Source organism: Phacochoerus africanus, chromosome 4 (assembly GCF_016906955.1).
Source record: "Phacochoerus africanus isolate WHEZ1 chromosome 4, ROS_Pafr_v1, whole genome shotgun sequence".
NCBI classification, from domain to species: Eukaryota; Metazoa; Chordata; class Mammalia; order Artiodactyla; family Suidae; genus Phacochoerus; species Phacochoerus africanus.
The window spans coordinates 34,059,395-34,203,573 of record NC_062547.1 but is presented as its reverse complement, the minus strand read 5'-3'; the positions used below and the strand labels follow the sequence as shown (position 1 = coordinate 34,203,573).

Here is a 144,179-nt window from a genome sequence, read left to right as displayed (position 1 = left end):
AACAAAGCCCAAACATTACACAATCCAAACCAAGTTCTACTTCCTATCTTCATTATTATTACCATTATATTAAAATATGTAAAATAATATATAATAGAATCTCACCCTTAAATTCTAGATTTTTCTGTTTATTTTTTCATGGTATCATTTATCTTGATTCTATTTATCCCTCTATTTTCTTTAAGAAATTTTTTTCTTTTTAGGGTCACACTTGCGACATATGGAAGTTTCCAGGCTAGGAGCTGAATCAGAGCTGCAGCTGCCGGCCTATATCATAGCCATGCCAACACCAGATCCAAGCCTCATCTGTGACCTATGGCACAGCTTGTGGCAATGCCAGATGCTTAAGCCACTGAGTGAGACCAGGGATCGAACCCACATCCTCATGGACACTATGTTGGGTTCTTAACCTGCTGAGACACAATGAGAACTCCTATCCCTACATTTTCACTAAACCAGAGTTTGCTCTAAAGATCTAACTAGATTTATGTTCAATGTTTTTTGGCAAGCAAGCTTCATAAGCGTTGCCATGTGCTACATATTCCATCACATCAGAGGCATACAGTGTCAGTCATCCTACCCTCTAAGCATCTTCCCTCTCCCCTCAAAGTTAAGGGTGACTTTGGGTCAATCATTTGACCCTACAAAGCCTCGGTTTTCTCATAGATGATGGGGGTAATCATAGCGCATAGTTTAAAAGTTTGTTATGAGGATTAAATTATATAAACTTTTAAAATATAACGTGGTGCCTGGTACATTGAAACACTTAGTTGTTAACTATCACTGTGAATAAGGCACACGAAATGTTTAGTGTAGCACATTGGTATACAAGATACTTGATAATGTTAGCTACTATTATTGTCATTATAAACGATTGTGGCTGAACAGATCAGAGAAATTTCCTTCAGCGAACCCTGTTTGAAGGATGAAATGAAAGGAGCATAGACACAAACACACTAAAGCTCTGAGAAATCTAAGGATCTTTTTAGAACTAGATTGCAAGATTCAAGATGTCAGGAGTTTATTAATTCCTGTAATCACAGTATGTAACCCAGAGCATGGCCCTCAATAATGGGTGAGTAAAAGACTCTGCATAAAACTAAACTTCAAGGACGATATAAAGATGGCCAACAGGCACTGAAAAAATGCACAACATCACAAATTATTAGAGAAATGCAAATCAAAACTACAATGAGGTACTACCTCACACCTGTCCGAATGGCCATCATTAACAGGTCAACAAATAACAAATGCTGGAGAGGGTGTGGAGAAAAGGGTACCCTCCTAAACTGTTGGTGGGAATGTAAATTAGTACAACCACTTTGGAAAACAGTATGGAGGTACCTTAGAAAACTAAATATTGAACTATCATATGACCAAGAAATCCCACTTTGGGGCATATATCTGGACAAAATTTTCATTCAAAAAGATACATGCACCCTATGTTCATTGCAGCACTATTCACAATAGCCAAAATGTGAAAAAAAACCCTAAATGTCCATCAACAGATGAATGGATGAAGAAGATGTGGAATATATACATAATGGAATACTACTTAGCCATAAAAAAGAACAAAATAATGCCATTTGCAGCAACATGGATGGAACTAGAGACTCTCATACTGAGCGAAGTAAGTCAGAAAAAGACAAATGCCACATGATATCACTTATATCTGGAATCTAATACAGAGCACAGATGAACCTTTCCACAGTAAAGAAACTCATAGACTTGGAGAACAGACTTGTGGTTGCCAGGGGGGGGGGAGTGGGATGGACTTGGAGTCTGAGGTTAATAGATGCAAACTATTGCATTTGGAGTGGATAAGCAATGAGATCCTGCTGTTATAGCACAGGGAACTATGTCTAGTCACTTACGATGGAACACGATGGAGGATAATGTGAGAAACAGAATGTATATACGTGTGTGTGTGTGTGTGTGTGTGTGTGTGTGTGTGTGTGCGACTGGGTCACTTTGCTGTACAGTAGAAATTGACAGAACACTGTAAACCAACTATAATGAAAAAAATAAAAATCATTTAAAAAACCAAAATAATTTAAAAAAACCTAAATTTCAAGGACTTCCCTGGTGGCCCAGTGGTTAAAGAAGCAGCATTGTCACTATTGTATCACAGATTTGATCCCTGGCCCTGGAACTTCTGCATGCCTTGAGTGCAGCCAAAATTTTTATCTTTTTTGCCTTTTTAGGGCCACACCTGTGGCATATGGAGGTTCCCAGGCTAGGGGTCTAATTGGAGCTGTTTCTGTCAGCCTATGCCAGAGCCACAGCAATGCCAGATCTAAGCCACGTCTGCGGTGTACACAGCTCATGGTAACACTGGATCCTTAACCCACTGAGCGAGGCCAGGGATTGAACCTGCAACCTCATGGTTCCTAGTCAGATTTATTTCCACTGCGCCACTGTAGGAACTTCTCTCTCTCTCTCTCTCTCTCTCTCTTTTTTTTTTTTTTTTTAAGATTTGTACCCATAGTATGGATGGTCCCAGGCTAGGGGCTGAAATGGAGCTACAGCTGCCAGCCTACAGCACAGCCACAGCAACATGGGATCCAAGCCACATCTGTAGCTTCTGGCAACGCTGGATCCTTAATCCCCTGAGCAAGGCCAAGGATTGAACACACAACCTCTCAGACACTATGTCCAGTTCTTAACCCAATGAGCTACAATGGGAACTCCGGTCCTCCCATGCGTCTCATACATGTCTCCTCTTGGAAGAACTTTCTGAGATGATTCCACCCTGGATCACTCTTTCCTTTTTCTCTTCACCCATGTCACTGTGTGGCCACACAACTTGATGCTTATATTCACAAATTTGTAGATTGTCGTGATCTCCCCCACTTCTACCTTATTTCTGGCAATTAAATTGTGAACTCTGATGGCTGGCATGATGTTTGCTTGCTTTCCAACTTCTTGTCTTCTCTTCTCCAACACCCATCCCCAATCCAAATGCCTGGCCCAGGAGTAGAAACATAGCAGAACTTTTTATACTCTCTACTAATGATGTACCTCCTCATTATATCTTTCCAATATACTTGGAAACTCAAGGACATAGTCATCAATACACTGCCAGGATGAGGTTGGTTGTGGTTCTGTGTGCAAAAGCACCCATATACGTACCTCCCCCATCACTTCCCACACTGCATTGCACAACAGTGGTCTGGTTATATGCCGTGGTCTCCATCAGACTGATAGGGTGCAAGAAACAGGACTTATGGATGTTCACCTCTGTTGCCCCAGGAACAAGCATAGAGCTTGGTACATAACAGAGGCTCAATCAGTCAATGATGGATTTAAGAAATAGTGAATTGCCCCATTTGACAAATTCACTTTTGCCCCCAAAAGAATTTTAACTGATTTTTTGACCAATTTCATCAACCAACTAAGATGTTTGAACCAATGACATAGGTAGGCCCAGTCCTCATACAAAGATGAAACTTATTCTTAGGAAGCAGATAAAATTAGACCTAAAATTGAAATGGAAAAAAAAAATGGAAGAAAAGCCTTGACGACTAATGGCTTCATTGTTCTACTCAGGAACATGATGGAGCTTTCAAGGTTTTAAGCCTAAAGAAAAACTCTAGCCATTGAATTTCAGATAAAAGAGAGTGTTCTTTGGAACAGTGAGATCTCTTGATACTGCTTAATTAACACTAAAGAGAAAGGTTTCTCCTTCTAACTCCCCACCCAGCAGCCCAAACAAGGAAGCTTCAGGTCCTTAGAAGTACAGAAGAAGGATCCTCTTTGCCTGTGTGATGTTTTTCTTCCACTGTTTGGGGTGGGGATGATCCCCCAGGTGGAGGCATGTCCAGGCCATGTTCCACACATCTTCCTCTGAATCAGAGCCCAGGTACACACATCAGCATCTGCATTCAAGAGAAGAGCTAGCATTTCAATGTTTTTAACACTGACATCTTCTGAATTAGTGGCCCAGCCAAACCTAAGGCAGAGAATTTGTTACCCAAATATCTTCATCCTCTGAGCCAAAAGAAGATGACCTTTCTTATGTTTTACTCCACCTAACCACTGCCTGGTTTGAAAAAAAAAAATAGCCCTTCAAGAGCTGGGCAAATTGGCATTGATAAGTTAACCTCATGTAGTTAAAAGTTAATTCTCCCCTGTTGTGGCTCCCAACTGATTTGTTCGAAGAATTATTACCATCCATTGTTCATTGAGTTTTATCTTCCTGAATCTCCATTGATGTAGCATGATGTGTTACTAAGAAAAATATTATGATTTTAATTACATTTTGGCATCTTAAAAGAATATTTCACACTGCTTAACATCTGCAGTCAACAGATGTTTAAACACAACTCCCTCAGTGACTAAAATTTGGCAAAATGTGTAATGGTTGGAACAGCTTAAAATTCTAAATATACTTCTAGGAACACAATACAGGCAGATGAAGTCCTACTGGAATGTGTTTTATATTAAATAGTAAAGTACTACATTATATGTACCACCCCTCTGGGAAGCGAAAGAACAAGAAAAGCGGGGAGACATGACAATGCTCCACACCAGAGATGTTCTATAACGGGGGGTGTCTCTCCTCACAGTCAGCTGCAGTGGGGACCATTTTTAAAGTGTGGTTTTCATTGTGGTTAACCCCAAAGGCCAGCAGATGCAGAGCTGCAAGGCAGACAAGTTTATCCCATTGCTTTTGGTACCCTTCTTCTCTGACCCAGAGCCTCAGCTTCCATGAGGGTTGAGCCTAAGATTGGGACCTCAAACTTCACATTAATTGGTCAACCTTCCATTAATTCAGGCAAAAAATCCAGTCAGATCAACGTGTGTGTGTGTGTGTGTGTGTGTGTGTGTGTGTGTGTGTGTGTGTGTTGGGAGGTAGAAGTGGGGGTAGAGAAGGTGGGAGAGGGAAGATGGACCAATTAATGTTTGACGTACTGTTGACCAGTTCCCCAACTAAGCCTGTATCCTGTCCATCATGGCTAGCATGGCTTTAAGAAATCCAGTGTTAACCATGGATTTCAATGTAATTACAGCCTTCGATGATCTATTCCCACTGGCCCCTTATGGAAGTGGCTAACTCAGGGGCTTAGTGGAGACTGCATCTTTTTCTCTTACTGAGCTAAACATCAGTGAATACCCCACTTCTACAGCAAACATCCAGAAGGCTGTAGCAGAAAGAATAAGAAGCTCACATTGCCCATCCCTGACTGGTTAAGTTCACAGTCACAGAAAATGTACTTGAGATTCTGGTTACTATGTGAGGGATTTCAATAGACTCATCTCTGCCTGATTCATGATGTCATTCTGTTCCCTGCCTTCCAATAGCTTAAAACCCTATTGAGGAGATATGATTCAAACATGGAAAAGAATAGACTAGTAGAAGTACTGTAATGGTTAATTTCACGTGTGAACTTGGCTAGGCTACAGTGCCCAGTTGTTTGATCAAACATCTGCCCAGTCTGTATATTGCTGTAAAGATATTTTTTTTTTTAGATGTGGATTTTTGACTCAAGATTGCAGCTAAAGTCTTACGCGAATCTGCAACCTGCCCTACAGATTTTGGACTTGCCGGCTCCCACAGTTATGTGAGCCAATTCCTTAAAGTAAATCTCTCTCTCTTCAGAAAAACATGTATATATTATATTATATATATAATATGATACAAACATATATATGTATAATAATACTATTATCATAAATAAAATAATAAATAATTATATAATAAAATTATATAACTTTATTATATTAAATATACTATTATATACGTACATATATAGACCACAGACCAGGTAGTACTGTGATATTTGCTACAGAAAAGTATCCACTGTGGACTCATGCACTTGGAACTCAAATGGTCTAAAGGTCAACTGTATATGTATATATATAAACACTATATATATAAATAAAACTGTATGAGTGTGTGTATAATATCCTACTGATTCTGTTTCTCTGGAGAACCCTGACTAATACAGGAATGTACATGTAACATCTGGGTTAGGAGAAGTTGACTGTGGCCAGGAGGAGGTAGCATAAACTTCACTGAAAAACAGATCAGAAGTGTGATGGAAGTGGTTCATCAAGAAGGAAAACCAGCTTGTACGAAGACCTAGAGATTGGACCTGTGCCCTTAAGAGGATCACTGAAGAGTCTTAGCCTGGTAGTTGGGAGGTTGTGCACTGGGGAACATTGGGTACAAAGAATGGATGAGTTGGTGGGACCCAAGGGCTGATATGTGAAAACGTGCCTCTTTCATGCAGGGGCCTTAGGTAGAATTACTGCATTTTTCAAAACAGAGGCCTCTGTTTGGTAGCACCCTGACAGCAGCTGTCCCCACTCATCATCACATTGTTTCTCCTTCCTACCCTCCCCTAGAGGCATGTTCTCTTTCTAAGTTGAAAGCCCTCTAAAGACATTTTAAAAGAGTCTTATCGAGGAAATCTGGAGAAGCAATGTGAAGGTATATTCACAACTCATCAAGCATCAAGAGGGAAGGCTGGAGTCAGGAGATGGATGAAGAAGTGGTAGACAGAGGGTGCCTGTAGGAGAGAGCAGAGAAATTCAGAATTCTGTTGAGCCAGAAATTCAGGACCCAGGGGAGTGAGCATTCCTGTTCGGGCCAGTGTCACAGACCATTGGAGCAAGTGGATCTTTCAAGTGATGCTTAAACAAATAAAGAGAACCTGTGTCTCAGGGCCAAAAATGATGCTTCTAGAAGTGACTCTGTCCCTTTGGAGAGGCAGCTACCAGACCAACAGGGTGGCATGACTTAAGAAACACTAAAAATGAGTTTATTAGAAAGATACTGAGGCTCAGGGGGAAGAAAAATCAAAACTATCCATAATCCTATTACTTGGAAATAACATGATGTAAGAAGTGAAGTTCTCCCCCTCTGAATCTCCAGCTCTGTTTCTTGTCGTGAATACGTATCTTTATTGTATTTTTTATTTCTTTAGGGCCACACATGCAGCATATGGAAGCTTCCAGGCTAGGGGTCGAATGGGAGCTATAGCTGCCAACCTATGCCACAGCCCCAGCAACGCCAGATCTAAGTCGTGTCTGCGACCTACACCACAGCTCATGGCAATGCCAGATCCTTAAACCACTGGGCAAGGCCAGGGATCGAACCTGCATCCTCATGGATTCTAATCAGGTTAATTACCGCAGAGCCAAAATGAGAATTCCTGTGAACATGAATCTTATTTTACAAACTCAGATGTGCAACAAATAGTACTTTATTTCTTTTACATAAATTAAATCCAATTCTGAGCCTGCAGTCATCCTCCTCATCCTACCAGGTTATTAGGAATCTGATGTCAGCCATTATTATCACCCTCAGGGGTGGGCAAGGGTTTCAAGGTTTTCTGTAGCATCAAGTCCTGGGGATGTCTCTTTGACCACTGGATTTAGTCTATAATATTTACAGCTGAGGCATCTATGGTCTCAGACCACAGGATCTCTTCCAGCACTGGCTCCTCTGCTGCCTCTTTTAAGGCCAGGAAGATCTCTGGTGAGGCTTTAGAATTCCAGCCTCCCCAGCCAGTCCCTCTGAGCTCTTCCCCCTCCTGGGAGTGCTCCAGGACTCACAGATCAACATCCTATTCCCATTGCAAAGGCCCTCCCTTCTTTCTCCTGCTTCTCCAGGGTGCCAAAGGTAATCACAATGGGTTTCAGTTTTTGAAAATTCCAGACCACAATCACAAGTGTCTTGAAGACAACGTTGGCTTCTGGCCCTGTGACAAAAATCTGCCTTGTGGCAAGAGGCCACAAAAAGACTGACCATCTGCTTACACAGAGAAGAGGAAGAAACACAGAGTGGGACAAACACCAGTTAGTATTCTAAAAACTAAATCACCACACACTGTTGACAGTTTGGGTAGTATCTTTCCAGAATTTTCTTGTGCTCACAAAGCAAAATATCTAAGCATAAGATTTTTTTTTTAAGGGATTAGACTATACAGATGCAGTCACAAATGCCTTTTTTTTTTTTCATTTTATAGCATGGTTATCTTCCTAGATTGACCTTGTTTTATTCAATGACACTGAGTATTACTCCTTCAATGGATGCTCAGGTTGCTCCTATTATTTTGGTCTTACAAACAACACTGTATTGTGTACATATATGCATGTCTTTATGCTATCATTTTTTTTGCCATTGCTTCCTAGGATTGACCAAGTGGTTAATGAATCTTAAACACTCAGGTTTATTGGCAAAACCGCAGCAGAGCTCTCTGCTTCCTGTACCGTGGGCTCCGGCCAGCTCTAGTGAGTTGTTTGTTGGTTTTACTGAAAGAGTCCCCAAAATGAAGTTCTCAATTTCCTAATCTTTGTAAGTTTGATAAAGGTGGTGCAGTTGGTGCAAAAATTACTCCAACCAGCTCCTTAGTTTGCCTCTGTGAGTGGGATCTCAACATCCATGTTCAGGCAACAGGAACCTGGGCTTTACCACCAACCTGCTAAGTTGACACTGGCAAGCTGCTTCTCAATCTTAGTTTACGTGTACTGTTTGCAGAATGGGGATAAGACAAATGAACGATCTCCAAGGGACTTCCTGCAGTGATGCCATATGTATTACATGTTCTCCGAGTCCATAAGAACATGCCGTCCTGGGACGGTCACCAGTATCCCTCTGTGGATATACGACCGGCTTTGGACTGTATAGACCTTACTATGCCTCTGCAGTCTCTTACTTTATGTTTTAGCAACGCTAAATTCGTATTCACTGGTGTTTCCCTAGAAGGAGACCCCAGGACAAAGATTCAAGTTTAAGGAGTGTTAATATTTGGAAAGTTCAGGAAATACCTGTAAGGGGGCAGGGAAATTATGCAGGGAAGGAAAGTGGCCAGTATAGGGTGTGTTATCAAGCCAGCTGTCATTGTGGGTGTCTGGAGCTTAATTCTGAAAGGAAGTGCTGGGGAATGGTGAAAAACACATGCCTTGGAATTTTCTTACCTGAAGAGCAAGGGACCTGAGGTGTTTCTACACCACCTCGCACCAGCACACCCTAATGTGCTAATTACCAGCACATCCAGCCCACCATGCTCAGCAGTGCTGCCTCTCTTGGCTGAGAGAAGAGCCACCAAGAGTGCAAGAAGAGTTCTCTGGAACACAACCTAGGACCATGGGCATGGCACCAACAGTGTCTGCTGCAAGAGGCTCCTAGTCCCTGTCACACCACATATGGCTTTACTCTTCTGTGCTTTTGCTTCTTTTCTCCCTTCTTTTCCTGATTAATTTATAACACTGGAACTTCCCAGGTTTGTGTCCTGCCTCTGCTGCTTACCACCTGTGTGATTCTGGGCAAGTTACTTGAGCTCTCTGTGCTTTAGTTTCCTCACTTGTGTAATAGACGTAGTATTAATCCTTATCTCGTAAAATGGTTTTTAGGATTAAACGGTAATGGATGAAAAACAGAGCCATGCCTACCACATAATGCTTCCTCAATAAGTGTCAGCTGTTATTTTTATTTATGCTTTTCTTTTTAGGGTTGCATCTGCAGCATATGGAAGTTCCTGGGAGAGGGGTCAAATTGGAGCTGCAGCTGCTGGCCTATGCCACAGCTACAGCAAGGCTGGATCTGAGTCACATCTGTGACCAATGCTGCAGTCTGCAGCAACAACAGATCCTTAAGCCACTGAGCAAGGATTGGACCCACATCCTCATGGACATTACATTGGGTTCTTAACCTGCTGAGCCACAGTGGGATCTCAGCTATAATTTTTATTACCCTTCAAAAGCCTCTTCAGGAATCCCCTGGTGGCTCAGCAGATTAAGGATCTGGCATTGCCACTGCTGTGGCTTGGGTCACTGCTGTGGTGCAGGTTTAATCCCTGGCCTAGGAATTTTCACATGCTGTGGATATAGTCAAAAAAAAAAAAAAAAAAAAAAACCTCTTCAAGTGAAAATTCCTTAAAGAACCAAGCCCTGAGACCCCAGACAGGGTTAAGGGCTCAGGCCCCATCTTAACACATTATGGTGGCATTTTCCATCTGTGAGTTTGCCTTCTCTTATGGACAGAGAGTTCTAGGAGAGCAGCACTGTAGCTTCCTCAGGCCTACATCCCCTGCAAGTAGTACAGGATTCAGCTTGCCTTTCTGTAAACAGGAAACGAACAGAGACTCTGATTTCACTTATTCATAGATAAACCCTTTGCTTTAAGAATCACTCTAGGTAACAAATAACAAAGGCTGGAGTGGGTGTGGAGAAAAGGGAAATCTCTTACACTGTTGGTAGGCATATAAATTGGTACAACCACTATGGAAAACAGTATGGAGGTTCCTCAAAAAAATAAAAATAAACCTATCATAAGACCCAAGAATCCCACTCCTGGGGATCTATCCTGACAAAACCATAATTTGAATAGATACATGCACCCCTATGTTCATTGCAGCACTGTTCACAATAGCCAAGAAATGGAAACCACCTAAGTGTTCATCAACAGATGAGTGAATTAAGAAGATGTGGTATGTATATACAATGGAATACTACTCAGCCACAAAAAATAAAATAATGCCATTTGCTTCAACATGGATGCAACTAGGATTATCATACTGAGTGAAATAAGTCAGAAAGAGAAGGACAAATACCATATGATATCACATATATGTGGAATCTAAAATATGACACAAATGAACCTATCTACAAAACAGAAACAGACTCACAGACATAGAAAACAGACTTGTGGTCACCATTGGGAAGTGAGGAGGGAGCAGGATGGACTGGGAGTTTAGGGTTAGTAGATGCAAACTATTACATTTAGAATGGATAAGCAGTGAAGACCTACTGTAGAGCACAGGGAACTATATCCAATTACTTGTGATAGAACATGATAGAAGATAATATGAGAAAAAGATGCATATATATGTATGACTGGGTCACTTTGCTGTAGAGCAGAAATTGGCACAACATTATAAATCAACTATACTTTAAAATAAACAAGGACCAACTGTATAGCAGAGGGAATTATATTCAATATCTTGTAATAACCTATAATGGGAAAGAATTTGAAAAGTATGTGTGTGTATACATTCAGTTATATATATATAAAACTGAATCACTTTGCTGTATACCTGAAACACTGTAAATCAACTATACTTCAATTAAAAAAAAAAAAAAAAGCAAACCCAAATTTCAATCCTGACTCCTAGACTTAGCTAAAAGAAATCTGGGCAAGGAATTCAGACAAATAATCTCTGTGCACATAAGGTTATTATTATTAATTTTTTTTTTTTGCATTTTAGGGCCCACTCACAACATATGGAGGCTCCCAGGCTAGGGGTCAAATTGGAGCTGTAGCTGCTGGCCTACACCACAGCCACAGCAACGTCAGATCCGAGCCGTGTCTGTGACCTACACCACAGCTCATGGCAACACCAGATCCTTAACCCACTGAGTGAGACCAGGGATCAAACCCGCAACCTCATGAATTAGGTTTTGATCCTAATAGTCAGATTTGTTACTGCTGAGCCACTACTGGAACGCCAGTGCACATGAGTTTTATCTTGAAATGCAGATAATATCCCTGGGCTGCTTTGAGAAATCAGTGAGATAATAGGATAATGGTAGTGATGACTTACTGAAAATTTAATACGCACCAGACCCAGTCAGTGGCTTTCATATACCTTGGCTTATTTCCTATGACAATCCTACAATATAGATACACTATAGGCAAATTGAGTGTCAGCGTAGTTAAGTAACTTGTGCCAAGTTCCATAGCTAGAGAATGTATATAACCATCAAGCATGGAGTGTAGGTGTGTTTAACACATGGAATTCTCACCTTTCATTCTGCCTGCAGTGCTAACCATAGATGATTTTAAGATCATCTGATTATTATAAAGTCCTTGGATACATATTATATATAATTGGATATATTATATATAATATATATTTTATGCACATACATTGTATATAATATATATTTTATGCATATATATTATACATAGATTAAAATCTTGAGAGAATGTTCCCCTTCTACTGGTCTAGGATTTGTTTAGCAATCGCCATATTCTTTGTAAATCTAACAGCTCCTTAATCTGTGGTGGCCACCTAATTGAAATGTGTTGAATTCTTCTGCTGCCAGGGTCTCTCAAGGGACCTCCATCTGCATTTGTTTGTGGCTGGCACTCTCAGTGACATGTCTTCTATCTGATTCCCAGTGTGATTTGTTTCTCATTTGAGCTTGAGCAGCCTGAGAGATAACGTCAAAGTCCATCAGTCCCCAGAGCAGCTTCATGTATCCCATCCCTCGGTGGTGCATAAGGGATAATCTCTGCTCCTCAAGTCTCATGGGAGTGTGAGGCCACTCAGAAGGGAACCAACCGGGAGGTGGGAACACTTCCTAGAATGTGGACTCTCGTGCACCAAGGAACTTGAGCTTCACAGCATGTGAGTCCTGGCACAGGAAGATGGGAGCTGAGGAAGTGTCATCCCCTGGAGCTTCGGAAAGCTGCAGGTGGGACCCAAGAGCCCTCGATCCAACTGGAGAACCAAGAACCCCTCTAACCAGCTGCGGGGATAGTCCCTGAGTTCAGTCCTTCCTCCAGCAGTACAGCCTTCTGCTTGTGGGGGCGGGGGGGGGGGTGGGCAGGGGATGGGCAAATGATACCTGAGAGCTTTGAACTGGTGTCTGAGGAGAGATTAAGGATGCGATCTCAGCTTCTCTCTTCCCTCAAGACAAGCCAGCAGCCACAGGCTGAGTGCAGCCTGTTGTGGATTTGCCTTCTAATGTGTTTTGTTTAAAAAAAAAAATTGAATTAGTTGCGACATTTAAAATGAAAGACTGCATATGAAACTCCACATTTCTGGCATCTCTTGAAAAATCACATCTGATGATCCCAGGCTGGCATTTCCACAGCAAGAGGAGGCAGGATCCAAGGAAGCCTCTTGAATGGGGACAAGCACTCGCCTGCATGCCAGTTCTGCCCCATGGGGCCCTCACGGCCCGGAGGTGATTGCTGGTCCCCTGGGCATTCGGGTTTTGAAAGAGCAAAGGAAAGTAGCAGTGGGGTTACAGGAGAGTCACGGTTTATAACAGGAAAGGGAAAAAGCCGTCTTCAATCATTCCCTTTATATATTGTTATCCCAGTTTTGCAGAAAGAGAAACTGGAGCTGGGAGAAGTTAATTAACACGCTCAACGTGATGTGGCTGCTAAGTGGTAGAACCGCAACGTGAGGTCGTGTGAACCCAGAATCCCACTCTGCCCTTCCACCACAACGACCTCACCGGGATCTTCTTTCCCCTTATGAATAGGATGCCCACGCCTTCCTGGATCCCCAGGGAACCTGTCAGGTATCTCAGAGTTGATATTATACCAATCGCCACCCTCAACACCAGGAAATCCAAAAGGAGTCTTTTGTTGTTTTCTCTCCCTGTTTTTTTGTTTCGTTTGGTTTTTTTGAAGTATAGTTGATTTACAACGTTGCGATCATTTCTGCTGTACAAAAAAGTGATTCAGTGATTCATAAACACACATCCATTCTTTTTCCAAGTGGAGTCTTGCTTGCCTCCCGCCCTGGCTGGCACCTTCCCTGCTCTCTGAATTCCTAATGAGGATGTGTGGTGATATTCAAAGAGGAGGGGAGAAACTGCTTTGTAAATCACCATGGTTATGGTTTGCATCAAGGGGAAGAGGTTAAGGTTGAGAAGTCGGAGGACTCTGAGTCCCATAACTCAGCAGCCATCTGCACTTTACATCACTGGCCTGAATTTTCAGGCTCATTAAATTCTTTCAGGTCCTCTGGTCGCAATCTCTGTGGTTGCCTGAGTGCATATTTATGTCCCAGGAGTTATTGTCATTTCTAACCTGTGCTTTACTGCTCCCACCTCCCCACTAGGCTTAATTGCTCTTGCAGTACTTCTGGTCTTATTTTAAAAGTCTTCCTTCTCTTAATCATTTCCAAGAGCCTACAGGGGCTGCTGTGTGCATATCAGACATTTGTCCTTTGGGTTCCTATGTGGCATATACCTCGTTCTGTCAAAGTTCCTGGGGAGGCTACCTTTGCTGAACACCACTGTCTTCCATCTGACACCACTGCCAAGGTGTCAAGGTCATACAGGGGTCTGTGCAGCGGTGGTAGACCAGATGCCCCTTCTCATGTTCTGCGTGTTGGCATGGCTACCAAACTGCCAGGAGCCTTAATTCTTACAGAGGCTGAGCATGGTTGGTTTTCATCACAGCATCCCCCTGGATCCAGAGGAGATGCTCTGGGGAGCTAGGTTGGGAGGTCCAATACTGAGCTGAGGTCTGGCCTTCTCCTTGTTTTTTTTTTTTTTTTTTTTTTTGGCAGGGGGTGGGGGGGCACACCTACAGCATACAGAAGTTCCAGGGCCAGGGATCAAACCTGCACCACAGCAGCAACCAGAGCCACAGCAGTGACAATGTTGGATCCTCAACCCACTGCACCCCAAGGGAACCTCTGGCCCGGCCCTCTCCTTTGATGTGTTACTCCACCTAATGCTGTCTCCCCTTAGACTGAGTTTTTCGTGCAAACCCTTACTATCTTGCCCACACTAAGCATGCTTGGCTGTCAGTGATAAACGTGGCTGAGTCCAGCTGGAAGCTCTGAAACCTTAGGTGGCAGTATTTCATATTATCTTGTGTCCTTAAGGCCCAAATCATTGGAAATAGGCCGATCGCACAGCCTCAGTCCTGACTGAGGTTAGCTTAAGTGTTCCTCTGGGTGCTTGGGTGTGCAGCTTCACTGTCCTCTTTCCTAAAGCCTCGTGACTCAAAGGAGATTTGGGGTTTGAACATCTGCACCGCGTGGGCTGAGGAACCAGGCGACAGGGCCCCAGTTGTTACTGCGATTGGTGGGACTCCTTGATCGAGCTGGGGTGACAGGAGGACATGGACCTGGAACTCAAGGCTAGAGTCAGAGCTGGGCCTCAGGAGAGGGCTGAGGCAGTAAACGCTCTCACTACTGCCTTCCTCTGCAGACCCAGTTTCACCTGCTCTCTCTGCAGAGCGTCATCTCTGGAAACTCTAAGGCATTACACATTTGGAAGAGATTAGTACCCAGGAAGGCGAATGGGCATCCCAGAGCTCTCGGGCTTAGGTGTAACAGTTCCAAAAATAGGCAAAACCTTATTTCATGTCTTTCCCAATCCCACTCTCAAATTTCCAGAGAGGACAACCTGACTGTGTCCATCTGTGTTCACTCCTGCTCGAATCAGCTCTGCCCAACCCACCATGGTTGTATCTATGGATCAAAGGTAGTCCACAGGGAAAGTCCATGTGAGCAGGATGTGAGCCATAAACACATCCATTCTAGCTGATGATATTTTTTCCATCTCTTACAATCACTTGTTCCTTTCTGGAAAGGCACGGAGGAGTGGAGGAATGGTATTTAAGCAGTGAGGACTAGCAAATAATCTTGGTAGCTCATGGTTACAGAACATTTCCTATATGCCAAATACCGTACTGAGTATGTCAGAGGATTTCTCTCACCTAATACATACAACAAGATCTTTGGGTGATTTTTATTAGCCTCATTTCATAATGAAGACACCAGTCTTTGGGAGCTGGCTGGACCAAGATCTCTGTGCAGAGCAGGGCTCAAACCAAATCTTACACTTCTAATCATTTTATTTAGAGTCAGGCACGCCCGGGTTCAAATCTTGAGGTTGCCACATACTATGTGCTTTGGGATGAGCACACAAATCTTAGTTTCCTCTTCTGTAGATGGATATAAAAATACCTTCCCAACCTAAAATGTTTAAGCAGCTAAATACTTTTCCTGCATGTACCTGGGCTCGTCTGCCTTATACAACCATATCTGATCTTTCCTATACAACCTGACAATAACCAAAACCTCCGAAGCTTTCCAGCCCTGCCCCCATTCTCCATGAAACCTCAGCTTAATAAGAGGCATTTCCTAGTGGCCTGGTGATTAAGGATCTGGTGTTGTCACTGCTGTGGCGCAGTTGGATCCGTGGCCTGGGAACTTTGGCATGCCGGGGTCATAGCCAATAAAAAGGTGACAGAAAGCGGTATTTGGAGTCAGAAGATATGGATATTAGTCTTGTGTCAGCATTATACTAATCATGACCTAAGGCAAGTCTTTTCATAGTGCTGAATCATAGTTTCCCCATCTGCAATATAAGGAGAATAGAATACTGCAAAGGTATGAAAGTGGTGATGGCAATGGTATGTGTGTCTGCTTTAAGGATTAAGCTGAGAAATGCATGTGAAATGTTCTGGAAACTCTAAGGCATTGCATATTTGGAAGAGATTATGATTAAGGCATAAAAATCCTAGAATGACCTTTTGGCCTTTTGCCTGGTTGCCAGGATGTTTTAGGCAGGCCATTGTTTGCACAGTACTTTCATACTCTTAATTTGTAGCTGGAAGTGTTTGCACATCTTACCTCTTAGGTGGCACGAGTCTTGAGTGTAGGGTGTGTCTTTCAAGATTCTTTACAGAACTTAGAAATGATGGATGCCTAATAAATGCTAGATACACAGATGGAATTCAGGCTTTCTATGCATCTGTCTTTCATGTTTGTGTTGCAATGTTTTTCAATAGTCTGGAGACCTCTTAACAATGAGGATCAAAGTCTTTGAAAAATCTCAAAATGCCCTGTTCAAATGCAAAGGTATTATTAAATTTGCAGGAGGTGCTATTATTACTAATACCATGCAAATTTATGAGTAGTAATGGAAATAATAACTCTATAAGCAAAAATGCTTTTATTTCTGTTTTGTTCTTTGCATTTGGCAAAAACACCCTATACAGGTCAAATTTCTACAGTTCTGTATCCTGTGTGCCTGAAGGCACATATTGAGATATCAAAAGAAGAGAGAAATGTATAACAACACAGAATAACAAAATTTTAGACCTTAAAGATCATTATGATCTGCTTTGTCAGTTTACAGATGAGAAGACTAAGACACATGAAATGACTTGCCTAAGGTCACACAGTGAAATGCAACCTTTGCATGTCATTATTCTTCCTCTTTGGACGTCTACGGTACGTTGTCATTTCCTTGGAAAGAAAAAAATTTACAAAGGAAATCTTTCCTTCCAAGGGTCCATGCCAGGTATCTTAGATTCACCGATGGAGATGAGGGAAATGAAGCAGTGGAAGAAAAACAGAAAAGCCTGGAGGCTCATGCCTGATTTGGGGGCTCACCATGCAAGTAGCTAATCACATTCTAGCCAGCAGGCATTCTAACCAGGTGAATTTCCTCAATTAAATATTGAGTCACTTCCTTCAAATAATTATTTCTTGCACATCTACTCCATGCCAACAGTGTGCTAGGCTTTTTAAGGAAATTCATTTTATTCACAGACAGAAATAGGGGACATCTCTAGACCAGAGGCAATACAGCATAATGGCCAAGAGCATGGGCCATGGAGCCGGATGAGCTACTTCCCTAGCTATGTAACTTGGAGAGAATTCCTAAGCTCTTTGTGTTTCAGGTCCCCCAGCTATAAAGTGGGGCTTCACAATCGCTGCTGTAAGAGTACTGAGTTTAATACATATCAGGTGCTCACAGTGCCTGACACAAAGCAAGTGCTGTATTAAGTATGATTTCACATATACTCTCTCATTGACTCTCCTGTCAACGCTATGAAGTAGGTCCATTCACCTTTCATAGAGGAGTAAACTGAAGCTGAAAGGTCAGGTAAGCCCTCCAAGGCCACTCAGAAACTGGTGGCCGAGCAAGGATTCACACCCAGGTCTATCAGATACCAGACCTGGTCTCATACCTACTGTGCTGTGTGCTGCCCTGAGAAGCAAATCTTGCTCTCAGGAAAGCTGTGTTCCAGGAGCATTATGGCAGGGCTAGAAACACAAAGTGCCCATAGAAAGCTAGAACTGAAAGGGGATGGACATTTCCAGACAGGACCTGTGGGAGATCGTTTCTATCTTGGGAAATTGGGAGAAGCATCAAGGAGGAAGTAGCATTGGAGGTGAGTCTTTTTAAATTAAATTAAATTAAATTTATTTATTTTTTTTGGCCATGCCCACAGCACATGGAAGTTCCTGGGCCAGGGATTGAACCCACACACAGCAGTGACCCAAGCCACAGCAATGACAATGCAGGATTCTTAACCACTAGGCCATGAGGGAACTCCTAGAGTTAAGTCTCGAAGGATTTATTTATTCAGAGGCAAGAGTGAGAAGGGACAAGCAAAGGGCTAAGTGTGCAAAGAGCAAGGAAACGGGCATGGGTGTTTCAGGAAAACTAGACCCTAAGGTGTGTGCAGGAGAGCAGGGAGGCATGGAGCCCTGAACCCTAGGTGAAGCCAGGTCACCAGGGGCCTCAAGTGCAAAGCTAAAAAATGGAATGGAAGGTCTAGAATGGAAGGTCCTGGGAGTTCCCATTGTGGTGCAGTGGAAACGAATCCGACAAGTATCCATGAGGATGTGGGTTGGTTGGATCCCTGGCCTCACTCAGTGGCTTAAGGATTTGGTGTTGCCCTGAGCTGTGGTGTAGGCCAGCAGGTGTAGCTCTGATTTGACCCCTAGCCTGGGAACTTCCATGTGCCATGAGTGTGGCCCTAAAAAGAAAAATAAATAAATAAATAAATAAAATGGAAGGTCCCTTATACAACTCAAAAACAACAACAATGAACAACCAATTGAAAAATGGGCGGAAGACCTAAACAGACACTTTTCCAAAGAAGAGGTATATGCCAACAGGCAGGTGAAAAAATGCTCAACATTGCTAATATATATTTTTTTGTCTTTTGTCTTTTCAGGGCCACACCCACAGCACATGGAGATTCCCAGGCTAGGGGTCAAATCAGAGCTACAGCTGCTGGCCTACACCACAGCCACAGCAATGTAGGATCTGAGCCACATCTTCGACCTACACCACAGCTCACATCAATGCCAGATCCTTAATCCACTGGGCAAGGCAAGGGAATGAACCCGAAACCTCATGGTTCCTAGTCAGATTTGTTTCCATTGCACGGGAACTCCAACATTGCTAATCATTAAAGACGTGCAAATCAAAATTACAATGAGGTATCACCCCACACCAGTCAGAATGGTCATCATCAATAAGTCTACAAATAACAAATGCTGGAGAGGGTGTGGAGAAAAGGGAACCCTCTACACTGTTGGTGAGACTGTAAATTGGTCTGGGCACTATGGAAAACAGTATGGAGTTTCCTTAAAGAACTAAAAACAGAGTTGCCATATGATCCAGCAATCTCACTCCTGGGCATATATCCAGACAAAACTGTAATTCAAAAAGATACATGCATCCTTATGTTTACTGCACCACTATTCACATAGACCATGGAACAACATAAATGTCCATTGACAGATGAATGGATGAAGAAGATGTGGCACATATATACAATGGAATACTACTTGGCCATAAAAAAGAATGAAATAATGTGATTTGCAGCAACATGGATGGACCTAGATATTATCATACTAAGTGAAGTGAGCCAGACAGAAAGACAAATACCATATGATATCACTTATTGTGGAATCTAAAATATGACACAAATGAACATATCTATGAAACAGAAACAGACTCACAGACATAGAGAACAGAATTATGGTTGCCAAGGGCGGGGCGGAGGGGCAGGGAGGAATAGAGTGGCAGTTTGGGATTAGCAGATGTAAATTATTACATAGGATGAATAAACAACAAAGTTCTACTGTACAGCAAAGGGAACTCTATTCAATATCCTATAATAAACCATAACGGAAAAGAATTTGAAAAAGAATAAGTACATATATATGTTTTATATATATATGTATATACAACTGAATCACTTTGCTGTACAGCAGAAATTACACAGCATTGTAAATCAACTATACTTCAGTAAAATACATTAAAAATAAATAAATAAAATGGAAGTCTCTAAAAAATGACTCTTTAAAAGACCAAATGGAAAAAAGAACAAACACACAAAATAAGACCCAAGACTAAGACATGACGACTATTTATCAGTAAGAATTGGCAAAATATGGGCTTATTTACCTAGTTAGCTCTCTTTTGAAAAATCACATTAGTTTACAGGAAAAAAAAAATCTTCTTTTAACCACAAAGGGAGCTGATTTCGCAAACAAATATTTGTTCATTGGAAGAGCTTTCTCTCTGAAACGTGATATAATTTCCATATTCAAAGGAAAGTGCAATTGTAGGTGCTTTTCCTTGACCAGATAAAATATACCTAGAACTTCAATTTTATTTATGAATTCTTCCCCTTCCTCCTTCTCTGCTTGCATTTGAGCTTGGTTCACTCCTTTGTCCTGGACAACTGGTGTCTTCTCCATCTTTAATTCTTCACATTTTGTTTTTGTTTTTTTTTTTGTTTGTTATGGGTTTTTTGCTTTTTTGGGGGGTGGGGGGGGTTAGGGCTGCACCCATGACAAAGAGCTCCCAGGCTAGGGGTCAAATTGGAGCTGCAGCTGCAGGCTTACATCACAGCCACAGTAATGCAGATCCAAGCCACATCTGCCATCTACACCACAGTTCACGGCAACAATAGATCCTTAATTCTCTGAGCAAGGCCAGGGATTGAACACGCATCCTCATGGATACTAGTCGGTTTCATTACCGCTGAGCCATAATGGGAACTGCAATTTTTCACATTTTGAATGTAGTCTTATGTTTGAATTTCACATTCACTGTGACATGAATTCTCAGCCACTAGGGCACCCAACATCCCTGGAAAGGCTGAGCTCAAAGGGGCGGTTGAGAGGATGTAACATCGGATTACAGCTGAGGGGACTAAGGCCCAGAGAGGGAGTGTGACTTTCTCAAGAATATGGTGCCAACTCAAGGTGAAGCTGGGCCCTGAACTTGTCCTTTGTTTCCCATCCAGTGCTCATTTTAGTGCATCATCTGAGCATGTGTGTAAGCTGAGCTCTGGGGAAGAATTGAGTTCCTTAGGAGTGGTTGGTTCCTAGAGTCTCAACAGACTTCTTGGGCACCGTTTGAAGACTTAGACCCCATAGAGTATTAGAGCTGGAGGGAACTTTAAGATCATCAAATCCAGTGTCCTCTTTTTGCAGAGGGGGTGACGGCGGCTGAGAGATGTGAAAGAGGACTCCCCCAGAGCATGCAGCTGGAGAGGGGCAGAGCAAGGTCAGGGATTCCAATCTGCTGACTCTCAGGCCCATGTTTTCTCCCTGTTCATACTCATGCTTATTTTTCAGCGTCTCCACTTCAAGGATCCATCTCTTTACAGTCACATACACTGAAAGGAATTCTGCTGCACAATGTCTGGAAGAGCTTCAAGTGGAATGTATCCAAACCCAGAGGGAGCTGTTCCCTTGGTTTTCCTCTGATGGTCAGTTCAGGTTGGTGTGCAGGAGGGGTAGAGGTGTGGAAAGCTGGCCAATTCTGCTTGAATACGTTCTTTATGGTTTTCTATCCAAAATGGATCACAGTTATCGACTTCTTCAGGAAAGCAGAACCCAAATGAGTGGAAAGTGGAATCGGCAACTTGGTGAAGTAATGCCCAACCCAGTCAAAGCCAAGATTTCATATTTGCACAGCACTTCTGCAGCCATCTGGTCCTCACACTCACGAAGGGAACACACGGTGACGGCTCCATGGCTAGACTGCGTTGTGGGTGTGGCATGTGCATATGTGTCCACATGGGTGTGAAAGAAAGCACTGTGTAAACTATAAGACACATTGTATGGAAAAAATAGAAAGAAATCCATAACTTTTCCTCGTTTCCCCTTCTCTCTCCTTTGCTACGGATTAGACTGGAAGAAAAATATGGGTCCAAATCTCTGTCAACCATTCATCATTTTCAAACTTGCCTTCCCAGTAACTTCACTTTGGAGCTTTGAAAAGAGTATAAATGCCTGAGCTCCACCCCCAAAGATCTGACTCACTTGATCGAGGATGGTGTCTAGACATCATAATTTCTTACAAAACTCCATAGATGTGTAAGTAGGATGGAGAATCACTCAAATGGACTAATTAGTAGCTTTCCCTGACTTCTCGGACCCATTCCTTGTTCTGCTGCTAAATGTTTAGTAGCCACTTAGGGCTAAATGCACTACAAATATGGTGTTTTCTGTGTCATTCAATTTTTTTTTTTTTTTTTGGTCTTGTTTGGTCATATGGGGGTTCCCAGGCTAGGGCTCAACTCAGAACTGTAGCCACCAGCCTACACCACAGCCACAGCAACGCCAGATCCAGGCTGCATCTGCAAACTACAACACAGCTCACGATGGCAACACTGGATCCTTAACCCACTGATGGAGGCCAAGGATTGAACCTGCATCCTCATGGATACTAGTCAGATTCATTTCCACTGAGCCACGAAGGGAATTCTGGATTTGTCATTCAATTTAATAGACACTTGTTGAGTACTTGATAGCTAGAAAAACTGTGGTGGGTGCATGGATGAATGAAAACACCCATGGCCCTAGAAGAGGGTCGGGTAAAACAAGAGGCTCAGATACCAATATACATAACGGCTGTCTGGGAAGGGAGCAATTACTTTCTCCTGGGAAAAACCTGAAGACCTCATAAAATTGAAACTTGAAGATTCTATTACATGAGGGAACCATTTTTATCTTCTTGGTAAATCATTCCTTTGTAGGGAGAGGCCTGCTTAATGGAAATGTTGCTTCAGTAAGTCCACTGTCATGTTCCAAAAAGCCTTGGAACAGTGCCTGGGATAGGAAGAGGGAAGTTTCCCTGCATAATAGAGAGTGGGAACCAGGAGCAGGCCTGAACTCTAGGATAGGGAAGAAGTCAGAAGAGCACTTGGCGACTTTTTCTCATGAGGCCATTTTTCATAAGATTTCTAAATTTTTTTTTTTTTTTGTCTTTTAGGGCTGCACCTGTAACACATGGAGGTTCCCAGGCTAGGGGTCGAATCAGAGCTGTAGCCACTGGCCTACGCCACAGCCATAGCAATGCCAGATCAAAGCCTTGTCTGCCATCTAAAACACAGCTCATGGCAACGCCGTATCCTTAACCCACTGAATGAGACCAGGGATTGAACCCACAACCTCATGATTCCTAGTTGGATTTGTTTCCTCTAATGAGAACTCCCCTAAATTTTTTTTAATTTATTTTTTTAGCTGCACGCATGGCATGCAGAAGTTCCCATGAACCCACACCACAGCAGCGACCCAAGGCGCAACAGGAACGACACCAAATCCTTAACCTGCTCTACCACTAAGGGTACTACTAATATGATTTTTTAAGATGCAATGGTAGGAGTTCCCATCGTGGCTCAGCAGTTAACAAACCTGGCTAGCATCCATGAGGACGTGGGTTGGATCCCTGGCCTTGCTCAGTGGGTCAGGGATCTGGTGTTTCTGCGAGCTCTAGCGTAGGTCACAGACGCAGCTTGGATACTGTGTTGCTGTGACTGTGGTGTAGGCTGGCCGCTGAAGCTCCAATTCAACCTCCTAGCCTGAGAACTTCCATATGCAGCAGATGCAGCCCTAAAAAAGACAAAAAAAAAGATGCAATTTTAGGTACTATGGAATGTAAACCCTACCTTTCATATTTACTAAGAAATCTTCAGTAAAATACATATCGTTCACCATGATTTGGTAAGAGTGAATTTTATGGAAAATACAAAGAAGTGCCAAATCCCACTTTGAGATGGGCTGAGTAAAAATCGGAGGATGCATACGTGGCAATAGCTTATGGGTAGGGCTGCTGGATTTAGCAAATAAAATTCCAAGACACTGAGTTCAATTTAAATTTAAATAAACAAAAATATATTTTAATTTATACATGTCCCATGTTTAATATTTATATTAAACATTATTTATTATTTGAAATTCAAATTTACCTGAGAATCTTGTATTTTATCTGGCCGTGGGTTATGCTTGGGTACGGTTTTTACAATCAGGGAATCAGCAAGTGAACAAAGGCACAGAGGAGGGAGAGTGCCAAGGGTATTTGGGGAATAAGGAGGGGGAGGTTGGGAGTCCTCTGGGCTATAAAGTAGGAAAATAATCTAAAACCACATCCTAGAAGGCTATGAATGCTGATCTGACTGACTCATGCTCTGTCAGCAATGGAAATCCCTTCAGTATGTCAAAGGAAGGGAAGTCATATGCTCTGTTCATCCATCCATCCATCCATCCATCCATCATCTACATCAATGAATCTGTATCAGTGTGGCACATCAGAAAGCCCATGTCCTCTGAACTTAAATTCTGGTTCTGCTATGTGCTCACTGAGTGATGTTTGGCAAATCATCCAGCTTTGGTCCCATGAGAAATGGGCATAATTAGGTCTTCATCCCATACTTCTCATTAGGATTATCACACCATCATCTAATTGCTGAGCAGACAAAGCCATCTTGAATGCCTTCTTAAGGACTTTTTTGAAGGTTCCAGTACTGTGTGTACCGACTCATACCCTTGTTACCCTAAAATATCCTGCTCAGTCTGTCTGTTTCATTCTTTTGCAAAAAAACTGGACTTTGTTCCTGTGTCCCTACCACTGAGAAAGGACAGCATCCCTCTCTCCTGCCAAGTCAGTATATGGCATTGCTGTTTGTAATAACATGTTACAAAGTGTTTTCACGTGGTTTCCAGTGAAACTTCAGGGAGAGCCTTCTGCTATTATGGGAGGATAGATGGGGTGAGGGGAATGGATTGGAGGTAGCGGGCCCACCAGAAGACTATCATGAGGACCCAGGTGAGAAGTAACAAAGACCTGAACCAGGGTAGTAGAAAGGAGGAGATGAAAATGGAAAGGATAGATGAGAAGAAATGGCACAGAAATAAAAACAAAGGGAGGCTCTGTCGCTGGTATTTGGTCTCTTTGACATTGCTTCCACTTCCTCTAGGGACATGTCCTGGATAAGGGTGAAACCGGATGTTCCTTGGCAGATTCAGATGACACCACCCCTAACTTTCCATTGGATAAGGGAAGGCCCAAAATAGCCTCTGGTTCCACAGGCTAATGATTTCTGGGACTCCAATTCCTGTTCTGAAAAACACAGGGAAGATGCCAGGCCCTTGCCCACTTAACCCTCTCACCAGCTGACCCGGGACACCAGTCTCCTGCTGCCTGCTGATGCAGAGCATTTGCCAATGCCGACTGAGTCCCGTGGCCTGGCTAAGCTGAGCATGTCCTGCACCACTGCCAGAAGCCCTCCAGGAGGGGGCTGACAGACACAGAGATGGCTTTCCTACTAAGTGTCAATCAAAATGATTGCTGGGCAGTTTGGGGTAGGGGTGGGAGAAGAGACAGAAATGGTAGATGAGGCAGAAGACAAAGCCAATGGTCACTCTGAAAACAGAGAAGACACTCCAAACGACCAACAGGGATTCATTGTTTTTCTTCTTTTTGCTTGAACTTTAGGAAGTCCTCTGGAGTCTCACAGAAGAAGCCAAGCTTTAATGAAATGACATGTGGGAGCTTGTCCTTGGCTCAGAGTAGGTTGCTTGAAGGCGGGACAAGTGATGACCTGCCCACATTCTGGCCTGTGAAGCTTTGTCCTCCTCACTTCTGGTCCACTTGACCCTCATCTAGAGGCTCAACCCTCCTGTAGAGTTAGCTTCTCCTGTTCCTTATCCCAGTGAATGGGAAGGAACTGGAGGACCCTCATTCAGGATTTGGTTTTGGGTTGAACTTTCCAGGCATCCCTTCCTGACTCTGAGTGTTGATTTTCATATCTAGAATTGTTTATCTTGTTTCTAGGGTGAAGCTTCTACTTTATTTGATTTCTTCCAAGTCTAGGGTCCTAGCTGGTTAATCCCCAGGCATTAAATTCCTATGCCCAAGTCCTAGCCACCAGGTTAGGACCAGAATTCTCTGATGTTTTTGACTCATGCTTACCTGGAGGAAGGGGAGTCTAGGGAAGTGGTCCTACCCTGGCTGGTCAACATAACCACTAGGAAACTTTAAAAAAATACAGATGCCTAGGCCCTGCTCCCCAAGATTCTGATTTAACTCATCTGGTGTGGGGCCTGGGCATAAGTGTTTTTTAAACATTTCCTAAGAGATTAAAAATATGCAGCTCATGATCAAGCGCTATCAGTCTGGTGAGGAAGATTGGGAATCTTCATGTTTGCAACCCTGTGGATAGACTTAGAGGGCCTTATGCTGAGTGGAATAAGTCAGACAGAGAAGGACAAATACTGTATGATGGCATTTCTGTGTAAAATGTAAAAAAGCTGCACTAATAGAGACTAGAATGGTGGCTATGAAGGGCTGGAGGGGGGGGGGCAAATGGGGAAATATTGGTCAAAGGGTATAAGCTTCAGCTGTAAGACAACCACGTTCTGGAGATGGAGTGTACAGCATGGTGATGCTAGCTAACAATACGGTATCGTACACTTGAAAGTTGCTAAGAGAATAGATCTCTAATGGCCTCACCACAAAAAAGAAACAGTCATTATGTGATGTGAGGCAGGTGTTAGCTAACATTATGGTGGTGATCGTTTTGCAATATATACGTGAATCAAAGCCACGCTTTGTACTTAAACTTACACAACATTTACATGTCAGTTATATCTTAATAAAGCCGGAGGGGTAGAAAAAATGCCAGAAAATGTAGGTTTATACTGAGGATGCCAAGAGATTATTAACATAGAGGAAAGCAGCACAGGTACTAAGAATTGCAGGTAGCATAACAATGAAAGGAAATGCTGATTTAAAAAAAAAAAAATCGGCCTTGGGATTTTATAGATGTGGCTTCAAACCTGACTTTATCATTTATTAACTGTGTGACCTTGGGGCAAGTTATTTAGGCCGTCTATTGTTGGTTCCCTTGTCTCTAAAATTATATCTATATCACACAGTTGATGTGTCTTTTAGACAGCATGCAAATGATCTAGCAGGGCATCTTGCACAAAATAGGGATGTAATATTATTGCTTCTTGTCAACCTCTTTTCCTCATGTTCAGTCAATTCATGGAGCACTCACTCCTTTCTGGGCTTCTCGCATATGCATCATCGGTCTGAAGCCCATGGAATCCACTCTCCGTGAAGCATGTCAGTAGAACATACTTTGCCCTTTCACACCCACATTCTGCTCCATCCTGATGGCCACATCCAGTCCTTCACAGCTTGACTTTGCTACCTGATTGGTCTCACCACCTATGGGATCTGTTGCAGAGAAACTGGGGAAACCAGCTGAGTTCATCTTCCGGGTCAGTTTGAGTCCCTTGGAGTAACTACACAGAGCACAACCTTGAAAAGCATTCTGAAACTAAGCTCAGCTAGGACTAGTGTCTGCGCTGCACAGAAGAGTTGGGGGAGGTGGCAAGCACTGCCCTTTTCCTGATGCCAAGCCAGCAGGGGCAGGATCACTGCCCTTTCTCCTCCTCCATGGAGCCCAAACACAAGGCAACTTTGTAAGTGTTTGATTTAGGGAGGATTAGGCATTCCTGAGTTTAGCAAATGATTCCAGAATACTCTGTCTACCCAAACCTGGCCACGCACAGGAAGCCCTTCTGATCTGCTCTGAGATGGAAGCAGGGACAGCTGCCCCATTTCCAGGTATTGGAAACAGCCGGCACAAAGCTCTGGCAACCCTGCCCTTGCACTGTTCAGCACAGAGTGGTGTGACGCCCACTTTGGAAGGGCCTCCAGGCAACATGAGCCTCTAGGCATGTCAACCCTTAAAAGAGCAAGCCAGTGTTCTTTTGAAAGCTAAAAACTATCAGTGTGCTTTGCCTTTATGATGGAGGTGCAGCTCTGCTTAGATATGTAGCTATTTCCATTTCTTTTGTTTCCATATTTCCTGATGCCCTTACACTGTTGCAAATGTGCAGTGGTTAACAGAGTGGCTCCTGGACTCTAGGCCCTGCTCTGTTTCTCACCAGTGACCTTTGGCAACTTACTTGAACTCTCTGTGCCTTAGCCTCCTCGTCTCTGAAATGGGAGTACTAATCCCACCACCTATTCTATAGACTCTGGTGAGGATTAAGTGAGCAAGCGTGCCCCAGGCACCTTGAACACTGCTGGTACACAGTAAGCACTGGTCATTCTTACTGTGTGAGGGGCTACAGGACAAGCAGCTTCATGTGAGGCAGGACCTTCCTGATGTGCCATGACTATTTTTAGAAATGTGGCCATGGCTCCTAGTTTTTCTTTCAGACCATGTGAGTTATTCCATGTCACTCTGGCTTCAGTCTTTCCCATTCAGCTGGGATGGACACTTAAGGATAATGTGTTTCATTTGGATTGCATGATCTGGAAATACGCCTTTTATTGTAGCATATCTGAGATCTTCACATGCCTAAGTGTGTGCAGTGGCTACAGTTTAATTGCCAAGGAATACTGCTGGAGGATCCACAGGAGTTGCCTCCCTGAGGCTTCCAGAGGAGACAAAGTGGCCCTGGATGCTAGTGAAACACAGAAAAAATAGGATCCCCTCTATAAGTCAGAGGATATTAGAGAACAGTCTCTGATATCTGCACTAGATGAGCCCAGCTTATCCACAGTCAATAGAGTTCGAGACTTTTTCATGGGCCCATCATTTTTCTAAGTGCTTTATGTCTATTGACCTATTTGATTCTCACAAGATCCTATGAGGTAGGTGGCTGTATCTTTACCTGCCTTTTACAAGTGAGGAAACTGGGGCACAGAGAATTAAGTAATTTGCTCACAGACACACAGCTCTGGTGTCAGAACTGAGAGCTGGACCCCAGCCATCAGGCTCCAAAATTGACTGTCCTATGCTTTGAGAGGTGAGAAGCTGGGTGCCATAAGATCCATAGTTCTGAGGTCACCAGGAAGGGAAGATGGGCATGAACTGGGAGCAGAGCTAGATGGAGCTAGAAAGAAAATAGAAGTTTCTCAGAGATTCAGACCCAAAGCACTCCTGGCCAGGAATAAGCCGAAGTTAGGTAGCAGGAACAAGGAATTCCAGACTCTGCCTATCCAGTGAGGTTTGTCTCCTAAGCTGGCCAAAGCTCTGCTCAGAATGATCTTCCGTAAAGATTTGCTATGAAGAAGTCTGCCATTGGGTGTGGTGTTGACCTGATTTATCATGGGACACCCTTGTCTTCAAGGCCATTGTCTCAAGAAAGAGGCTATACCTCTAGGTATAGCACTGTGGGTAGCAGGGAAGCAGGTTGGGAGCTGCATGACCTTGCTCAAGCTTATAAACCCAAAGGAACTGAGAGACAACCCCCATCTGTTCTGGAGGGTGCTATAAACAGTGACTTTGTAGGATGCAAATCCTGCAGTTTAATCCATGGTTTCCTGACTGCAACTCAGCAAAACACACTTGATCTCTTCGAGGCACCATTTATGTCGTGGAGTGACATAAACATAGGCAAATATCATCGTGTGGTTTCGATAGCAAATTTAGAACCAGGTGGAAAATATTTGCACCTTGAAGAATATTTGGGTACCTTTTGCAAGGCTGGTAATATTTTCATAGTTCCATATATGAAGCAAAAACCTCCCTGGGAGCATGCCTCCCCTTCCTCAACTCCCATTCTGACCCAAGTGCCTCATTTTTTTGGGTCTTTTTAGGGCCACACCTGTGGCATATGGAGGTTCTCAGCCTAGGGGTCAAATCGGAGCTGTAGCGGCTGGCCTGCACCACAGCCACAGACCCAAGTACCTCCTGACTTCAATCTTGTGGCAAGTACCAAATAGTAAGATCATAAGTGATGGAGACAGAAGTTGTGCAGTGAATTCTCAGAATGTTCCTCAGCCTTTAAGTGCTCCAAAAACCTCTTTAATCCCTTTTCACCACAGAGGATGAAGTAGGAAGGACATAATGATAACTCTTAGGGCTGGAATTTACCTCTAAGACCATCCAGTTCAGTCTTTTCCTGTGACAGACAAGGGCTTGGAGGTCCAGAGACCAGAAATGGCTGGGCCATCCTAAAGGCTGAACTACCTGGACTCCTGGCTCCTAAGGTAGGCTTGTCAGAATTCAGGTTTCCATACTGCCTAATAGATGAATAATATATTTGGCCACCCTCCACCCACAGAGAATCTTCAAATGCAGTCTGCAGTGTCTAAAATGTGCAGGAACATGCACACACAGACACACACACACACAGATGGGGTGGGGGTGCAAATAGACTATTTTCCAGAAATAGTTCCCACCATCAGAAAAAGGTTTATCACCAAGATTGGAGAAGTCCTTTGCACTAACAATCTGGTCATTCCGGAGGGGTGAACCTAGGACTCCTAGCTGGACGTTAATAGCTGATTAATTCAGGGAGCTTATTTAATTTGTGGCCGATAGAGCTCTGTTTCACAGAGAGGGGGCCATGTTGGCAGATGCAGAGACCAGCTCCCCAGATGGGATAATCCTTTTCTTATTAATTTGCTGCATGTTGCTTCTCATTTCTCGCAGTCATTCCAAATGTGTTACAAACAACTACATGCTCTGGGTCCTGAATCCACTACCGCTTTGAAAGGGAAAGAAATAAAAAATGTTCACTGTCGCTGCAGTTTCCCAGCACACATTTTGGGGCTGGCTTTTGAAATCATCATTGCTGTCTCCCAACACTGAGCATTGCTCCACCTGGGAGCACCCATTCCTCTTGTGCGGTTTTTTTTTGTTTTGTTTTGTTTTTTGTCTTTTTGCTATTTCTTGGGCCACTCCCTCAGCATATGGAGGTTCCCAGGCTAGGGGTCGAATTGGAGCTGTAGCCACCAGCCTATGCCAGAGCCACAGCAACTCAGGATCCGAGCCGCATCTGCAACCTACACCACAGCTCACGGCAACGCCGGATCGTTAACCCACTGAGCAAGGGCAGGGACCGAACCCGCAACCTCATGGTTCCTAGTCGGATTCGTTAACCACTGCGCCACAACGGGAACTCCTCTTGTGTGTTTTAAGGAATGAAAACCTAGATGCTTTGAATATTTTCAGGGCTCTGGAAAGAGGTAGTGGCATGGCTGGGATCAGAACTCACAGTTCCAATTTCTTGGCCTGTGTTGTCTTCCTATTGTCTAGGAGATTAGACTGCAGGCTGACTTTTTTGTGTTTTTGTTTTTTCCTTTTTTGGCCGCCCTGCAGCATATGAAATTCTCCAGCCAGGGATCAGATCTGCGCTGCAGTTGTGACCTCAGCCGAAGTTGCGTCAACGCCGGATCCTTAATCCACTGTGCCTGGGCTGGGTTCGAACCTGGGTCTCAGCACTCCCAAGAGGCCATGGATCCCATTGCACCACAGCAGGAACTCCTGCCTACTCCCTTAATCTACGTGTCAGGAGCATCACCTGAAGGGCTTGTTAAAAACACTGATTGTGGGCACCCCCCCCCCCTACTGTCTCATTCACTAAGTCTAGGGTGGGTCCTGAGAATGTACATTTCTAACAAGTTCCTCGAGATGCTGCTGCCAGCTGCCTGGACACATCTTGAGGACCAGTGCTTAGTCCCGTTAGAGGGCGGCAAGGGCGGTACTATCTCCAGGTCAACACTGCTCAGTACCTTTTGGAGAATGTCTCTTGACATTTGGAGGGGTTCTATTTTGTTCTGTCTTTTTCTTTTTCCCCTCCCCCGCCTCCCCTGAGATGCACCAAATTTGAGTTTAGAAACTATGATGACTCTTTTTTAATGTTAGGGCTCAACAGAGAAGGCAGACTAAATTGAGTGTGTACCTCAGTGCTTGCTATGGATTTTTCCAAAATGTGAGCACTTAAGCTGGACAAAAATATTTCCCCTGGGTTCGGCCGTTATGTGCAGACCAGCTCCTGGTTTCTAAGGAGCTGTTTGAAGGGTGGACGGTACAGAAGTGCAGTGCCACGGACGCATGCCTGCGAGATTTCTAAATGCGGAACATACAGCTCAAGCTCAGTCTTCCAATCAACTTTTTTTGGGTCATTTACAGGCTTCTGATTGCTAATACCCTGTCACTTACTACACTGTTCTGGGTAGGGCATTTTAGGACAGAAGGCCTTACTTTTGGCAAAGGAAAATTACTTTCGTTTTGCCTGATATAAAAAAAATTAGCAGCTCCCACTTAAACACACAATGAAGGCAAGATCCTTTTTTTAGATTTTACATGAGTGATGGCGGTTGGCTAAGATTTAACTAATTGGAAGACCAGCTTTTATAATTCCATGCTACTGACATTACCTGGCAGACAGGATTGTTGTTTTTCAGAAAAGCAAATGTCAGGTTGGGGAGTTCCTGATCCAGCGTTTCCTACCTGGCACATATCCAGGGGATGGAAATCCTGTAGAGAGTGCCACATAAATGGCTCTTTTACTTAACAAGGAATATCACGGGGCAGGCCACAATATTTTCCTCACATTTAAGCATATTACTTTTTAATTTTCTTTCTAGGGCACACCTGCGGCATATGGAGGTTCCCAGGCTAGGGTTGCCACAGACACAGGGAAACGCCAGATCCGAGACGCATCTGCGACCTATATACCACAGCTGACAGCAACGCTGGATCCTTAACCGAGTGAGGCCAGGGATCCAACCTGCATCCTCGTGGATACTAGTCGGGTTCATTAACCACTGAGCCACGAGAACTCCTGTAAGCATATTCTGTAGGAAATGTACTGCATGTACTCACATATCAAAAAGCAAGAAGGTAGCTAGACTTGAAGGAATAAGAGGACAGAGATGTGGACAGGGCATATATTATTACCCAGATATGTATCAGCTAGCTGGTTTGGACTGGCTGCACCTACTCTAGCTAAGCGTTGGCTCTTAGGTGGGAAGTTCACAGCACCAGCCACTAGTCAGCTTATTTTAACCAACAGTGAGGTTCCCAACTATTCCTGCAAACCAACCAACCAACCAACCTTTAAAGCAAGTTAAGCAACCAACCCACAGCTTAAGGAAATAAAATAAGACCCAGATCCCACCACTAATTTTGCCGTTCAACAAATCTGTGGTTTACTCTTTCCAGGCTGAGTATCTTATCTACCTACATGATGCACATAAATTCTCCCAATTATTAACATTCTTAACAATGGTTTACCAAAACCTGCAGCCACTTCCCCTTTTAGAACAGGCTTGATGCGAGAACATGGAGAAGACATGTTTTAATTAGGCCTGAGCCCTAATGCTGCCGGAGGGCTGGCTGGGCTGTTTTTGATGCAGTTCATAAGGTGTTTGACATTTTATCTAGAGCCTATAATCTCTTAAATGAATCGGGGGAAATTTTACACTGATCCATTCTAAGATTGAGTTCAGATTCTCGCTCAGAACTATGATAATATTCACAGAATTAGTATAGAAATTATATATTCATAGAATGAGTATAGTATAGGAAGACTTCATAGATACTGCTAATGACCACAAAAGCTTATCAAGGAGAAAAATATCAGCAATGATCTGGGCTATTTCTAGGCATCTTCATGATTCAAGAGGCTTACCCAATAGAGTACAAATTGGCTCCACCTGTTCAGTTCAAGTTAGAAGAAATTTAGAAGAAATCTCCATCTTTTGTTTGGTTATTCCTCTGACCTCAACTTCTGATGAAAACTTCCTGTCACGTTTACCCAACTCCTTTAACCTCAAGGAGTTTGCGTGTCAAATTGAAGTCTCACTTCTTTTTACTCAACCCTTTCCAAAATCTTTGAGTCTTCCTTGACTGTGAAAATTGGTTAAGCCTGAAGTTTACCAAGCTTCTAATTCCATGGCTGGGCTCCTGCTCTGCCTGGCCATCAGGACTGCTCCTACAGTTTAGAGGACTTTGCAAACTCACTCAACAGATGAGGCTCGAGTAATTCCTCTCGATCGATCTGCTCCTCCATATCCACAACACAATCTTTGTTTGTTATGACTTTCTTGATCCTTATTTATAAGACAATACAAGAGGAAACCATGTGTGTATGTTTGAAATAGAAATGATACATTGCACAGATATAGTTCACCACGTTCTGGGATGGGTTGTCAGTGTTCAAATGGGAAGTCTCAAGAGTAGGAACAGATGCTTTTTTTCCTTAATGGCCCTTTCTCTCGTTTAAAATCCTTCCATTTATTTCCCTAAGATTTAGTGATAACTTTAAACACTTTAACTAAATTACCCAGCGGCTTGGCAGCCATCACAGAGGCAAATAAATCCTTTTAGAAATCCTGGCAGTCTGTTAGATCGTGGGTACTGTGATATAAAATCTGCGTGTTCCATGTACAAAAATTAAATCAGTGCAATGGATACGAACACATAATGCAAATGGCATCATCTCCAAACCAAGGGTACATGACCTGCCTCTAAATATTGAATTTCTATTTTTTTTTTTTCAGTCATTGATTTTCTAAATTTGGGCCAATTTATCCTCATTATCCCTAAGTAAACCTACTTTGATTTTTTTTTTAACAGTTATTTTATAATCAAATAGAGCCAGCCAACCCTGATGCATGGATCCTGATGTTGCTAGGCTACATGGCTTGGTATTTGATGAAAGTATCTCACTTCAAAGGGGAAAACTTTCAAGTGTCCTAGAAAATGACACTCCCATCTTCCACTGTGGAAGACAGGCCCAATCCCAGAGCTTCTCAAAAGCTCAGACTGCAGGATTGGCCTCCCATGCTTTGAAATAAGCATCGTCTCTGGAGGGCCGTGCAATTGGTCTTAAAGCAAGGAACACACGTATTTATAACAAAACACGTTTTCATGTTTGTTTTACAGTGAAGAGAAAAAAACCCAGAACCCCCAGATTTTATATACTTTGAAAATATATTTAAAAACATTAAAAATTCTATATTTAAAACATATATTATATGTTACTTAGTACACTTAAATAGAACTTATATTTACAATAGGCTTCTGATGCGATTAAGTTTTAATGCCAATTTTTTTTCAATAACATAATTATATAAATATACTAAAATACAATAAATATTTTTAGTTTGTTTGTTTTACATGGTGAATAATATCTTTACCATAGAGAGAACAAGGCCACAGACATTTACTTACATTTTCAATGGGAATCACCATAAAAAAGCAACAGGCCTGCTGCCATGCATGAAACACTTCTGCCACAGAGACCACAGCAAGACTTTAAGAAACAAAACGAAACGCAACGGAACAAAAATGAACAGCAACAGAGATAGGTTTTAACAAAATAAATTTTAAGTCAACGTAAACCACCAAGCATGTGACTGTGATGTAGCTTGTTGCGTAAGAGAGCGCCACTGACCACACAATTGCGGAAGGTCTCCTACTCGGCCACTTAACAGATCCGGCCTTTGAAGCACGCTTGGAGATGGCGATGGGGACTTTTTGTTTGTTTTAAAATTTCGTCCCTGGCAAGGAGGCTGTGAAAAACTAACAGACAGCAGATATTCCAAGTCTTCGTTACATGTTAATGATAAAGAGTATTCTCAAACAGCACAAAACAAACCTACACTACAGAACGTGTTCCTTCTTTTAAAGACAGGTATTCCGATGGTACTGGAAAAGACAGGCTCCTTCTAAAGGCGAGACTGAACAAATAGAAATTATTTGCTGAGGGTGTCTTCATTCCCTGGGTCATGATGGACAGCCTCTTTTGCTCATCCCTCACCCTCCTACTACAATGTAGCAATTTCTTGAGGCTTCCTGATACGCAAGGACCTGGTCCAGGACAGTTCCAGGTTCACACAACGGGCTAAATGGGCTTTAGCACTGCTTTTCACTGGGATTCATTTTACCCAGGACCACTATTCCAGGCTCCCAACTTGATTTCTCCTAACCCAAGACGGCAGAGGTAAGGCAGAGACCCTCTCCATGACTGAGAGGATGGTCGGGAGGTTGCTGTGGCCTTCACCGGGGAGCAAAACTCTGTCAGCTCTGTCCTGGCCTCTTCCATCAAGCAAGGTGCCTTTAAGCCTTTGGTGTCCTGGATGGGCAGACACCATCCTGTCCCAAAGTCTTGTCTCTGGACAAGATTTTTCTATTGCTAGTTGTGGTTCATCCAACCTGAGTTTTGGGGGCCTTTTCCTGTTCCCTTCCCCTTTACCAAAAGTTTTCAAAAGACAAAACCCTGGTTTCCTCGAGTTTAATTTCAAAGCAATACGTGTTCACGCAGCAAACATCTCCCGTCTCATCACATCAATTTCACGATCACAATGTGACACACGTGGTTCCAAAAATGCTCCAGGCTAATCCAGCTTTAGGCAAAATTATTCAGGGGTGGAGGGTGTAAATCAGCTTGAGCATGGTCCTCCAGCGAGAACCTCTTAGCACAGTTAGATAATGTAGGCACTTAAAGCGGAGGTCCAAGCAACTTGACACGTGTCATTCCAGAGCCACCCCTGAAGGGTCCTTCAGAGGCCGCCTTTTAGGAGTGTCTCAAGTACCCTTCTCCACCCCCACCTAGACCTCAGCACGGCCACTCAGAAATTCCTCCTGCACCGCCCAGAAATGATATGTCAGCTCCACAAAGCCTCCAGGTGGCTGTTCCGTTTCATTTCACTGGCAGTGTGGATGCCTGCTCTGATCTAGATGTTTCTGAAGGGTCTGTACAGAATCCCACCTTTTGCCTGCAAGACAGTTGTAAGCCTTACCGTGATTTTTTTTTTTCCCAAGCCTAAAATGATTTACCCAAATGTTTACCCCTCATCTAAAAGAATCTTTATTTTTGAGTTATTTTTTCTCATCTAAAAAGAAGAAAAAAGAAAAGACAAAAAGAAACCACTGTTCTCCACACTTCTATGAGTGCCACACTGTCCACTCATTCACAGCAGTGGAAAAGAAGTTCAGAGCACGCAACTGGATTCTTTTCACCCTTAAGAGAAAACAAAACAAGGAGGGGACCAGAAGGGGTGGGGGAAAGAACGTGCTCGGAGTAAATGCAGATCTTTGCAACCAAAGAAGCTTCCCCCAACCAAGGCCCAGAGGGTGAGCAGGAGCCTAGGAGGTGCACTTCAATCTTTTGCCTTAGTTTTTATTCACTTTCCAGCCATCTGATTGATACTGCCAACATCTCTGCAACATACAAATGAATCTTTTATCAACCAGAATACAGATGGACGGAATTCTTTCCCCATCCCTACACCCTGTGGGAACTAAAGAACAAAACAAAACAAAACAAACAAACAAAAAAAGAAACACAAAACAAACAAAAATAAACCCCTCCCATCCCCCATCCCCTAAGCCAGTAAAGCGATGACAACAGCACCTTGACATTGTTTTAATTCCAACGCTATCAGAAGTTAAAAGCAGTAAAACAGAGTACCAACAAGAACAAAGATACTTACTGTCTAAAATGTAAACGGAATGTTTTGGTTCAAATTTTTGTTAGGCTTTTTTTTTTCTTTCGCTTTTTTTTTATGTCTGTTTTCTGAAAGAGGACAGTTTGTTATCAATTCACAATTAAAGCAGCATGCAATTTATTAGTAGTATTTTTTAAACTTTTTTTTTCTTTAACGTTTTTCAATTCTTGGCAACGGCAACAAACCACAACATTATCGAGGAATGTAATGCAGACTTTTTTTTTAAAGTTGTGCGCAAAAAATGACTGTTTCCCTCTGGTCATGGAAATGTCCAATAAATAGATTGTAGAACCACTGTACTGTATAAACTTCATTTATACATGCAGTTCATAAAATTATTTTTTTTCTTAACTGAATAATTTACCCTGTTATGTATATATACAAATAGATAATTTTTGTCTCAATATAATCTATACAACATAAAGCCACTATCTTCCCCTCTTAATGGTCAAAGTACATACACAGGAAGTGTCTATCCTTATGAACCGCCAGCCAATTCGCTTTTTGCTATCCATGGTGAGGGCCCGCACATACGACTGGGTAGTTCGGCACTGGGAGTTCCAGTGCCTCTTGTCTATGCCCCTGCAGCCCTCCTTTGTGTACCCCATGGGATTGCACTTGGTCTCGTAGAAGTACTGCTTCAGTTGGCCTTTCGAGACGGGGACTTTTTCGAGGACCGTGACCGTGCCACCCGACATGTCCACTGCCGTCTTTTTATCCGCCGCCGTCACCCACTCACTAATGCTGTCGCACACGCTCAGCTCCCCGCGGCGGGCGGGGTCCGAGTGGCGTCGGACCCTCATGGACATGTTTGCAGCATCCAGGTAATTTTTGTATTCCTCCAGCAGAAAGAGAAGAGGAGGCTCCAAAGGCACTTGACTGCTGAGCATGACTCGGGACGTATACATGTCCGCGTCCTTATTGTTTTCCTCATTGGGCCGAACTTTCTGGTCCTCGTCCAACAGCTCCTCGATCACGTGTTCAAAAGTGTCCGCCAACGACGACGATGACGACGATGTCAGGCCTCTTGAACCTGCCTTGGGCCCATTCACGCTCTCCAGAGTCCCATGGGTCCGCACACCTGGGTAGGCCAAGCTGCCTTGTCCTCGGACGTTGGCTTCTTTCATGGGGGCAGCCTTCATGCAACCGAAGTATGAAATAACCATAGTAAGGAAAAGGATGGTCATCACTCTTCTCACCTGGTGGAACTGTAGGGAGAAAGCAGAAACAGGACACAAGACTGTTTAGGGCTTGCTTGCTTGCTTTCCCAAGGGGACGAGGCAGCCCTCTGACTGCAGTTCCAGGCCATTCTGCAGGGTCAAGGTTTCTGACGCATTGGTGAGAAACTCCAGCTGCACCAGACACAAGTTAATGTCAGTAGTGTGCTAGATGGGCTTTAACATAAACCAGAGACGTGCAGCCTTGGCCCCAAGCTCTAGCGTATAAGCCCGAGATCAGATGGCTCCTGAGCAAGTGGAAAAAAAAACTGCGGCTTCAACTTTGCCTCCTTCCGCCCACTTGAGCAGCTTTGTAAGTTTAATTTTTAATGCTCTCTGCTCAGGCTGTCACAGGAAACGCAACATCAGAAATGTTACCAAGCATCAAGGGTAATAGTAATTCTTCAAGTTGGCAACATGGCCCAATGGCAGGTACGTGTGGAGGGAACAGCAGTGGCCTGTGGGGTCTGAAGTGGGCCTTTCTAGCTACAGGCTATCTCGGTGTGAACAGCACAATAAAACAGAAGTCAGGGAGTTGCATGGTGCCTTCCCATTGACCTTTTTTCCTCCCAGAGAGACACTCTATTACAACAAAGGAGAAAGATGATTTCATTAAGCATCCTGGTTTGTCAGTAAGGAAACCAAAGGCCATGGAGGACTTGCCTCCTGTCATGAAGAAAGTTCCTGTTAGGATCAGGGCTCCCAATTCCAGCTCCAGTGTTTTTTCTACTACACCTGGGTGGTTATCGTGACAGTAAGTTTTGCTTATTTCCAAACAGAAATCATTTTCCACACGTTGGTTTTAATGATGTGTCCATGCCTGGGGCTGATACCATGAAAGCAACATGTTTGCTTAAGAAAGAATTGGAGAAGACAGCATCAAAAACCTGGGGAGGCAATTTCAAATGCCTGCCATATGGGCATTGGTGGTTAACTCCACCAACTCTAGGCCTCTTGGCCCTGGCTCAAACACAGACCCATCTAGGAGAGCTCTGCCTCTCTTTTTATTGGACTGTGACCTGTGTGCACGTGTGTGTGGGCTCTGCGTTGATCGTACCTTGAAAAAGCTGAATGGCACTGTGCACATTTTGGTACAGGCAGCTGGCGCTTCTTTCTGGGCTTTTGAAGTTTTCTGGGAAGTCCCTTAACAACACACCACAAAATTAATCTTTTCCTGTTTGCCAGAGGGAATCTCTACACTAAATTTGGCTCTTTGTCTACAAGCATGCTGTGGGAAGCCAATTCGAAGGAATGAACAGGAAAAGATGAAAACATACCTACAGACCCACACAAGGTTACTGCTGGATGGTGAAGGACTTCAGAAGCACTTACCTGAGGCATCACGTCCCTGAGGAGTAAAGGGGAGCATTCCCTGCCCCAACACTAACTTTATTCCTACCGCTCAGTCCTAGGCAAGGACTAAAGAAAAAACCACGTGCATGCCAGAGCTGTTATGCTGTACCAACCAGCAGGAAAGGGGACTGTCTTCCTGTCCACGAAGTGTCACCTGCCAGGAAGGGAACCTACCTGCAGTCAGGAGTTCTTACTGCAGAAAGGGCTGAAACTCTGGGAGCAAGACCCCCGTTTCCCTCTCCACTTTTATCAGAGATCACATTTTCTCCCACTATGGGACTTGATTACTGCCCCCAAACACCAACCAATTTCCTTCTGGATTCACGCTCACTTGGCACAAACAGCAAGCATGTGCAGAACTGCTTGGAGTATACAGTCTGAGATGAAGGTTTGAGATGAGGAAGCGCACGCTGGTGTGAATAAAACAGATATAACACAGATATCCATTCTGCCAACACCTGAACTTTTGCGAAGGGTTTGGATTCTTCACCATCAAAGAAATGGATCCTCCAAGGAGGTTGCTCTTCCTGGCAGGCAGTATTTACACCACTGACAGAAAACCCTTTCTCCTAGTGTTTCCCGTCCAAATTAAAACAACCCAAGGGGCACCTCAAATGCAAGTCGGTGAAAAGCAGCAAATTTAGAATATTTTACTCAAGGATTTTACATCATGCTGGTGAGAGAGTTGCTGTGATCAGCTATCTTTTAATATCGTATTTCATGAAATCTATGATACCATCCTTATAAAGCACACCATTTTATGCACCACTAAGATTTTTTAAAATGCAGCCTGTTAAACTATTGCTTTCTTTAATCACTTAGAACTGGGAATAATTCTTTTAGACTTATTTGAACATATTTTTTCAGATGTAACTTTTGTGCACGTGTAAAAAAGAAAATTAAGCAAAGAAAATTGGTTAAGGCAATGACAACTGTGATGTAACTGTCTAGCCAATGACAATAAAATGACATCATTGTAAGATGTGCCAGATACAACTCAATTTCAGAAATGTTAAAAAAAAAAAGAGTAAGAAAACATGCACTTTAGAATCAACGAAACAGTAAGTTTAGCACGTATTTACTAAGTGCCCACACTCACCACTTAAAATGGCCCAAGATACTGAGGCATCTTAATCTACAGAGCTGGAAAATTGTTTTATTATCACTATGATAGTAATGAGTCTTTTAATGATACTTTGGTCTATCCTTGGCTTGAGGAAGGTGACCCTTTTATCTTTTTATTAATAACCTTCTGGTTATAAATGTAATATGTTATATATCATTTTCTCATCAGCTCCACAAGCAAATATTTCAGAGGAACAAGTGGCATCTGAGTAAATATTACTTGGCTTTCATCCTGAAGCACAAACATGGGCATCCCTCAGAGCAGAAGATCTGCAGACACATTAATTACCTACCTGGTAATAAAGCCCAACCTCTATTCCAAATCCTGCCCCCCCCCCCCCACACACCACACACCTCCCAGCCCCTTTTCTACAATGCTAATTACCTACTTACTCCTAAGGCCAATACTTCCTGTTGGAACAATGTTACTTCCTAACCTTGCTGTTTCTGACAATGGTTTCTTGATACTTTGGACCACCCAGGCTGCAGGCTAGAAATCTGGGAATCAAGTTTGACAAAACATTTCCTAGAGAGCCCTCAAGTTCAGTCAGTGAAGAAGCCCCACTTGTTTTTCCTTTAAAAGATCTCTCCTGACCCCCCTGTTCCTCCATCCCACTGCCACTATCTTGGTTCAGCCCTCACCACCTCATTTTGACTCTAATCATGTCCCAATATATATGACATCCTTTCTGCTCCATTTAACTGATGATCACTGCCTGACAGCTCTCATTTTATCATGCTCTAACACAAAGACTTGCATGGACTCTTTTATCCCACCAGGTCAAATATAACCCCTTTTGATAATTCAGCAGCCCCCAAAATCTGGCATCATCCCACACAGCTAACTTTCTCATGTTATTCAGGGCTTCATCTCCTCTGTTCTGATAAGGCCAGAGTCCTTAGAGCCCCTTTTATATATTATTGACTGGTGGAAGTGACTCATTCCTTTCTTCTGGCAAATTCTTTTTTTCTTCTCTAAATCTTGCTTTTCCTTCATGACCCAGTTTAAGCATCCCATCATCTATGCCACCTTCTCCACTTCTTCCAACACACACTGCTCTCCTCTTCCTCTAAAATTCCACATGACATCTCATTTAGTACTTCACTGCCTACTCACTTGTTAATGGATAACAGTGTTTGTTAATTATGGTCAGTCTTCAGTTGAATGATAAGCTCCCTGGACCATGTGTGATTCCCCTATAATGTTCAACACAGAATAATGTAGTGGTACTCAGTCCAAAACTTAGTGAAGGCTTTATTAAACGGTTAGCACAGTTCTAACATCATTTTTCATAGGAAGCCTTTCCATATGGACAGCACCAGTACACTCACTGCAATTATTAGGCCAAGTACAAGCTGTGCAAAACCCAAATTATAAGCTCTATAGTATGTGGTAGATAGCAGTTATCAGCCATGAGGAATCTCTTGAGCTTCTCTAATAGGATAAAGCTTTACTTGAATAATCATTTTTAAACAGCGAATAACACTGTAACATATTAACTGCCCCTACTACTTTCTGTGTAGTTCTGTTTCTAATAGAAGACTTGGAAAGAGGGCAGTAGTAATAATTATAGCAAAATTTGGAACATTCAAGTCTTTTGCTGTCCTTTTTTTTCTATTTACCCCTTTAATGAGTAATTTTATATATATACTGTATTAGGAAATCACAAAAAGTTAAGTAAGCAATTCTATGACAATTCTTAGTTCTTCAGATGAGTCTTTATTACACGAGAGATAAAGAGGCTGTGCAAAATTGCTACGTAGACTGTTAGTTTATATATCTGTTTATACATAATAAAATTCACTGCTAATTCTGCTCCAAGCCTTACAACAGTCAATTCAACCACATCTATAAAACGCTAGGAGGGTTGGTTTGTTTTTGTTGTTGTTGTTTTTTTTTGTTTGTTTGTTTTTGTTTTGCCTCATTCTTGAGAAATTACATATAGTGCATAGGGCTAAAACAAAAAATAAACGAATAGAAATAGGCTTTACTTTTAAGCATGACTCAAAAGTCTTTAACATTCAACCAGATGAAAAGCCATGACAGCATGCTATGGTAATGACTTATATTTGTCTAAAAGATGACAGAACATTCACAAGCATCATCTAATTTGATTGTCATTAGGACAGGTATTAAACAGAGGAGACAGACACTATCCAGAGGAGACAATTACTGTTCAGAGAGGTTAAGTAACCTATCAGATATCACAAAGCCCAACTGTCCAAGTTCTTACCTTCAAGACATTTAAATTTTTAAAATTTATTTATTTATTTATTTATCTTTTTGCCATTTCTTGGGCCGCTCCTGTGGCATATGGAGGTTCCCAGGCTAGGGATCGAATCGGAGCTGTAGCCACCGGCCTACTCCAGAGCCACAGCAATGCGGGATCCGAATCATGTCTGTGACCTACACCACAGCTCACGGCAACGTCAGATCGTTAACCCACTGAGGAAGGGCAGGGATCGAACCCGCAACCTCACGGTTCCTAGTAGGATTCGTTAACCACTGCGCCACGACGGGAACTCCTAAATTTTTTAAATTTAAATATTTAACGGCAGGGAGGAGAGAAGCTGTGCTAGGAAAGATGATCAAAGAAGGAGCTTATAAAGTGTGAACACAGTTTTCTGCAGTTCTGGGTATCTTGGAGCCCAGCTTTCTAAAGGCAGCACCATTAAAATAATACTTTGATTTTCAAGACCCTTCAACTTTAAGGCTTGATTACTTCAGTAGATGGAATTTCAGACAGCTCAGTCTTCCTCTAAAAGAAAGCTCTGCAAAAATTTAGGCATATTAGAGCCAAGTTTCCATGGCCAAAGCTAAGAAGGGGAACCAAACAATAATATGGATAATTAGGGCATACAGAGGAAAAACACAAAACTTGGCTTGTTCCCAACCCTTCTAGGGTTTGTCTATGAGTATGTAAAGAAAACACAACTTAAAAAATTCAGTTGCTCATGTTTAGACAGTCCTATAAGCAAGTAGGATATTGGTAATGTTGACAAGGTTATCAATTAATATTATTTAATTCCTAATATACATGATGCAAATCTATTAAGAGGCAACCTTCACTAAATCTTGCAAGTCAATATAAATAATCTTTAATCTGTAACCAGTTTCACTACATGTGTAGATTAACCTTTCTTTGGTTTGTACGTTCATCAGACATGGGACCTAGTTTCAAGTCTTATACTCTAGGAGGAAAGTAGGTCATATATGTAAAGTAACTAAAACATAAAGGTAGAAACAACCCAGGAAAGTATACATAAAATTCTATAAAGAGAAAGAGGTTACTTCTAGTTAGAGAATGAGGGATGCTTTGTGAAGAAGATTGCAAAGGATAGAGAGACTTTAAATGTATCCAGAAAAGACACCAGTGGGTGGGTGGCCGCTTGAGTAAAGGCATGGAAGAGTTCTGGAATGGTGAAAAATAAGAGTGGATGATTGGCCACTCTTATTTTTGGTTTTGGAAGGCTCTGAGGGGGATGCTAAAGGGTTTTGCCATACAGGCACAGAAGAACAAGTTTCTGAGCAGGAAGAATGCTTCAAGAAGCCCAGTTTATCACCATGTGTAGGAGAACCTGAAAGAATGATACAATGGAGATGAGTCAATTCACTGACTTTGTTCTTAGTGGCTACTGAGCTTTGAAAATGAATATTAAGAAGTGACTTAAGTGTGGAGTTAGGGTTAAGGACCTGGACATGTCTTTTAACTTAATCTATGTATGGATGAATACATATATTTATTTTTAGGCTTAATTAAGTTGCCAAAAGCAAAGGGGATAGAGAGAAGTCTGCAGAGCTGGGTGCTAACCATGAGCCATGTCTGGCTTGGCTGAAGGAGCAGAATGGAGGGAGATGGCGGGAAGGCGGGACGATAAACTCTCGTTCTAATTATGATGACAGGGAACTTGGATTCCACTGCTCAGCACTTTTAATTCAAAGAGTTCCAAACACTTGGCAAATATTAATTAAGACTCATAGGACTCTAGAGGTACAGGTAACTATAATTATCCCCATTTCGTTCAGGAGGAAAGAGGACCAGAGTTTTTAATCAACTCATCCACTCACTGTGCTTCCCCAGATGGAATGAGGTCAGAGCCTCAGATTCCTAAGAAAAACTAAGCATTCACCAACAGGGACTAGTTTCTTCCATCCCTCTGCATTATTTCTGTATTGTTTCCCCATTAGGTATATATTGCTTAGCCAAGAAAGCTTAAAACAAAAACAGAACACCTCACATTCCTCAAAGAAAATAATGGGTAGTTGGAACCCACAAATAAAATGGGGGGAAAGCTCATGATCATTACAGATGCTCATCTACTTACCTGAATGACCAATCAATTGAAAGCAATAAATATTTCAGTAAATGATAATCTGATAATGCCTATGTCCCAAAGCTTTGAAGGAAGTTCCTTTAAAAATGTAATTTTTAACCATAATGTCCAAGAGTATGATTATACTTCCTATAAAAGACAGTCCTTCATACTATTCTCTGTTCCCCAGGTATGTCCATGGTATTGAGTAATATGTGGAGACATTACTTAGCCTCAGTAAGAGTCCCAGAGAAATTGCTGGTTCTTAATACCAACCTGGAGTGATACCTACATGCAAGTACCGTGGGGGGCAGGGGAGTGTATTTCCTTAAATCATAAACTTGATAGGTAAATGCACATACATCTTTGATAGACACCACTAAAGCTCTAGCCCTCTATTAATGCCTTCTCTACGCCTCACTCCATCTATGAAGAAAGATCTTTTGTATTGTTTGGAGACCTACCTTACCCAGGAGTAAAACTAGACCACATTCTCCTAGGATAGGGACTGGGCAGTCTCTGAATTACCACAATTTGTATAGTACCTTGCACAAACTAGGTTCCCACACACGCTACATCACTCAGGTCCCTTTGTGCTGGTAATATCTGCATGGTATTTGGGGAGATGCAACTCAAGTGAGAGCAATAAGTCTTAAAGTGAGCTGTAATGATGGAGAGAATCTTGGATAAGAGAAAATGACTGGCACAAGGACCAGGTCTGGAAAGAGAACACTCCACCTGTCATTCCAACCCCAGGTATATCTGCCACCATGCAAAGGTTTCTAAGTGCTCCCATCACTACTGCCCTAGGAAACTACTGTTATACTATAACTCAGGGCCACCCAGAGCTGGCAGTCTCATCCATACTCTGCCCTCTTACTTTACCTCCCCTGCACAAAGCAGTACTGTCCCGTACTGCCCCAACAGTGTATATCTCTGGCCCACAATCAAGAAGTCTCAAGCACAAATACCATATGATGTCACTTATATCTGGAATCTAATATACAGCACAAATGAACCTTTCCACAGAAAAGAAAATCATGGACATGGAGAACAGACTTGTGGCTGCCAAGGGGGAGGGGGAGGGAGTAGGGTGGATTGGGAGATTGGGGTTAATAGATGCAAACTATTGCCTTTGGAATGGATAAGCAATGAGATCCTGCTGTATAGCACTGGGAACTATATCTAGTCACTTATGATGGAGCATGATAATGTGAGAAAAAAGAATGTACACATGTATGTGTAACTGGGTCACCTTGCTGTAAAGCAGAAAATTGACAGAACACTAAACAAGTTATAATGAAAAAATAAAAATCATTATTAAAAAAAGTCTCAAGCATATGCAAGTCACTTGCACATCAAATGAATAGACTGTCTAAAAATGCTTTTTAAATTATTATTATTATTTTTTTGTCTTTTGTATTTTTAGGGCCGCGCCTGTGGCATAAGGAGGTTCCCAGGCTAGGGGTTGAATCGGAGCTACAGCTGCCAGCCTATGCCACAGCCACAGCAATGCCAGATCCGAGCCACATCTGTGACCTACACCACAGCTCACAGCGACGCCAGATCCTTAACCCACTGAGTGAGGCCAGGGATCGAACCTGCAACCTTGTGGTTCCTACTCGGATTTGTTTCCACTGCGCCACAACGGGAACTCCTTAAATTATTTTTTGAACTATCACTTTTTGGATCACAAGGACCAAATGGCAGTTAACATTCAATTAAAGAACTGAATGTTAATTAGCAGTCTTTAATTAACATTCTGTTTCCTCTAGAATTTCGGGTAGAATTTGTCATAATGAACTGAAGTTCATTTTAAACAATATTCTGACTATTAAGTTGCCAAAAGCAAAGTATTATTTATCAAATTCCCATATACGGTAGACAGTAACATTAATTAAAAAGATACTGTTGGGAGTTCCCATCATGGCGCAATAGTTAACGAATCTGACTAGGAACCATGAGGTTGCAGGTTCGATCCCTGGCCATGCTCACTGCGTTAAGGATCCGGTATTGCCATGAGCTGTGGTGTAGGTCGCAGACGCAGCTCAGATCCCGTGTTGCTGTGGCTCTGGTGTAGGCTGGTGGCTACAGCTCCGATTAGACCCCTGGCCTGGGAACCTCCATATGCCATGGCTGCAGCCCTAGAAAAGGCTAAAAGACAAAAAAAAAAAAAAAAAAAGATACTGTCTACCTGGTTCTGTGTGCCAGTGACCCACTGTGTAAGGGAGGATGTGAAAAAATTATTGGGTATCTATCACATTTACCGATAGGTGTTGATCTCAATATGTGAAATTGTGGGGGAAATTTTCCAATAAAGGGAAAATGACTCTAGAAATAGTAAATAAGGAGACACAAATATCATTGTAACACAGGCATTTAAGTTATATTGAAACATATAGACTTTGAATTTGCAGAAAACTTTTAAGTACAAAATTCATTTTATGCAACCTAAAGGGTCAAAGTTCAGATAATTTTTTGAGCATTATAGTTATAAATTAAGTGTATTACTGGGATTCAAATCTGTGATTAAGAATGCAATAACAGAAGGAGACATTTGTGGGGCCTGAAATAAGTTTTAGGAAATGTGGGTATGGGATAAAGTTCCATGGGCTGAAATTAAATGAAGCCTTGGTTCTCAAAGTCTGACCCCCTTGGGCCAGGAGCATTAACATCATCTGGGAGCTAATAAACAGAATTTCAGCTTCCTCTCTTCCATCCCATCCACCCATCCACTAAATCAGAATTACATAATATACTAAATAAAGATGAGAAGCACTAGGCTGAGTGATAAAAAGAATGGTACTTAAGACATAGAAATGAAAGGGTTAACGTCAACGTACACACTGTGGTACATTCTGCACCTAGACCACACACTTCCTGTCCTCTTTCCTCCTTGGTTCAACTTGTTTTACTGGGACATTTATTATGTGGAAAATATTTTTGCTTTTGTAATGTTCAGTAAAATCTGAGTTCCCTTTATGTCAACTGGCTTCTCCACTATTGTGTTTATACCATAAAGTACAGGATACCTATAAATGTGACAGGCTGAATGAGAATTTATAGAGTACTACTGATCTAAATCTAGACTTCCACTCAATCACTAATTTTTATCTCAATGCTACAAGGCAAGTGCAAGCATTACAACCCTAACATGCGCTCACTCAATCAGAATGATACTGGAAACGATGAAACCAGGCATAGGAGAATGACTTTCAGCCAGATCCTTCTGGCTGATGCTTCTGAGTTCTTTCTGTCCAGACATGGTGAAACAGAGGCGGAAAGAACTGATTCACCCACCCAGTGGAGATTTCTTATTTCTAGGCTTGTCCTAAAACTAACAGGTCCAGCTATCTCCTACCACGTACTGTGAAATTAAAACAAAAAACTCATAAAATAAAACAACAGCTGCAGCGGCAAACAACAAAACCCTAAAAGTATATTAGTGTAGGTATCAAGCATCATAATCCCTCCTCCAACTCAAATCGATCTCACTTCAATTAGGTACCCAGCAAAGCAGCAACCCAATTTCTCAGTTGGGTTCCAACATTTGGGATCATTTGCCTCAAGACCAAAGCACCCCAAATGATAATAAGGTTATTAATTTATTTAATGATAAAGTTATTACCAATAATAGTTAGATTTCCAAAGAAAATTAAAAAAAAATTTTGAGTTGAACAACATTATCAAGTTAGTTTCTTAAACAGAACTAGAGACTGGTCCAGACTTTACAAAGCACTGCAAGATGGCTAGTTTCCAAACCCCAAGAAGTCACCAAGTTCACCGGTACAAATGCAGATGACTCACACCAGGAACCCTGATATCACTTGCTATTAAATTGTTGGCAAGTGGGTGGGGCTGAGATGCCACAGAACCCTATTTTCCCAGGCAGTATCCCAAGAGTTACTGGGTTCCACCTTTAGTCCCACACAGTAGATGTCTCAACACAGCTCAGAAACTGCCTCTCCAAATTACAGACGAGGCACACCTCCTAGCAGGGGAGGTTGTGAAAGCACAGCACAACACTGTCTGGATCCAGGATGAGCATGCTCTATCTAAAAAAAAAAAGAAGGCGTTCCCATCATGGCTCACTGATTAATGAACCCTACTAGGATCCATGAGGATTCGGGTTTGTTCCCTGGCCTTGCTCAGTAGGTTAAGGATCTGGCGTTGCTGTGACCTGTGGTGTAGGTCACAGACACAGCTCAGATCTGGCATTGCTGTGGCTGTGGTGTACGCTGGCAGCTATAGCTCTGATTGGACCCCTAGCCTGGGAACCTCCGCATACCACAGGTGTGGCCCTAAAAAGACAATAATAATAATAATGATAATAAAATAAAAAATTTTTAAAAAAGCAAAGCTGACACAACTGCATTGTTTGTCCCTAAGGGGAGAACATGCAGTAACTCAAATCAGAGGATGAAGAAAATCCCCCTTTAAGCAAAGCAGTTTGCTATAATGGAGATTGGGAACATGCCAGAACAATTACAATAAAAAAAGGGGGGGGGGAGTTAAGACCCATCTGTCCTATTTCAGTCTCTTTCTTCAGAACTGGCAACTTCAAATCGACAGGTTGCTGTCAGGGTGCTGCTGGACATTCTGAATTCCAGCTAGGAGATCCTATGAGAATTTGGACAGCTGTGAGTCAACACCCCCTAGACACCATCGCCACACAAACACACTCTTAATGGACCCCAGCCCTGTGGCAAAGGCATGCCCTTCTCAGTTTTTCCACAGATGGTGTTCCTGAAAGTTTCCAAAGCTCCTGCATGCCTGTGGTTAATTAGTTATCTGAGCAATTTCCATTATAGAAAGGATATCTGTACATAATGAGACCTATCATAGGTCCAAACTGGAAGGCTTCAATGCCATCAAGTCTCAAGGGGGTAAAAAGAGAATGGGATGGATATTTCTCTCTAGATTAGTCCCTGTCTTTAGGAGTATACAGAATGTGAACTTTAAAAAAAAAAGAGAGGTGAAAGTAGGTGGGGAAAGAATCCAGACAGATAAGTTGCCTCTAAAATCAAAAGAATAGCATTCCTTTAAAGGCTTCTACCAAGAAATCCTAGGGGAAAGATAAGATTAGCAAGAGGAGGCTGGCAGTTCTCTTGTCACTCACCTTTACGAGACCATTTTCGGAATCAGTTTGCTAAATTCCACTGAAGCACAAATGCACACAGCACAGCCCTTCTTCTGGATGCACAGTCACACCATACAGAAGCATGTGGGTAGAGGCCAAAACATGTGTGGACACGCAACCCTTTCTATAGCAAGGCAGTGTTTCTGCGCATTCACGAGGATTAGCCTCCTGCACACATGGAGAAAACTGGTGGTTCCACACATCGAGTTGTCCTTCGGGTTATTTGTGCATCCAGCTCTATAATTTCTTTTAATTGCTCGCTGGAAAGCCCAGGAAAGTGCTCATTATTTGTAGCTTAATGCAGGAGCAAAAATAATTGAATGCATTCCCCCGCCCAATCCTTGCCCTGCCCCAGCCCCCCAACCCCTCTAAGAGTCACTGCTCATCTGAAGAGCACGAGGAAGCCGGTTTCTGGGCCCTGTATATAATGAGCCACGTGGACCCTATTTCCAGAGGCTGGCTGTGCTCCAGCGCTATCATAAAATACAAGGAAAATATTAACATCTCAGATGACAAAAGACCCATATGGCTGGTCACAAAATATCCACATCATAGATAATGTACCTATGGAAACATTCAATTCTGTGGTTCCATGAATATCAGAACTGTGAGAACATCTGTTTGTCTCCATCCCTTTTCACTAACCATTGATTCCTACAGAAGTCAAGCAAATTCAAACACCAATATATTTAACCCAGGCAATGGGATGAGGGCTCTGTTTCTACCTAGTGCCATGAATAAATGCAGTAGTGATGTTTATGGGTTGGGACTTGAGGAAGACGCTCTAGGGAGCTGGATAAATAAGGAATATCAGACTGTGTATTAAAAAATGATTTAAAATAATAGCTAACATATATTAACTATGAGGTAAATAGTCTAATTATTGATGGTTTACAACTGAGAAAACTGAGGCTCAGAAAGATTCTGTAAACTGCCTAAGACCATATGCCTGGCATGTGGTGGAAATGGAATTTGAACCTGGGCTGGCTTGCATGCTTTTTTCCATATGGAGTCAGATGTGGATGTGTGTCTTATATTTTGAGGGAGGTTTATTTGGCAGAGACATCCCACATACCTTAGGCACCAAGGTATTTCTTATTTTTTTAAGCAAAGCTCCATATGACCATTCCTGGTAAGTCGTTTGTTTACTCACTAATTCCACAGAGGCTGACTATAATCCCAATGTTTCTTCTTTACTAGCTTCTTCCCAATATTGAATTATTCCCTCAAGATACCAAGCCTACATGCATACTTAATAGGGCAGAGTGTCAAAACCATGCATGAAGGTCATTTGTTTGAAATGGCAGAACATTTTGGAACCACATGCTTTTCAGACCACAAACCACAACCACCAAATACACCTGTGTCAATGCCACTTGAGGAAGAATATTATCAAGACCCAAGTGCCAAAGTGCCTTTAAATACATGTGACATAAAAATCTCTCTTTTTAGTACTTCAACCTAATCTTCTCCAAGTCTGGAGCTCTGATACCTGCACGTCTGACCCATGTGACTTGCCCTGTTGCTCAAGAATAGAGCTGAGGGGCTGAGATGGAAGTGAAAAGGAAAATATGGCAAGACAGCCTCTAGTTTATTCTTGGCAAGCAGTTCAGATTCCTCGTTAGGCCCACAAAGACGGGAGGGCAGACGTTCGGTCCAGCACAGACAGAACAGTGGACTCTCAGACTGTGCAAATAAGAGTGACTGCATCAAAAAGCCAAAGGAATACAAGGGAAGCAGCAGGGACCTCACTAGAGTTCCCTACCACTGAACTGATACCTCAGCATGAATGACAATGGCAAAATGGACCCCACAGCTATACCAACTTGATGCAGAAGATACACCTGGGATGACATCCTGAATGTGTGTGGCAGGTTAGATTATGGTATAAAAGACAGTACACCTTGCTTCTGGCCATAGTCAGCCCTCAGAAGAAAGCAGACTTCTAGAGAAGCAGCTGCAAGGAGCCTGAGAACCAAACTGGAAATGCCTGTTGTGAAGCCTTCACAGGTATTAAGAACATGTGTATTTGCATCTGTCAGTGGTGTGTCAGCTGGCTTCCAGCAGTCCACCCTCATGGCCCAGGAATTATTTCCTGTTTCTTGTTACAGGGCAGGTACAGTCATCAATGCAATTGCTCAAGGGCAACTAGTCTGTATAAGGGAAGAAGGATTGGCTTTTCCCTTTAAAGTGACCCCGTCAAATATTCCATGAAAAAGAAAGTTTGTTTGGACTGAATAAACATTCTGCCAGACTCATTTAACATAGTTTTCTATGCAGTGGAACTAAAGAGATTTTTTAAGAAAAGTTAAGACTGAGCTTCAATCTTACGAGTAAGAATGGCAAAGAGTTGTGCGAGGATGACCTGAATAGATGCTCGTCACCGTGTGGAGACATCATCTAGATTATGAAGGTTATATTTTACAGAATGCCCTCTATGTACCACAAAGAAACTACTGGACAACCTTAGGGAGAAGTCTAGCAATATTGTGACATTGCATCCTGGTAGTTTTAACTTATAAAGCACTAATTATTTAATTACAAATCTTGGGGGAAGTGCAAAATTATTTCTCAAAAGAGTATGAAAGTTCCAAGCTTAGCAAGACTTCCCTAGAAATAAGGTTAACAGCTGGGAAACAAGCATTGAAAGCCTAGTACACCGTGTGCTGTGGTGGAACAATTTCTTCTGCTGCTCAAGTAAACACTGTTGTGCTCTTTAGGCCCAGTATTGCTAGTTGGGTGAATAATGAATGCATGCTCAACTTTCCACTGCTGGAGATTCTGCAAGTGGCAACGTGGGTCCATGCCATGTGTGTCACTAGAGCTGGCGTAAGCCCACAGCCATAGTGAGGCATTATTTCCATTGGAACTGATACCTGCACTAGCTCTTGGAACTGGGCAGTATTCCCACAGCCACCAGGGGCCAGGTGAGAGACTGAGACCTCATTTAGAACTTCACCTCCCATTTTTCATCTTTTAGACTGTCATGCACTCTCTTGGTGATGCTATAGAGAAACAGGCATTCTGATTTATGATGGTGGAAGTACAGACAGTTCAAGACCATGTTGCACAACAATAAGATTAATACTTCTCAAATTATAAATGAATTTTCCTGCTGATCCAGTCATCCCACTTCTGAGATAAGTGTATAGTAATCAGTAAGTGCATAGGTACAAAATGATGTATATATAAGGCTATTAATTGCTACAAGGCATAGAATAGCCAAAGGACTAGAAGTAGCCCAATTTTTAACTAAAGGAAAGTAAACTATAGTGCATATTTACAATGAATTCGTGCAACTATAAGGAACAAGTTGGCTCCCACAGACTGAAGTGGAAACCTCTCTGAAATATCCAACTAAGTGATAAAAGCAAGATATAGATCAGCATACGTATAATATACTTTTTTTTTTGTCTTTTTGTGTTTTTCTTGAGCCGCTCCCACGGCATATGGAGGTTCCCAGGCTAGGGGTCCAATCGGAGCTGTAGCCACCGGCCTACGCCAGAGCCACAGCAACGCAGGATCCAAGCCGTGTCTACCTACACCACAGCTCACGGCAACGCCGGATCTTTAACCCACTGAGCAAGGGCAGGGACCGAACCCGCAACCTCATGGTTCCTAGTCGGATTCGTTAACCACTGCGCCCCGACGGTAACTCCTATTTTTTGTTTTTAAAATGGCAGAATATAATATTCACATTTACTTGCATTCCCACAAAACACAGTACAAAGGATTCACATGAGACTAATACAAAGGACCACCCACAGATCGTACGTGTTAGGTGGGGAAACGGACGGGCATGGCACAGGTGGGCAAAACTTCTCAATGGAGACTTTTTAATACCCTTTTGACTTTTGAACCATGTAAATAAATTATTTTAAAAACTAAATTAAAAAAAACCAATTAAAAAAAGGTTTAACCTAGGGGCTTCACTTTTGGCACCAATGAATCTCCCACTGTGCTCTCTCTCCCACTCAAGAGATTTACACCAGTACTGGGTCTTGGTGGGGACTAAAATAAAAAGTGTGGGGGTTATCATCAGTTTCTGAGACATTTCCCTGGAAGAAACCATTGCAAGGTGAGGCAGTTGGATATACAGCACAGTCTCTGGGGCTGGGGACTAAGGACCTGAGATCTGGTCCTGCCTGTCCCACTTGCTATTAAACTGACCCTATGGAATGGCTGATAATTGGCCCTTTTCTACCAACAAATTGGGTGAACTCATGGGTGAGCCTCCATGGGTGAGCCAGTTCAAGAACTCTGCTGCCTCGCTCTTTGACAAGAGGAGGGTTAGAGTCCTCACCCTGCCTGGCACAGCATCCTGTTGAAGGTCATCAACCCATGGAAGAGGGCTCTATAAACTGTTAAAGGGCAACCTTACAAACAACCAACACCAAGCTGAGGAGTGACTGTGGCCAAACCTAGGAGAAGAACAAGATCCAGTCCCCCAGGTCTCTGAGACACTTAGATGGTTGGGAGGAAAGAAAACTTCCAAAAGATGGAATCTAAATGTAAAGAGAACACAAGAGCAGGCTGACCAAGGATGACTCTGAACAGGAAGACACATGGTTAAATGATAGCATCTGCAGTTGAATACACTGGAAATTCCGGAAGCCTAACAAGGAAATTCGCAAGACACAAATGGAGCGAACTTAAAGGACAGAGACTTGAACACAGATGCAAGATCAATGTCAAATGAATGATCCAGAAGGATGGACCTTATCCTTGTGATCAGGGTAGTTTTGGAGCCAAGTGCCTGTCACCCACAGGTAGGCCCGCAACTTTCCTCCAAAATCAGATGTGAACACCAAACACCTTTGAAAAAGCTCCCTAGACACTTTTACCCCCAATTGAGAAGCAGAATGAGAAACCACTCTTTAAAAAGGCAAAAAAGAAAAAGAAATTTCTCATCTCCATATGTAAAGTCATCTGGAAAGCAGATCTCCCATTAAATGGATGGTCAAAGTTGTACCGTGATGCTAAAGTCATCATGAAAACTCAAAGGTTGCTTTCCTCACTTTCCTGAGGTGAAACGTTCCAAGAGGTAGGAAATAACCTCAAGAGGAAGTTCACTGGTGGTACCTACCTTGGTATTGCTATCTAGATACCTGGTCTAGAAACCAGAAGGCTCTTTGGAACTCTGAAGAAAGAAGAGAGCAAAGAAATCCTTCCTAATTTGACTAAGGAAGGTTCTTGTCAAGGTTCTTGTTCCAGTTGGGTATAAGAGGTCTAAATGGTACAATGCATCCTGAGACCACCACTTAATGACTTAGATGGACCTTGCTGAAAAATTCCCAGGCCATTCTGGGTCAAATGCAATGTCCTATCACCTTCAGCTACAGTGGTTTACAATGGACCATGTTTCCTTACAGAAATCTCTCTAGGAGGCCTACTGTCCTATATTATTCTGAGTCAGGGTCTCCTCTTGCACAACAGGGTTAAACTACCTCTGATTAAGAATGAAAATGTGTTCAAGTTTAGTTTTAAGGATTCATTTATTCGTTTAGCACAGGTTATTAAGAACTTACCAAGTTTAGATGTACTTTGCTTTAGGAAAATCATTTTCAAGGATGCTTCATGTAAAGCGGGAATAATCAACTTGGTGACTGAAACCTGAGTTTAAATTCTTACCAACTTTCAAATATAACAAGAAAATCAATTATGGAGGTGGGAGCACTCCCAGTTAATTGTCAATAGCTTTCAAAAGAAGTGTATCTCCAAAGATACACAGATGGCCAACAGGCACTGAAAAAATGCACAACATCACACATCTGCATCAGAGAAATGCAAATCAAAATCCTACACCGGTCAGAATGGCCATCAATAACAAGTCAACAAATAACAAATGCTGGAGAGGGTGTGAAGAAAAGGGTACCTTCCTACACTGTTGGTGGGAATGTAAATTGGTACAACCACTTTGGAAAACAGTATGGAGGTACCTCAGAAAACTAAATACAGCACTACCATATGACCCAGCAATCCCACTCCTGGGCATATACCCAGAAAAAACTTTCAATCAAAAAGATACATGCACCCATATATTCTCTGCAGCACTATTCACAAGAGCCAAGACATGGAAACAACCCAAATGTCCACTGACAGATGAATGGATTAAGAAGATGTGGTATATATATACAATGGAATAACATTCAGCCATTAAAAAAACAACAAAATAATGTTATTTACAGCAACATGAATGGAACTAGAACTCTCATACTAAGTGAAGTAAGTCAGAAAAAGAAAGACAAATGCCAAATGATATCACTTATATCTGGAATCTAATATACAGCACAAATGAACCTTTCCACAGAAAAGAAACAAACTCACGGACATGGAGAATAGGCTTGTGGTTGCCAAGGGGAAGGGCGGAGCGAGTAGGATGGACTGGGAGTTTGGGGTTAGTAGATGCAAACCATTGAATTTGGAGTGGATAAGCAAGGAGAGAAGGAGGCAAGAAAGCTGCTGGCCCAAGTTTTTGTTCAAAATGGATCATATTTTATAGACTATATTACCCTGATCTGCTGACTGGCACCTACAACCCATAAAGTACCCATGAAGAGTTCAGAGTTGCTGAGCTTCTGGGGCATATAAGCGGGAAACCAAAAGGTTCATTTTTCAGAATACTTAGCTGGAACTAATTTCCCATTGAGAGTGCTTTTTAGCTGAATATGACAATGCTGGAATCTTCTCTTTCCATAAGGAAAGTAAAGATTATTTATCAAATAGCTGTGGTACCACTTACTATGTATGTGCCCATCAGCCAGCCATGTGTTATAAGGACTAAGACAATGTAGGAGACATAGTTTTGCTTCCAAAAGATTTATAATCTTAATTGTCAAGTTAAGACTAAATTGCATGAAAGAATAAAGCTAACTTATAAGACAGCTTCTTTGGACCAAATATCTCATTCAATTTTGAAAAAAAAATAATGCCCTTTCTCCAACTTCCCACTCTTACATATTTGGGGTAACCATAGCTCCTCTCCTTGGGATTATGAATTGAAAACAGAATAGAAACAAGGTGCTAAATAAGAATCATAAAACAGAGTCATGAGAGCAAAGCTGTGTTAGAAAATGTGGTGGGGCCTATTTCCTACTACCTCAAACCAGGGCCCTGGGACTCACACGGTTGGAGGCAGAAAAATGGGAACAAGGGGCAGAGATCTTGGCAGGGCTGCAGGAAGCCAGCCCTGCATTTACTGCTTACTGCATAATGGCTAGAATGCCAAGAACCTACACATTTGTGCATGGTAGTCCCATAGAGTAAGAGGGGCCTGGGCTCAGTTTCAGTCCAGTGGTCTGATGCTTTGGGAAACAAGTCCCCTCATGGAAACACAGGATAGGGGAAAAGGATTTCCTCCAACATTATTCTAGGCACAAAGAATGTAAGGAACTTGCGCAAGATGGCAGGTCTAGCAAGCAGTGGCCCTGAAAGTAAACTTGATCATCAGAACAGGGATACAGATCCCAGGCCTGGGCTGCCTCATGAAGTCTCTATTTAACAAATAGTTCTTATTTGTTCATCAAGGATGATCCTACGTAGAATATTCTAGAGTATTTTTCTAGAGTATCTTAACCACAGTTCCTAGAAAAGAACGATACAGAGAAGACATCCAAAAATGATTTAATATTTGCACAATTATTGCTTATATTATTAAGTATTAAAGTGTAAGATATGGAGTTCCTGTTGTGGCTCAGTGGGTAATGAATCCGACTAGTATCCACGAGGACGTGGGTTCGATGCCTGGCCTTGCTCAGTGGTTTAAGGATCCGGCGTTGCCATGAGCTGTGGTGTTAGGTCACAGATGCAGCTCAAATCCTGTGTTGCTGTGGCTGTGGTGTAGGCCAGTAGCTATAGCACCGATTTGACCCCCAGCCAGGGAATTTCTGTGTGCCTTGGGTGTGGCCCTAAAAAGTCAAAACAAACAAACAAAAATGGTTAAGATTCAGACCACAGATGACCTATGTATCCAGATAGGGCAGGTTCCAATGGGGCAGGAGTCTTTCTAGAGGAAGTCAAATTTGAGCTGGGTCTTAAAGATTGTGTAGGATTTAGATGGATAAAAGGAAGAGAAAGTCAATGAATAAAAAAAGGAGCCTCCAAAGATGACAACAAAAGAGTTCTGGTTTTGTTAATGTTGGTACAAAGTGAAGAACATTTAGGCATGAAGCATGCTGATAAAGGCCTTAAATGTCTGGACTTATTATCAAGTCATAAAAGGTGCTCTTTTAGGTCTGGACAGTGTCAATACTAACAACAGTGGCTGAAATTCATTAAGCATTTACTATGCCAAACACTGTTCTGAGCACTTCACAGGTATTAGCACATTTAATCCCTGCCACAAACCTGTTAAGAGGTTGAGGCATAGAGACCGGAAGTAGTTCAAAAACCAAAACCTTGCAAGGGGTGGCCCTGGAATCCAGCTCAATTCTTGGGCCCAGGAATATTGTTCCAGGCCCCCTGCTCTCACGCGGAAGTTTGTGATTAGGAAATATCTTTCAAGTCAGAAGAATTATCTTCAACAGGCCTCCCACCTCAAAGCTTCTGGATTTCTGATTATTTACAAGGCTGTAAATCCCTTCCAAGCATGCTCAACGCCAACTATTTGGACAATGAAGTAAACAATAAGTCTTTCTAAATCACAGTCTATTCGATTTAGTTGGTCTCTAGTTCAACAACTCTGAAAACTTCTTGCACATCTGAACCACCTGTGGAAATTTCCAAACATAACATATGCCCAAGATCTGTCCCAAACCTATGAATTTCAGAAACTTGGGCCTGATATCTGGTTTTTGGTTGTTGGGGTTTTTTTAAGTTTCAAAAGCAATTCTGATATCACCATGTTTAAGAATCACTGCTCCATGTTATGTATTGTCCAATAGTTCATCTACAGGATCCTCAGATTTAAACTTTATAACTTAGAAGCTCCAGGATCAACACATAAAAAAATCATATAACCTTTCTCCCTCTTGTTTTCAAGAATTTTTTTTTGCCTTTAAAAAAACTAAATTTAAAAACTCCTTAGAATAAACATTTTTTATCATTCAGTCGTCAGTTTCTTCTTTGGCACACAGAAGGTCACCAATCTCTTGAGAGAGAGTGGACACTAGGCCAGGGTGACAATACTGGCCTCCACCTCTGCCATTTATGCGTCAAAATATGGTTTCTTAACTTGAATTCTGCAGGTCATGGCTGTAACGGTCGGAGTGACAGTTTAAGAGGGCTGGATCAGGAGGAAAAGTCACAGAGCTGTAGTCCCTGCTCCAGTTAGACTGCTGTGCATCTTGGATCAAGTTATTTAACTACCTGAGCTTCAGTTTCCTCGTCTGTTACAATAATATGCCCTTTTTTTTTCTTTTTTTGTCTTTTTGCCTTTTCTAGGGCCGCTCCTGTGGCATATGGAGGTTCCCAGGCTAGGGGTCAAATTGGAGCTGTAGCTGCTGGCCTACACAAGAGCCACAGCAATGCCGAAATCCGAGCCGCGTCTGCAACCTACACCACAGCTCACGGCAACACCGGATCCTTAACCACTGAGCAAGGCCAGGGATTGAACCCACAACCTCGTGGTTCCTAGTCAGATTCGTTAACCACTGAGCCACGATGGGCACTCCAATAATGTGCCCAATTTTTTTCAAAGCTTCATTTATAGAATCAAGCAGAATAAGACATGTGGATGTATTTCCTGAATGTATGGAGGCCTATACCTCTGGATAAGATTATTACTGAAGTGTGCAAACTTGTCTAGGTGTGACAATAAAATCAGGTAGGAATGGTAGTGACGACAAACCAAAAGGATTTAGGTGCTGGTACCAGTGCCCACTGGGGACTACACCAGGGCTAGCCATCGTAACCTCCGATACTGCTGGGAACCGTGATGGTGAGGGTTCCCCTAGATCTTTATACCAGACTGCCTCTGATTAGATGCTCTGGAATAATAGACATTTCCAAGGTTTAAGAAAACCATTGCCAAGAATGTGAAAACCAGAAGAATATACTGGTACTTTAGGACGAACATTTAAAAATACATTTTATTAATGATGATCAATTTTAATGATTAACAAAATCTTTAAGAGAAGGTCATCCTGTGTTGCTTATTAGCCATTACACATCTAGGATTATTTCTAAAAAGTACACAGTCGGAAAAAGATCGCACAGACACATCTACTAAGTTACCATTTGTGAATAATTTAAACAGGCGGATGGGCACAACTCTCAGTTCAAAAGAAGAGCCTCTGGATGGGCCAGAGGACAATCACTTTCATGAGGAGGAAGGAAGGTTTAGAGCTTGGGGATTTCCACTTACTGACTCTTCCCTAGAACAATAGTTTTCTAACTGCGTTTTGCAGAGAACAGTCTCAGAGATTCAAGAGGCTTCTTGCAAGGGGCAAACTTGAAGTCAAGGAGGCAGAACACTGATGTTCCCACCTGTTACTCAACTAGAACAGCAGTGCTTATTTGTGTTTTACACACTGGGGCTCTGTAACAGATTTTGTCAGAGGGGGGGAAAAAAACAAACGGTCCTACAATTTACTTATTTACATTTATACCACTATTTGGAGGTTAGTGGACATATGTTTCTATCTCTGATTTTGTCTCAAAGAACGAAGAATGGATGGGTCTCTGATACTATTTAATGGCTTATTCTTTTTTAATGGATTTATGATGTATTCTGATTGCCCTGCTCAGGAGTGAAAGAGAAGGTTAGAAACACAGCTATAGATTTAGTTTAGCACTAGAAGGAAAATGGGGCCTACTACCACTTTCTGATACTGTGATTTTTTTTTTTTTTTGAGACTCACAAAAGAACTATGTAAAAGTTTGCTTCCTTGTTGTATATCAAGAGGTTAAACATTTCTGAGTTGATGGTGCCAAACTGTGCTCTAGTTCCATTGACATATTTACATGATCCATGAACACCACATACGGATCCTTCTTTATACCACATATTTGAGCAAAAACACCTCCTGACTTCATTGTGAAGGGAGACCACCCAATGGACTGAAAAGTGGTTCTCAGTAAACTCTTAAAAAAAAAAAAACCCATTACTAAACTTAAACGTGTTATTGACTAATGTTTAAAGGCAAGATAGTATTCACTACACTGATTTTTCCCTTTTTCTTCCTAACATAATCATGAAACCAGCTTCTAGCAAATGGAAGCATTCTCACATTCTCAGTTTCTTTAGGAGGGAAACACAAGATTTATAAACACTGTCAAATAAAAGACACATTCCTGAATACTAGGAGGCCCAAATGTGCCCTTGTAAGTAAGGAAAAAAATCCTTCATAACCTCAGGGAAAATGAACAGCATCTTTAGTCCATAAGTTCTCCTCCTACTGTGGCTTCTACCAGCATCATTACAAGAGTCCTCTCTTGATATTATCCTCAAACGATAGCAAAATGTTTAAGACCATGTCTAGCAAGCATTCCATTGCCTTAATTTGAACATGAAATGATACTCGATTGTTACAAAAAAAGAAATCTCTTAAAAGAGATACAAGTTCTAAAATGTGACAGTCCACAAGTGAAAATACAGTATGGGCAGGAAGTTCTGAAATGACTCAGAGAATCTGTTCAATAGATTTTTTTTTTTTTAACACTCTTTGAAGCAAGTATATGAAGAGGTAATGGAAGCCTCACCTGGGAGAATCAATGAAGTTCTTTATCAAGGAGCACCTGAAGATGGATGCATCCATCCAGCCCAGTGTCTGGCACCCACTGGGCCCTCAATTAATGCTTAGTGAATTAACAGACAAAAGAATCATTCACTGCATATAATGCCTTTACTTTTTTTTTTTTTAAGAAAAGCTTTGAAATGAGAAAACATGCATGCAGCAACAGAAGCTATCAAATATCTGATGCTCTAAAGGGGATGTAAATAGTAAACTGCTTGCTCTGCTGACTGACAATATGACTATCTGAAATACTGAGACCATAAAGAATAAATATTCATGAATACTAGGAGCGGGCTGTGCATCCTATGGCCTAAACTTGCATTTCAATGACATCTCCATGTTGGTTAATCTCCAACTGGCCTACAGAAAAGCAAAATAAGTTATAAATAATTTATAAACACGTTAACTCTATCCATGTTGAAGCCTGATGGGGTTGGGGGAAGGGGGTCCATTTCTTTGACGGTTTACATTTAAAAAGAGAAATTCTTTGGAAAACCCTTAATAGAAGTTCCCAGAAGGTGAATATTGAGGGCTTTTTTTTTTAGTTCAGTTGCTGAACTCTCTAAAAAAAAGGCTAATGTCACAAGTTAACTTCTTAAGCAATTTGGGCCTCTGAATCCGATCAGGATTCTTTTTTTTTTTTTTTTTTTAACATTCCATTCTGCCTGATCCAAAGGAAAAATAGCTACTTTTGAGAATCTATGTCTAAGTAAATCATGTGTATGTATGATAAAAGTAATTGTCCAGCACTTTGCAGAGTGGGAAGGATTGCTGGGGGCTCAAATCATGCTGCTGCACCCGAGAGAGCGGATTCAGATATGATGGTCATTAGGATTATATGTGAACCGAAAACAAGGAGCACACTTCTGACATGATCAATATGTTTAAAAAACCTAAAGAGCATAAGGGTACTTCGGGATATACCTAACTCCAACCTCCGTGTTAATATCCATCCTTTCTTTCTAAAAGGGTTTCAGTCTCTGCTTAAACATCTATCAACGGGAAACTGATCATATTCCAAAGAAACTTCTTTTTTTTGTTGTTGTTCATAAATTCCCCCAGTAAAGTGCTTTGTATGCAGTGAGCCTACAACATTTGCTTAATTAAATGGTACTGAAATTTCTTCTAGATTCTACACACAGTGCCTAAATTTCTATCACTGGTCCTAGATCTACTCTTTGGGACAACATGAAATAAACCCTCTCCCTCCCGATGGGCTAGTTCTTCACATTTGCAAAGACTGTCCTCTAAATGAGAAGGCCAAACACATCACCGATGCTGCCCTGGACAGCTTCAGAATTCTTCTTAACCCAGCCTTCCAGGTAACTACCATCATGGGATTAGGCTAAGGGAGGAAAAAAAAAAAAAAATGCCATTCCAGCCTAAATTTTCCTGTCCCCCAGCCACCCATTCCAAGTTCCCTCAACCATTCCTCACTTGCAATGGTTTCCACCTTCCTATGCATCCTAGTCACAATGATTTCAATATACACCAATCTGACAACGATGTACCTAAACAAACCTATTTTAGCTCCTTGAACTGAAGATAACATTCAGTATACGATCAACTTTTAAAACGCGGGAAATGTATTACTTTCCCCATTTGAGTGTTATGCTTCCAGTATGGACCAAAACTGCAGTAGTTATGTTGATATCATCCCCCCACCCCCCACCCCCCACCCCAACATATGCACACCAAGGGCTCACAAAGAAGCTGCAGTTATTTAAAACATCTAAGTGTCCGTTGGACAGTCTAAGTCAACCCCCCAAACCCTGTCCCAATTCCATATTCTATCGTCTATTTATAGTTGACTTTTAACCTAATCATAGTATTTTACATTTAAGAAAATGTAAATGATCCAGATTCTATCATTCAACAGAATGTCTGCTGGCTTTATGTTTCAAAATGATAAGCACATCGTCTGTGCCTCCAGATACGTCATCAGCTAATGTGTTAATGCTGGATGTACTTTCCCCATGGTAGGCAAAGAGAGAACACCTTTAACAGTTTGGTCTAGGAATGTGGCCTGGGACTCCGCCAAGCATCTCTGCCAGCAGCATGAAGCAAGTTTCTCGACCTTCAGATTCTGCATGATGGAAAAGAAATTTATCTGTGTTTAAAAACACTCCCCATAATTCACGAAATAAATGAACATGTGAAAAGATAGAGAAACTTGTTTCCATTTGGGCATAGGTTCAGTTTTCAAGAGCAGAACGCCAGTATCAGAAAAGGCAGCAAATGCTGATGGTAGCAGCTCCAAACCAAGAGTGATTAGACTAAATCCCATGTGACAAAAATTGTATTCAATGCGTTTCCTTCTTCCTCTTTCTCTTCCCTTTTCCTCTCCCCCACCCTCATCTCTATATGCGCTATGTACATTTTTCATTTTCCTGAAAAATAAAGTTTTCTGCACCTAATTGTTTCTATGGATGATACAATGGACAGACAACATAATGACTTTTTTGGGGTTATCTGCTTACCAGAAACCGGCACAAACTTAATATACACAGTTTTTCATTCCCCGACTCACAATAACTGGTTTGGCCACTGGCACCCCTCAAACTGAAAATATTTAAATGAAAATCCACCAATAGGTTTAGAGTTGCTACTTCCTAAATCAGCTTTAACATGTTTCAAATATGATAATTTGATGAGTGCATAAGAAATTTTAGAATTGCATCAATGAAAGAACATTTACAACATGTATTAGAAAAACAAAAATACAATACTTATTTCCTCTAATTTCTGCCTCTCTGCCAGCAAAGTATTTTTCTATAAGGTTTCTTCATTGTCGACATTGCTCGTCAGAATCTGAGGCAGCGATTTCAATCAATCTATTGTTCATTCAACATTTGTCCAAATGTCTCTCTGGCTACCAGAACTGCTTTGGATTCTATTGTGAGATCATGCAAAAATGAATTAAAATGCAGATCTTGTCATCAAAGAATTTTAAGCTAATCTGTAATTATTGCGTCCTGGTTCTATTACTAAGTTTTGGTGCTGGCACAGGTGTGTACATCTCTCTATTCTAAGGTTGAGGCAACCCTTACAATTTCCTTCTCTGTGTCCTTTTTCTCCCCCCTTGCTTTTTTGGTGTTCCAAGTCTTGCTATGTCTATAACCCTTCATTTTATCCTTAGTTCTCCTCAAATCATTAAAGTTAAAATTCCATCATAGATCAAAGACATTCTTATGGTCGCTCTAGTCAATTTATTTGGTATTAGTATATCTCAGAAGGAACAATGAACTGCTTGTAGCAAGTAAGTAAAATCAGAACCTTTGTACTCAATGCTTCAGTATACACTGAAAATAATAAATGTTAAAAAGGAGGTCAGCCCTTATCTTTGGCAGGTTATTCTACTTTTGGCTACTATATTAAAAGGCAAAAGGACTTAGTGTTAGGTATTATGTTATGGATCTGCCTGTTTTAAATTCTCATGTACAATCCCAAGTGCATCCTAAACCATTCCCTCCCCACCTCTCCACCAACACATACACTCACCAAATCTGAACAGGGTGCCAAGGCAATCCTAGTAACTGTAACCTTGGACACATATATGGCTCCTGTGGCAAATAAGCCCTTTGGCTGGTAAAGCTAGTGATTTTCTTCTCTAGGTGGTGCTATTTCTTCAACTTTTGATGAGTTGCTTAAATTCCTTGAAACTGTCCGTTTGAATTCTTTCCATTTGCATCATATAAATCTTAATTTTACACACACTGGTTGTAGTTAAATGACAAACGGTCTCCTAGTTTGAATTTAGTAGGCCATTTTGAGGTTCAGTGATTTTTTTTTTTTTTAACTGTATGATTTTACACATTTCCTAGGTACATTGTCTTAAGAGTTACGGAGTCTGCCTTTGGCCTGCCCTCCTTCCCTTTATAAAATGCAGAGGCATGTCAAAAATGCAGAGCGTCGTCATAAAGCTTCAGTCAGACCAAAGGAACTAAGATGAAAGCATGTTTAAGAGCTACTGGGTCCTGCGAGCTTTCAAAATCAGGACATTACTACCATGACAACCAATGAAAAGTTCTTTTAAGTGAACTTTTGGGGAAACTGCATAACATTCATTATTTGTGGGGCTCTTTGGAAATAAACTTTTACTTTATCACGGCTGTCATTGAAGCTTGTGATTTTACTTTGCCTCCCTGCAACCACTCCCCTGGCTTATACCCAGCCCCCAAGTCATCTAATGGAACCCATCCTCAAACTTTAGGCAAAGTACAGATGAGACATCAAGACAATGAGTCACTTCTTAGCATCCTGTATTACTGGGTCAGATTTGTTTCTCCGGGAGCATAAACATCTCAAGAGTTTGTACCTGCATTTAAATGAAAGCACCTACACTTCTTATCTGACCAGATATACACATTCTTCTTACAGAAATACCTTCCTGTTCCCTTAGGAAACATGCCCATTTACCACTCCACCCAAAAGTTTTTCAAAGTCAATATATTAGTGGCCTCCACTGTTTCACTGTCTATTATCAATGATTCGATGTATTTAGTAACTGGGTCTATGACTCCTCTAAGGCTTTAGTGTAAGTATTCTGGAAAGCCAGAGATGCATTTAAGGTATAAAATTATTTAGGATTAAACAAGTCTATGCCTTAAGTGGAAGTTTAAGGAGATATGAGGACACATGTGTCTAAGCTTAAAAACACCAAAGCCTTCCTGTTTCCTAGGGTTAAATCCCACATACAAATGACATACGGATTTCATTTGCCAGTATTATTTATTGCTTAACATTACTCTATCCCATACATAGTAAAGGGATGTACTGTGTAACCAAGTTCACTCATTCACTTCTGAAGCCCATCTGGGCATGTGACCTGGCCTAATAAAGAAAATTTATCACAACGTGACTTAACGTTCAAATGATTTCTTCCTCCATTGAACAAGGGCCAGTATTTTAAACCTCGCATTCGGTGGAATTCTCTCTTCCGTTCCTCTTTTTAAATGCAATTCACAGTTTGAGATTACAGAGCCTACCAGTGGCTGAATGGCTGCACTGGAAGGTTGAGAGTCCTTCAATTAAGCAGCAATTTTGCAATTAGTGGAAACTGAGTGCTCCATAACAATCGTTTGACAACAAGTTGAAACAAGTTAGCAATTACCCTATTAAAGGGATATATTCACATGCATTGGGCTAGGCTAGCCCCCTCGCCCTAATGGAAATCTTCCACACATGGAAATGCAAATTGAAAATTATGTTTCAGCCATTAAAATCATTTCAGTATTATGGCCATCTGAAATGGCAGTGCTTTGCATTTTAAAGGATATTCAGAATTGAGCCCTCAGATACTCTCCATGCTCTTTTCTTTCAAGCAGACTAAAATTCAAGCAGACTAAAACTGTTCTTTTCTCTACTCTGGGACTAACTTCCTTAACATCAAATGTTAAGGAACTACCTGTGCATTACCTTTTCGTTTTGTACATCTTCAATATTCTTGAAGCTTAGTAGATTAAGTCCATTAAAGCTGCTGGCTGTTACATTCCACAAGTTCACTACCTGGATATAGAGCTATGGATTTATGCATGTGAAGGATATTTACAGAAGGTTCCAAAGACAAATAAAGCTCTTGGCTATACTATCAGGTGGGCATGCCCAGCTTGCTGTGTGATGCTAAACTACAAAACAGAGCTATTTGTGTTTAAAAGAAATGAGATTATCAATCATCTGCCTTTTGACTACTGAAAAGCTGGGACTCTTCTCAAAGATTCCAGGAAGAAGAGAATAACTAATGGTTTAATACAGAAAACTCAGGACTTTGAGCCCAGATTTTAGAAATCTGCATTATTAACAAGACTTCCTCCCCTCCCTCCTGGTGAATAAGAATGAACCAGCAATATTCCATCACCTCTCCACCCCTCTTTGGCCATTTTGAGATTTGGCCAATTAACTCACTTAGTATAAATGAATCATTTAAGGTGATCATTGCATTTTAAGCAAATGACCACTTTTTTGATTACTTCTATTTGCAAGTATAAGTTATACTTATTGAAAAGACATCCTAAAACAGTTCCTAAATGCTTTATTTTCTGGATACTCAAGTGTTGACCTGCTATAAATCTTAAATGACCTTAAATATCACCTTAAAATAAACAAGATTTCCAGTTGGTAATTCAGCTCTGGATGGGCAAAGAAAGGCTTCAAAGGTATGCGAAAAATTACTCTGTTATTGTGCTTTCAAAAAAATGTGATGTCTAAGTGTGTCTGCAATGTTCTAATGCTTCAAAACATGTACGTAAGTCTTGTTTATCTGGAAATCATTTCTTTCTGCTTATATCATTTATAAATAGAAAATGTTCTGTAACAGCTTAAAATAGCTCTACATACATAATGCTTCTCTTGTCATAATACTTAGAACTGGTCTATATTTACCAACATTTATCACATTTTGCAAAATAAAGTGGAAGGAAAAAAGACAACGACTTTATGGCCCTGGAATTCCAGTAATGGTGACCAACGTGTTTTAAATTCCAGTAAAGGTTATGGTTACATTTCAACAAGTGTCTCTTTCCTTTCTCTTGCCTCCACTGCTAGTCCCCAGTAAACTTACAAAAGGATCTTAAAGCAAGGTATTTGCAAATCAAGGACCAGGAGTTAGTGTTTCAAAGGAGTGTGGTTACCAGGGCCAAAACTTTGTGATCTACTACTTGCAGTAATAACAATAATTTGAGGTGCTACATTCCATAATCTCAAAAAACTTCCCCAAAATGACAATGTTGCATGAGGTAACATCGAGGGTTCCCATGTTTAGACCAATTAAATTTGTAATGATGCCTTAATAAAGACAAATGCAAAAAATTTAAGTATGTATAAATGTAACTTTAAGGCCAAAATGGCCTGACTGTATAACAAACTCATATAAATTGGGGGGAGATAAAAATAATAAAGGAGAGGGAGTACTTTCCAAATAGTCAAGCCAATTTGAAGGTCTCATTTAATAACAGTGTATTCTATTAAAAATCAAAATGCAGTGAAAAAAAAATCAACGTTCCCAATTACATACTGCTTTGCTTTTAAAGATAACTATACTAGGAGAACTAATAAACACTCGGAAATATGCTTTTCTTTGCTTCTGGCCAAGAACATTCCTGCATTCTTGTCAGGAAATGTTCACTGTTTACTGCTGACACCGAGGAATAAGTGTAAGATACCTGAAGGACCTTAAATGAGATCCAGGGAGCCCTAACACGCTATCAACCGTAGGCTGTCAAAGTTCCCCAGCTCGAGGAAAACTATGCATTGAAGCCAAAAAGGAGCATTGAATCGAAATTCAACCAAGTCAGAAGCGTCATTCAACAAGTCCCTCCTACCAGCAGCTAACGAGGGGATCTGGCAAAGCCACTTCCCCGCCCCCAGCCTCCCTCCCCCGGCAGCTGCTCCAGGCAGCGTGGCCGGCAGAGGGCAGCCTCTACCTTCCCTAGCGCCGCTCTCCCTGCCCCCTCCTCCTCCAGGCCCCTCCAACCGCGTCCCTCCACCCCACTCCACCCTCAACACACAAACATCGCATCCTCAGACGGCGACTCCGGTTCGCCCCAGCAGCTCCAAGGCTTTTCTTCCCTAGGGGTGCCCCCAGTCTGCAATTCCCCTTCTCGACCGTCTGGCAAAAAGCCTCCAACCGTCAGCTGTATCTTTCCAGGCACAGTTCACTCACCCATTTCCTCTTCCCGACTCTGCATCCCAAGAGACCCACCCGAGTCGGAACACTCCCAATCCTTCTCAACCCCCCCAAAATCAAAACTTTTTACTTTCCGGGAAGGTGCCCCAAGGGAGAGAAGGTATGGGGACAGGCATGGGCACAGTTGGCCCCGGAGTGCGGCAGCCCCTTTTAGATCCAAGCTGCAGGAGTGTCCCAAGTTTCCCAAGATACAGTGGCATTGGACCTGGATGGGTCCGCTTTGATGTCAACTTCTGAGGAGCAGGTGACCGTGTGTAGCCCGGCTGGAGTCTCAGGGACTGGGATGCCGGCTTAAGAAGCGTGCTCCACCCCCCTCCCCCCAAAAAATCTGCGCGGGGACCACTCAGCCCATGGGTGAGATTCATACTCCAGCCCCAACACCGTAACCTCAGTCCGGGCCCCCGACAGCTGGAGTCCTAAATCGCTCTCACGACCCCTCCTCCGCTGGGGGAGGGTTTTGGGGGACCCCAGAGAGGTGTCTTCTCCCATCGCGAAGCTCTGCTTCTCCTCGTGGCTTTTCTCTCCCGCACTTCAGGGCTTTCCAGGGTCCCTCTCCCTGGGGGGGGGGGGGGTCCGGCTGCCCCTCTGGCTCGTGGGATGGGAAGAGAAAGCTCTACAGGAGCAACTCCATATCTCCCCTTCTCGTGGAGGGAGGAAAGGAGTTTTTGCCTCTTCCCATAACTTCTTCAGTGCCCCCAGTCAACTTTCCCCGGCAGACGCGCGGCTCCCGCGCCAAGCCCCACGCTCGATGCTCGCCTACCTCTGGGTCCACACAAACCTCAAGGGTCCCCAGCGGCGGAGTCACATCCTTGTCCCGCTCCTGGCCCCTGAGCCCCGCCCCGGTCCCCGTCGCGGAGCCGCTCGCCGCCGGCCCCACAGCAGCGTTGGCAGCTGCAGTTCAAGCGTCTCATCAAAGCTTCACAAGGAGGAGCTGGGGGGCGCGCAGGGCCGGCTCCTCGGCCCCGCCCGGGAGCCCGCGGCGCGACGGGGTGCGCGGGACAGCCAGCCGGCGGGTGCGCCCCGGCGCGGCGGTGTCTGCAGCGCGGACCAGGAGCTCCAGCCTGCGCCTGGAGCCGGGGTCAGACATTATTTAGCTCTTCGGTTGAGCTTCTATTGGTCAAACGGCGCCACCCCCCCCCCCCGCCCCCCTCCTCCCGCTCGCCCGCGCCACCGAGACCCGTGCGGGGTGGCTGCTTAAAGGGAACGCCGCGCCTTTTCCTCTCCCCCAGCTCGGCCCCTAGGACTCCCCGGGCTGCTGGGGCTCCCCTGGCGCGCGCGCGGCGTTCCGCCTTTCTTCTCGGCCCCGCGACGTGACCCCGCGAGCCCCGCGCCCGTACCTAGGGCGCCCCATCAGGACCGCGCGCCACGCCCGCCGTCCGGAGGAGTGACCTAGTCCCGGCCCGGGGGAACCCCGCGTCCGGTGCCCTCCGCGGAAGCCCTGGCTCTGCGCGCGGGGGCGCGAGGGAGTGAGCGGGAATCCAGCGCCCCCGGGGTCTCGCTCCCCGCCCTGGCCACTCCCTACGCCCCATCCCAGCACCCAAGTTCTGTGGGAGAGGGCGTGCGTTTCCCGGGCCACAGACACACCTTCCCGCACCTTCCGGCACGACGGAGCTGGCAAATGTGAGCACACAATGAAATCGCACAGAGCATGGGGGCTATTGGTTTACTCCGCTGCCTTAAACACACGGGCTTAAACAGAGTTCGTGCACTGACCTCTCCGGAGTTTGTCTAATAGGAATTCGATCAAGATAATAACGGCATTTTTTATTAATGAACGCCCCCAGATAACGTTACACCAAGTTACTTGCTCCAGCCAAGAAGCCGAGGCAATGACAGATCTCACTAAAGCCACACGGTTTCTAGCCGACCAGAGAAAAACGGAAAGAGATAGAAAGAAAAAAGAAACCCACCTTTTCAGTCACTACTTGTCAAAGTAAACATCAAGGCAGCTGCTCTGGGGAAGACTTCGGCCCCGAAATCCCCAGACTCTATTATTTTTTCACGTTCCCTTTGGTCAAAAAGAAGGGGTAGGGGGGAATCTTTGGTGCCCGGTTTGTACTCCTTCTGTTCTGCAGCAAAGAAGTTAAATTATTGATAGTGGAAATTGCATGGCGGAGGTAATACTCGCACCCCCTGAGCGAGGAGCTCCATTTGATCTCGGCAGAGGCAGGGAGATTTCATGCTAGCTCGCCGGGGGGAGCGGCTGCGCGAGCAGCCCTCTCCGGGTGAATGAGAAAGTGGGTGGGAGTCCACGAGAGGGCTCCACGGTGCCTTGACGTGCGCTGTCATATGATACCTCCGCTGCCTCGAAATAGACACTCTAGTGCACGAATTACCAGAATCAAAATTCAGCGCATTTAAAATGATACATCTTTTATTAGAAGAGTTCCGTTCCAGGGCATTGCATGGTTCTGCAGATGTTTTCACTTCCCTCCCTAGCAAACTTACACACATAAACCAACCCTTTTAATAATGAACCTGGGCAGCAAAGATAAATAAAAGGCCTTCTGTTTTAACGTGTGTGTGTGTGTGCGCGCGCGCGTGCAGGGGCTAGTTGACTCAGTTAATCCTCCCCTCGAGCCCCTCCCCCCGCAGCAGAAGAGCAAACTGTCTGTCGGATACTTATTTGCCGGTAGCCAAGACCCTTGGAGAGAACTTAAGTGGCTAGGGTCCAGAGGATCATTTTCAATTTGCCATTGGACGAACGCTTTCAACTGTCTACCTGGGTTCCTGCTTTAAAGCTGAATTTCCTTTCCATTTATTCAACCGACTCGTAGGTCTGCACTAGGACAGACCTTAAAATTTAGAATAAGGAAAAAAACAGCGGTGATTAACTAGGAGTTCTTGGACCACCTCCGAGCATAGCAAGTCACCTGGGTGCCTATTAAAATGCAGATTTCTCCTCTAGAAATTGTGATTTACGAAGGGTGGGGCAGCGTCCAGAAATTAGCATTTTTAAAAGCACAGCAAGCAACTGGGATGCAGAAAATATGAGGTTGCATTGTGAGAAACATTTTCTTAAGGGCTGCCTAAATGGGAGTTAGAGGACTCTCCCATTTCCCCCAAATTTGGTAGTCAGGATTGCATCTGTGCATTTTTTTTCTGTAATCTCAAAGGGGTTTGACCTAATAATTGCTAAAACTCATTGCTTTAAGAATGTCTCTAAACACTCCAACATTAATTTGGGGGAAGGGAAAGATTTATAAACAGTTTCCCTTCCTAGACCCTCTTGTGGTTATCAAGAATGTGCTGTTGAACTGAATATATAATATCATATACTCAGTTCAGTTTACCTAACAGTTTCTAGTTTTAAAAAAGTGAATGCACTTATATTAATTGTTTTAGAGCTTCTAAAGACCAGTTATAGAAATTAGTATTCTTATTTTATAAAGAACCCGAGGCTCAGTGCCACGAAATAATTTGCCCAAGTTCACACTGCTAAATGCCAGAGATGAGACTTTAATAAATCAGAAACTCCAGCTAGAAAGATCCCTGCCTCTCCCACCCCCTAAGAAGGGAAGCTATCTGTTCTTGGAAGTGTTATCAGGATGTGTGATCTTTTGGAGCAGTCTTTGCAAATTGTTGGACTGAATAGTCAAATTATTCAAATATATGCAGATTCTTAGAGTGTCACACATTTAGCTTTGCACTTCTATCAACTTAACAGTATACATGACCAATACAAACTACCCTACAGCACAGATGGTGAAGTATATTGTGGAATACTTAATGGGAAATATGCAAGCTAGACGGAAGCAATAAAGGACAGAGGCCATGAAGCCTGGCTTGGCCACCTCAGAGAACCTCTACATTGATTCCCAAGGGTATAGGCTGAATGCAGTCACAATTTATTTTAATATTGCAAAACAATTTGAGAGGCTAGTTTATAAGTTTTTTAAAAAAGAGTTGTACTACTTTATAAAGTACTGGGAGGAGCCCTATCTTAATTTTTATAATAATTTTAGGCTAACTTCAAACTGATGCTTACTTTCCAACTTGAAATAAGTTATTTCCACAGGATTTTTTTTTTTTTTTTGTCCTTTTCTAGGGCCCTTTTCTAGGACCCATGGCATATGGAGGTTCCCAGGCTAGGGGTCTAATCAGAGCTGAAGCCGCTGGCCTTCACCAGAGCCACAGCAACACCAGATCCAAGCCGAGTCTGTACCTACACCACAGCTCATGGCAACACCGGATCCTTAACCCACTGAGCGAGGCCAGGGATCGAACCCGCAACCTCATGGTTCCTAGTCAGATTTGTTAACCACTGCGCCATGACGGGAACTCCTATTTTCCCAGGTTTTAAAGCTCATTTGTAATTTAATTCTTCCCTGAAAAATGTCTTGCTCATAAATATTTTTTATTTTTTATTTTTTTGTCTTTTGTCTTTTTAAGGCCGCACCCGCAGCATAAATACTTTTTAAATCTTAGCATACTTAAAGAGTGAGAAGTTGCGGCAAATCCAACGGCTAAATTCATGTTGCCACATCAGCATTTCTGCTGAAGGAAAGAGTTCTTATTTCTTAGACTCTGAATGTATCTATGGCCAATTTTTTAATTCCTACACTCCCTTGATATTATACAGATAGAGATATCTTTACCTTCCAGTGTGTGGTGCAGTTTTACTAAGGAAAAGACAGACGAGTCAGAAATGGCAGGAATATTTAGACGTAAAAGAAGACCGAATGTCAATTCAGATAAACTCTCTGATGAATCAGACCTCTGGACATTTCTGAGCCTTTCCAAACTTTCTGATTTATGATTACGGTGTTACCAAAACAATAAAAGCCAGACTTAAAACACTTGCCTATTTGTCTTAAAAATTCATCTTACATTCAAGAACAATGTTGCCAAAATAAAGGTATACCTACTTTGCATGGAATTCTGCATAACTTTTTTATTTAATTCAGATAGCATATAGAGGTAGTGTTAGAGGTCTAAGATCGAAATTTTTACAAAATTATTTTCCTATTGTGATCAAGGGTGATGCTGAAAATGTAGAGCTCATATTTGATTCTTCTTAAAGATTGGTCTCTGACATGATTGATATGTTAGAAGCAAAGATTTCAGGAGTTCCCTGGTGGCCTAGTGGTTAAGGATTCTGTGTTGTCACTGCTGTGGCTTGGGTTTGATGCCTGGCATGGCCAAAAAAAAAAAGTTCCAAGTTTGTGATATGAATAGTTTCTTGATCACCAAAAAGAGGAAAAACTTCACTGTTTGAAAAGAAAGTCCTCCCTATTTCACTTTTGTAGGACTTACAGATTTAAATTTGAAGTAGTCAAAATCTCTGTTTATTTTTGGTTATGGTCTAATACTATCCTAACACAATATTCCAGAAGGACAAAGTTCAGGAAGAAATTCTCATCTCCCGTTGTCAGGAAATATGAACTAATCCTCATTACCCAAGTGGGAACAAAGACAGTAAGCTTAGCTTTGACAGTGACATATTTTTTCTATTAATAATTTTAATTGGCCAAGGTCAATACTACTATCACTATAAGCATTTTATGTTTAATTATGTTTATTTTAGTTTCCTAGCTACTCCTGCCTTCAGTCTTCCTTGTAAAAAAAAAAAAAAAGTTATCCAGTATCAAATGAATTGACCTCAAAAACTGCTGAAGATTGGCATAATTAGCATAGGGAAAATAATAAGTAAACAGAAAACTCTCCTGCTGAGCAGAGTGGCAAAAATGTTTCCAAATTCATGCTGCATGATTTCAAAGGCCCAACCCAGTGTCAAACTGTCACTCCCAGTTCTCCAAATAATTGAGTAAGGCCCATCCTGAGAAAAATCTTAAGGGAGAAATAACACCCCTATTCATTCGATGGTACCATAATATGAGGTGTATTTCTTCTCCGTAAGCTTTTTAGGAACCATCAGAATAGCTGTATAACATATGTGTCAAATTGGCACATTGTGTCCAAATTGGCCAACACCTGTTATAGGAATTATGTAACCAGGCATGGCCATTAGTGGCCAACAAAAGAAAGAAACCACAGTAAGAAAATGTTAGAAGGGCCAAGATTAGGAGAGGAGAACAAGAAGGTCAAAAACTGGTCCCATCTGGGAATAATATTTAGTTGTATTAAAAAAAAAAAAAACCGTTATGAAACAACTAACTCTCAAACATATGAGAGTCATCAACTTATAGCCCTTGGAACTACCAGATTTTCCCTGAGAACATTTAAAAATGAATAGTGAGAAACAAACTGGTTTATTTGTTACAGCGTTCCCCTAAGCATGGTCAAGAGGAATGTGACTGTGGACTGAGGTCAAAATTGAGAACTGATAATGATAGCGGACTGTGGTATTGGCTGGTTTTGCTGGCAGAAGAGTCATGAGGAAAGTTAACAAGTTTAACCCAAAGGGATTATTGGGGACACTGAATCAGATTTACCCCTGACAGGGGCAGATTATTTTTCGAGACCTAACTCTTTAGACTGTGTGATGATTGGGGTGAGAGATTTTCTACTGCTAAATTTTATATTCTTCATGGAGAAAGTCAGCAACATATGCAAAAAGACAATTTAGAGGAAAATAATTACTGCACTTCCTAAAGGCATATTTTAAAAATCACACTAAAAATTTGGCCTATTTTTCTGTGATTCTGAATTTATACATTGTCTATTGTGAATGTTTTTTGGAGAAAGGACCCTAGCATCTTATACATGAGGCTCTCTTGTCCAAGCCCTCTGGATCCCAGGCCTGGTGGGAGTAAAGTTCTCAATGGCAATATGTGGCAGATTGGGCTTTAGATTTGTCTCACATATACAATCATTTGAAAACCTCTGAAATACATGGCCTTCTCAGCTTCAATTTACTGCCTTCAATTCCTAGTTCCATTCATTCAGCTGATGAAAACTTGCTGAACCCTACTGCCACACAATACTCTATGGACTGTGACCGGGCAGATGAGCAAAGAACATTTCAGCACTTTAGCTGCTCAAATTTTAGACATAAAATTTATCTTTTAATCCACTGAGCCACTTGTGAATTAGTTAAAAGCAGCAATTTATGCTTTGGTTTTGTTTTCCCTTGCTGTGGGTTTGGTGTATAAAAAGACCATCACCATGACCCTAGTGGATAAGACACCTGTTCCCGAAGCTGGAGGGGCAGCTGCAGCTGGAGAGTGCCCACCACAGTTGCTTAGTGTCCTAGCCGTCTTTGGTTGGCAGTGTTTTACAGAAGGTAGACAAAGGATGAGGGATCAGGGGTGGAGGTAATGGCAGGGAGAAAATGAGCCATAATTCAGGAAAATAATGTTTCTAAATATGATTAGGTAGACTTATAAAAGATAAATCCAGAAGGAATTTTAAGAGATTATCTAATCTTCCTCACTGCTCATAGGTCTATCACTGCAGACCAGGCAAGCAGACATATCCTTCTTCCAAGGATCTTTCTAAGAATCCAGCAAGTCTAGTGCTTGGAAGTTCCTTCTTGAAACACACTGTGGCTCTTGCTGCAATTTATATTTTATTTCATTTCATCCAACCTTAGTGAAGATGGAGAACAGCTGCTTATGAACCTCCGTGTGTTAAGTCACCACTCAGACTTTTCTCCAGTGAGAAATCAGATCTCACAACCTTTCTTCATAAACTCCAACTTCCAATCCATTAATCATTTCCCTCAGTCTACCCTGGACCTCCTCCAAGATCTCCATATTCTTCTGAAAATGTGGAGGCCCGTATTAGACATGTCTGTGAAACTATCCAGGGCTCAGGAAACATGGGCGTCATGAATTATCTGAACACAGCTGTTGGGAAAAACTAAAGGGAAGATTTGATCAGATTGACAAATCTTTCCCTTGCAACTTGGAGACAGACATGGTTGTTTTACAAAAAGATGAACCTTTATGTCAAAGCTATATATTCTATCCTTAGTTGTCAGATGAAGCATTTTTCAAAAAAAAAAAAAAACAGATCTTTAATAGGACATTCCATTTTTACTTCTTCTCAACAAAATCATTGAAGAACAAGTGATATTTTTCTGTTCTCCACTTAAATGTCCCAAGTTGTGGACCTTTAACTGTTAAATGAGGACAGTGCTTTCATATTTTCAAGTGTTGATTTTGAAGTAATATCTCTCAGAAGGTAAGGTCTATGAAACACTACACTGCTTCTGAAGCTTGGACTTTCTCTGAAATTGAACCATTTCTTTTCATTTTTGACTGTGTACAAAATCTAATTAGAGTAAAACTGATTGAAATCCATAAGTGAGAATCATGCTAACCTACATGATTCCTAGAATCAAGTGTAATTGATGATGTCATTTGTCAGGTAGATGTCCATTATGATCTCAATCCAATGTGACCAAGTATTTTGGTTCTTCTAATTCTTGATAGCCCAGCTGAAGAGCATGGAATCAGCAGAAATATCATTCCCTCTACTCATGGTTGTCTGTTTAGGGCAGGCTGAGGCAATTCAATGGTGACTGCAAAATCAATCCAGTAGTCCCAAGAGGAAATTAAGCCAGACATGAAATGAAATCAGTACTTATCTAAAAAGAAACTGAGCAGAAGAGGAGAACATTTACTTCCTATTCATAACATCATTTTGAGAAACTGTCAAGGGATTCTGTGACTAAAAGATTGCTAAGAGTGTTTGCTGTTAAATAAGCACTTCTGGAACCTTAATCTACTAGGAAGGGTACCAAGAATTGCTGAATCTAGTAGGGTGATTGCTGAATCTAGCCAGAAAGTGTGTTGATGTTGATATAAATTTAGCAAGAAAGGGTGATGTTGATATAAATGGATAGGACAAATGTAATAGTTCATAAAATGTGAGGAGAGGAGTTCCTGTCATGGCGCAGTGGTTAACAAACCTGACTAGTAACCATGAGGTTGTGGGTTCAATCCCTGGCCTCACTCGGTGGGTTAAGGATCCAGTGTTGCCATGAGCTGTGGTGTAGGTTGCAGACGGGGCTGGGATCCCGCGTTGCTGTGCCTCTGGTGTAGGTCGGTGGCTACAGCTCCGATTAGACCCCTAGCCTGGGAATCTCCATATGCCAAGGGAGCGGCCCTAGAAAAGGCAAAAAGACAAGAAAAACAAAAACAAAAAACGTGAGGAGAGAGAGATGGGGTAGTGGGAAATGAGCGAGAGAAAGAAGAGCCACACCTTTAAAGAGCCACGACCCCTTAATTAATATATTATTATTATTATTATTTTAGTTATTGCTATATACATACTAAGGGAAATTCGTTTTTCTCTGCTTGGACAGTAGTCATGACCTGGGAGAGGGAGTGATATGTGTGAGGTGGGGGAGAATAGGACTAGATATCTGTTTTTGGAAGTCAGATTTTGACTTCATGATACAAATTAAATATATTTCTGAGATGTACATTTAGCCCACAGGCAGCTTTCCTCAAGATAGGCTCCATACTGAATTAGAAATATGAAGACCCAACACTTTCTTTATTACCAAATGTCATACTTTTCCTAAATGCAGTAAAATGTTTAGCACTGAGAATCTTTTATTTCATAGACATGTTTTCCAGGAGGCTTTGGGAAGAATGAGACAATGCTATCATATATTCTGGCCTTTTTAGCAAAAAAAAAAAAGTTCCCAGGATAAATAACTGCAGTTAGCTTGCATTGCTCATTGCTTTATGTCTATACTGAATGCTAACTTGAATTACCATTCTCACATAATAAACATATTTTTATGATATTACAACCAGATTGTAGATGTAGATCATCTTAGAACTACTTTGCAAGCCAAATTTCCATTGCCTTCCATTTTATCTGCACACAAAAACTAATTAAAGTAAGTGAAAATAAGTTGAATTCCATAAAAAAGAATCATGCTAACCTACATGATGCCAATTTATCTCAAAAAATATGTCGAAGTTTGACATATTCTTGACTATTTGCTTGACTAACATTTTTTTCTAATTTTACTTTTTGTTATGTTTTTGATAAGTCATATTGTTATTTATTTATGATTTTGCTCTTCATTCCTAGAAAGAATTTATAAGGTGTCTAATTTAGCCTTCAATTAAGAGCTCAACTTTAGAACAGTATTTAATAATAGAAATTAATCACAAAAGCAGAATTATATATATAGACATCCTGTGAAGTACAAAGAAACAGTCTTAAAGAAGATTTCTTTGGAAAATGATGTGAGTTAAAAAATACAAAGTTATTAAACACTTCCTAACATGTTTAAGACTAGGAATTTTAAGAAATTTTATAATTTCCTCCTTATTTCTTGATCATTTTAAGAGAAATAAATCAATTTTTGTTTCTCTAGGGTGAGAGGGGTAGAAGCTACAACAATAAATAAATAAAGCTGTTGTCAAACCTCAGATAAAAATCTAAAACCAAAAGAAATAACTAAAAACCTAAGAAATTATATAGGAAACAATGAAAACTTGAGGTTTCAACTCATCTTGGCTTGGTGTCTCAATAATCTTAAAGTAACTGTGGAGTGTTGAAGAAGTTTAAATAGTATAATTAGTTTTGTCCTACCAATTTGAAATTAATAATGTCTTACTGGAATGCTATTAAAATTTGTTAGTTATGTTTGTATTTAAGATATTAACCTAACTTATATAAAAAAATTTTTATTTTGAAAATCAAGATAATTAAACTTTTTTTTTGGTCTTTCCTAGGGCCGCACCCACGGCATATGGAGGTTCCCAGCCTAGGGGTCTAATAAGAGCTGTAGACTCCGGCCAACGCCAGAACCACAGCAACACCAGATCCAAGCCGCATCTTCAACCTACACCACAGCTCACAGCAAGGCCAGTGGGCTAAGGATCCTCATGGTTCCCAATCAGATTCATTAACCACTGAGCCATGACGAGAACTCCAAGATAATTAAACTCTTGCACAGACTGTCAATTGTTTTCTTTTCCTTTGATTATTGGAAAATAGGAGAAATGTCATTGTCACATCATATGATTTTAAGGCCCTCAGTGGTCAAGAGAATTTGAGTCCTAATTTACACTCTATCACTCTCTGGCTGTGTGACCTGGGCAAGTCACTTCACTAGCCCAAGATTGTTCACATCAAAACTATCAGTGCCATAGAAATACTCATTGAATAAGTTGAGCTATCTTAACTTGCATACACCTCAATGAAATGAGGGCAGTGGGCTATAAGCCATGGTTGTCAAGCCTGGTGGCACAGTCAGACTTTAGCTTGGAAGGAACAAATGATGTAGGTGATTTCATCAAACTAGGGAAAACTGTGAACTAGATCATTTCTAAGGTATTTTTTTCCCTCTAAATATGGACTGCTTTTGGGAACTGTGTATCAGCTGGTAAACTAAACTTGAACTTAGGTAGTTACTTCCTCTAAAGTTAGAGCCTTGGGCCAAGGTAAGGATGCATACTCTTGTATCTTTTCTATTACATAGTTATCGCTGATGAGGCTTTCATACACCAAAATGACTTTAAGATCATCCTTTCCTGCTGAGCTGGTTCCTGAGCCCTGAGACATCGCAAATGCATTGTGAGTTCAGGCCATCCTTCCTTGTATAGATCAGAATGGAGGCAGGATGAGGTCTTCCTGTAGGTCTCTACGCCGTTGATTCCTTACATGATTCTGGCAGTTCTGCAAAGACTTGTACTATCTTAAACTTATCAGTATGCATCCGATCCCTCCTCTAAATCCACACCTTTCTAACAGTGGCTTTGCAGGTGGAAGGTGGACGAAATTTATCAGGAAGATGCCCAAGTACATGTATAACTCCCTTTCCCAGCCGATCCCCACACTTAGTCACTAGAGCTGGTATTCTGAGTTCTGAGTTGGTGCAAAGACGCAAAAGACTCAGACACCAACACTTGGCATTCTCCCAAATGAGATGCTATTTCCAGAGAAGTTCCAAGTTTGGAGTAGGGCTTTGGGAGGAAGAACGTTAAATTGCACAAGGAAAGCCAATAAACATTTTAGTCCCCAGCAGGGCCTGTAAGCCTTGTAATTACGGTTAGGATTGTGCTTGTCCATCCTCTTCTCCATCTCTGTAAACAACATGTTAGCTTTGGAGGTTTGTCATCCACTGTGTTTTTGGAGAGGGCGTTCCTCCTCACAGCATCTGCAGTGCTATAGCCAGTAACAGTTTGAAAAGGCAAATTTATGAAAAGGCTTCTAAACATACTAAGTCCTAATCTAAACAATTTATAACGTTTCTTACTCAATAACTCTCAGAAGTCAACCAACTTGGAACTGCCCTAAACAAGTTAAGAAAGGAGTCAGACATCATCCATGGGGTTAATAAACTAAAGTAAGTGGAAGGAAGAACATGCAGGTGACAAGTTCCAGATACTGATCTTTCCCTTCAGTGACTACATACTTATTTCTGGACAATCTTCTCTCTTCCTAGTGTTTTAAACATGACAACAATTATAATAAGAACAGCTAAGATTGTGTTGGCACTTACAGATTAGTTTACCTATTAAAATAAAAGGCTTGGAGTTAGACTGACCTGGGTTTGGGTCAAGCATTGCCACTTATTTGCTCTGCTAATTTAGCTTAGGTTAACTAATTAATAGTGCCTGATATCCTTATCTTTAAAATAGGAATACTAATAATCTCTGCCTAGAAAAATCATAGTGAGGGTTCAATTAACTATGGAAGTACAGAATGCTCACCACGAAGAACTCAATAAAGTTAGATTTGATTATTAACTTATTTTATCCTCCCCATACACTTTAAGCAGTATCACTCTCTCCATATTGTGACCGTAATAGCAGGGCTTCAAAAAGGATAGGTGACAATTAGTAGTTTAAAAGTTTTCTGTTAGTTAGCAAAGATTCAATATCATTCTAAAGCAGCATTTGTGGCCACTGATTTTGAGATTCTCAGACATCTCAAAGGGTTGTGTTGAAGCTCTCTTAACAACATGAATGTGCAAACCTGACAATGGGAGGCCCAAATCAAATCTGGGTGGTAGCTATTTGATAGGGAGTGTGATTTTATAATCAACTTTAGAACCAGAAAAGATTAGGTTTGATTTTTAGCTTTTCTGTTTCAGATTTGTTGTATAAATTTGGATAAATAACTTAAACTCTCTGAGCTCCTATTTCCTTATTTATACAATTAGCATATACTCTATCTCAGAGAGTTGCTTTGAGGGTTAAACAGTACATGTCAAATGCAAAGCAGACAATTTAACACTGGATAAATGCAAAATGAATGTTTTCCCATCCCGTCATAATTTGCTTACACTTTCCCAAAGTAGAGTAATGACAGAAATGAAGTAATGACGGAAATGACAATACTCAACAGGTTAATGAAGTCACACCAGGAATCTGAGGTAATGCTCACTGAGTTAATGAACAGAGTCTGAACTTTTTCTCTCTTTCCATGGAGTGATAGATTCTAGGGCAGTGGGATTATGCTGATGATACTACGGATAAATTTCAGAGGGATAGCAAGCGCCACCAATAGAAACATGTCTGCTATCCCCTAGCCATGTCATCGGTTGGTTCTTTCGCCACTTGACAATTTATCTAATGGCAAAAGTGAATTTTAAAAGTTTTCTCCAAATGCTAGTTTCCTTTTGCCAGGAAGGAAAATTCAATGGCTAATATTAAAAGGGAGGAGGAGACTCAATTAACATTTCTGAATCTATGCGGAATCTCTGCTTAATATGTGCCCCGTTTCCCATCAAATAGGATTAGAAAATACCACACAGTAATATTTCCAGACTCTGCCACCAATAGAAATCACATTCACCTTCATATCACATGACAGTTGCTACAGATATCTCAAAAGACATTAATGTATATCACTACTGCAAAATGACAGTATTCACCCTTCTGCTAGATCTTATTTAGCGCGTTAAGAAAGTATGTATATAACCATATCACACAATCTACTTTTAAAATACTTTTATAACCATATTTCAGTGTAATTTGCTTCCTTTATAAACTTCTATTTTAAAGTTTCATTCATTTAGAAACATTATTCTGGGTTTATAGGCTTGGCCAGACTGCTGGAGGATCAAAGCCCATGGCACAGAAATGGTTACAAAGCCCATGTTAATCCAACAAATCCCAATAAGAAATAATAACAAGGCCATTCTTTTTTTTTCCTTTTTCTTTTCTTTCTTTTTTTTTTTCTTTTTTCTTTTTAGGGCTGTACCTGTGGCATATGGAAGTTTACAGGATAGGAGTCAAATCAGAGCTACAGCTGCCAGCATAAGCCACAGCCACAGCAAGCCACAAGCCATGTCTATGACCTACACCATAGCACACAGCAATGCCGGATCCCTGACCCACTGAGTGAGGCCAGGGATTGAACCCACATCCTCATGGATACTAGTTGAATTCATTTCTGAAGCGCCACAACAGAAACTCCATAACAAGGCCATTCTTAAACACTGACTATGGAAGTTGTTGGGAGGAAAAGAAGCTGTTACAGGAGGAAGAAGGTAAAACCAGAAGAAATCATTGTTTCCTACCACGTAACCAGAACAATGAGCATGGACAGTGGAGATCAGGCTCAGAGGACAAATGGCCTGGAGGAGTAATCTCAGAGGACACATCTATGCAAGAACCCCTATATAATACTAACTGCATTTTGGTTTCCCTTTTCATTTCTCTGCTCAATTTTCTTCATGTTCCCTCTCTTTTTTTCTATTCCCTTACTCTGTTATGTCCTCTCCCAAAGGCTTTAGATATTTACGGAGCCTTTTTATAATCACCCAATTTAGGTATTTCTTCCCACAGTCACCTTATCACGTAGGGATAGTAGGTAGTTGCTATTTTCCTTGAAGCTGGAGATAAGACAAATCAGTTCCAACTCCTTCTGGTGCTGAGGAGTATGAGGTTTAGCATATTCTGAAGGAATTCTGCATTCCACAACATCATAGCGTATACTCTGGGCACAAAGATCTCAGAGCATTTTCTTCTGCTGTTTCGAGCAATTGATTGGGTTTCCCTTTCCCAGTGTGAGAAGGTTTTTGAGTGCATTTAACATTCACTCAGAGGTTAAAAACATTGGCAAAGTACCTTCTACCTCCTGAGGTGATCCAGAAAATGCTCACAAATGGTCAAAATGTCTTACACAGGCCACGGGCTTCTCCTAGCTTTGGACTGAACTCTTAAATGCAGAGGTCACATATTGCTAAACTGCTGATTTTTAGAAATTTGACTTTAAAGCTTTCGGTTCTTAAATTAATACTTTGGGAATATATTTTACCATTTGTCTAAAATAGAATTCGAGAATGATGTATGTCATCCCGAGTGCATCAGAAGTTATTTTAAATATGGCATCTTTATAAAAGTCAATAGCTGCCTCATCAAAGGGCAATCATGTCCAGTGTGGGTGGCTGTGCCAATTGTTTTTGAACTACTGCAGCAATTCAGCCAATCCCAGGGAATGGCTTGCAGCCTTTCTACACCCACATTTTTCTTAATTATCTCTACCAGGCTGAGTTAGCTAAGGACAGATCTATAGCATTTCCTGGATGTCAAAATGCCCACACACCTTCTGCAATCCTTGGGCTACCAGCTCCCTTTCATGTTTCTCCTGGTTGGTCCATCTAATTATCTATTACCATGTGTATATAATGCATTATTCATGAGGCCCAGACAATTTCAGGGTGTAATATCTTTGATTTTTAGAAGATAATGACTTAAAAAATGAAAATTTCAGCTTGCACAAAGAAATAAGCATTTAATTTGATAGTGACTCTCTCATCATCCCATCCCTTTAAAGAATAATCTGTAGAAGTTTGAGATCATTGTTCAAATTAAAACTTCCCAAGTCATCACTTCTTAGAAAACAAGAGGTTCAGTATCTGGATTCTTTCTGTGTGGGGTTCAGATAAGTTGCTTTGATTTTTCATAATATACTTCTTTAACAAACAAGTTTTAAATTGGTAGCACTCAAAATTGTAAATCATCAAAGGTTAGGGTGACTTAGGCCCTATTATCATCTAAGAAAAAATTTATCCATCATATCACTTAAATTTGGAGCTAAGATGGAATTTAGAGTTTATCCTAAGAATATCCTCCTTGTTTTATGTGTGAGGAAAAAGAGATCAAGAGGGACTAAATGATTTTTCCAGCTACTGACAATAGGTTGGGAGCAAAGCTCAAACTCAGGCTTTTAATCTGGTTCACTGTGTTCTCCTGAGAAAGCTAAGAATCGAGAAGTCTTCTCCTTGGGAATAGAGAAAATTAAAGGACAAGTTGGTTCTCTGTGCTGTAAGTTCCACCGAGATAGGTACCTTGTAGTCTAGCTCATTGCTAAATCTCTTGACTTCAGTACAGTTCTTGACACGTTAACAGGTTGTCGACTGGTGCTTATGGAATAAAATTATGAATATTAGAGTCTCTATAGAAAGTATACTTCAGACAAACGGGAAATGGCCTGTCAAGCTCATGATCCCCATAAGCATCAAAGTATCTACCAAGATAAGCAAGATCCCAGGCATCCAGGACTGGGATGAAATTCCAGAGGGGAGGAAAAGACAAGCCAGCATGAATTCATGCATCAGATATGGGCTGGGCTAAGTGACGGTCTACGGCTCTCAAGTAAAAGTCAAGTGCTTCTTGCATCTGACTCTTCCTATTCCCTGTGTTGGTTTCTTTGGTAATTAGTGGCTATGCCTTATATGGAGTGTCAGCTCTGGGAAGATCCCTGCCTTCTCTGATTTCCGATTGAGGGAAAGTGCAGGAATGTCTTAGAAAGAGGTCATAGACTAGTAAACAACACTTCCCATTAGGCCTACAGAATTTGGGGAAATATTTGTAGATAACTTTTTTTTCTTTAAAATTAAATAAATCAAAACAGAAGGAAATAATGCCTATAATCCCCGCAGATGCCTGAGTGGGGTTTGAGGTGGCATGGTCTGAAGAGATGCAAGTATAGTCACTGAAATTTGAAGAAATAGATTCTGAGTCCGTCCTCACCTTTTCTTGGCAATATGTCTTGGGAAACTCTGAACCTGAGTTGCCTCATCTGTACAAGGTGATTAATAATTCCTCCTCTAATATGGTGGCTGAAGAGGTCAAATAAGGAAACTAGTGAAGAACTTTCAAAGCACTATGCCCATATAAAATATTATTCTAGGAAATATAAATAGAGTCTTCATTAAAGCAGAATTACTTATAGGACTCTTTTAGAATGTTAGAAAAATAGGGGGAAAAAAGTCCACCTGAACTTTAAAAACCTCAGAAGGAACACTCCAAAAATTGCCAAATGAGAATGGGAGGCAGGGATAAAGAATTTAATATTTTGACTTTGCACCATGATGTTTTGGGGTTTTAGGCTTTAGTCTTTCTCAAGACACACTTGTTAAAGCAGTAGCTTTAACTTCCAAAGAAAAAGAAGAAAGATTTCATATTTTTGAAATAGTCACCCTTCAGCCAAAGGGAGAGAGAACATTTTCACTGTTTAAGAATTTACTCTTTCCCCCTTTCAAGTCAACACCCCCTCTCCATTTCCTTAGGATTCAATAATGGTAAGCTCTCACTATATGGTAATGTTTATTTTTATTTATTAAATGCCACGTACAGTTCTTTACATGGATTATGACATGTAAATTAAGAGACACACTGCTTGTTAAATTCACTAGAAAAACACAGAGAAACACATCCATACACACACACGCACAACCGTAGCAGATCAGCAGAGAAAGATACCAGCCAAAGAAAGATAATTTGAGATACTTCTGAGGTAGCAGTTGTAAAATTAAAATAGGCAACTCATTTAATTATCCATAGAGTGAAAAGAAAGCTACAAAAATAGATATTTTTCTGGCAAGTCAGTGCTTTTTAGAACAAATTTAGTTTTAAGCAGAATTTCAAAATCAGATTATATCAGTTCATATTCATTAGAATCATTTAAATGGTTAGATTAGTTTTTCCTAATTAAAGGCAAAGATTAGCTTTACTGGTCTTTGGCAGGAGTATATTTAACAAAAAATATATTCAGTTAGACATAATTTTAACTGACAGTTTGTAAGCAGTCTGATCAAATGAATGTTATTTGAGCAAGTTGGAGCTTCATCCCCAAATTACAGAATTAAAAATAAAAACCCTTTGTAAATCATGCCTCAATGCTGATTTTTTTCCCCCTCACTTCTATTTGTTGGTTTTTGTGGCTGACTATTTTGTGGTCATCTAGGCCCCTGCCCCTCACATTGCCTGATACTGGAATGCTGTTTCATACGAAGCTTCCCCTAGAGGACAGGCCAGGAAAAGAAAAGAAAGTAAATTCACTAGCTTCTCCTCTTATTAAGAACATAGATTACAGATTTGATAGGGAAAGAATCTGGCAAATGAACGAAGAAGCTTATGTATTTTGATTTTAGAGCTTTTCAAGTTACTCTTTCCGTTTTACATTGTTAGGCAATTTTACAAATAACAGTTCCTAAGCTAACAAGAAGCTTGCTTTTAAAATCCCATTTATTGCCTTACCATATAGATTGAATGATATTTAGAAATAACTAGCACTCTGGTTCAATCAAATGAAAATGCTATATGCAAAGAGAATGACACAGTGGCACCTCCCTCTTATGGAGTGTCTGTTTCCCAGTTTGCAAAGCTCTTTCAGACATTCTCTTCTATCCTCCAAAAATTGCTGTGTTGTAGGTCTTACTATCAATGACACTGAAAAAGCTACAGGCAAAATGAATACATTTTCATCTGAATCAATACTGATATATTCCATTGGGGGAGCTAGACCAAGCTAAAATCTCACACATAGAAATATTAATATGAAGGACCAGAGGGTTCAAAAGTAGGCTAGGTTGGAGTTCTTTTTTTTTTTTTTAAGGTTAAAAATATCCCCCTCCTCCTTCTTCCCCTCTCCTTTTTAACACCTTCTAATCTTCTGTCTGGTGTCAAACAGGACAGTTGAAATTTCTTGCCTTCGTGCTGAAGAGCTCTATGTAAATACACATCAACTGTGAATATCAGGTGCACCATTCTTAAAGTGATACTCATTTTCACGACACTTCAGGCGAAACCATTTCATCATGTCGAGGATGTGTATGTGTGCGCGTGTGAAAGAGGATGACGTGACACTTTTGAGGTTTGTTTAAGTTGTTAAAGATCTCGAGGTTATAAATTTAGTTAAGTAGCTCCCCTCCTAGTCTCCCAAAGACGCGAAATCTACAATTTTCTCAGTTCGACTGTCAGATAAATTGGCAAATTGACTAAAAGGATAATATTCCCTTAACGATGCATTCATTTGAAGCCCTAGCAACTGTATTAGGCAGCAGCGGGTATTCGCTAGCAAGGCATCTCGAGGAGAGAGGGAACTCTGCGATTTAGAGTGACAGATGATTTTTTTCTCATCCATCAAGCCGACTCAAAATGTCACAATATTTACACCTCTTTCTTGGTGAATTGGAATCCAAAGACAGGCAGACAGGAAAAAGAAATGCCGACCGGTTGCCGCTTGATTTGGGGAAAAGGAAGCGTTGCACCTTTAAATTCTGCCCCTCCATTCCCCGCTCCCCTCCTTCTTGGGATTTTGCAATAAATCTCCCAGTTCTGCGTTCGGCCCTGCAGATCCGTATTTAAAACAGCACCATCTGGGAAGGGTGGGTGGCGATGGTGATGCGGACTCCTTGGAGTTCCTTTGCAGCACGCTTGGAATTGCATCAGACTGATCAGAAATCCCCCCGCCCCCAAGCCCAGCCCCTCCTGCCTCGCTCCCCTCGCAGCCCCTCCCCTCCCCTCCTCTCCCCTCCCTGCGCGTAGATCTGACTGAGAAAATGACTGGATCTCGGAACAATCTGTGCCCCATTCGCTGCAGGCTTGCTCCGTAAACCCTGCCCAACGCTCTCTTTGTGTACCGAGCAGCCTATCACCTTCATCTGATCCTAGGGCCTGTTTTTTTATTTTTTTCCTTCTAAATCTTCACAATATCCTCGCGTTGCCTACGAATCCATCCTTTCCACCTGAGCAGAGTTGGGATTCTTTCTTTTTTCGTTCGCTAGAATAGTCCAGTGAGTTTAGGAAATAGGTTTTCCTCTAAGCCCCCCCCCCGCCCCCCAAACCTCGCCTCTCAATTAAGAAGGGCTGATCCAGGAAGGAGGAGTCCAGAACGCCCAAGCCCTGGGGCGAAAACTGCCACGGGGCTTGGCCCAGCGGCTAGAACAAAAGGCCCGGGAAAGGGGTGGGTTGAGGGTCGTAGGAGTGTAGAGAGGACGGTGCACCCCCTCACAGGGGCGCACAAGTCCCTGGACTCCCTGGAGAGGCAGGACTACGCTGCCGAGCTCTCCGGCCGCTCGCGGTCCCCAAGTGGCGGAGAGGTGGAACGGAAGACTGGGAGGCTCTGAGCAGCTAGGATCACCCCCGCCCCCCGGCCCACCCGGGCGGTGGCGGCGGCCCCGCGGCGAGCCGACCGCCCTCTACACGCGCCTCCGGGTGTAACCTCGCGGTGGCTGGGCGGTCTGTGCGCCTAGCTGATTGGTGGCTTGGTCAGCCACTGCGCGGAGCTACGAGTGTTCTGCTCCAGTGCTTCCAGACGCCCAGGCCCCCACCCCCGGCCCACTCCTTGGCTCTTTGGACAGTAAAGGACCTTCTCCTCCCAAGCAGAGGCCCTTTTTCCTTAGTTATCCCGACGGATTCGGACCTGGGCTCACTGAGGCATCCGGCCCGGCGAGCGAGCAGAGAGCGGTCTTGGCGGCTCACGTTCCCTTCAGAAAGCGGGAGCCCTCTAAGCCAGCGCCCAAAAACTCGTGGGGAGGGAGGAAAGAAGGGGGGGGGGGAGAAAGAAAGAAAGAAAAGAAAGAAAAAGAAAAACAGAAAGAAACATCCAGCCAGGCGCGAGGGCGACGGAGGGGAAGAGATAGAATAAGGAAGGGACGGAGGCTGGAGGAGGGGGCGGGGTGGAAGGAGGGGGGGCGGGAAGGCGGGAGGGGGGAGACGGAGGGAGGGAGGGATACAGAGAGAATGAATCCTTCTGCCTAGAAGAGCTGAAATTACCTTGATTCATTTCGTGTTGGAGATTTAGCGTTACCTCCTACCCTTTCCCTAACCTCCACCTCCCCTTTTCTCACTGCACACCACCTCCACTGCCTGATTCTAAATGGTACAAAGTCAAAATTTAGGAAATCGAATGTTGTGTAAAAGCTTCATAATTAGTAATGAACATACTGTACACACACACACACACACACACACACACACACACCGGCAAAAAGAACGGAAAAGAGGGAGGCGAAGGGGAGAAAGAGAAATCTTACATTGGAATCAGACATTTGCAGGTCCAAGTTAACTAAACTCATTATATCCGCAGGAAAACTGAGCTTCCCCATCCCCCTTCTCGCTTCACCCCAAGGCTCTCACCTAGGGCAATTCAAACTAGGCAAATATCAAGAAACAACCCCCCTCTTACTCTCTCCTTCTACTTCCTCCCCTCCATCGCGCGTCCTCTCGGAAAGATCGAGTATCAAAATAGCTCAAAAATTGGGGTTGCAGAGGGTCCCCGCCCCGGTGCTTACCTTCTTTGCGGCTTACACCACCCCGGTGGCTAGATCCTGGAGATAAACACTTGCATTTCCCAAAGTTAACCCAGTATACCAACCCGGAGCTTGCCAAGAGTCTATTCCAGCCTACACCGCTAGGAAGCCAACTTCAGCGAGCTCAATGAGGGGACCAAACTGGGGCTCGCTTTCCAAACGCTCCGCTCCAAAATCTCTCTCTTCAGCCCTGATCTCAGTGTGAGCCGAATCTCTGAAAAAACGCTTCTTAAGGGCGACACGGGGCTGGCTTACTGCGGGGCCGAGACCGCTACCTGGGGTACCACCATCTAGGACAAACCCGATGGCTCTGTCCAAGGTGCTGAATGGGCTTGTATCTCCCGGATTACACACCCGGCACAGCGGGAGGAAAAGGCTAAAAAATCTCTAATTAAGTGATACTTGATATTGCTCTAGACGGTTTCTTCCACTTCCTTACGTTTTGTCACGTGCAGATGGCTTTGCCAAAGCCATCCTGTTAATAGTTGATCACATGTTGATGAGACCCTTTTCTTCTATGAGAGGCTTACCCATTACCCGTGATATGCCCTTCTGACTTATTCCTCTCCCACCAACCCCACCCCCATCTGCACCCAAACTCCCAGTCTCTATCCCATTCTTACCCCCACTCCACCCCCTAACCCCAATTCCTAGTAGCATTATTGTTTTTAGATGGAAATTAACCTTCTTGCAAATGTCAATTACATGCCCACATATAAATCATAGAATATGCTCATACACCACACACATAGAGGCAAAGAATGGAATGCAAGAAGGCTGTAAGAGAAGCATCAGCCTTGAACAGCCAACATAACACGCACGCACACACACACACACACACACACACCCCAGCTCCAAGTTTGTTCCACGCAGTTCCACATTGCTATGTTAAATCTCAAATGATTCCAATTAAAGTTGCACTATGTAAAAACGCGATTCTCCTGGCCTGAGTAGCTGCTGTTCTTTGGCGTGTGAAGTGCTAGGAAGAGCTGTGATATGCCCGTTGTTAAGCAACATGTCAAGATTTTTCAATTATAATGCAGGGTTTATGCTACTTACCATTGTGCCTTTGCTGTCCTGGAGACTCAAGTGTCTTAAAATCCCGTCTCCCCAACAGATGCTGGAAGGTAATGTGTCTTGTTTGAAGTCATCATGTGAGAAGTTCGGCTTTGCTCAGTGGATCGCCCACCACTTGGTGTGACTTATGAATCTAATAACCCTTTGCAATATCCGCAAGCTTAAACTCTCAACCACCTTGGCGACTACAGAAGACAAAGCAATTGGCATCGATGTTGAAAAACCTATAGATTTACGCAAACGCCCTCACTCCGAGAGACACGTTTCCTTTTGAGTTCTTACGTGATTATAATGAATGAGCGAGGTTACCAATGACTGCCCAAGTGCCCTGCTATATAGCAGGAGGTTCCTGAGGCTGCCTCCCAACCGCCGGTCACTGAGTCCTGGCACAGAAAGTTCCCGGGGAAAGTGAGGAGTTTCAGGGTACCCTTATAAAAATATCCCAGTCTTCCCACTGCTCCCTTGCCCACTGCTCAGGTCACAGCGGGGGCTCTGGGAAAGCTGAGCTCGACTCGGGAGATTTCCCTGTCTCCAGGTAAGAAAACCTTCGCCTAGTCAGGCTTGGGCGGGAAGAACGCTGGGGAACTTGTTGCTTAACAGCGCCAGCAGGCTACCGCTTTAATAATAATACCAGAAAAGCGCAGGGGGAGGGGGCGAGAGGGGGGCGGCAACAACGAGTATCCGTGCTGTTTACGCGATCAACTCACTATGACACCCTTGGTAAAAAGGAAACTTCTTAGAAAAGTTCATGCCCCTCCCCCTTCCCCAATGACTAAGGGTCTCCAGCTGATGAGGTCGTGAGTGGTGATGGGGGTGCTAAGTGAGGAGGGGGTGTGGGTGAGTGACTTGTCCTTGGGAACAACTATTTGCGTCGAAGCGCTCATCAGCCCTGCAACTTTCCCTTTCCCTCTTAGGGACTGATGACTAGGCTAGAGGCACCCAGGCGAGCCACTAGTTGCCCACAGGAACCTGTGTAAACCGAGCTCTCGAGCGGCCGAGTTGAATGAAGTTATGACTCGGTTTGCTCTAATGGGTTATGGCTTCTCAAATGTGAGTTAACAGTCCGAGTGCGCAGCTAGGTAGGCATAGCGCGACGCAGAGTGTGGAGCCGCCGGCAAAGGCAGGGAGGGGTGCCACCGCAGCGGCTCCGCGCTCCGCGTCCGCTCGGTGCTTCTTCCCCGGCGTCGCTTCAGCATCATCTGGGGTTCCCGGGCCACCAGGGTGCCCGGGTGAGCGCGGCGGGGAACCGGAGCCGCCCGCTGGAGGAGCCGAGGCTGGGATTGAGAGCAGCGGGAGGGGGCTCTCCCAGGAAGCCCTGCGGTTAGCACCCGCGCCTCACCACCAGTGGCTGCGCAGGCTGGGAAGTGGAGAGGTCACGTGTTGGTGGAAAGTAACTTAGAAGGGATAGAATGAACTTCAAGAAGAAGGAAAAAAACGCAAGAAAACAAACAACTTCCCCACCCCCTCACCCGCACCTCCCTCCCTCGCTCTCCTCCCTCGCCCTCAGCGTGTAAAAGAAAGGTAGAGGAGGGAGAGGTGGGAGAAGGGCGCAGCTCTCTCTGCCAGAGACCTGGGGAGGGCTCAGGAAGTCTCAGGCAGAGAGCTTTATAACTCAGTCAATGGTAACGTACCCCCAGCCTAGGGAGGCGCTAACCCAAGGTAGCTTTCCACTGAAGCTGCCCTTTGCCTACCCCCAGCCGGCGCCTCCACAGCTGAGGAGAGGAACGGAGGATGAATGTAAACCAGTTGTTATGGAGATGCCGGTCGCTCCGAGAAGCGCAAGTGCCCTGCAAAGTCCCCAGACGCATTTCAGGTGTCGTCGTTTTGGCACCAACACCAAAATTTTACTCTCCACCCAGAGTTCCCACGAAAGGGAGCCCACCAACAGCATCACAGGCCCTGGCCGCGGCGCTATTGACTGCAGGGATGAGGCAGAAAGATGCTGCAGAAGATGGTGGATAGCTCTTAAGTTTCAGACCGTCCAGCTCCTTATAATTACCAGTTTCTTTATGCCGATCAACAGTGTTCTGTTTTAATGACATTCGTGCTTCCTTATGTGTATAAACATCAGTAACACGATAGGATGATTAGAAGTAAGAGAACATTAGCATTCAGTGGCTGCTTTAAGGTCCTGCTCCCCTCCCCCTCCCATCCCAGAAATGCCTTCCTTATGGAAAACAGGCTTTACTCCCTAATTCTGTATATGGACATCTGTTCATTGGAGTCTCCATTGGTACTGGGTTATTATTACTATGAGAAAGTCCAGTGCTGAGTTGATATTACTCTAGAGATGTTTCCAGAGCCAACCTAACTTATCTTTATCCTAGGTTCCAGCCAAGGGACATATATTCAAATGCTTGCTGGACCTCATTAGGGACAGTTCTAGACTTGCCAGGCTCCTGGAGACCTGAGGTAGGGCATCAGAAAAGGATACCAGACACCTCCACATTCACCAATGCAACAGTTCCCTCCAACTAAAAGGACTGCTCAGATTGTCCACAAATTACCACTTTTTGTCGATCCATGAATTAGCCAGCAGATGCTGCCCTAAGACTGGAACAGCTGGCACATACCATCCTCAGAGGTCTTGGGGTACAGGTTTTGTGGACAAAACTGGTTTCCTGAGAATGCAATTCATAATGCTGTAATTAAGTATACAGTGTCTCCACTACAGAGCTAAAACCTTGAAATAACACAGGGAGATGATTACTATATGAACATAATTATTCCCCATCATCATCTATGTGATATATTTATCTGACTTTCTCCTTAGCAGTTTGTGGTCTGTGTAGAGATTTAGTTACTTCTTTGATGGATCCTTATTCTGAAAATTAATGTTGTGTTTTATAATGGGATACCCTGAATTCTTAGCTTGGGTACCTGGGGATTCAAAACATAAACATTTGATTTGTTTGAAATGATTTGGACAACATATGATTGTATTGAAAATATTTCCCAATGGATATTTTTGGCCATTGTTCTTCTTTCTTGGAATCATTACTAAAACTTACAACTCATGGGCCAAGATGAGGAGCAAGAGTCGTTTCATAATAAGAGTTGCTATAGAGAGTTGGGGAGAAGAGTGAAGAGATGGTGTTTGACGTACATATATTTTCCCCTCTCGAGTTCTCAGTCATCTGAGGAAGAATTCTCTTCTCTTGGTGCACTATCAGCTTTCCTCCTTTTAATTTCCATCCACTCACTAACATAGTTTCTTTTTTTCCATCTGCAGAAATCCAGTTTCTAATATAAGCAAAGGTTGCAGTCATTTAATTTGTTAAGATAGATGCCAAGCACTGGACCTGTCACAGTTTTAATCTTAGGAGCTCTTATTCCTGAGGTCATCTCATTTTCTCCATAAAACCTTGGTGGGCTGTGATATGAATATCACACCTCTCTAGGTTCATCTGACCCCATTTGTTTTTAGTAATGATAAGAACATTTCAAACTGAACAGTAAAACAAAGCTTATTCCTTAAATATTACTACCTAACAATGTAGCCAAATTTAAAGCAAAGTGCATTCATACAACCTAGAAGGAAGAATTTTTGCTTTCAGACCTTGAGTGTTGTGTTCTTTGTTGGCGAATTGTTTGGTATTCACATGCAGTTTTCTTCCAAAGCCATAGTTATAAAGTTTGTCCTCTGCCTATACTTTTAGGAAGAAGGGTGTAAAAATTAATAAGAAGGGGCTGATCGAGATTAGGAGGCACAAAAAATATCATCAAGTAGATGTCCCAAGAGTCTCAGAATTAATAGGAGAGAGGTACCAAAACAGGAGCCTACAAAATCAGATGTGAAAAAAGAATTCCTTTTGTATAGGGGATTAGCAGACACATGGAACATCTCTTGAGACAAATTCTACTCTCTCTTAATTTCTAAAAGAAAATTCAGCAAGTCACATTAAAAAGAATGGTTTGGGTACTCCCTTCCCTATATCAAGGTGGAAGGGATAAAATAGTATTCCACTCTTTCCTCTCAACTTTTTTCCCCTTAAATGTTTGTAGTTAATTGCCAGACTATCTCACCTTGTGGTGGGTAGATTATTTTCCTTTCTTCCCCTTTACTCTTTTTATTTTTTAAAATTAAAGTATAGTTGATTTACAGTGTTGTACCAATTTCTGCTATACAGCCTAGTGAGCCAGTCATACCTATATATACATCCTTTTTCTTATACTATCTTCCATAGTGTTCTATTCAAAGAGATTGGATATAGTTCCCTGTGCCGTACAGTAGGCTTATCCATTCTAAACAAAGCTTATTCCTTAAATATTACTACCTAACAATGTAGCCAAATTTAAAGCAAAGTGCATTCATACAGCCTAGAAGGAAGAATTTTTGCTTTCAGACCTTGAGTGCTTATCCATTCTAAATGTAATAATTATTACATTATTGCTTATCCATTCTAAATGTAATAATTTGCATCTATCAACCCCAAACTCCCAGTTCATCCCCCTCCCTCACCCCCCTCCTTTACTCTTATTTCCTCTCCTCCCCATTCAGCCCTTATTCTATGCCAGCCATTTTGATAGAGGCTGACGATCCATATTTTAATAATTCCCTACCCTAAAGAATCTCAGAGTCTAATAGATCCAAGATCTAATCTATGAAGAGTCAGTGAGTCAGGTGAAGATGATACAGTTAAAGAGCACATGGTTAATTATTGCCAAGATGTCAACAGTTGCCATCTCTCTGTCATTACCTAAGGATCAGTTGTAATAATCAATGAAGGAAAGTGTTCACAGAAAGACTCCAGATGGTGACATAATTGCTGTCTTGGGGCTTAGGGGTAAAAAAAAAAAACAACAGGTAGCAAGAGTTCTGCTTATGATATAAGAAGTGATTCTGACCAGGTAGGAAGAAAGATTGGCTCTCTTAGTCACTTCCTGATTTCTAATGGTTCTCCACAGGCAATAGAAGGAGAAGCAAAGAATCACGATGCACAATTTGGAAAGCTTTCTGAAAACAAGAATAGGCAACGATTGCCAAGAACCTAGTGTTGAGCTCATATTTAAAAAGAACTCAAGGAATCTTCCATCTACAAACCCAGTTTAGTTAGAAAGGAAACAATCAGAGCATCAAAAAGAAGCAAGCAAGATATAAGCCATAGAAAGCTAGGATTTAATCGCAATAACCTTTGTGCATTCCTGAGCCTGACAAGTAAGCATGAGACAGAAGATCTGGATATGACTTAACTCAATTTCAGGAAAACCAGACAACCTCATAATGAGGCTGAAGCAAGACCACATGGAATATTGAGGAAGAACTGAATGACTCTTTCCAAACCGTCTTATAGACAAGAGATGAATAAGAGGAAGTATGGGTGGCAAGTAGAGGAGAAGTGATGTTGTTAATATGAAAAGTTGATAGGAGATTAATGCAGGTCAAGAACATGTCAGGTCAGGGCTTGCAAGAAAATATACTGAGCTAAATGTAAGATCATATTAGAAATTGAATAAAAAGAGAAAACAAATCCCCAAGGAGTCACATGACTGAGGATCATGGAAAGGCAGGTGAAAACCTGTAGAAGAGTCTGTTTTGTGATGGGGCTAACAAGGTATGTTTCAGATCTAATCTGCCTAGGATATCTGGAGGGAAACTTTCACAGGTGCTAAACCATGCTTCTCATAATTAATGTGCACATGAATCTCCTGGACTGTTTGTTAAAAGCAGATTCTGAGTCTAAGATGGGGACCAGGATTTGGCATATGTAATAAATTCCCAGATGATGGGATTGGACCACTCCTTGTGAATGCTGTTCCACCCTGTGGCATCATTTGCATTAAGACTTCATGGAAAACTAGCTAATATCTTTATTAACTGAAGTAAATGCCAATAACAAAAAATAATTCAAAGAGAAGACCTGTTCCTTTAACCGTAATGTCACACAAATTACATACTCTAGCTTACTCTTGAACCCATTAATTCTAGAGCATTCCTGAATACAGTGGTCATCGACTTCTCCTTATCAGTAACATTGCCATAGTTTGAATGTTTGTCATTTCATATGTATTGAAATAAAAGAAAAGAGAATCAGCTTGGAATATATTGGGCACATTGCAACACTGAAAAGGAGTCAGAGAATATTATTCTAGTCATGTAAAGAGGATTGGTTAGGTCATATTATGAGTCCTGAGCTCATTCTGGGTTTCTTTCTATAAATAGGATATTTTGGAACTAGAGAAGGCATAGCAGAAGGCAACCAGAATGACAGAGGGATTTGGGGAATTTGCTTCTGCTGAAAGGTTAAAGAAACTAGGTCTGTTTTCTTCTGTAAGGAGAGAAAAGATGGTACCTCACTGAGGTGGTATCATTCTGAAAGTAGTGGAAGTAATCAGATGCGACAAGAGTGCCTTATGGAAACAAGAGTAGAAGGATTCTGGCAAGGAATGAAGTCCAGAAGAATGGCTCTAGCTTTTCTAAAGGTCTTCAGTTAGCACTGTTCCTGTTGGCAAAATTCCACTAGTCACAAAAGGAGTGGTAAACACTGGATTTAGATCAGGAAATAAGTGAGGGATACAAAATGAGGAGGCAAGAGGGTACCTTATCTCTCTCTCCACTGAGAACATTTTCTTTTTCTTTTTTGGGGGGGGGGGGTGTGGAGAGGTGCCAGACCTTCGGCATATGAAGGTTCCCAGGCTAGGAATTTAATCCGAGCCACAGCTGCTGGCCTATGCCACAGTCACAGCAACACGGTGTCCGAGCCGTGTCTGTGACCTACACCATAGCTCATGGCAATGCCGGATCCTTAGCTTACTAAGTGAGGCTAGGGATCAAACCCAAAACCTCATGGTTCCTAGTCCAATTTGTTTCTGCTGCTCCATGAGAAGAACTCCAAGAATATTTTCAGATGGGCATTTGATAGTCCTACAGAAGCCCTGCACTCACAACATGTGATGGGCTTTTACCATCACTCCCTAGGCTCAAGGATTTGGCTTCTATAACATCTTTCTGCTTCCTTTTTGTCTACAAATGGGTTTTTACCATACGTTCAGAGGGAAAAAAAGTAAATAATCAATTATAACATGCAGTACTCTTCCTCTAAGTTACTTTCCCCTCTGCATTAATCTTGTAAAACATTCTCCTTTTCAGCTGATAGAAAAGCATTGTCCATGTCTTTGCACATATGATCTTAGCATCTTCATCTGATGCCTAAAGCTTAGAAATGGAAGGACTTGCAGGCCACTCTTGTCAACCCCATCATCTTACAGAGGGAACACAGAGCTCATTGAGTTGATAATGATGTAGTTTTATCTATTTTGTATTGGAATATATACACTTTCCAGAAATTTTAAAAATTATCCAATGAGCTATCTGGAAAATATCAGTCATACCATGAGTTAACTTAGAACTTTAGTCCTTAGTCAAAATTCATTTTCAGCTCCGTGTCCTTTCAATAAGACATGGCAGGGAATTGCTCTAGGTCCACTGTTTTAAGTGATCTTGGGCTTCTGTGAATGGTCAGTAATTCAGGAAATCAGCTGGGAGAGGGAGGCAGTTCTCTTTAGCTTCTCCTTGGATATAATATGATGCTCATATGCATGCTATTATCTCTAACTGCCTCTTCCTCTACCAAGACAAGATGGGATTGCCCATCCCACCTTCATACTACCCTACCCTTCTCTGCATCCTGAAGAAGTGTTAGCCTGAGGAAGAGAGGAGGAAGGAGTGTTCCAAGAACAGAGCGTAGCCTCTGTGAAGCTCCTGAGGTGGTGTTTTAGTTAGTTACTGCTGTGTAGCAAGTCACATTTTAAGTCAGCTCAAAATTAAATACTCATTGTACCCATACATTCTGTAGGTCAGGAATTCTGGATGGGCTTAGCTGGGCAGTTCTGGCTTGAGGGAAGGGAATAGGTGGAGGGGGTGAGGTGGGGCAAGTCTTTTATGGTTTTGCAGCCAAGATTTCAGACAGGGCTACAATGGAGATTCATTTCTAAGCCATCCACGCAGATAGTAAATTGGTGCTGTTTGTTGGTGAGAAGCCTCAGTTCCTCACCAGGTGGATTTCTTCACAGGTTGCTTGAGTATCCTGACAACATGGCAGTCAGCTCCCCACAAAACAAGCAATCCAAGAAACAAAGAGTCAGTAGATACTATCCACTGTACAACCTTGCCTTGGAAGATATATACATCACTTCTGCCACTTTCTTTTTTTTTTTTTTTAGGGCTGCACCTGCAACAAATGGAGGTTCCCAGGCTAGGGGTCTAATCAGAGCCTGTTGCTGCTGGCCTATGCCAGAGCCACAGCAACACCAGATCCGAGTGGCATTTGTGACCTACACCACAGCTCATGGCAATGTCGGATCCTTAACCCACTGAGCCAGGCCAGGGATCGAACCCGCAACCTCATGGTTCCTAGTCAGATTCGTTTCTGCTGCACTACGATGGAAACTCCACCACTGCCACTTTCTATATGTTAAAAGTGAATCATTGAGTCTGGGCTAGATGCAAAGAGAACAAAATTAGACTTCCTGGGTTAAATGGAGGATTGGCAAAGAATTTAATAACATATTTTAGAACCACCGCAAGTGGAATATCCAACTTGTATATGGTACCAGAAAGGGCAATGAAACAGGGGAAGAAGGGGGAAAAGAAGAAGCTGGAGAAATAAGACTTTGGGTTAGATCATGCAGGGTCTACAGGATATTTTGGGTTTTTATCCTTGGCTTTGGGAAACCATTCAATTGAAAGAGTTACCTGATTAACTTTATATTTAAAAAGGATTACTCTGGCTACCCTGTGAAGACTGCATTAGAAGGATTGAGGTATGGAGTCCAGCTTGAAGGCTATTATAGTTGTCAGGGGAGAGATGATAGAGGCTCAGACTTAGAAAAGTGGATGGATATGAGATTTATTTTATTTTTGTTTGTTTTAATTTATTTTTTAAAATTTATTTTTATTTATTTATTTCCACTGTACAGCATAGGGACCAAGTTACACATACATGTATACATAATTTTTCCTCCCATTGTCATGTTGTGATATAAGTATCTAGACACGGTTCTCAATGCTACTCAGCAGGATCTCATTGTAAATCCATTCCAAGAGCAATAGTTTGCATCCGTTAACCCCAAGCTCCTGATCCCTCCCACTCCCTCCCTCTCCCCCTTGGCAACCACAAGTCTGTTTTCCAAGTCCATGATTTTCTTTTCTGTGGAAAGGTTCATTTGTGCTTTATATTAGATTCCAGTTATAAGTGATATCATATGGTATTTGTCTTTCTGACTTATTTCACTCAGTGTGAGAGTCTATAGTTCCATCTATGTTGCTGCAAATGGCATTATGTCATTCTTTTTATGGCTGAGTAGTATTCCATTGTGTATATATACCACATCCTCCTAATCCAATCATCTGTTGATGGACATTTGGGTTGTTTCCATGTCTTGGCTATGGTGAATAGTGTTGCAATGAACATACAGGTGCATGTGTCTTTTTTAAGGAAAATTTTGTCTGGATATGGGATTGCTGGGTCATATGGTAGTTCTATGTATAGATTTCTAAGGTACCTCCATACTGTTCTCCACAGTGGATGTGCCAGCTTATATTCCCACCAACAGTGTAGGAGGGTTCCCTTTTATGAGATGTATTTTAAAGGCAAATAAAGGACTTGGTGATTGATTGGTTCATGGAGAATGAGGAAGAGAGAGGGTTGGGGCATGAGCAATGGGCATGTTTGAAGGAATCACTCGCTGAGTGGAGAAGATTGGAAGAAAAACAGATTTGAGGTGTGGGTGAAGGGGTGAGGGGGGAGATCAAGAGTCTAGGTAGGTCATTTAATTTTTACCAACACACTGGGTGACAATTTAGAATGATAGCCACCTCCTACTGGATACTAACTCTGTGCCAAGCCGTGTGTTCAGAACATTACCTACAATCTTGTGTTTAATTCTCTCAATAAATTGACTATGATAACTAAGGTGTGGAGAGGTTAATTAACTTTCTCAAGGTCAAAAATCTTCTAAGTGATAGAGTAGGAATTAAAACTCAGGATTTTCAGATTCCAAAGCTTATGCTTTTTAGCCTTAGACTACATTTACCCCACCATGTCTTCCCCCTCCTTTAATACATTCAGTATTGGGTTTTATAACTTTTTTTAAATTGAAGTATAATTGGTTTACAATGTTGTGTTAGTGTCTGATGTAAAGCAAAGTGATTCAGATCTAGATATATATATATATGTATATACATATATAGATATAGATATATTCTTTTCAGATTCTTTTCCATTTTAAGTTATTACAATATATTGAATACAGTTCCCTGTGCTATATAGCAGGACCTTATATTTATCTATTTTATATATAGTAGTGTGTATCTGTTAATCCCAAACTCCTGATTTATCTCTCCCCCAATATTACCCCTTTGGTAACTATAGGTTTCTTTTCGATCTGTGAGTCTCTTTCTGCTTTGTAAATAAGTTCATTTGTATCATCTTTTTAGATTCCACATATAGGTGATATCACATGATATTTATTCATTATTGTTTTTATTCAAGTTACTTTGTGTTCAAATATTGCAACCAGCCAGTCTCAACCCTACTGCTACCTCCCTGCCATAGTGGCTGGTATATAACTGAGGCTTAATATAATTCTGTTATGTGAATTGGAATTAAACTGGTCCTTTTATCTTTGGGAAGACTTATTTTCTAAACTCATACAACATAGAGACCTAGATTGGTGTGCAAGGTAAGACCAGAGGAAGAGCACTGAATATAATCATCCTGCATTCCAGGAAGGCTTAAACCACATCTGGTGTCTCCCTTTCCCCCATCTCCATCCTAGAAGGTAGCAGATGCATCCTAGAAGAAGCTTCAACAGAACATAGGCCAACTCCTTTCTAAGATGCAGGTTATTCTTGAAATCCAAGAGCTACAAATCAAAGATGGGGTATACACTGCAAATTAGGGGGCACTAATTCGATGACTCAGAGTCCCAGAATGGGTCTGAGTTTGCAAATCACCGAGGAGATGTTCCCAAAGTCTCGACAGATCTATGTTAAGGCAGAAACAAGGACATCATATTCTCCAATATTGCTGTGATTCAGAATCTAAATAGTGACCTGAACGCCAGAAATGTCAGCCAAGAAATGGGAAAAGGAATGAGCAGAGATCTGGGTCTGAATAAAACAATTGTGAAAAGCCTGGAATTTCAAGAGAAAAGGAGGAATCTCTGGCCCCCACACTGGGCCTTTCATGGTTCCTCTGCCTCTGTTTCCTGCCTCCTGTGAGGCAGGTTACAAATCTTGGAAAAGGGTTGCTCTGCAAAGAACTCATTCCAACTCTAATACTAACTGTATCGTTTGACCTTGGCACATTTTCTCTCTGGTCCTCAGTTTTTCTACGTGTATAATCGCATTAGATTTGACATTTGTCATGAGCTGAATTATATCTAGCCCCCCTCCTGCTACACGCACGCACAAACACACGCTCACAATTCATCTTTTGAAATCCTGATCCTTAGTACCTCAGATGTAACCATATTTGGAGATAGGGTCTTTAAAGAGGTGATTAAATTAAATTGAGGATGTTAGGGTGGAGCTCTAATCCAAGATGACTGGTTCCTTGTAAGAATAGACACCAGGACCATGTGTGTACAGGGGGAAGACCATGTAAGGACAAAGAAAGAGGGTGGCATTTGCCCTCCTAGGAGAGAGGCTTCATGGGAGCCCAACCCTGCCAGCATCTTATCTTGGATTTCCAGCCTCTAGAACTGTAAGAAAATAAATGTCTATTGTTAAAGCCACCCAGTCGTGGTGTTCTGTTATGGCAGCCCTAGAAAACGAACCTGTATTTCAGTCCACCAAATTATCTGCCTTTCTATTTCTGTGAAATGTCCTTAAATAGGTTTAGTATTTGGACCAATTGAAGTTAACTGCAAATGCTCTGATGGTTCTCCTTCAAGAAGTGGGATCTATGTGGAGCTCCTGCTGTGGTGAAGTCTCTGCAGGGCTGGGATGCAGGTTTGATCCTTGGCCTGGCACAGTAGGTTATGGATTGAGCTGTAGCTACAGTGTCACAATTGAGGCAAAGATCTGATCCCTGGCCTGGGAACTCCACATACTGTGGGGTGGCCAAAAAGGAAAAAAAAAAAAAGGTGGGATCTATATGTTCCTCCCCCAAATCTGGGTGTGTTTTGTGCCTGCTTTGACTTTATAGATGATAACAAAGGAGACACAGTGACAATTTCTGGGCCCAGGCCTTAAGAGAGTCTTAGCTTCTTCTTCCTATCTCTTGGAACACTTGCTGAGGGGGCCCTTGGCCACCAAGTCAGAAAAACCATGTGAAAAGCAATTTGATTACATGGTGAGGAAGAGGTCCCAGCTGAGCCCAGCCTTCCCACTTGTCCTGCCAAGAAGATGGCACGTAAGTGAATGCCAACCCCTGCTGATGGCCCTCAAGAGACCCTAGTCAATGCAGGGTGGAGTGGAAAAATTGCGTGTTTGATTCATTGTCTCACAAAATCATCAGTTATAACATGATTGCTGATGTAAGTAAATCAACACAGTTTGGGATAGCTGGTTACAATGGTGTAATAAACATTTCTGAGCTGCTTTACTGGATGCTTATGGTTTTGTACAAGCCCACTGTTAACGAGGTCTCACTCTGTGGGAAGAAGTAATGTGAAATTATTAAGGGATTGGGTTTGGACTGAGATTTAGATTTTAGAAAGTTCTGCCTTTGACAAGTCACATGTTTTGTTTCAAAGTCACTTGATATCACTGATCTCAGTTTTCTCATCTATAAAATAGGAATAATCACTCCTGTTGGGTGAGGTTTTGTAAGAATTTAATGTGTTAATTAAACATCGTTTGTTAGGCAGATGGTGAGCATCCTATGAAAGGTAACCACTATTACTTCAGTAGTAATGCTACTGCTGCTGCTGGATATGCTGATGAAACCAGGTCATCTTACCTATAGCTGCCAGTAGCTTTGGATGAAGTGCACCTTCCAAACAAGCAGCTCTCATTGGTCTGCCACAGGGCCAAAATCCCACAGTTGATACCTTCCCATTGTGGCATTTCAATTTAAGAACTGAAGTTTACATCATTTAAAATTCCAGTTCCACTTGGCAAGATTAAGGCATGCAAAGATATTATTAACTGAAAGCTGGGTAGCAAAGTGTCAAGAGCACAGGACTTCATAGATACCAGAATTAGTTTTGGCTGCAAGGGGCACAAGATCCAAAAACCAGTGGATTAAGTGTGTTAGAGATTTGACTTCCATGTAACAGTTTAAGTAGGTAGCCCTGGGCCATTTGCTGGTGTGTGATATCAGGCACCCAGGCTCTTTCTGCCTTCTCTCTTCTGCCATGCATGGCCCCATTCTCAGCTTCACCTCAGGGCACAATTTGAATGAATGTTTCTTCTTTACCTTCGGGCAAGAAGGAATGGTTGGAGAAGGGAATACTCCATCACTTTAAGGATAGTTCCCAGAAGTTGGACACACTGTTTTTGTTTATACTCCATTGGTCAAAAATTAATCACATAGCTAAATCTATCTGATAAACAGGCTGGGAAATTTGGGCTTGATTCAGGGTATCCATGTGCCCAGCTAAAATTTAGGAATTCTATTACCTAGGAGGAAGAGAGGATTACTGAGGAAAAGAAGTATAGTCTTTGTGACAACATTTATTGAGCATTTATTGTTTCAAGTCAGGAATGGTGCTAGGCAATGAGAAGAGTTACAAGCACTATGTGCTTAATATTCTTATTCCCATTTACCAGAGGGGAAATGTCAAACTGAGAAGTGCCTGGCACAAAGGCATGCAGCTAGTTAGTGCCTGAGGCAAAGTTGGAACCAGGTCTGTGCGACTTCAAGGTCTATGTTCTTTTCTCTCAAGAAATGTGGTTCTAGCACTGTGATGGCAAGTTATTCACTGTGTGATCCTGAGCCAGTCATCTCTCCAACCAAAGGTCAATTTTCTGTGAAATCTGTGAAATACTTTTAGTTGCATGGACCCTTGGAGGGAGACAAGGGTTTCCAGGAGCTATAGTGTGCTGCAGGTGGCGTGATGGGGGGTAGGGACTATTTCTGTGTAAGCATTTCTGGCAAATTTACAAAGAAACCCAAGATGAAAGGGACTCCACTCCCAAGGCTTCAACGATTTGTTGTGATTTCTTATTCTAAAATATTTACTCTTTGACCTAAGGTTGTATTTGTAACATTGCATTCTTTCTTAAAGAGAGTGCCCAAATTACATACACTTCAAGTTACACAAAACCTGGATCTGCACCTGTCCCCAGGTCAAAATTCAGGAAAGCCCAAGAGAATGAATTCTAAGTTTTGAAAATATTTTAATTAATTTCATTAAGAAAATGTGAGGAAGAAAAACTTTCTATTTTCATCACACCATGTCTTGTCTGTTGTCTTTTTTCTTTTGCTCTTTTTTTTTTTTCTTCTTTTTAGGGCTACACCTGCAGCATATGCAAGTTCCCAGACTAAGGGTTGAATCAGAGTTACAACTGCCAGCCTATGCCAGAGCCACAGCAACATGGGACCTGAACCACATCTGCAACCTATACCACAGCTTGTGGCAACACCAGAACCTTAACTCACTGAGTGAGGCTAGGTTGAACACGCATCCTCATGGACACTATGTCGGTTTCTCAACCCGCTGAGCCACACTGGGAACTCCCGAACTCCCTTTCCGATAGAGGCGTAGACTTGCCTCTAAAAATTGCCAGGGGCCACATGTGTTACCTCATTAGTAATATAACTATAGATTTTGGTGTGTTATATCTTTTGTCTTAAACACCCTAAACCTGACCTGATACTTTTCAGTCAGGAATGAGAGCATGTGAAAAGTATTGGAAACTGAGGTGGCTCCTTAAATATTGCTATGATTATGATCACATTTATTTGTTTCTTTTCTCTCTTCATCATGGAATGCAGAAACAAGGGAGGCAGTGCACCATGACTTGCCCTCATATTCAGTTCCAGCAATATACCTCTGTAAAATCATTTGTTTAATATTAAGGAGGTAATTTAACCCATTTTATGAAGCTTTATTTTATTAGCAGCTGCTATAATAGGTTTGCATCTGATCGTCTTTCTTTGGTTATAATAATAACATCCTTTCCTCTTAATGATGAAAATTTCTCCACTCCTTTGATGTCTGTGCTAATTGCTCTCTATTGTAATATTTAAATTCTGAATTAGAATGAATTTCTTCCTTCATCTGTGGCTCTTAAGAAAGTTAAGTTGTGAACACAATGACACCAAATCAAACCCTAACCCGAAGACTATAATAATCTCACTTAACAGCTCAATGACTCCATTGTTATAAATAGATAGTTCATCTCTTCCATCACCAAATGTTTACTGAGTTCTTCCTTTGGCTGTATAGGTGATGAAAAATGTAATGATGAAAAGATCGCTGTACTGGATATGACCCTGTGGCCCCATCTTCTCCTTATGTCTTCATGTCGAATGGTATATTATCTTAGACAAAACTAATAATTTCGCAAAGTGTATCTGGAGTTAAAACGGATCAAAATGGGGCACGGAAAGAGGAAAGGTGTGGCTGATCATGAATTACAAAATAAAGTCCCTGTAGGAGGTCTTCTTAACTCCTCTTGAACTTTTCGTAGAATCTCTTCTTAGAAAAATACACCCATTTCCCAAACTTTGCTTGGAAATGTCAGGTATGTACAGATCCACAGAAGTTTCTCCATGCAACCCAGCTCCATAACAGCATATTTGGATGAAATTGAGAAAGGATTAAAGTTGTTACCCAAAATATGCCATGTGCTCCTTGTAAGATTTCCCACATGATTACTGACCTTGCCCCAGAGTTTCTTACATTGCTCAGCATTGCACCCAAGACTGGAAGCTTCCTGCTAAAAGGCTAGATTGTCTTTATGACCTTAAATTTATCACTATTATTATAATCAGCCAAAGTTTCCCTAGTCTAGTAACCATAATATTGATGGTTAGAAAACCTCTGGACTATATGCTTTTTTAGCTATTATGAGCTGGTTTAGTTAAAGGAGTATCAACACTTCTAGGCCAGACCTGTTCATTTTATCAGCTAAAAGAAACAGGCAAAAATGCTCTTGGATGATCATGTGTTTAGGGTTGGTAACCAAAGACAGGGTTCTAGGGCCACCCAGGTCCTACAGGCAAGCCACTACAAAATCAAAATCCCTCTTATTATGGGTTTATGATTGAGGGGTGTGTGTGTGTGTGTGAACATTTTGATCTCTTCAAGGAGGGAGAGAGGGAATTTGACTATAGAGGAACTTCTTCCAACTGGTAAATGCTCAATAAAGGTGTTGGTTGGGTGACAGAAGTGCCAGATATGTATAAGGAAGCCACTTGGTTTATTGCGAATAGTCTTAAGAGTCACTAATTTTCCATTTAATTAAATTAATTAATACATACTCTGTTTACACATGCCATAAATTATGCTATGCTCTCTGATTCAAAGATGTGTAATATCTTTCTCTGAAGATATTTACTGCCGGTGAAGGTTAGGAAACACATAGCACATACTCCTTCTTGCTCCCACATCAGACATTTCTAATTGAGCACGTGCTCTTTCGGCCTAAACCTGGATTTGGTCTCAAAATCCATTTAAACTCAATGCTCTAGGCACCTTTTTCCAACCGACCTGAGTTGGAACAAGCAGTGAAATCCATTTGCCATCCTGACTCTAAAGAGGGACAGATATATACTTGAATACCTATAGTCTCAGGGAGATCATATCATCAACAAAAATAGATATTCCTTAAGCATTTACTATATGCTGGATCAAATTCTCAACAATAGCTTTCAGCACTAATAATCCTGAAGATGAAAATTGCCTAAGGTAATCCTATTGGGACCTTCTTTTGAAAAGAAAAAAAAAAATCACTTTCAAAGCAAAGCATCATCCTCTGATTTGATGAGATCAACTGTGTATAGAAATTTTTGGTGTGTACCACATGCATAGGAAGGAAAACAGGGTTTAGTTTCAGTTGCTTTCACTAGAGAATGAGATGAAGCAGACAAGTAGGAGGGAGTGGTTTTTCAAGGAAAACCAATTCAGATTAGGAAAACAAAATTGAAACACTCAATGAGGGTGAATGGAAAGAATATGGAAGCTAAAATTACTACATGCATCTCTTATCCTCTCCATTTGACATAGAAAAAAACATTCATTTTCCTTTTCATTCTTGACGGGAAAAAAAAAAAAAAAGAAAACCGGATTCCTGTTAGAATAGTTGTTGTAGCAAAGGCAAATCCTTAATATGTTATCAAAGCATACAATATTTTTTAAAGGAAGATATTCAACCTCACAAGCTGCTATTGACTGAATGCTTATGTCCTCCCTAAATTCATATGTAGAAACCTGATCCACAAGGTGATATATAGAGGTGAGGCCTTTGAAAGGTGATTAAGTGGTGAAGGTGGAGTCCTCATGAATGAGATTGGTGCCCTTATACCAGAGGTCCCAGAGCTCCCTCAACCCTTTCTTCCATCTGAGGATACAACAAGAAGATGACTGTCTGTGAACTAGCAAGTAGGGTCTCCTCAGACACCCAAAGTGCTGGAATCTTGATCCTTGGACTTTCCAGCTTCCAGAACTGTGGGAAATAAATGTCTGTGTTTATAAGCCACCCAATCTATGCTGTGCTCTTCAGTAGCTGGACCAAACTCAGACACAAGGACTTTTCTTAGCACAGATATGAGATTTTTAAAAGCTGAGGGAATGCACCCAAGACAAAGAGAAATATTGCTTTAGCAAAAGGGTCTTAGGTACATTAACTTTTTTTTTTTTTTTTGTCTTTTTGCCTTTCTAGGGCTGCTCCTGCAGCATATGGAGGTTCCCAGGCTAGGGGTCTAATTGGAGCTGTAGCCGCCGGCCTACGCCAGAGCCACAGCAAAGTGGGATCTGAGCCGCGTCTGCACCTACACCACAGCTCACAGCAATGCTGGATCCTTAACCCAGTGATCGAGGCCAGGGATCAAACCCACAACCTCATGGTTCCTAGTCGGATTCGTTAACCACTGAGCCACGACGGGAACTCCTACATTAACCTTTTTTTAAAAGGGAGTTCCTCTTGTTCAGCGGTAAAGGACCTGACTAGTAACCCTCAGGACTCGGGTTCCATTCCTGGCCTCACTCAGTGGGTTAAGGATCTGGCGTTGCTGTGAACAGTGGTGTAGATTGCAGACACAGCTGGGAATCTAGCGTTGTGGTGGTTGTGGAATATGCCGGTGGCCACAGTTCAGAATCAGCTCCTATCCTGGGAACTTCCCTAGGCTGTGGGTGCAGCTCTAAAAAGACAAAAAAAAAAAAAGGTTTCTTTTTTTTTTTTTTGGTTAAAAAAGTAAAATCAGACATGCATACCTCATAAACAGAAAATTCTGGGCCCTATAGGAATGTCCCACAATAACTTTGTTTTCCAGTGCACTGTTTCTTTTGAGAAAATCTTAGCTTGAAACAACTTTTGATCAGTCACTGATCACCTATCATATGCCACTTGACAATAATAGTTACGTCAGTGCTTCCTGAATACAGAGACTGTTCAGAGAGTTTATATGTTTTAACACTTAAACATTAACGATCCGGTTAGATAGATACTGTTATTAACGTCATTTTGTAGAAGATGAAACCGAAGCAGAAAAAGGCTAAGCCAGAATGAGAACGTTCATAGCCTGTATTTTCTTCTTCCTCCTCAAGGCTCCCACCACTTCTCTGACTATATCTCCTTCCACCCTCTCCCTCAATCATTTCGTTCCAACTATGCTGATTTTCTTCCAGTTCTTTAAATATGGCAAACACAGTACCTCTTTGGTACCTTTGGACTTACTGTTCCTTTGCCAGGATGCTCTTGTTTTAGACAACTATGTGACTCACTCTATGACTCTTTCAGTTCTTTGGTTAAAGGTCATTTAGTCAGAGAGGTTTTTGACCACCTCAAACAATATGCACTGTATCCTCACTGCCTATACACTCTGATATCTCCTGTACCATTATTCTGCTTTATTTTCTTCTAAAGCATTTATCAATGATTGACTCATAGCTTTACTTGTTTATTGTTTGAATTTCTCTATCAGAATACAACCTCAGTGAGGGCAGGGATTTGATCTATTTTGTTCCCTGCTGTATTTCAAGCTCTTGGAACAGTATCTTGCATGTAGTTGGTGCTAAATACTTGTGGAATGACTGGCTGACTGACTGATTGAATGAATGAATGGGAATCTACTGTGAACCAGATGCTGAGCTCAGCAGCACAGGTTTATCAGTGAACAAGACAGACATGGTTCCTGCCTTCACGATTTATGCTCTCTATTGCTTATTGGTATTCTTATTTTTTCTACAATGTAGCCCAAATTTCTTTTATGGTGAGGTGAAAATGGAGAATAAAGAAAAGTGGAGGAAAGAACAACAGTATGGTTGGATGATGCTTTTTAAGGGCCGCACCTGAGGCCTATGGAAGTTCCCAGGCTAGGGAACAAATTGCAGCTGCAGCTGCAGCTGCCAGCCTATGCCACAGCCATAGCAATGCGGGACCTGAGCCACGTCAACACTGCAGCTCACAGAAACGCCGGATCCTTAACCCACTGAGGTGGCCAGGGGTTGAACACACATCCTCATGGATACTAGTTGGATTCATTTCTGCTGAGCCACAGTGGGAACTCCAGGGAAGGGTAAAGTTTTTAATGTACAATGTGTTAGGGGGGTTTAATATTCCTTGTGCTCCATTACTGTTATCAACCACTGGAGTTTGGTGAGGAAGCTTGCAGATACAGCCTGTTCTGAAATTTGCCCAGTGGGCTCTCTTATGATGGTCCATCAAGTGAAGGAAGGTAGAAGTTGAGCCAAACTGCCAGGGTGGTTGCTTATCACATAGGCATTACTCAGAAATGCTTTCTTTACCCCCTCTTTGTTCTTAGAGCACATTCTGCAGAGAAAACTTGCACCTTGCTCTTTGGTTTATTTCACTGAATATCTACCTGCTCTTTCTGGTTTGTTTATGTTTCCAATGTTTCATGTGTAGCAAACTCCAGGAGCGTCACATGCTGCCTGAATTCTCAGGGATAAGTTGGAAGTTTTGAAAATTATCCTCCATGTTTCCATAGGACATGCTTGGACCCCCCTCTGCCCATTTGCTGTTTTTGTTGGTGGTGGTGGTGTTTTTTTTTTTTTTGTTTGTTTGTTTGTTTGTTTTTAAAGCTGACTTATTTAGGAACAAATGAATTTTCCTTAGTTCTCCAGCCACTTCAAGGTATGAAGAGGCCATTATGGGAGACTTGCCTAGTAGAGGAGTGGGGGTAACCTTCAGAATTCTTTAAGGCTCCTTGACATTTCAGGCACGACTTATTAATTGGTTACATTGCTGCTGTGGAAATGGGCCTTTTTGCATTCAGCTGAGGTTCAAGGGGTTAGAAGAGAGAACCACAGTTTTTGTTTTTCTTTTTTTAAGCTAGCAGGAGTTCCCTGCAATCACAGCATTCCAAGATTTATTTTGCTTCCAGAGATTAAACTAGGCATGGAGGGGAGGGAATCAGAATTTGTCTGGGGATATATGGATACAGATTAAAATAACAACAGGTATTGTAACATGGGAAGTATTCTGGCTCAGTGGGAGATTTTTCACCTGATTATACCAAGTAACATTTTTGCTAGATATGGAAGACTTTTGTTTTTGAATCACCATTGCCCTTTTAAGTTGCCTGGACTAATGAGAGTTTTGGCCACTGAAGGAAAAGTCACAAAATGGGTTGGATGGGAATAAATAAAGAATTAGGGAACACATTTGGACCACTTTCAAACAATCATTGGGTGATTATTTGGCCCATGCAGGCTGCTGCACTGGGTGATCCTCATCAGATGATGAGAAAAAAACAAATATAGCTGCTCAAGTCAGGTGGTACCCACGGATCCCTGAAACAGAGAATGAACCTTATGAGGGCACTGACCCAGTTCTCTGCTGGTGGCTCCTTTAGGCTGATGGTACTTTGGTCAAGTTCATTCCTCTCTCCTTATTCTGTTCTAACCCTGTCTGTCTCAATCATCTTCTCTCTCTCTCTCTTTTTTTTTTTTTTGCTATTTTAGGGCCGCACTAGCAGCATATGGAGGTTCCCAGGCTAGGGGCTAAATCAGAGCTGTAGCTGCTGACCTACACCACAGCCACAGCAATGCTAGATCCGAGCCGCATCTGCAACCTACACCACAGCTCAAGGCAACACCGGATCCTTAACCCACTGAGCAAGGTCAGGGATTGAGCCCGAATCCTCATGGATCCTAGTCGGGTTTGTTAACCACTGAGCCACGATGGGAACTCCTCTTCTCTCTTTTTAGTCCTAGAATCTTTACTTGGTTTGGAGAGAGAAAATAAAACTTGATCATTTATTCTTAGACATCGTCTCTGACTTACACTTGTTTCACAGTTCTTGAAACTCAGGAGCCAAACACTTTTCTACTTTTCTTCCGTGGTTAAAGGCTGGCACCCTTCTTTTGGATAAGGGTTAACTCCTGTGTTGCTTCCAGGGCTGAAGGGTCACAGAGGCCATGTGAAGAAAGGAAAAGAGGAAGAATGTGTAAGGCGGCTTTGAAGTCAGTGAGTTACAAGTGAAAATATTTTTTTGCCCTACCACCACTTAACTTGCTGGTTAAGATACTCTCTGCCAAACACTGAGTTAAACCTTGCATCAGGCATCTTATTTAACTTTCATAACTACCCATGAAAAGGTATTATTTTCTAACTTAATAGATGAGGCAGAGGAAGACCAGGGAGGTTTAAGTAATGTGTCTTGGACACAACTAATAAGTGACAGAACTGGCCTAGAAAATCAGGGCTTTTTAATTTCCAAACCCATTTGCTTAACCACTCTTTCAACACCCCAGTCACCAGCCTGGAGAGATGCAATTGGAGCAAATAAGCCTGAGCCTTCTCCTTGACCTCATTTCTCCGTTTCTGATATCAGGTTAAATTGAGGGTGCATGCACATTGGCGCTGTAGGGTGAACATTCCTTCTGGCTCCAGCCTGGAACTGGGCGGTAATGTGCATAGATTGCTGGAATGCTAAGGGGTCCGGCTTCATCCTTTTGCCATCTGAGCCACTGCAGAGGTGTCAGCTTTTCTTTTATCTCCTAGGGAAGCCCCAGGGACCCTGAGGCACCCAGCCTGCATCTAGGGCTGTCCTTCCTTGCAAGGTGGTGGAAAACAGTGAGCAATTGTTTTTTTTTTTTTTTTTTCCGTTTACTCACAGTTCCCTCTCTTTTCACCTGGGCCTCCCTCTAGTAAATTCTATTGTTCCGTTTTCCTCTGGATGGCTATTCTGGCCCAGTGCCATCTCCACAGGAAAACGAGGAGCCCTCCTCTCTGGGATAAGAGATGTCTCCTTCCCCACTGGAGTTCCCTCATAGATAAGGATTTTTGGCATGTTTTCAAGGATTTGCAGCTGAATTATCCACCTCTGGGCTTTCTTCCGTGTGCTTTCATGACATTTCTTCCATTCTCCATTGTTCCTTGTAACTTTTGTTGATGACAAAAGATACCCTCCATCTACATTTGAAAAAGGGTAGCGACTCTGTTGTAAAGCCAGAACAATACCTACTGAAGCTCAGCTTCAGTCCCGCTGACTCAATTGAACAGTCGTTTAATATTTTAATAAAATAAAGACCTCTTTTAGTACCTGCTGCTGGGTCTGTGAAGTTTATGATGCATCTTTTATATTCATTTCCACATTTAAGTTCTAATATTTTCCCCTCTCTCCCTTAAGCAGCTTAATACACTGCAGGGAACACTTTCCCTTGATGATGAAAACAATATTTTTAAAGGTAAGTGGGGCTTTTAGTTTAAGTATAACCAGGGGACTCATTAAGGAGGGTGTTCAATGTCCCAGTACCTGGATTCTCGCTTCTAAACTACTAGTCTACATACTTGAGATTAAAATATTGCTAGTTAGGAGTTCCCGTCGTGGCTCAGTGGTTAATGAATCTGACTAGGAACCATGAGGTTGTGGGTTCGATCCTTGGCCTTGCTCAGTGGGTTAAGGATCCAGAGTTGCCATGAGCTGTGGTGTAGGTCGCAGATGTGGCTTGGATCCCACGTTGCTGTGGCTCTGGTGTAGGCCGGCAGCTGTATGTAGCTCCTATTAGACCCCTAGCCTGGGAACCTCCATATGCTGTGCGTGCAGCTCTAGAAAATACAAAAAAGACCAAAAAAAAAAAAAATTGCGATTTAATCATTTCTGAGGGGTGGGCGGGTGTTAAACCATTCTTGTAATGTTAATGAAAAGTCAGTAACACCTGTGAGCTGATCCCTGAAAAGGCTTAGATGATGATATTACCTTGATGAAGTTAGATGAGCTTCTAGGTTACAGCCTCTGAAACCATCACCCAGAGAGAAGTATATTATTCTCTCTGAGACAGTCTTATATTAATTAGTTATCTTAAGATGCTGTATAAATTGCCACTGTCAGTTAATCAATTCATGAGAAGAAACGTAATACACCTTTGAACTGGAATACTTGTATGGCAAGAACCAGCACATTCTTTCTCTGTACAAAGACCTACATAAGAAACCAAATTAGAACCAGAAGATTGTACTGTGAGCATAGAATCAGAATAAAGGAGATTAAATTGATTCCAATGTCAGGCTAAGATTACCTGACACAATGGTGATTTTCCCCACAGGCTATATCGCTGAGACCAGCGGAGTTCATGGCATTTTCAGGAGGTTGGGATCCATCTCAGACATAAAATTAGGTTCAGGCTTTTTTCTTTTTAGGGATGCGCCTGTGGCATATGGAAGTTCCTGGGCTAGGGGTAGAATAGGAGCTGTAGCTGACTGCCTACACCACAGCCTCAGCAATGCAGGATTCAAGCCCTGTCTGCAACCTACACCACAGCTCATGGCAACACTGTATCCTTAACTCACTGAGCTAGGCAAGGATCAAACCTGCGTTCTCATGGATATTAGTCAGGTTCATAACCTGCTGAGCCACAGTGCGGAGCCCCCAGACATTTGTATTTTTTTCTTAAAAACTCTATGTGTGATTCTCTCTGTCACTCAGGGTTGAGACCATTGATCTCCATGACACACAACTGTCTTGACAGTAGGAACAGTTTTGCAATGGTGTCATATCATCCAAAGGCCACTGGCCAAGACTCTCATCCCTCTCCCTCCCCCACATGGTTAGGATCACACCACCAAGATTTGCCTTGGTTATTTCCCTTTGCCTGGGGTTACCAGGATGAACAATTCTCTTTTTAGATTAAGTTTTTGCATTTAGTCAAACGCTGGCCCTGACCAGAGTCCTTTCAATTTTAGATAGCTTTGCCCATCTCTGCTCTGATCTAGCTTGCTCGGATCGTACAATTAGATCTTCTATACACACACGATCTTGTTTCCTTCTTTGGAAGTTTTAAGGGACACCTGTTGTTCCATGTTTTACTTTTTCAAACAAGAAAAACAAATTAGCAGAGAAAGGAAGATTTTTCCCCCCCATTTATGTAAGTGTATGCAGAGATAAGATACCTCATGGAAATACATATTGGCTGCCATAAGGAGCACAACCAGAGGCTATGATTCCTTTCCTCAGATTGCAGCCACAGTGATCTTTTTGACACGTAAATCTGGTCATAGTGATCCCCCTTCAATGAATGTCCAAAGCTCTCTGAGATCTGCTTCCACAGCCTCCCATGCTTGCTTCTCTTGCCACGTTACTCTCGCAAACTTTCCCAATCACCATTCAGTCCCTTGAATGTGTCATCTCTCACACTTTCTCTGACTAGGGCACTCACCTCTTCTTTCCCAGTTAGATTTTCCTCCCCTTTGATTCTCAATCTTTTGTTGTTGTTGTTGTTGTTTAGTACAAGGCTATGGAAGTACAAGGCTAGGGGTTGAATCAGAGCTGCAGCTGCTGGCCTACACCACAGCCACAGCAACTTGGCCTCCAAGCCTCGCCTGTGACCTATGCCACAGTTTGTGGCAATGCTGGATCCTTAACCCACTGAGAGGCCAGGGATTGAGCCCACATCTTCATGGATACTAGTCAGGTTCTTAATCCACCCAGCCACAACAGAAACTCCTTTTGATTTTCAATCTTAATGTCACTTCTTCTGCAAGACCTACCCTGATTTCCTCACTCAGTTTAGAAATGCTAGCTATGAGCTCTCAGAGTGCCTTGAATTTCTTTGATACTGTGTTTAAAAACACACTCATATTGTGTTTTTAAAAATAGCCCAGTGACTTGCCATTGCTTTCAGGATAAAGTACAAATCTAGATTAGTCCTTAACCAACCGCCTAGCCCTCCACTGGGCTCTTAATCCTCTATCCTCTGGTCCACTCTTTCTCAGAAACCTCTTATTTCAGCCACTCTTGGTTACTTCTTAGCCGTTTATAACTGCATCCATCACCAGGTCAACACACCATAAAATATCTTGGCCTTTCATATTGGATTCATATTGTGATTAGAACTAAACATATTTTCTTTGCAAATCACTATAGACAAAGTAAAGAGGTGTGATATTTCCAAGGTGGATTTAATTCAAAAATTTCAAGACATTTCCTTTCTTTACTCCTGAATTTAATTTCTAGAAACAGCCACTCTCACTGTTGATCAAAGATTGCTACTACCCCTGGCTGTGTCTCTCCTGCATTGAAGAAGCAGGGGAGAACTCTTGGAAGCATGAGGTCCCAGTCAAGCACATTTCCCGGCCTTATTGGAAGGAAGTTGTGTCTGCTTTAGTCATAGCCCATATTTTCCAGGACAGTTAGACTTTTATGTAATTTAATATTTTTCAGTATCAACATGTGTTATATTCCCTTACATGCGAATTCATTTTTAAAATTTAAAAAAATATTAATAAACCTCAAACATTTAAAAAAAAATGATTTGTCAACCTATATAACTATATATATGAAACTGGGTTTCTCTGGTTTGGTAAATACTATTGTTGTATATTTAGAAGTTTCATTTTTCTCCAGCAGTTGTATAAAGGGAACAATGTCCCCACACCCTCCCTTCAATCTTTCCTCCCATCCTGCATGTCCATTCTCTCTTCCCATATACCCCCTACTTTTAGAAAGACCTGAATTCAATCATGCTTCACTGCCTGGGAACCTCCATATGCCAAGGGTGTGGCCCTAAAAAAAAGGAAGAAAGAAAAAAAAAAAAGATGAAAAGGTGAGAGTTGTGTTGATTTCCCTTCACACTGAATTCTTCATTTTATTTTATTTTATTTGCCTTTTCTGGGGCCTCACCCATGGCATATGGAGGTTCCCAGACTAGGGGTCTAATCGGAGCTGTAGTCGCCGGCTTACGCCAGAGCCACAGCAACACCAGATGCAAGCTGCATCTGCAGATCCTTAACCCACTGAGCGAAGCCAGGAATTGAACCCGCAACCTCATGGTTCCTAGTTGGGTTTGTTAACCACTGAGTCACGACGGGAACTCCTGAATTCTTCATTTTAGAACACATCTTCTAGCCTCCACGCTATTGCATGTAGTGTTCTATTCATTAGGAAGCCTTCCCAAATTCTGTCAAAGTTAGTCCCTCCTTTCTCTGGGCATATCCACAGCCTTTTTGCTCATATCACTCTCTTAAAGCTTCTCCCCTTGGGTCGGAAATCACTTACTTGCCCCCAAATCTGTGAATCCCTCTAGGGTTTAGGCACTCCTTTCTCACTTCCATGTTCCCATAGATAAAAGTAGTATTTACCTCATATATACAACAGAGGTATATATTTACCTCATATATACAACTCAGCATAAAATAAATGCCATTTGTGCCAACATGGATGGACCTAGAAATTATCATACTAAGTGAAGTAAGTCAGACAGAGAAAGACAAATACCATATGATATCACTTCTATGTGGAATCTAATACGAATGATACAAAAGAACTTAACAAAACAGAAATAGACTCAAAGATTTCAAAACCAAACTTATGTTTACCAACGGAAATGTTGGGGGGGGGGAGATAAATTACAGAGGTAGGATTGATATATACACACTGCTATATGTTGAATGAACCAGTAATGGGGACCTACTGTGCAGCACAGGAAAATTTACTTGGTACTGTGTGGTAACCTATATGGGAAAAGAATCTGAAAAGGAATGGATATATGTATATGTATAACTGATTTACTTTGCCATACACCTGAAATTAACACATATTTGTAAGTCAGTTATAGTCCAATAAAATGTTTTTAAAAAAGTAATACCTACCTGAGAAATCGTTGTGAGGATTAAGTAAGGTAATACCGTCAGAACTCCTAAAAAAGGAGTGAGCACTCAATGAGAATTAGCTACTCTTACTATTTTTATGACTATTATTAATGTCCAGCACAAAGCTCTGTTCAGAGCAAGTACTCTACGTGAGCTGGATGAGAAAATGAGTAGACAAAGATATGAACACTTTTTTTCTTATTTTAGTAGCTGAGCATCTTAGAAACAAATAGTGCACTTGACCTCTATAGTGAAAGTCAGACTTAGGACCTCTGTTACCTCTATGTAACAGAGGTGGTATTTGCCCTGGGGTGGCTAGTTTACTCAGATGGAAGCCTGCAGGTGCTGGTGGCCATCTTTGCTGCTGGTAGAAGAGAATCTTCCTGAGAATAAAACCACATAGAGCAAAGCAGAACCAAAAGACAGAGGCATGTTCTCAATATCTCCTGAGGACCTAGACTCAGCTATGCCTGAATCCAGCTCTACCTCTGAACCTTTTACATCATTGTGTAACTACAAATTGTGGTCTGAGAAACACTGGGGATCCCCAAGATTCTTTTGGTGTCTGTGAGATTAAAACTATTTTCATAATAGAAAGATGCTATTTGTCTTTTTCATTCTCATCCCCTCAGGAGTGTACAGAGGAGTTTCAGGGGCTAAGTTATGTGTGATAGTGTAGTGGACTGAGAGTAGAAGTAGATACAAGAATGAAGTGGTCTTCTATTCAATCAAGAATTAAAGAGGTTGGAGTTCCTGTCATGGCTCAGCAGAAATGAATCTGACTAGCATCTATGAAGTTCAATCCCTGGCCTCCTTCAGTGGGTTAAGGATCCGGCATTGCTGTGGGCTGTGGTATAGACTGCAGATGTGGCTTGGATCTGGTGTTGATGTGGCTGTGGCGTAGGCCAGTGGCTACAGCTCCAATTCGACTCCTAGCCTGGAGACCTCTGTGTGCCATGGGTGCGGCCCTAAACAAAAAAAATTGAAAAGGTTTATAAAAATATAAAATGATATGACTCTCTTCTATTTGGGGGAATATAGTTATTTTTCAATAAAGTATTCTATTTTGTAGACATACAATGGGTTTATAATTATTTTTAAATGAATATATTAATACATATTTAAAATATTCTCAGTATTAATTTCTAACATGGTAAATATTGATAGGTATAATCTATACAAAAGCTCTTGGAGGGTCATCAATAATTTTTAAGCATAAGAGGATTCTGGAGTCAAATTATTTGGAAACCACAGAATTACACAAAACAATAAGTTACATTTTTTTTGCTGAGGACATTTTTAATTGGATGTCTGTTACTTTCACATAAAAGAGTCTTGATATTGTGTTTCCTTTCATAGGAAAATAATATTGCCTTGAGAAGTTGGAAGATACTGTATGGGCCAAGAGTAACCTTTTTGTTTGGGGGACAGAAAAAAAAAAAATCTCTTTCCTCTCCTTCCATAATTCGAAAATGAGAAGAAGGCTTGCAATAAGTGAAAGAAGCCAGGGAATGTTAGAGTGTGTTGCAATGCAAACCACATCCAGGAAAAAGGCCCTTCTGTCTCCTAGCACACAGATCTAGGAAATCTGTCCTTATGGGAGCCCTGGGAGCTCTTCCAGACCATTGGGATTATTGGCTCTGATTTCAGGCTGGCGGGACAAATTAGGGGGCAAAAGAGTTCTTTCGTCTTTCTAATCCATCAAGACAAGTTTTTAAAGCCTGAACTCTCACAATCACTCACCTTCGTCTAATGGGGTTTGTGATGTGGTTTTTGGTTTTCATCAACATTGTGCTCAGTTTAAAACTTCCGAGGTCAAGAAGCTGCTTTGAAAGTAGATGAAGATTCAGTTAGATGCTGATTTTGAACAGGGCTGATCAACCTGCAGACAATCCAATTTTGGAAAAGGCCAATAACAAACAGTGCATTTTTTCCCCCTCTTGAATTGCACACATTCAAGGATGCAGGGCAAGGATGCATAGATTTATTTATTCCAGAGTACTTAAGCAGAATGTCGTAATGAGGGTAACCATGGGGGCAAAGAAGGCCTGTGAGGAGGTGACGTTTGTACTGATCTTTGCTGTGGGAGGATGAGGTAAAAGAAAGCTACGGGTAGAACACACAGTAAATACAGGAGTCTCTAAAGTGCAAAAGAACTGATACATTGAAGGACTGGAAGAGAGACCAGTGAGGCTGGGGCAATGTTGAGTAAACCCCATGAAGAAAGGGAAGCAGGCAGGGGACAGATCATGCAAACTATTACTTAATGGCAATTCAGTGAAGGACTTCAAAACAAAGGAGAAGGGGAGACACCGTGCATAGAAATGTAGACAGCATGGGTGGTGTTCTCTTCATGACTCACCTCTCCCGGAAACTAGACCACTGGTGTTTCCTATGGGCGCGCCTAGCTGTCTGGCTGCCACGTCCCCTCGTGCTGTTCTTTACACCTAGAGACTGTCTCTCCATCTGTACCTACTGAAATCCAGGCCCCCTTCAAAGAACTTCTCAGATACCGTAGCTTCGTTGAGAAGCCATGGAGCTGGATTTTTTTGGTGCTGTGGAAAGCCTGTGAACACTGGCATCTGGAAAGTCCAGTTTTGTGTCCTGGCTGTGCCACTTTTAAAATCATTGTAGGTCTTACATAAAATTGTTAACCCTGAGACCCTTGTTTCCTTTTAGCCGACAATAACATCTCTCCTGAAGAGTTACTGTGAGGATCAAATGAGATGGCATTTGTAAAGGGCATGTCGCACAATGGGTGCTCCATAAATGCTAGTGATCTTCTGCCTTGAAGGGCAAGGTGGTGGTGGTGAAGAGCATGGACTGTGAACAGAAAGGTTTGGGTTTGCATCCCATCCTGCTCTAAGCTCTCTGGCCGATCCTGGGCGTTATTGCACCTGATCACGGGTTCCTCATTGGTATGTGGGGCTACTAAAATCATAGGATTGCGGGGAGGATTCAGTGAGATAATCTACCGAAAGCACTTGGCTAAGTGCCTAACAAGTAATAGGCCCTCAAAAAATACTGGCTGTTATAAACAAAAGCAGTGCCCAGAGCAGGTGCTTTGTGAAAACACAGTGTGATCTACGAACACTTTCTGAATGAACACATGTTGATAGGTGTTGGTGAATTCAGGTGTGGAGCATGGGCAGCCAGGTTAGTCCAGGGAGGAGAGGAATGGGGAACTGACATAGACATTCACTGGGCCCCTGAGCATCCAGGAGTAAATGCTAAGGCTGGCACAGGAGGCAAGGTGGGATTCAGAAATTGAGGGGGACACACTTTGCCTTCTTCACAATTTTGGTGCATGAACACAAACTGAATCTCCTACGCTGTAGACAACAAAAATAAACTTCTTAAAAAATACAACTGAACTTCAATGAGTCATATTTCTTTCTTGATGATATTTGGAGAGATCCAGAGTCCAGATGTGACAGCTCCCACAGAACCCAAGTGTCTTTATGCCGGTGTAGCAACAGGCTTGCCAGCCCCATTCAGGGAGGGGGTGGGCCTCCAGGATAGCTGTCCCTGAGTAGCTTACATGTCTCAAGCACTCTAAACCACCCACCCCTATAGTCAAGGGCTGAAAGGGGCCCAATGTCCTCAAACAAGGAATCTTGCGGAAATACCAAGAAAGAAGGCTTCCACAGAAATACGGATCCCTGATGACGTGATAATTTTTTTCTTGCTATGTGCATATACTCCTGAGGTAAGCCCCTGAGTTCTCTAATATTCCCAAATGGGTGATATATGCTCAGTCCCTGACACAGTGGCTTTCACACTGGACCCTCAGTTTATCGGAGTTATATTTGGTTGCAGAAAGGTGGGAAAAATCTCAGAAAGAGCACTGACATAGAGTCCTGAAAGTCAGAACTTTCCCAAAGCGACAACTTTTTTTTTTTTCGTCTTTCTGCCTTTTCTAGGGCTGCTCCTGTGGCATATGGAGGTTCCCAGGCTAGGGGTCTAATCAGAGCTGTAGCCACTGGCCTACGCCAGAGCCACAGCAACGCAGGATCAGTGCCGCATCTTCGATCTACACCACACCTCACAACAATGCCAGATCCTTAACCCACTGAGTGGGGCCAGAGATAAAACCTGCAACCTCATGGTTCCTAGTCAGATTCATTAACCACTGAGCCATGACGGGAATTCCCCAAAACTTTATACAACCCCATTTATTTCACAGTTTATGTAAGTTGTGCAGTGCCCAGGCTGTGTGGCCATTTTGAGTGGGATTAGAATTTCCAATCTGAAAATGTCCCAATTCCAAAATATATAGATGACTATTGAGTTCTTATTATGTGCCAGCTACTTTCTCAGATGATTATATTTTATTGAATCCAGCCAAAAATCTCAGGAGTCATTCCTCAATCTTCCCTTCCCCTCACCTTACCCCCCAGCTCAATAGCAAGTTCTGTCAGCTTGCCTCACAATGTATGGTGTGTATCTGATCACTGTTCATTGCCTCCTCCGCTACCACCTGAAGACAAGCCCCCTCATCCCTCACCTGGAGGAGCTCAGCAGCCCCTAATTTTACACCTGCCCCTACTCCTGTCCTGCCCAGCAGCTGGGGTGATCTGTGAAAAGTGTAAGTCACATCACGTCCCTGACCAACTTCAAACACTGTTGGTGCTGTCACACTTCAAAGACAATGCCATCTCTCTATGACCTATGAGGCTCTCCATGATGTGGGCTCACTGTCTATTTCTCTGGTTTCATCCCCTTGTTCTCCTTGGGCTCACCCTGCTCGGGCCACATTGGCCATTTGGCTGTTCCTGAAAACCTTCAACTCTGTTTCTTCCTTAGGATCTTTGCACTTGCTGTTCTCTTACTGGAGGGCTCTTCTCTTAGATCAAATGCCTTCTTCCCTTCCTTATCATTTTATAATAAAAAAAATCACCTCCTCAGAGATGCCTTCCCTGACTGCTAAATCTAAAATATCTCTCCTAACGAAACTCAGTCACTCATTTACAACATTGACTTGCTTTCTTTTAGTTCAGAATCATGAATGTTAATGTTCCCCTACAGCTTTCTGTATTGTCTCTCTCCCCTACCAGAACATAAGCTTCACAAGGACAGGGATTTTTTTTCTTGTTCACAGCTTTTCATTCAACACTTAGAACAGTCCCTGGCATACCATAGGTCAATAAATGTTTGCTGAATAAAGGCGCAACGAATTTAACCCTTAGAGCCGGGTGTCCTGAAGTGTGACCCTGGACCATTAGCATCAGCATCTACTAGGAAATCGTTAGAACTGCAAATACTCAGTTTCTAACCTAGGCCTATTTAATTAAAAACACTGGCAGTAGGGCCCAAACAGTGATACAGTTTTATACTTACATGTAAATATACCAACATGGTCAAAAAAATGTTTTAAGAAGCTCAGTAGGGGGATTCTGGAACATACTCAAGTTTGAGGCACTGCCTTAAAACGAATGCGTAAAATGCTATTAAGCCTGCTGCAAAGATGAGAAAGATAAGTTTTAGGAGTTCCCTTGGTGGTTCAGTGGTTAATGAACCCGACTAGGATCCATGAGGATGCCGGTTCGATCTCTGGCCTCCCTCAGTGGGTTAAGGATCCAGTGTTGCCGTGAGCTGTGATGTAGGTCCAGATGTGGCTCAGATCCCATGTTGCTGTGGCTGTGGTGTAGGCCGTCGGCTATAGCTCTGATTCGACTCCTAACCTGGGAACCTCCATATGCTGCAGGTGCAGCCCCCCCCAAAAAAGGTAGGGTTTAGAGAGGTAATGTGGTTCAGACAACTTGAGGAAGAATGACCATTTATTATCAAATATCACATTGTAAGAGCTTAATACATAATATTAATAATCATATTTACAATAGTATTGTTACCTACTATGTACCAGGTGCTATATTTAACCTTCATAATAATTCTATTCAGTGTGTAATAATACTTCCATTGTTAAGCTTATTAAAACACAGACAATTAAGTAATTCCCCCAAAATCACTCAATAAGAAAGAGGCAGAAATATCTGCATGCTTATTTCTTTCCTTTTTAAAAAAAGAGATCTAACTAAGGACAGATCACTGATGTGGCAGCAGATATGCAAGGAAAACACATTTGGCATTTTCTGAAACAAATACCAAGTTTCCAGAATTGGAAATGATGAATGGTAGGTCCTGACACCAAGGAAACCCTTGGAAAGGGAAGCAGATGCCCTTTCAGCCTGGCGGCTTCTACTCAGAAACATTGGCCCAAGCTGACCTTGATGAGCACTATCTTCTCCCTTGGAAACAGGGGCTCCAGGGCACTTTGGATGTGGGCTGACAACAGTCTGGCTTGGGCACCAGAAAGCATGAATAATTGTAGGCTCAGTGAATCACGTGGGCCCTACTGACTTCATGGAAGAGGACTGACATTTGATGGTGATGGAGAAGATGATGATGGAAATATATAAATATATATACTTCTGAAGTCGAGTCACAGTTGTTCTTGGAACTGAACACATACAGACAAAAACCCAAACAGCAAACTCCTAAAATTATGCTACAGCAATCTGGTCAATTCAACCATGAATATTGATGGGGAGATTACATCAACTGGCCTTTCCACTTCCTCCCTGTTCCTTTTTCTGTTTTGGGTTTTCACAGCAACATCAACCCATTCCCCAATTTTCCATTCCTTTCTATTATGGAGGCAAGCATCCACTGGATGGATATTCTTTTAAGTCTTTCATGGAGGTAAGACCATTTACGTATGCATGGGGGATTTTCCAAGACCCAAGTTACGACTGTTAAAGTTTTGCTTGTAGGTGGCTATTGGCCTAGACTCCAAGGGCAAAATGGCATGGAACAAGTGGACTTACAGAAAGCAAAGCCATTGTGCCAGGACTTATTGGAGAAAGGGACACTGTGTGAATCATGTGTATTCCCAGGCCCTTCCTCAACACTGAGCACAGTGTAGACATCTAATAAATCTGTGAGGAATGAGTATTTTGATAGGGAATACACCATAGGAACTCAACAAATATTCTTTGGGTATATAAAAGAAAGAAGAAGGGAAGGACTCCCACTATCTGTCATATTGATTAGGAAAGTTCTAACAAGAGCCTCAGTGGATGCTGAGTGAAGATTTGAACAAATGCTTGGCACATAGCAGGCAGACAAAGAATAAAACAAGAATGAACAAGCAGTCGTATTTCCTGCCACACTGATGATGGCTGCAAAGTGTAATGGAAAGACACTGGGCTACTTTCTGAAGAGCAGGGTACTTATACTTGGAACAGTGTTTTTGTTTTGTTTTACTAAGTCTGTGTATTTCATTGCATTACCAGAAACTTGGGCTGTTCATTTGAGTGACAATAGTTTCATATCTTTTCTCATCACTTCTGGGAGGCACACACATATACACTCCTTTGTGCAAGCTCAGACATCAAGGCAAGGGTACAGTCCAGGCTTCTGACAAGTTCACACTCATTAGAGAAACCAGAAAAGTCATCCCCCGCCCAAATGCCTTAAAGAGTGGCTTTGTTTATACACACAGACACACATAGATCCACTTCATCAGCTCACATGGCAGGGTTTTGGCCCATTTGGAGCTGCTAGAGCCTGTGACATCAGGAATTTTTCTGGCCATTTACTTTCACTATCCAGATACCAAGCCTATGTCACCAACTCTGATGAGTTCTCAGAAAGAACTACAGCGGAAAAGCTTTGCTGGAAAATAACATTTCATCTGTCATTGGTGTTTCTTTTAAAACCAAGGCTATAGTCTCAGCTTGATTTAGTCGTCTTGGGTTAGGACAATAGATGTCACTGGGGATCTGACCCCTCTTCCCACTCTGGAAGAAGGCACTCTCTATTAAGAGTCTTATTTCTTAATTCCTGGGCCAGGTTAATTAAGCTCCTGGTACCTCAGTTTCTTCATCCATGAAAGGGTTTATATTAATACCTATGCTATAGGATTTTTGTGAAGTTCAAGAATTATAGCAAGGAAAGCATCTGGAATAGTTCTTTGGAAATTAAGCTGGGGAGACCTCACAGAGGTTTTGGGTCTCCTGTCTTGCAAAGTGGCCTTGGTAGTAGGAAAGGAGGAGTGATGAGGGAATGACCCTGTTGAGGGGGCAGGTCTCTGCCTCCCTGTGCTGCTGCTGCTTCAGTCTATTCAACACATTTACTCATCTCTTAGTTTGGGCCTCTGTGTCAGATTTCAAGGAGTAAAACTTGCTGCTTAAAAAAAAAAAAAAAAACCTGAAAACTTGAAAATCATGGATCCAGGATAATCTTCCATTTTATAGATGAGAAGACTGAGGACCTAAGAGTTCCTGATTCCCCACACCACTGCCTGCTCTACCATCCAGCTCTGTCCCTCTGCCTTCCCTATCAAAGTTGATTGTCTTCATCCTATGGTAACAGCCCAAACCCCATTGAATAGGCATAAGGGAGCCATAAGTCAATTCTCCATCTCTAGCTAAAAATGATGCCTGATTCATTAGTTTGTCTAAGGCTATAGAGTTAGAAATGTGTTTAGACTATAATATAGGCTTCTGTTATTCATTATTCAGCACAATTTATGGGACAACTATTACCTTTCAGTCAATTTCAGTATTTCTTTTCTTTTTTTTTTTTTTTTTGTCTTTTGTCCTTTTAGGGCTGTACCGAGGTATATGGAGGTTCCCAGCTTAGGGGTCTAATCAGAGCTGTAGCCGCTGGCCTACACCAGAGACACAGCAACATGGGATTCAAGCCCCGTCTTTGACCTACACCACAGCTCACGACAACGCTGGATCCTCAACCCACTGAGCAAGGCCAGGGATTGAACCCGAAACCTCATGGTTCCTTGTTGGATCCAATAATCATTGAGCCACGACGGGAACTCCAATTTCAATATTTCTATTGGACTCTCTAAGACCCTCTGCCCTGGCGGGGGGAGGGGTGGGGAGTATGGAGTTACAACCATAAGGCATGAAAAGTCTTATGATGCTGCAAGATTCCTTTCCAAGAGGTTTTGCTCCCTGTCATTCCTCTTAAGGAGCCAAAAGGACTTAAAAATCCTTTAAGCCTTTCATAAAAACTCCCTCATAGCCTGTGTTATGAGGAGGCCAGAAGCTACCTTCAACTGGAACTTTTGATTTCTTGGTGTGGCTTTTTCTCATTTACAAAATGAAGATGAAAATACCCATCTTATGAAACTATCAGGAGGGTTGAATGAGACAATGTCTGCGAAGCCCCAGGCTGGCAGGCTGGCTTCGTAGAAGAGATTTAGCCAACTGGATCTTTCTTCTGCTGCTACAGTGAATAACACTCTTTCTCTTTTCCCAGATTCTTTTAAGGATCTACCCAGACAGTTTGGATATTCTAAATTCTTATTTCTGAACTTATTTCCTCTGTCCCAAATGAAAATTTCTGTTGGCATCCCAGTCCTTCAAGGTCTAGTCCTGAGGTTGGCCTGATGATGGTGTGTGTTTTTGATTGTCTTTTTTTGGAGCCTAAAATTAACCCCACAAAGTAGAGCAGGTGACATTACTCTCATTCTTCGGACCATAAGCTCGAGCATCAGGGAAGTGAAGGTCAGGTCGCACCAAGTTGGAATACAAATCCAGGCTTATCTGACTCATGTCCACAGCTCCACCCAGCAGCCCCTGGTTACCTGTGGTGGAAACCTTCCTCTAACCTCTCCAAGCTTGGTGAGTTGCATTTTTATAGAAGACGATACAGAAACAGACTCACAAGACATAGAAAACAAACAGGATTACCAATGTGGGGGGTGGGGACAAATTAGGAATGTGGGATTAACAGATACAAACCACTACATGTAAAATAGATAAGCCAAGACTCCTGTGTAGCACAGAGAATTATATTCACTATCTCATAATAACCTCCCCATGGGTGGTAAAAATACTGGTGGAGGAGGTCAGTCCACCTTGGTGATTGCCCTCAAAGGCCTAGAACCATGTGGGAGGCAGAGGGAGGGGGCCGGGGTGACGTTTGGCCCCACACACGGCGAGAGTTAAGGAGGTGGGAGATATGGGACAAGTCAAGCGTAAAGGAGGAGCGAGACTTTCCAGGCACTGCCCTGTATAAACACAGCCCTGATGGAGGAAAGGTTGCCTGCAAGGACACACTTGACATTTTCCTGAGTTTTCGAGGGGAAGGGCTGACTCACCATAGAAACACCATCCTTTTCCCTCCCCCAGGGCACAGGCAATGAGGTGTGCCTCTAAAATAGTGTGACTGATGATGCTTTGCATTCCTGAGCAGCACACACTGGAGAAGGTGGGGAGGGTTGCCTGGAAGCCCTCCAGGTTGCCCACACACCCCTCCCCCAGGTGCTGGAGGTTCCAGACTACCCTTTCAATCTCTTTCCATCAGTAACCTGGGGTCACACCCCTTAATCTTTAACTTACAATTTGTGTTATCTCCTACCTGTTTGGAGACTCATAAAACATTTCATCTGCAATTAATAGAAGACCCAATGTTAAGTGCTTAAGTGTTTAAAAAAGGATTACCTTAAGTAGGAAGAGAGGAAAGGGAATGGTCACAGGATTGGTTAACTCAGGGGCTTAAAGTCAGCTTCCTTCCACCTTCTCAGCTGCCATCTTTAGAAGGTCAGTTTTGTCTTTAGAGTCATGTGATTGTGGTGGCAAAAAGACCACCAGAGCCCCAGGCTTCACATTCTTAAACAGATGCACCCAAAGGCAGAAAGAATTTTTTTTTGTCTTTGGTTTGTATTGTGTTGTATTGTATTGTATTTATTTATTTATATTTTATAGCCATTTTTTTTTTTGTTGGGGGAAGGGGCAAAGGTGCAGCATATGGAAGTTCCCAGGCTAGGGGTGAAAGCAGAGCTGCAGCTGCCAGCCACAGCTATAGCAGCATCAATGGAACTCCTGGTTTTGTTTTTAAATCAGAGAAAAAAGTCTTGCAGAAGTCCTCTGGCAGACATCCCTGGCTGTTTTATTTTTCAGTCAAATTGCGTCTTGCCCTTAGCTCAAACAAGCTGAGCCAACAGGACCGGAATTACTACCATCCGGATGGACTAATGAAGACTCATTCCCTGGAGCTTGGGAGAAGCCCTTCCAGCAAGACAAGTCTGTCCAGGGGGAACACTCCCAAATTAAATCAGGCTTAGAGGCAAGGACGGATGGGGGAGAAAAGCTGTTGGAGAGGTGACTAGGAGTGTCTTCCACGATATTACCTGATATTACCCAAGGCTGCTGTGACAATTAAATAAGATATGTGTAAAATATTGTGCATGGGTCCTGACAAAGAGTAAGTTCAGTGTTACTTTCTCTGCTCTTATCTTTAATCCCATCCTCTACTTGCTCTTCTTCAGATTGGCCCATAGCTTTAACTCATATTCTCTGTGTTTAGAATGCCTCCTTTCTGGAACAATACAACGATCTTATTCTGTTCTGGCTGCTATAATAGGATACCATAGGCTGAGTGGTGTATAAGAACAGAAATTTATTTGTCAGTTCTGGAGGCTGGGAAGTCCAAAATCGAAGTGCCAGCAAATTTGGTGTCTGGTGATGACCAGCTTCCTGGTCCACAGCCAATTGCTTTTTTGCTGTGTCTTTACTTGGTGAAAGGGAGAAGAGAGCTCTCTGGGGCTCTTTTATAAGGGCACTAATCCTATTCCTGAGGGCTCCACCCTTATGACTTAATCTCTTCCCAAAGGTCTCATCTAGAAGTACTATCACTTTGTGGATTAGGTTTCAACATGAATTTGGGGAAGGGACACATTCAATATATAGTAGTTACCAGTACCCCACGCACATCTCAAATGTCAAATGTACAGTGAAGTCTACCTTGAATTCTCCAAGGTGTATTTGGTTTTTATTTATGGTTTTGATCACACTTTACCTTGTATTTGTGTACTTCCTGAAATCTCCCTAGAATGCGAGCTTCTTGATGCTTAGACCAGGTCTCATTAATCCCTGAATCTTCTGTATAACCTCTCAGCTGGCCTTACTCTTAATGGGCACTCAGGAAATATCTGTGCAATTAAATTGAATGCATTTTGTTCAGAGCTGCTACCCTGGCTTCAGAGTTTTGAACTCCAGTTCCAATATTGGGATAGAATTTGTGGCACATTCTAATCTCTTTTTATAATTGTGGCAAAATATATGCAACATAAAATTTACCATCTCAACTAGTTTTAGGTGTATAGTTTAAAAGTATAAAACATAGCCATATTATTGTGCAGCCATCACCACCACCCATTTCCCGAACTCTTTTACCTTCCTAAACTGAAACTCTGTACCCATTAAACAGTAACTCCCTATTCTACCCCTCCCCCTTCTATTTTCTGGCAGCCATCGTTCTGTTTTATGTCTGTATGAATTTACTCTAGATACCTCATATAAGTGCAATCATACAAAATTTAGCCTTCTGTGTCTGGTTTCTTTCTTTCTTTCTTTCTTTTTTTTTTTTGTCTTTTTGCCTTTTCTGGGGCCACTCCCATGGCATATGGAGGTTCCCAGGCTAGGGATCTAATCGGACCTGTAGCAGCTGGCCTATACCGGAGCCACAGCAACGTGGGATCCAAGCCGTGTCTGCGACCTACACCACAGCTCACAGCAACACCGGATCCTTAATCCACTAAGCAAGGCCAGGGATCAAACCCCCAATCTTATGGTTCCTAGTTAGATTCGTTAACCACTGTGCCACAACAGGAACTCCCTGGTTTATTTCATTTAGCATAATGTCTTCATCTATGTTGTAGCATATGTCAGAGTTCCATTCCTTTTTAAGGTTAATATTCCATTATGTGTATGTGTGTGTGTGTGTGTGTGTGTATCCATTCATCTGTTGATGGACATTTGGGTTGCATCCACCTTTTAGCTATTACGAATAATGCTGCCATGAACATCAGTATACAAGTACCTGTCCAAGTCCCTGCTGTCAATTATTTTAGATATACACCCAGAAGTCGAATTGCTGGATCTTATAATAATTCTATGTTTAATTTTTTAAGAAACCACAAAACTGTTTTCTGCAGTGGTTGCACCATTGGCACATTCTTTTGACTTGTACAAGTACCACAGTCCTGGATATTGGGTCTATCAGCTCTAGCCTCAAAAAATTAATTGATGAATCTGATTCATAATCACAAATTATCAGAAAAATTTGATTGGTCCTGGTGGGTCAGATGCTCATCCTGAATGAAACTGGGATTGAGAGGCTGTGGGAAACTTGTGTAGAACAAATATAACTGCTGAGAGTAGATAACAGTAACAGTGGTCCTTGGAGGAAGGAGGTTCAATGGGGTTTCTGCAAATCACCAAAATGTGTTTACAACAAGAGTTTAACTCTAGCTTGGCTACTTGTAGTCACATTTTAAACTTAGGATTTCTTCTTGACTGTCCCAGGTGGACAGTCTCCCATTCTCCAGTGAGAAGTCCTGCCAAGAAATTGGGGGGAAACCTCAGATCTAGTGTAACCTCTCAAGTTTCCCTCTCAGTCAAAATAGTTCATGTTTCAGATAACATTCTTTTCAGATAAGTGACTAGAGTCCACTCTGGGTGGGAGGACTGGTCTTTGGCAATATTACAGACTGATGAGAGATGACCTGCCATTACAACAAATTTGTAAATGTGTTTTGCCAGAACTAAAGGTGGAAGAAACCCACAAAAGGCGAAGAAGAAGGAAAGGTCTTTAACAATTTGGCCACTGAAATCTTGTCATCCATCAGAGCCTGGAACTCTGCCACCCACCCACTTGGCCAATGCTGGACCAGAAATGGTGAATGTAAGTCACTGTGGGTTTTTTGGTTTTTCAAAAATAGAGAAAAGAGATTTGGCTAGAATATGGCATGTCTGGGTTTCCAAATACATCTGCCAATACAGAGAAATGAAGGCCGCAGGGCATGCTATTGTAGGTAGCTTTACAGGGGTCCCCTATATCTCAAGGTTATCAGTCCTCATAAGACAGACAAAGATAATTTTGCTCAGTCTTATGACCTTTTCTGATTATGAGTATAGATACTCACTCTTAACAAAAACGAAAACACTTTACAGAAGTGAATGGCTCAGAAAATAAGAATTCTCCATAATCTTTCTTCATAAATATAACCACTAGAAATCTTGAGTTTACATTCTTCCAAATTTTTTTCCTATGCATGTAAGCCTAATATAAGTCAAGGCATACTTTTTCTTCATATAATTGTTTTTATCTAAATGGATTAATATAATAACAGTGCAATCTTTTTTCACGACAATATAGACATCTTTCTCTGACAGCACTTGAAACTCTCATTCTTTATAAGCTGCATAATCTTCCATTGTACAGATGTGCTTTATTATTTACTCCCCTACTTATAGCTATTCAGGGAGTGAGGAAAATATTTAATATTACATTTTTCCTCATTCTCTCCATATTGCTTCCCATACTTATATTTTATTGGGCAAAAAGTGACTTTTGGATCAAAAGTCCTAGGTGGTTTCTATCTGCTTCAGTGGCTGTGTGATTGCTTTAAAATTAGGATCTCTTTGTTATTCATTGTGGTGCGCAATTATGTGGTTATTTATTCTCAACTTAAAGAAGTCACCCTTCATCTCTAAATTAAGCGGTAATAGAATGCTCAAACCCTGCAGAAGTCTCAGAGGGGTCTCGAGAATCAGGCAACAGGGTCAGAAAGCTCTTCTGTAATTTCTGTACTGTTTTTCGGTTTTTTCCCCCTTGTTTGGTTTCCATGGGAATTGGTGATGTGCATGGTGTGTGTGCATGTGTGTATGTGGTATGCATAAATGTGTGTCTGGGCAAAAAGGCCTAGGTAAGGGTAAACTCCGCAGAGCAAAGACCAAGGAGGCAGCCAGGTGGAATTCTGGGGTTGCTGAGCTGTGGGTGAAATAATCCTATTAAATTAGGACAAAGCTCAGGACACAGCTTGGATGCTATTTCTATTGTTTTCATGAATTTGGAAAATTGATTCCTTTGTTAGCGCAGTGATGCCTGGGGCATCTCTGATTAATTAAATGCTTCTGAGTCCTTTGTGATGAATACCATGACTTCTGAGTAACACATCAGTGAACAAACCAGGAGATCCTGGAGACATCTCTGGTGGTCTTTATTATTCATACCTTGCTTGAACCACAAATGTTGGGAAAGAGCTTGGATTTAGGATAGATGCTGGTTGCCAGGGGGTGTGAGGTTGGGAGATGTGATTGAAGAGGGATGGGTAAGGATTAAGGATGAATTCAAGGTATCTTACTATTGCTTTAAAAATACTGTTGTCTGTAGTTATAGAAATGTTAGTCTATGTTACTTAAGAAGGGCAGCTTTAGAGAAGCTTTTATTCTTCAAGTGCTAATTTAAGCACAGCGTGGTTTCCCGAGTATAAATACAGATTTAGCGTGTACTCTACCCGACTCAATATACGATCGTGTAGCTGCAAAAGCTACATTGTCCTCAGTCTCACATTGCTGGGAGCAGGCAAGAACGGTCAGCCTTATAGTTTTGATTTTCTTTAGGAACAGGAGTTGTTTCCTAATGACAAAAGAGACCATCGCACCCTTTGTGATAATAACTACAATTCTTTACTTAATCTGTTCTCTTAGTGTACAAAGCCCCCTCAATCCTTGATTTTGTGTGTTCCTCTCTAGAAATCCCTGGAGGGGAGGCATTATTATCCACTTTCTTGCAGACTGGGAAAGTGAGGTCAGGACCACTGAGCAGGTACCTGGTGACTAGAAACTGGCATCTTAGACCCACACAGACCTGGGTTCAAATCCAAGTTTTATCTTTTATACCAATGTGACCTTGGGTAACTTAATGAGTTTCTCTGCCCTTTAGTTTCTTTTTCTGTAATGTGAGGGCAGTAATTTCTCCTGTGTAGGGACTGTTATGAGATGAAGCCAAATAAGACACATTAAGCATCCTGGCACGTGGGAAGCCCTTGGCAAATGTAGAAACTCTTAATAACATCTGCAAGGGCACAAAGATGGTAATCACAAAACAGGACTAGCATCTGAGTTTGACTCTGAGCTGAGTGTGCTTTTTACTATACCATATAGTGTGTTCAAATGATCTCTTGGGGAAGCGAATTCTTTCCTATTGGAACAATCTAGAATCACTCTGGTGTGGAAGCTGCACATTTGAAGTGAACTGATTCTGCCAACGTGGGGCTATTTTACGAAAGAGAGAATGCAGACTGAGTGAACACATTCTGAGTGCCTACTATGTGGCAGGTGGGTTTCCTATGCCATCTCATTTTATCAGCTCACTCTTGCTCATTACAAAGACCAAGGACAGAAGGCTCAGAAAGTAGACCTCTTGCCCAAGGTCATGTAGCTGGTATGAGGCAGAAGAAACAAAACCAAGAGCTGTCCAATACCAAAGCCACCTTCCTTGAGCTCCAACCCTAGGCCACCAAAGAGGCACTTTCACTTTTTAGCAAAGGCAAATTTGGGGCTGAGAAGGTGTGGGCTGTATTTGATTTGCCTGCCTGCTCGAGACTCCATCCTCAGTCTGATTCCCTAGACTATTTCGGGGTTGCCATGTCATTTCAGTCCCCCCTCAGAGAGCCCTGAGGAATGTGCAAAGAAAAAAGAAACCCAAGAAATCTATTATTGGCACTCGCCCTCAATTTGCTATTATGACGTCCATCCTGCTAAGAAGTGTTTATAGCCTTATAAGGTTCCCAGCATCAATTTAACTGTGTTATCTCCCAGTAGATGATACAGAATGCAGTCTCAGTAGCAGACGGCAGAGAGAAGTGGGAGCGTTTCTTGGCTGGGGAATGAGAGAGAAATGAAAAAGGGCCTACTATGCTGAGTCACTAAGGCAAAGCTACTATGGACCACATTCAGGCCTGAGCCAAGACGCAGGAGCGAGTCACATACTGGTTGGTGGGGCTGAGATGTTCCTCTTTGGGAACGTGTCTTCTGCGAAGCTGCAGCCAGAAAAGAAGGGGGAAAAACGCCAACATCCTGAACATTTTAAGTTCATCAGTTATATTTTTACACTGTTAAATCAAGCACAAAAACAGAAAAAAGAAAGTCATGTTTCCACCAGCTTTCCTCCAGCCTCCCCCAACACAGCCGGATGCCTTAGCTCTCCTCCCCTTATCATCACAATAATCCAGCTAGCATGGCTGAGTGTTGTTCACAGGCTGGGCACTGGGCAAATGCCTTATCTTACTGAGTCCCTGTAAAAATCCCACATGGTAGGTACCATTTTTCATTCTGATTTCTGCAGTGAGGAAACTGATGCTTAGAGGTGTTGAGTTACTTGATCACGTTTCAGGGCTAGAGAGTTACAGAATCTGATTCTTTCTGACCCAGAGATGGAATCCTTAACTGCTCTGTACTACCAACTCACTACTTCCTAAAGCTAAAAGGAGCAAGAAATCTTTCAGCTCTGGGATCCCAAACCTGGCTTATTATCAGGATAATCAGGTGTGCTTGAAGCAAAATAAAAAGAAAGGGTGAGAGAGAGACACAGAAAGTGAGAGAGAGGAAGAGAAAAAGAAAAAGGAAACAAAACAATAAAAAAAAAAATCCTTACAGATTCCTGGACTCACTCTGGAAGATTCAGAAGGTTTGTGCTGGATTCTAGACATTTATATTTAAGTGTCCCCAGTGATTCTAATGAAGACCCAGATTGGAAGCCATGATTTCACCTATTCTATTCATTTCTAAAGCAGCAGATCAAAATAATGGTTGGCAGCACACAAGAAACTGGCTTCTGGTTTTCTCTCCAAGTTGCTGTGTCCATCAACTGATAATTAAGCAGCAATATATGAGATCAAGTCATTAATTCTGTGGACTAGACGACATGCTTTTGAGAAAGAGACACAGTGAGATCTAGGATATTAATGAGAACCACTTTCATCAAGGAAGGGTCTTGGGAGGTAATAGAACTACATGGTGTTCAATAAACATGCCAGGTTCTTAGTTCTCATAAGTAGGATTTGGAGAGTTGGGAAATCATGGATCAAATAAGAGGTATTTTCAGAAAAAGGAAGAACAAGAGCATGGACATGAGAATGGGGGTGCTCTATCAAGACATGAAAACAGGTTATGAACCCAACTAGTATCCATGAGAATGTGATCCCTGGTCGCAGACGTGGTCTCATTGTAGCTCATCGGATTATGAACCCGACTAGTATCCATGAGGATGTGGGCTGCATCCCTGGTCTCACTCAGTGCGTTAAGGATCTGGCATTGCCATGAGCTGTGGTGCAGGTCACAGACACAGCTTGGATCCCACGTTGCTATGGCTGTGGTGTAGGTTGGTGGCTGCAGCTCCAATTCGACCCCTAGCCTTGGCACTTGAATATGCCACGGGTTTGGCTCTAAAAAGAAAAAAAAAAGACATGAAAACATGAGGAACCCATCAATCTCAGGAGCCTGACATTTAAAGATGAGAAACTTCTAGGAGATGAGCTCTGTAGGAAGATGAAAGTCAGATTAAAAAGAATATTATATAAGTACACCACCTGCAATAAGCCATTTTGCTTGCTGTCTAGACTCTGATGCTACTTTCTTATATTTGGGAGTTTGCTTCTATAAGTATATGGAGGTAAGAGAGGCTGGATATTTATTTTCCTCATCTCTGGAAGCTGTCACATGGACATGATGGGCCATTAGATACTGCAACCAGATGATACATCTAACCAACTGACTCATTCAGCATTCACTTGGGCGATGGAAGTATGGTGTCTGGGGTCCAGTGGTAGCAGAGGTAGTGAGGCAGAGGCTGTGCCCTGTCTAGGCAGACTGTCTCTGGAATGTGCCTGTGGCTGTGAATATGGGCACATGGGCACTCAGATCCCTAGTTCCTGCCCTTTGCCCAAACCAGGCTCCTAAGACTTCCCGCTGAGTCTCAATGCCCAACCAACACATTTCTTCGCTGTTTTACTTGGTGAGGGTCAGTTTAAATCCTTCACAACCAAGAATCTCGACCCGTGTGCCTCCTGGAACCAAAGGCTACTGTCTCTCTGATGGGACTGATCAACAGTTTTTGGTCTGACCTGTTACAATCTTTTTCTCTAGCAACAATCCATTAAAGAGGTTGCTTTCAAAGGCTTTATCTTATTTGACATACACTTGGGAAGCAGCTATCATCATTACTCCATTTTTATTTTTACTTGATTTTATTTTTGTCTTTTTAAAAAGGGCTGTACCCGCAGCATATGGAGGTTCCCAAGCTAGGGGTCTAATTGGAGCTACAGCTGCCGGCCTACACCACAGCCACAGCAATGCCAGATCTGAGCCACATCTGCAACCTACACCACAGCTCTCAGCAATGCTGGATCCTTAACTCACTGAGAGAGGCCAGGGATCAAACTCGCAACCTCATGGTTCCTAGTCGGATTCGTTTCCACTGTGCCATGATGGGAACTCCCGCATTATTCCATTTTTAATCATGTGGAAACCTGGGCTAACAGAAATAAGTAAGAACACCTGAATTCACATCTTTGCTCTTCTCCTTAGTTCTGTGACTTAGGGAGAATCTTTTTACCTCTTTTCATGTACTTGTCTTTGAAAAGAAAGCAGTGACCACTTATCCTCTAGAGGTGATAAAATGTATCTTAAGTAAATTTATTATCATCATTGTGATTATCCCTCAAAAAAATCTCTTGCATTTCAATTCATTTTAAAAGCTGTATTTCAAAGGAATGAAAAAGTTAGAGCCTAGCATCTCCCAAGTCAAAATGTAAAAGTTGGGTAATTTTGAACAAAATTGGTTTTCAACTACATTTTAAAAAATTTTTTTTTTTTTTTAGGCCTGTACCTGTGGTATCTGGAAGTCCCTAGGCTAGCGGTCAAATCAGAGCTGCAGCTGCCAGCCTACACCACAGCCACAGCAATGCCAGATCTGAGCCGAGTCTGCGACCTAATGCCACAGCTCACAGCAATGCTGGATCCCTAACACAGAGTGAGGCCAGGGATCACATTCTCATGGATACTAGTTGGGTTCATAACTGGCTGAGCCACAATGGGAACTCCCTCAACTACATTTTGATTCCAATGTCAATGGCTTGTTTTGTTGTCCCAGATGGAATATTTTGTCTGAGTTATGGTTATTTTATATGAACACTGGGCTGAAGGTATATTTTCTAAGGAAAATAAGCTAGTATCATCTCCAACAGATTGAGTATTTTCCCTAAAATGTGTCTGGGAATGAAAAGAAAACTCTCTGCTTTTTTTTTTTTTGTCTTTTCTAGGCCTGCACCTGTAGCACATGGAGTCTAATCGGAGTTGTAGCTGCTGGCCTATGCCACAGCCATAGCAATGCAGGATCTGAGCCATGTCTTCGACCTATACCATAGGTATACCATAGCTATACCATAGCTCCAAGCAACGCCAGGTCCTTAATGCACTGAGCGAGGCCAGGCATCAAACCCACAACCTCATGGTTCCTAGTCAGATTCGTTAACCACTAAGCCATGACAGGAACTCATGAAAAATCTCTCCTTAATTGAAGACTTGTAAGGCCTGACCTACTGGAAACAATAAAACCATTACTTAGGACAACAGTCAATAGTATAGGCTCCAAACGCTCCCCACCCCCACCCCTGGGTGAATACCAAGGGATTAGTGGACAGAAAAGGAGTCTTAGCTCTGCTCTTGAAGCTGAGTGGGAGGAAATGCTTTTTGGGGCATGGAGGCCTTTTCTGGAGAAACAATTTGGCCACATGCCTACCTGGCCCTATGATGCATTTTCATTTAGAACCTAAGGAACTGATATTAAACTCTCCCAAGAAAGATGGGTAAAATTATGGCCTTCTTCCCTCCATGTCCAGAACTGGGAACTACTGGATTTTCTGAGGTTAGATGTTGATGGAAAGCTCTTTTCAGCTATACTCCCTTTCCTGTGTACCTGGTATTGCATGCTTTTCTGAGTACCTTCTGTGAACCTAAAATACACTTTTTTTTTTATCTCTATCCATACCTGTCAATCACAGTTCTAGGGCTGACTTCTACACATGGCATAAACCCTGTCCCTTCCTGCATGGTCTATCTTCATCCTCTTTCTTCCTTCCTTTCCTAACTCTTTAGCATATCCCTTTATTTTGGCTCTGTCTCCCCTGCATAAGTGCACTGCAAGTTTCTCCTTTTTTAAAAAAATCCCTCTCTTGACCCTGTCTTCTCCTCCACCCATTATCTCTGAATCCTTCTCTTTCTAATTAAGCAACTAGAAAGAGTTATCTTCTTTCCCATTTCATCCCCTCACTTCATTCAGCTTCTTATAACCCTTCCCTCTGGCTTCTACTCCCACCACCCCACTGAAATGGCTCTTGCTCAATTTATAAATCACCAGTTCAGTGGACCCTTTCAGTTCTTATTGACCTAGAGACTGAAATATTTGACTATGATGACCTCTCTCTCCTCCATGAAGCTTTCTTTTCATTTCCTTGAAAATTCCCTTCATTTCCTCCAACTTTTTTTTTTTTTTTTTTTGCTTTTTAGGGCTGCACCCGCAGCATATGGAGGTTCCCAGGCAAGGGGTCTAACAGGAGCTACAGCCACCAGCCTACACCACAGCCACAGCAACGCCAGGTCCGAGCCTCATCTGTGACCTATACCACAGCTCACGGCAACGCCGGATCCTTAACCTGCTGAGCAAGGCCAGGAATCGAACACACAACTTCATGGTTCCTAGTTGGATTCCTTTCCACTGTGCCATGACAGAAACTCCGATTTCCTCCAACTTTTATGGTATTTCCTTCTCAATGTCCTTCACTTCCCTCTTTCTCCTAATCCTTTAAATATTAATATTGCCCAAATGTGACAAGTGACAGTTACTCAGTAATCATTGTCCCTAACTTTTGCTTAGCTCTTAGGCAGAGCTGTATTAATTTTAGAGAAGGTAAGATCCTACCTCAGATCTGGAGCATACATTATGGTTGGTGTAGGCAGGAATATTAATCCCATTTTCCTGCACTAGTGATTTGCTTTTTAGCCAGATATATAATCAATGAGATGTTAAGGACAAAATTATTGGAGGACTTCTGAGAATTATTTTTCCATGTGAAAGAGAATTTCACAAAGTGGAACATTTTGTCACTTCTTATTTCTGTCTTGAACATGACTGAGTGAGGTCATGGAGTTTAGGCTTTAGCAGCCACCTTGAGACCATGAGGCAAGGCAACAAGTGTGAAGATGCTAAGTTAATATGTGGAAGAAGGCAGGATAGAAAAGAGAAAGAGCCTGGGTCCCTGATGATATCACTGAACGCGGACTAACATCAGAACAACCTATCTCCGTGATTCTCATTATGTAAGATTATTAGTAAGTTAAACCACTGTTATGTTAAGCCAAAAGTTGGGCTTTTGGCTATTTGCAGTTGAATGCATTCTAATACTGCAATCCTAGTATTGTGGGACTTCGGTTAGCTTTGGTCCTCTTTTCTTCTTCATTCATGTTCTCTTCAGGGTAATCTTATCGATCTATGGCTTCAAGAATCCCCTGTCCCCTGATGTCTTTCTGTCTTAATATGTTTGGGCTGTTGTAACAAAAATACCATAGACAGGGTAGCTTAAATAACAGACATTTATTTCTCATGATTCGAGAGGCTAGGAAGTCCAAGATCAAGGCACCTGCAGATTCAGTATCTTGTGAAAACTTGTTTTATGTTTTATAGATGGTCATCTTCTCATTGTGTTCTCATATGACAGAAAAAAACAGACAGAAAGCAAGCTCTCTTATGACTCTTAAGGACACTAATTCCATTTGAGCGCTCCACCCTTATGACCTCATCTAATCCTAATTACCGCTCAAAGACCCCTCTTCCTAGCACCATCATGTAATACCACTGAAAGTTAGGGTTTTGACATATGAATTCCGGGAGGACACAAACAACATTCGGTCTGTAACATTCCCAAATGTCTGTTTCTAGCCAACTTCTGTATTGTCATGTATAGAGCATTTATTATGTATCAGGCACTGTTCTAGGTGCTTTATATATTTTTATAATCTTCACAGCCGTCCTATGAGGAATATCTCATCACCAACATTTTTTTTTTTTTTGTCTTTTTAGGGCCTCACCCATGGCCTAGGGAAGTTCCCAGGCGAGGGGTCAAATTGGAGCTGCAGCTACAGCAGCAGGCCTATGCCACAGCCACAGCAACACCAGATCTGAACTGTGTCTGTGACCTACACTACAGCTCATGGCAACTCCAGACCCTTAACCCACTGATTGAGGCCAGGGATTGAACCCACGTCCTTATGGATACTAGCTGGGTACATTACTGCTGAGCCACGACTGGAACTTCATCATTATCAATATTTTATACTTAAGGAAACTGAACCAAAGAGAGTTAACTAACTTGCCCCCAATTCACAGCACTATGATAGATCAAATCTATGATTTGAACTCCATGAGTCTGATTCCAGAACCTGAGTTCTTCTTAACCATTATACTCTGCTTCCGACTGCCAGAGAACTAAAGTGTTGAGAATTTCTTTTTTATAGAGGTTTAAGCTGCTTCTTATTTATTTCACCTGATTAGTCATAGTATGGTTATTCAGAATGTTTCCTCTGTCTTCCTCCTCTAAGCCCCTTAGATATTGGAAGAATCTCTTATTTTCTCTTCTCCAGGCTAAAGAGCTCCAGTGACTAGAATCACTTCTCATGTTATAGGGTTTCCAGACCTCACACCAACCTGGCCTTAGTTCTTTAATCAAGACATATTCTTGTTTGATTGGGTCCCTCTTAAAAAGGGATGTTCCTTATTGGACCTAACACTATACACATGTGTGGTCTGCCCAGTGCAGAGGCCAATAGGATGACCACACTCCAGAAATTCCAAATAATGACATTTACTAATTGCTGACTGCTTACCATGTACCAAAATCCATGCTAGGTATTTCATATGCACCAATGCATCTCAGATTTTCTGCTGAAGTACCCTGAAGACAGAGAAATTGAATGTGTCTTCCTGAGGAGCTAGGGGCATAGACCATGCAGCAACTGTCTGTGTCTTGAAAGTCTCTTACCACTTAGAGCTTTAAAAATGGCAGCAGATTTTCCTTTCTACTCGATAACAGATCCCTGTTTGGCTTACTATAAAAATAGGTTGTAAATGATTTGCCATTGAGAAAAAGAGAAACGCTGGGAACATGCCTTGTATGTATGCCATGGCCTCCCATACTCCCAAGCATACTGCCAAATACTCCTAGGAATTTGCCAGCCTAATCTGAGAAGTGTAACCATACATTATCTTTATTACTTACAACAACCAGTCAAGGGAAGCATATTTTGGGACAGCTCAAGAAACAGTGGCTCAGATATAACTTGCCCAGGTTCTCAAAGATAGTAAGCTGAACTTGGCTTTGAATCTAGCCCAGCCTGAGTCCTTTCCACTATACTCTTTGGAGAGCATATATGACGGCATAATTGAGAAATGCCACGTCTGAGTCTTCTGTATAGCAGGTAAAGATTGCACTTCAGAACACTTTCAAGCCAGCCCGATTCACACATACAAGAATTCTTCTTGTATTAATTCAGCCCAAGTTGATGTGTGGTCCTGCTGGCTGTTGTACACCTTGGAGCCTATTTCCCAGGACCTGTCACAAGGACTCTTGTTGGTGAAAATTTTAATTTTTGGACTCAAATGTTGGACTTCATGTTTAGCTCTGCTACCTTTTCTTCCCGTCATATATTCTCGCCAGTCTAGGTAGTTCTGAATCCTAGTTTGGTGAGTAAATTTGCATCTTTTTCTGAATGATAGGAATTGCAATTGCAATTTCTTCAATGAGTTTTCTAGAGGCCATCTTAGGCTATTGAGTAAGTATTATTTCTATTGAAGCACCATTAAAAACAAATGTGTGTACCAACAAGGACCTACAGGAAATATACACAATATTTTGTGTGTGTGTATATAAATATAAATATATACATATACACACACAAAATATTGAGTATACATACATATATACATATTTATACAAAATATTTTTTGAGTTTTTTATATAATGATTTTTATTTTTTCATCACAGCTGGTTTACAGTTTTCTGTCAATTGATATAATTCCTTCTAGGTCATATATATATGAATCATT

At 42.0% G+C, this 144,179-nt stretch overlaps 1 protein-coding gene across 3 annotated transcripts; it reads right to left on the bottom strand.

Moving 5' to 3' along the window:
* Positions 1–36,929: 36,929 nt before the first annotated feature.
* BDNF (brain derived neurotrophic factor) lies at positions 36,930–92,337 on the bottom strand. 3 transcript variants are annotated; one of them, XM_047776108.1, is made up of 2 exons: positions 92,021–92,337; positions 36,930–38,234 (listed from the first exon to the last, which is right to left on the bottom strand). In XM_047776108.1, exons 1-2 carry the CDS (start codon positions 92,021–92,023, stop codon positions 37,455–37,457), a joined length of 783 nt encoding a protein of 260 aa, XP_047632064.1. In that variant the 5' UTR covers positions 92,024–92,337; the 3' UTR covers positions 36,930–37,454. The 3 variants fall into 3 exon arrangements, with proteins under 3 accessions (XP_047632064.1, XP_047632066.1, XP_047632065.1); XM_047776110.1 differs by lacking the exon at positions 92,021–92,337 and adding an exon at positions 70,295–70,415; XM_047776109.1 differs by lacking the exon at positions 92,021–92,337 and adding an exon at positions 50,155–50,264.
* Positions 92,338–144,179: the final 51,842 nt, after the last annotated feature.